Source organism: Oryctolagus cuniculus, chromosome 8 (assembly GCF_051225735.1).
Source record: "Oryctolagus cuniculus isolate XC-2025 breed Fujian yellow rabbit chromosome 8, ASM5122573v1, whole genome shotgun sequence".
NCBI lineage: Eukaryota > Metazoa > Chordata > Mammalia > Lagomorpha > Leporidae > Oryctolagus > Oryctolagus cuniculus.
This window is the reverse complement of record NC_142874.1, coordinates 62,012,522-62,156,700: the sequence shown is the minus strand read 5'-3', so window position 1 is coordinate 62,156,700 and position 144,179 is coordinate 62,012,522. Positions and strand designations below refer to the sequence as shown.

At 37.2% G+C, this 144,179-nt stretch overlaps 1 long non-coding RNA gene and 1 other non-coding gene across 3 annotated transcripts; both read left to right on the top strand.

The window, feature by feature from the left end:
• The first annotated feature begins 29,493 nt into the window (after positions 1–29,493).
• LOC127483390 (U6 spliceosomal RNA) lies at positions 29,494–29,598 on the top strand. Its single transcript, XR_007909562.1, has one exon. It is a non-coding gene; the product is annotated as a U6 spliceosomal RNA (small nuclear RNA).
• A 13,746-nt stretch (positions 29,599–43,344) lies between these two features.
• On the top strand, positions 43,345–108,694 carry LOC138843380 (uncharacterized). 2 transcript variants are annotated; one of them, XR_016211946.1, is made up of 3 exons: positions 43,345–43,475; positions 72,988–73,032; positions 100,899–108,694. It is a non-coding gene; the product is annotated as an uncharacterized LOC138843380 (long non-coding RNA). The 2 variants fall into 2 exon arrangements; XR_011378039.2 differs by lacking the exon at positions 100,899–108,694 and adding an exon at positions 75,068–76,703.
• Positions 108,695–144,179: the final 35,485 nt, after the last annotated feature.

Sequence of the window (144,179 nt, the reverse complement as noted above, 5' to 3'; positions counted from 1 at the left end):
ATTTCCTTAAATATTTTTTTTTTAATTCCATTCAGACATTTTGTAGATTTCCTTCAGATCAGGATCTATTTCCGGGGAATTATTGTGTTCTTTGGTTTGCGTCCTGCTAGCTTGCTTGTCCGTGTTTCCTGTTTCCCTATATTTTGTCTGTACATTTGGTGTAATAGTTTCTTCTTTATAGAGTAGGTTTTGTTCTGAAAATAGGTTTGTATATCTGTAATGCAGGGTATTTTTGGCTTGTTGCCTTGTCTTTGTTTTTAGGTAAGCCCAGATGTGTAATCTCTCAGTGATTTCTTTTTGCTTTAATTGGTGTCAACAGTGTCTTCAATGTAATGGACCATAGAAGTTCTACAGTGGGGTGTAAGTGCAGCATTGAGATGGATGCAATGAGGACATTATCTAGGTCTTCTAGGGTAAGAGTCTGTTACACTGGGGATGGTGATAGAACTTTGTTGGAGCTGAACAATGCAGCTAGAGCTCTCTAGATACCTCACTAGAGGGCAAGTAATACAAACATGAACAGAAACAATTTTACAAAGCATGCAAGTGTGATGCTGGGGCTTGTGCCTGGGTCACCTGGCACCATGTGATAGGAGGTTCAGAGGAAACAACCACAAGCTGGATTTTCCCAGATTTTTTACTGGGAGTTCCTGGTACTAGCCCCAAGAAGCTGAAGGGAACACCCCTGGCTCACACTGAGTTAGTGCACCTGTGGAGCTTATTCCCACAACTCTCCCATGTGCAGGTACAAGGAATCTGTTCTTCACCCTGAAAATTGACCTGGCTCTGAATCTGGTGGCTTCTGGTAGCAGTGGCAATTCTTGCAGTCCCCTGAGTCAGAACAGTTCAGAGTTAACTCTACCATAAAGAATTGAGTCTGGTGCTTTGAGGGGAGGAGGTAGAAGCAATGTAGTTTCCATTTTGAAACAACTTACTCAGCCCCAGGTCAGTTCCCTAAGTGGGGCTTGAAGCCAGAAAGGACTGTAGAATTCTCCCTCAGTTAAGGCTGCAAGTGGAGGGAGGCCACAGCAGATTCTTTTTGCCTTGTCTAGGCAAGGTGGTGTTTTCCAGCCAAAGTCAGTTGTGTAGAGGTGGTAGAGGCTAGCAGTAGTGGCTGGTGCCAGCAACACATTTGTCCTCTTTCCTTGGTGCCGCATGTTTAGGATCTGTTCCAATACCTCTCCACTGAAAGTTTCTTTCAATCAGCCCCCCTAAAATGCGGTCCTATCTTTGCTTTTCTTTTCTTTCTGTGGATGAGGTCACTGTGGCTTCTCACTACTTACCTCTTATATCCCCCTATAAGTCATATATTAAAACTTGAGATTTTAAACATTATGTTGGCATTTGATGATTTTTCTCTTTTTGTTACAACCTGTATTGTCAATTTTTTTTCAAAAAGATACTTGAAAAACAATAACTTCCCAATTTTGCTGTCATTTATGAGAAGTTTAAATCTATTTTTGCATAACATATATGTTTTATTTATAAAAGTATAATAGCCATCAGTTTCAGATTATTTCTTATAATTATTATGTCACTACAGAAAAGTCTTTTTACAGATTTGAATTTGATGGATACAGCAATTAGTAACCTTTCTCTAAAAGGAAATAAAAACAACTATGAGATTTTACCAGATAATTTCTTTGAATTATTGCTATAAAATCCAATTAGTATAAGGTCTCTACAAATGAAACAATTTAGCAGCAGTGCAACTTTCAGTATGAAATAGTACACTACTAATTGAATGTGAATTGGACCATATATTCCAATTACTATCTCTCATACTATGGAGGATATACTAGTGTGTTACAAAGTATAACATTAAAACTTCATTAAATCAGGCTTAAAATCTATTAAAGAGTAAACACACACACATATTTCATAGTGTAACAGCAACCACGTTTTTTTCTACTGTTCTTTGTTTTGGATTTCTACAGTATGAAATTTTAATCAACTTGGATAATTCCTATATCTGAGCTCTGAATATATTTTTCTTCAAAAATGAAATATATTTACTGCTTTTATGACATTTATTTTGGAGAAACTTTAAATTTAGAAAACAGAAATTTTTAATACATCAATACAAAGAATTCCCATATATCTCTCACCCCATCAGTACTACCCCTCCAGACACAAATAATCTATTTATCTATCTATGCCTATATATGTGTGTGTGTGTGTGCGTATATATATATATATATATGCTATTAGCTTTTACATATAAGGAAGGACATGTGGTATTTTGCTTATTTTACTCATCATGATGTCCTCCAGCTTCATCCACTTTGCTAGAAATGACAGGATTCAATTCTTTTTTATTACTAATATTTTATTTTAGATATGTACCATATTTGCTTTATCCATTCATTGAATGATGGATACATAGTTTGATTTCATGTTTTGGATATTGAGAAAAGTGCTGTCATAAACATGGTGGAATAGTTAATTTCTTTTGAGTATACACCCACTGCTGGAATTGCTCAATCATATGGCATTTCCTTTTTTAGTTTTTGAGAAATTCCCTTACTATTTTCCACAGTGGCTGTCCTAATTGACATCCCCACCAATAGTGAATAACAATTTCGCTTTCTCCCCATCCTCAACAGCATTTATTAATTCTGGTTTTAGATAATACCCATTTTGACAGGGGTCATGTGATATGTCATAATGGTTTTGGGTTTGCATTTCCATGATGGTTTGTGATATTCAGCATTTTTTTCATATATTTGTTGAACATTTCTATCTCTTCTTTTGAGAACTGCCTATTCTCTTTTGCCCAGTTCTTAAGTGGATTAATTTTATTATTGTTATTATTTTTTGCTGTTAAGTGTTTTTAGAGCTGCTGATGCATTATGGATATTAATCCTTTCTTATAGATAGCTTACAAATATTTTCTCCCATTCTATTGGATATCTCTTCACTCTACTGATTGTTTCTTTGCTGTGCAGAAACTTCTGAGTTTGTTATAATATCATTGGTTTTGTTTTACTTTTGTTGTCTGTGTATTTGGTATCTTATCTAAGAAGTCATCACCTACACCAATGATTTGAAGTGTTTCCCCTATTTTTTCTTGTAGCAATTTTACCAGTTCAAGCCTTATATGGGAGTCTGATATATCCTGAGTTGATCTTTTTATATTGTAACATGTAGGGATCTAATTTCCATTATCTACATTTATAGTCCTGTTTTGCTAGCATCATTTATTGAACAGAGTGTCTTTTCTCCAAAAGGTATTCTTGAGAACTTTCTCAAAAATCATTTGACTATGTGTACGCAGATCAATTTCTTGGCTCTCTATTCTGTTCAACTGATCAGTGTGACAGTTTTTATTTTTAAGATTTTAATTATTTATTTAAAAGGTAGAGTTACAGAGCGGGGGAGAGAGAGAGAGAGAGAGAGAGAGAGAGAGAGAGAGAGACTCTCATCCATCGGTTCACACCTCAAATGCCCACATTAACCAGGATCTGGAAGGGACTGAGTCCGGGAACAAGAATTGTAACCCAGGTCTCCTATGTGGGTTTCAGGAATTCAATAACTTAGACCATCACCACTGATCCCAGGTTCTGCATTAGGAGGAAAATAGTCAGGAGTAGGAGGTGGGAATTGCACCTAAGTACCCTGAGGTGGGACAATGTTGTCTTAATTGGTAGGCTAACCATCCACTCCTAAAATTATTTCATTCACTTAAGTCTCCCTCACTGTCCTGAAATCATGAAACAGAAGGCAGGGAGAGAAGAAATGGAACTTGGAAAGCAAAAGTTCCTGGGGTCTCAGAGACAAGGCCCAATTCTTCTGCTATGCTCTACCTGGTTAGAGGAAGTTCATGGAGAATTGTTCAACAGCAGAAGCTGTTTCCTTTGTCAACACACATACTTCATTTCCCAGTTAGAAGAAGATAATCATGGGAAATGGGCCTGAAGTGAGGAAGAAATAAGGGAAGAATAGTGCCAGGCCCTCTATCATTGTCCTCACCTTACCTTGTCTTAAAACAGTGTATTAGGGGCAGGTGTTGTAGAGTAGTAGGTAAAGTTGCCAACTGTAATTGCAGCATCCCTTATGAACACTGGTTCAAGTCCCAGCTGCTCCACTTCTGATCCAGCTCTCTGCTATGGCCTAGAAAAGCAGTAGAAGATAGCTTAAGTTCTTGGGCCCTTGCACCTGCGTCGGAGACCTGGAAGAAGCACCTGGCTCCTGGCTTCAGATTGGCTCAGCTCCGGCTGTTGTGGCTATGTGGTAAGTGAACCAGTGGATGGAAAAACACTCTCTCAGTCTCTGCCTCTCTCTAACTCTGCCTTCCAAATAAGTAAATAAATCTTAAAAACAAACAAACAAACAAACAAAAAAAACCAAAAAACAAAACAGAAAACAGTGTATTAGGTTTGATGTGGCCTTCCTGGGGTGCTTTGTAGCCTAATTGAATGGAGACACCTATTAGAGACACAACTAAGAAACGGATTGAGAGAAACCATCCTGCTTCTATCAGATATATCTCGGGGTTAAAGCTGTGCACGCAATGAAGAGAAGGGAGGAGACAAGGTTGAAGAATGATGATCCAGTGATCTGTCGCAGCTTTCTCCATCTCTTCGTGGTGTTTGTGGAGGTTTATGTGGCAACGCAATTCCACTCTCTACTTTCTTACAGTGTGCTCCCAGTGTCTCTCTTCCCGTGGTTCTTGTATGAGAAGGCAAGCAGTCACATTGGATTGGGAGACTACTTTGCTCAAGTACAGAGCATTGTAACCAATTATATAAGGAAAAGATCTCATTTTCCAATTTGGTCACATTGTTAAATACTGTGAGTTAGGATTTTAAGTATCTGTTTTGTGATCAGGGCAACAGTAAGACTTGGGTTGCATTTCAGTTTTCTTACTGAGCTTGTTAGCACAAAAAATGCTGCTGCTCCATTAGTTAAATTCAGTAATTAGGAAATTGTGAAAAATAAACAGAGAGTTTAGTTACTGGTATGGAGTAAATCAGTCATAAATTGAATTGAATAGGATTATAGAGTAAGGTAGCATTTCTTTATTAATAGCACATTTATATTTTAATCCTATAAGTTATTTAAAGAAGTTAAATTTCATGATTTCCTCTAAGAATATTTGATTTAGCCAAATTTGGTAGTATGTGTCTACTGAGTATCCATAATACTTGTCAATAAAAGTAATAAGAGTGTAATATTATATCTGGAGATTCCAGTGATGACAGCAGCTATCCAATAAATATCTCAATAAAGTGAAATTGTCACAGATATTCACAGTACATCTGATGCCTCTGGCTAAATTTTTTTAATATTTTGAGATAACACTTTTATTAAAATTGGAAATGAAAAAAGTACTTTAAAAGTTATTGAAATTTGTAAAAATATTATTGTAACATTGAATGGTTTTATTGTTTGAAGGAGGTATTATATCTTCAAATGAAATTGATAGCATATTAATAGTAGTTTAGCAATACAGTTTTTTAACCCATGAGGAAGACATACATGTTTTACAGACAAGGCTATGATATACTCACTGGCACACACTCACTCACATGTGTGCATCCAGGTGTATTAGCTGATATATTTCCCTTGTCTACATAAAAATGTAGAAAAATTTCAAGTATTCTAAGGCCTCATTGATGTTTTGGGTTTAACAGACTACGGAAAAGATTTAAGGTAAGATTAAAAGCGATTAACATTCATTTTACCCCTTTCTGAGGGAAAATAAAGAGATTAATCATGAGACAAAATGTAAACAGAAAGGAGATAATGGAGGGCCAGGAAGCAAAATTACTTTATTTTAAATCATTAAATGATACTTCCAAGGAATCTCAGTCTATTTTTTGCACTGATTAGGAAAGTTGTATGAACTTTCTTCAAAAACCTAAAGCCAAGATGAATTCATATTATTTGTTAATATAGGCTACTAAACAAATGACAAATTAAAAACTAAAATTTGGTTCCCAACGTTATCTAATAAATTTTGGAAACAAAAAGCCATCATTTAATATATATATATATATTTTTACTGGCAGAGTGGACAGTTAGAGAGAGAGAGAGACAGAGAGAAAGGTCTTCTTTTGCCGTTGGTTCACCCTCCAATGGCCGCCGCGGCCGGCACACTGCGGCCGACGCACCGCACTGATCCGAAGGCAGGAGCCAGGTACTTATCCTGGTCTCCCATGGTGTGCAGGTCCCAAGGACTTGGACCATCCTCCACTGTACTCCCGGGGCACAGCAGAGAGCTGGCCTGGAAGAGGGGCAACCAGAACAGAATCTGGCGCCCCAACCGGGACTAGAACCCGGTGTGCCGGCGCTGCTAGGCGGAGGATTAGCCTATTGAGCCGCGGCGCCAGCTCAATATATTTCTGATACTGATGAAATGTCTTTCAAATGCTTTGGTTTCTGATCACGGAGCCCCTTATAATATGTTGTGACTATGATAGCCAATCAACTGTCTTCTAATATATGTTGTCTAATCTACTTTAGTAAAAGAAGCATACAGTGCTATTTACTGGGCACTAGACTATCCAAAATAAGAAGTACAATTCCCAAACTCCTCTGCATCTATGAACGTCTGTATCATTAATATTGGGTCAGGTATTTAAAAGAAAGCCTTCTGTGCCACTTATGGAAAAAATCTTCGAAGAAAGCAGAAGTTTATCACCTGATCCCTCTTCTTCTCTACATGGGTAAGATAAAAGCACAAGTTTTGGCAGATGCAATGTAACAGAAACTTAGGTAATGGATTACATCAAGCTCAATACCCAAGGCTGCCTAACACTTGTGTGAGATGGAGAAATAAACTTCCATGTTGATTAAACCACTGCTATTTTGGGCTTTAGATCACATTCAGGTTCATTAAGTATTATTTTCATTGTTATCTAAATATTAATGTGAATATATTTGTATGTATATTCAAATCCCTATTTGTTTTTATTATTTACTTTTAATTAAATATTTATGTTCATGCATGTGGGGAGCAACTCGGACTAGACTAAGTTACTGGAATTAAGACTTATTCTATGCATCTGCTCTCCCACAATATATGGCGCTGGGAGAGGAGTAAACAACTTCTACACAGCTGCCTCCAGTTCAACCAATAACCTGCAGGAGCTGATCCTGCTCCTGACTGGAGGAGAGCAGCATACTCGGCATGTGGGTAGCAGAGTTGGGATTGGTGGAAGAGGACTATAAAGGAGGAGAGAGACAACATGCACGAGGAACATCTAAGGGGAACATCTGGGTAACATCTGAGCAGCCCCTGAGAGAGCTGGCCGGTGGTGTGCCACTCCCCCGAGGAAGTGGGGAAAGTGGCAGGGGGAGCCGCCCTTCCACGGAGGTGGAAGGGACGGCAGCCAACCCGGGAAGAACCAGCAGCAAACCCGGGAAGGGCCGAGCAGACAAAAGAACAGCGCAGGGTTTAGTGTCATTCCTCCATGAAGAGGGGGAGTGACACATGCATATGAATCATTTGACAGGGAGTAAAACTATCTCATATTCATCCCATAACAACATTGTGGTTGGGAAACATCTACTATATTATGTTTCTCTTTGTTATTTATTGAAAAATACTTCAAGGCCTACAAGTCAATCTTTGTAAATGCACTTATGCTTGAAATTGTGCCTTACATTATTATTTTTTGAAATGTTTTATACATGTTTAATAAGCTAAAGAATTTTATTCACAGTTTCTACATCCTTTTTTTTAATTTTGTATTTCATTGAAATACAGAGTGAAAGAGAGAGTGAAAAAGAGAGAGAGAGGGACAGAGAGAGAGAGAGAATGATCTGTCCACTGGTTTGCTTCACATGGATGGAAAGAGCTCAAGTATTTGTATCATCTTCCACAGTTTTTCATATGTAGTAATTGGATTATTTGCTTTTTTTCTGGCTGCATTAAGAGCTAACCGCATTGCTTTGGTTATTTTTTTTTGGTATCTTTAAAGGTTCTTTTAATTTTATTCTTTTTGCATCATTATGCTGTACTCCTCCTTCTGTAAGTTTTTAGTTGTGGATATCTGTTTTAATATGGATTGGGCTTGCTGGCATTATAAATTCAAATATACTATGGTTGTATTATATTTAGCTATATTCTCATGATGTAATTTTGTGTATTACTACAATTTCCTTTGTTTCTGGAAAAAAAATTTCTGTTTTTCTTTGTTCTAGGATTTATTTATTTATGTGAAAGGCAGAATTACAGAGAGGCAGAGGCAGTGAGAAGAGATCTTCCAACTACTGGTTCACTCTCCAAATGGCCTCAACATTCAGACCTGGGCTAATCTGCAGCCAGGAGCCAGGAGCTTCTTCTGGTCTCCTATGTGGATTTAGAAGCTCAGGAATTGGACCATCTTCCGCTGCTTTCCCTAGCACATTAACAGGGAGCTGGATTGAAGGGGAGCAGCCAGGACTTGAACCAGCACTGATATGGGATACTGCTACTGCAGGCAGTGACTACCAGATATGCCACAGCACTGGCTCCTCTGCTTTCTTTTCTTTGTATTTCTATGACTGATAGGGGTCTGTACCAATTTTTAAATCATTATATTCTCAGAATTCTATCTATGAACTACAATGCGTCAATTCTTTGTATTGATATTACATTAATATGAAAAATAAAGTATCAGAAAAAAATTAGAAGATAGGAAATAGTGAAAGTATGTTTCAAATTTATTTGGCAGAGTGACAGACTGAAAGTGAGAAATAGAAGCATAGAGAGAAATTGCTCCCATCTTTTGATTCACTCCCTTAAGTGCTTGTAGGGGCTGGGGGCTAAAGCCAGGAATGGGGAAGTCAATCTAGTTATCCCATATCAGTGGCAGGAACACAATTCCTGAGGCATCACTCCTGCTCCCAGGGTCTGCAGTAGCAGGAATTTATGGTCAGGAGCCAGAGCAGGGAATCAAACACAGGTTGTCTTGCTTAGGACGTGGGTGTCTTAACCAAAGTCTTACCATCTAGGCCCAATATGCACGATTATTAATTTCATATGCTACTTAGGGAGTAATATATCATATTTCTTTTCTTTCACAGAATACCTGTATGAAACAAGCCTGGTATTGTTCAATGGCTATATTCATCTGTCAAACAATTTAAGGTACTGTATGCTTTAAATCAGATTATAACAGTATGCCCTTACATTTTTGTACCTCTCCCAAATTATCATAATCATTGTTTCTTTACATTTCATGTACGTATATTGAGACTGAGAGTCCATCTTCTGGTTCATTCCCCAAATACCCATGGTAGCAAATGCCCGTAATAGCAAATGACCATTATGGCCTGGGTCAGGAGCTGAGACCTGGGAACTCAAGGTTTATCTGTTGCTTGCAGGAACTCAGTCACTTGAATATTCACCACTGCCTACCAGGATCTGCATTAGCAGGAAGCTGAAGTCAGGAAATGGAGGCAGATGTAAACCCAGGCACCCCAGTATGAGATGCAAGAATTGTAACTGGCAAAGTGCTAGCCCAAGCAGGTACCCCTCAGTAAATGGCTTCTAATTAACTTTCCTCTTTCATGTCGCACACAGCAGGTATTAAGTCATGTTCTGAATTCATATATATTGGGCTTCTAGATGAAAATATTAAATGTGGTTATTTCATCATGCCCTCATGTTCATGTGGGGTTTTGCATAGAAATAGGATTCATGTGGTGTCAAATAACCAATTATTGAACAATGTGTCAACCTGACACTTGCACTGTGCTTAGTGTGTGCCAGTACTGTATCAGTCTCTCTAGAAGCTCACCATCCATCTATGAACTGCTGAGGACCAGTTTTTAGACTTATATAAATATTTTCAACAAATTTAAATAATAAATATTCATCTCAGTATGCGTGCATTTAGGACTCAAACTTATTGTTCCACCAAGGAGGCAACAAAATTTAATCTCTGAAATCTTAAGTACCAAGAACGCATAAAGCATTCACAACATTAACCAGTATCCGTTGTTCTCATAATTATGAACTTGAAGGCAGTGTACTATCTGATACATCTATTTAGGCCAAATGATTTTGTTCCTATTTTGTGTTTGTAGAATTGGACACTGCTGGGGAACATATTAGAAATGATTCATTTGCATTCATCCAGTTTTGGTAAGGATTAGGTAGGGAAGATGGTATCACCTTTTACTAAAGAATCATATGAAATGAGATTATTCATTTTCATTGGTTTTTCTATAATCTCTAATAGAGGAAAATATTCTAAAATTTTCAGGCCTCTGAAAATATCTGACTATGTCTGTCTGTGGATGTTATTATGTTGCACATTTCTGAATCTATGAGGGATGCATATCTCCAAGTTAATACAGTTTTATGCATGGAGTTGCTAGGAAATGACTCCCTAAGTAATCCAGGGAAAACTTTTCTTTTTACTCTAACCCTAGCTCTAAACCTACTTGAAAAATGTAGTGATAAACTAAAACTTAGCCTGTTTCCTTTTTTCCCCTATGGTATATTTATTTATTTAAGAAGCAGAGATACAGAGACAGAGAGATACAAAGGGAAGTGCTCCTAGCTGGTTCCTGCTCCCAAAGGGCTGGAGTGTCTAAGATGAGGTACAGCCAAAGCCAGGAGCTGACAGGAACCGATTGATGATAGTAACCCTATTCCTTGAGTCATAAACTGGAAGCATGAAGTAGGAACCAGAGCTGAAAATCAAAGACGGGCACTTCAGTATGAGACACTGGCACCTTGATCAGGGTTTTAATGCTAAACCAAATGTCCTTCCACATGTTAAAAGGAAAATAGAAACCTTACTTAATAAATACCCACCATATAGAAAAGAATTTCAAATAAAGGTTGAGTAAATGACTTAACATTTAAACTACACTTAGCAATGTATCTCTTAATTTGCATGAATATATGAGATGTTATATTTTCTAATGTAGTATGCTTGTGTAACCTATAGTAGTTTTACTTTCTTTTAAAGTAAAGGACTTCTAATCTTGTTAATGTTGACAGTCTTCAATACAAATTAAAGGAAATATCCTGGAAAAATAACAGGGACAACAAATATATTGTGTCCTAATAATTACATGAACTAAATACTTATATTGTAACATTATCACATAACAATGTTGCTTTTTAAAATATTGTGTTGACTCAAAATTATAAAAAAAAGTTCACTAGTTACAGCATATACTACATTGCTAATTATATCAATCCACAAAGGTAGGATTCAATACTGAACTTCAAGAAAATAACAAAGAAATGGAAGACAAGATAATATAAGTTTCTTTATAGTTTATTTATTACTGCTCCTTGGAAATTAAATGGCATGTATATAATTTCAATGTCAATCATTTTTAATATATTTTACATAGATTTTATGGATCTCTACTGAACTGTTATTATTCTTGAATATATATGAATAGAACTAAATCACATTAATTACACAAACAGACTTCTAGTTCTTATGTGTCCATCACTGAAATGATAATTGGAAGTAAGTTAAGTAAGTTTACTTCAAAAAATCAGGATTTAAAATTAAGATACATCATCAGACAAGAAGAAGAAAAATTCAGCCAGCTGATCTTGATTCTAGTTTACTGCTGCCTTTGTAAGGGAAAAAAAAAAAAAAAAAAAAAAAACCTTCATTCATTGTTTGAAATACTAACGATGTCAGGCTATTTGTAAACTATCTCACAAAAAACAACTTATAGGAATGAAAAAAAATCATTCTAAAAAGCTAAAATTGCCCATTTTCATTTCATTTCCATTTATAAAATGGAGATGGATTTGAACAATAGTTTGTTCTGGAAAATGCAATAATCCATAAGCCTGCAAAAATGTTTAATGCTTTGTGTGAGCTACTAATGGTGGGCTTATATATATGAACAAACAATTTCTGTACTTTTTTGATTATAAGTCAAAACAGAATAAAAGGAATTCCAAATGTGTTCTAAAAGCTGAAGTTTATTGAGGGCAAAACAGTAGAGATTTACATGCCAAAAGAGAAAATTGTTTTCTGGAATTCATATCATTAAGCAGACTAAGTTAATGTTTATTAACCTCAGATAATTGATGAAGGCAACTAAGTCACATAGCAGATATTAATGAAATCACTGCAGATAATAAACAAAAATTCATAAAAAGATAATTTGTAAATTAAGTTGTTATTTAATGAATAACTTTGTTCAGATCAGCCAGTTTCATGAATCTTTTGTAAGAGAAACAAAATGTGAGAGAAGTTTATTCTTTGATAGAAAAAATTGTTTACTTCAGTTAAAAAACTCAAATTAGTTTAAAGTTACATTTCCCAAGTCATGTAAATGAAATACCATTTGTAGCAGAACATAATTTTCAGGAAAGTGTAATTTATGATTTTTACAAAATAAAGGCCAAAGAATAAATGTCAATTCTATGTAATTTAAAGAAATTAATTAAATATGAAGAATGAATCTATTTGCTCCCTTTCTATGCTAACATATTTCAAATTGTATATACCATAAAATATAATATTATAAAATTGTAACTATGAAATAAAAGAAGAATATTATTAAATTCATACATTAATCCATTTGAATATACAAAGAACTGTATTTTCATACTATAAATGAAGATCTTAGCTCAACTAAAAATTCTGAGTGTGAGTAAACAGTCTTACATCTTGCTATTTCTTAAAGTCAAGTTCAGGTTGGAATCAGGTTTTATGAAAGCCGATTTCCCCATCATGCTTTCAAGTGTAAATGTAGATCCTAATGTGGTGATCTACAATATGTTCACAGTTTTAGAGGGTGGAAAGGGGCCAATGCTGAGGCAGAGAAGGTTAAGGCTCCACCTGCAGTGCTGGCATCCCATATCTGTGCTGGTTTGAGTTCCTTTTGCTCAACTTCCAATCCAGCTCCCTGATAATGCACCTGGGAAAGTAGCAGAGGAAGATAGCCCAAGTGCTTGGGCCCCTGCACTCATATAGGGGACCCAGAAGAATCTCCTGGCTCCTGGTTTCAGCCTGGCCCAGTCCCAGCCATTGCGGCCATTTGGGGAGTGAAAAAGCAGATAGAACATCTCTCTCTCTCTCTCAATCTTTCTCTCTTTCTCTGTTTTTTTTTCTTCTTCCTCCTCCTCCTCCTTCTTCTCTCTATTTCTCTCCTTTTAAGATAGATAGATAGATAGATAGATCTTAAAAAAAGATGTAAGGCAGCATACAGGCACATGAGATCAATCTTAATCACTGAGAGAGAGAAAAAAAGTTTATTGTATTATTGTACCTAAAAAAACAGAAAGTGTGATGTTTGTTAATATTGTTTGAATTCTTTTTGAACACCAGCATATGTGTTTTTGTTGTCTGTGTGTGAGTCTGTGGGCTATTGCTTGTAGTAGGCCATTAAAAATACAGTGATAAATTGTACAATTATTATTACTAATAAACTTTTCAACTGTAAGTACAAAATTTCCTAGAATGATAAGATATAATCACTTTAAAATTAAGAAGTGAGTCCTGAAAAATCATTCCTTGATGTTGATTTGAGGTATTTTACATTGAGTAAGTGGAACTTATGTAATAAGAGGAACTACCAATTATTTTCCTTTCTGTTTGTTCAGACTTGATTTGCAGGGAGAAAAGTCAAATTCCCAAGTCGTTTATCATCACAAAAGATTAAAATTGTCAGCAAAATATTCAGTCCCATAAAATAATCAAAAACCCACACTTTATTTAAAAATAGAATATCTCCCTTTCTGTAGTTCAAAACTAGTCTTGGGATTTAGGAATGGAAATGAGGTATGGGTGACTGCTCCAGTATTGTTCTTTGTATGTTCTTCCCATGTCAAATATCATTACTGATGTTTCAGGTCAAAGCAAGACAAAAAGAGGTTAAGAAATCAATGTATTTCTTACCTATTGGATCTTTGACCAGATTAAGCTTGACAGAGATATAGAAATAATACTCTCTGAAACACCTTTCTGAGACCACTTAGAATTCCCAATATTTGACCTCTCTAAACAGTTGTTTCCTTGGTTCAGATGTATTGTAGAAGATCAGCTTATTTCTGTTGATTTGTTCTGACCTCTCTGGGCAACTGTCATGTGAACTAATGGCAGTTAATTTGCTAACTAACCTGGTTTGCTGAAATAAGAGTTGAATATTGTCATCAATGAATTTGCAGACAACAACCCACAGGCCACTTCACCTCATTTCTTGACTATGAGATTTATTAGGCATTACTTACATGATTGTCCACTTTCTTTACCAAGCTCTAAGCAATCCATATTGAGTTTCCTAAGAAGTCTCCTTGGAGAGAAGAAAAATCCATTCCAATCCACTATCAGCCAGTGGTGGAATCCAGCACATAAAAAATGCCCTTTTGATTCTCATCATAGTCTTATTTCCCAGTCTTGTTTTTTAATTTTTTAAAGATTTATTCATTTTTTATTTATTTGAAAGCACAATTACAGTGAGAGACAGAGAGGAAAAAAAGAGAGAGAGGGAGGGAGAGAGAGAGAATCTTCCATCTGCAGGTTTACGCCTCAAGTGGTCGCGGTGGCTAGAGCTGGGCCAGGCCAAAGCCAGGAGCCAGGAGCCAGGAGCCAGGAGCCAGGAGTTTCTTTCAGGTCTTCCATGTGGATGTAGGGATCCAAGGACTTGAGCCGCCTTCCACTGTTTTCAGGGCACATTAGCAGGGAGCTGAAATGGAAGTGGAGAAGCTATGACTCGAACCAGCACCAATATGAGATTCCGGGGTCACAGGTGGTGGGTTTTACTCAACACTCCACAACACTGGCCACAACTTATTTTTAAATAAAGTAGAAATTACTGGTCATCTAAGTTTCTCTGATGTCACCCCAGAATATCTCCTAGACAAGTCATGAAGAAGTGATATAGAACCTCAGTTAAGAGAATAAAAATAGTTATCACCTCCCCTTTTGGGAGTCTCAGCAAAATCTGATAATGTCTGAAATGTGCAGTCTGTACATGTAGTGAACTCTTTTCTTAGTTACTGATTTATTTTCCTTTTGTTTTTTATTTTCTTTTAATATTTTATATCAGAATAGTTTTAAATTTACAAACAAAAATAGTGGGGTCATCATACAAAGATTCCTCATATGCCCTCCACCTTATTTCCCCAAGGAACATTCTCATATTAGTATATTTGTCACTTTTGCATTCTGTTGCATTATAGAATCTGGTCACAGACTACAACCTAGAATTTATAGCAGTTGAGTGAGAGGCTGTTATCCATTTTTTTGTAAAGGGAAAAAAGAAATTTCCAAAAAAATATAGATTTAATCTGAAATAATTTGTGGGATGCTAAACTTTCAGATACTGTAAAATGAGTAAGAACCAGACACATTTTCAGTTATAATAGGAAATTTTATAACCGAATGTTCTTTTGTAAAATATATATAGATCAATAAGACATATATCTGACTTTTCTGTCGATAGCAATAAAATAAGTTACTAGATTGATGCACCCCAAAGAATGGAATCTGAAAATACTTTTTAAATAATGGCAGCTGATTCTACTCTTACCAAGAAATGACATTTTTTTTTCTATTTGTAACCTACTACACTACTCTTGAAGTATTTCTGGTAGTTCATTTTCTTTTTCCTCTTCTGATCTCTGAAAATCATCAGTGAAAACTTTCCAATAATGCCGTATTGCGTTTGGTATTTTATCACCAAACCTTGACAAATGCATTTTAAAGAAAAATTAATTCATTTTGCTCAAACAGCATTTATAATTTAACACTAATAAAAAGCAATACATTCAAGACAAACCATTTTTTATTATCAATGATTGTACATATTTATGGGCTAGAGTGTGATATTTCAATGCATGTATACAGGATATATTGATCAAACCAGGGTAGCCAACATATAAATGGAATCAGACTAGAATACAGGATTTTAATGAGGTACTAATCATATCATGAGATAAGCAAAGAGCCTGAATTTCCTGTGAATATATAGTTATATTTTGTATATGTAGTATAAGTGAACATGAGTAATTAATATGAATATATTAATATGAATATATTATCAGATAAAGATGGAAGACATCAATATAAAAATGATTGCATTAAACAATCCAATATAATTTAAGCAGGTATGTATTTATGAAATTATGTGTTCACAAAGGAAGAAAATAAGAGAAAAACTCAGATAGGTAAAAGCTTTATTTAAGACGTAACAATCACAGTAGACTGATGGTAATTAAGGGTCAACACAGATCAAGCATTCACCACATGTTTGCCTTAATCTCCAATTTTTCAGCAATGCTGGAGAGACAACAGTTTGATAAAAACAAGATTACTTAATGAAAAAATAATGTTGGCAAAATCTGGAAATTTGAAAATTGGCATGATCTTTCTCTATTCTAAGGTAGAACAATTCAAGAAACATATTAGCAAATTATCACACACACATATTTGTGCAGAAAAATATATTTGTTGTAGAAAAACATGAAATTATTTTCTAGAATTTCTGTTATGTTAATTTTAAAATATATAATGAGAATGACAGATATCAATATGAAGAACTGAGTAATTAAATTTAAAAATGTATTATAAACAGGTCAAAATAAAAAATATGTGTGGTAAAATAGATAGGGAAAAATATGATTGGGGTTCAAAATGTGAGCTCAAATTTTTCTCAAGTGAGAAAAGCTAAAATTTTTATTGACTATTTTCCAGAAAATGTGATATCTCATCCATATCTCTCATAAAAACTCTCTCTGAACAGCAATTCAACATTTCTTGGATGTGAACACTCAGAAACTTTAAAAATAAACTCTGATTTAGGTTTCTAGCATGTGATGGGACTGGGTATATAAAACTGACTATATTTTGATGCAATAATGTTTCAAAACCTAAAAAACAGAAATGGAAAATAAAATATAATATAAAATAATGCATATGTCAAATTTAATATGATGGTCTAATATGGGAATTTCTGATGAAATAAAACCTTTTAAGGTTTAATCGTAATTTGACTCTTTAATGTTTTTATTTTCTTTTTGCAGTTTGCTAGTAAAACTATTTTAGTTATCAGTTACTATCTGATATCAAGTTGATAATTTAGAATGTAGTAACCTAAACTTTTATTGAAATTGTTAGATACAGTGGAGAAAGGCTATACATATATACATGTGCACATTTTTGTGTATATTTGACTTTTATATGAATTTATTCACATGTATTATTTTAAATGCACTTGTGTGTCAATATGCATATATTTATATATGTATATACATATATAATTTGCATTTTTATTATGGAAATTTAGTATTATTAAATGATTGTATGATCATTCAAAATTCCAGTTATCAACCTTGTAATAGCAAGAAATATATTGCCTTTGTTTAAAATATAACAGCATTTTATGTTTTTTAAAAAAGATTTACTTATTTATTTGGAAATTAGAATTAAAGAGAGAGAGAGGGAGAAGCAGAGAGACCTTCCGTCCACTGTTTCTCTGCCCGGGTGGCTGCAACATCCAGGGCTGAGCCATGCTGAAGCCAGGACCCAAGATCTTCATCAGTGTCTCCCCACGTGGGTGTCAGGGGCCCAATGACTTGGGCCATTTTCCACTGCTTTCTCAAGCAATTAGCAGGGACCTGGATAGGAAATGAAGCAGCCTTGATTCAAACTGGTGCCCATCTGGTGTGCCAGCTTTGCAGGAATTGGCTTTACCCATCATACTATAATATTGGTCCTACAACATCTGTTAGTAATTTAATAGTTGTGTAATTTTGAAGATAACTGAGAGAAAAATCTTTGGACAGTGGAAATCAGAAAACTTATGGCTAAACTGTTAATAATATACAAGTGAATATGAAAGAAGTTCTTCAAAAAGTGCATCTTAGGATGAAAATATACAAGCATAAGAACCTGTTCTGTTAGTGGAAACCTGGTCTATAGTTTATTATAAACTATACATAAGTGAAAATTTCACAGGGACTATTTATATGACAGTACATATAAACTATGCAAAATCAATGTCTGCATTTTAATTTTTAAAGCAGAAGTCATTGTAGTTTTCTGTTTATGCACTTACATCTTAAGTATCTTAGTTTTTACTTTCCTTCTCTTTTTGCTGTGAATATGTTGGTGACTATTGAGATGGATCCATGGAAACTGGTAACACAGAAATAAAACAGTGATGCACTGGTATCAGAAAACTCACACTTTTCTCAATAACTTAAAGATTTCCAAGGTAAATCAAGTAAAGTTGGATTAACACCTGTGTTCCTGGAGTATTGTAATCATTCTCCTCTGTTGCTTGTTCCTAGGTTAATTTATAAGTTATACAAAATCTGAAATAGGAAATTCTATGTGTCATGTCCTATCTGCATGGTAAAGGTGAAGATTACCCAAACCCTTCAGGGAAAAGAGAGAGAAGCTTAGCATCAGATCCAACAAATGAGCTATATTGATGTTATACAAACATAATAGGTGAGGAATCATTCTAGGACAACAGGAATGCAGTGTTTCACTAGGGAGCAGAATCATAAAAAGGTGTGCAATATTAGAGAGCTCTGCATTAGAACAAAAATGTAGTGTCCAAGAGGGAGAGAATGAAAGCAACCAAACGTACACTGGAGTAACAATTTTGTCCTTTGTTGCTTCAATTCAGAGTGAGTGGAGGTCACAAAATTACAAGTGTATATAATCTCCAAATTACACAATTACAATCTCTGTCTATATAACAGTGTCACCAAACAGGAAATGAATGATACACTCCTTAGAAGTAATATAAATGAAAAAGACGTCAAAAGATTATAATATTGCCAGCGCCGTGGCTCAATAGGCTAATCCTCCACCTAGTGGCGCTGGCACACCGGGTTCTAGTCCTGGTCGGGGCGCCAGATTCTGTGCTGGTTCCCCCTGTTCCAGGCCAGCTCTCTGCTGTAGCCCGGGAAGGCAGTGGAGGATGGCCCAAGTGCTTGGGCCCTGCACCCCATAGGAGACCAGGAGAAGCACCTGGCTCCTGCTTCAGATCAGCGTGGTGTGGCGGCCGCAGCGTGCCAGCTGTGGCGGCTATTGGAGGGTGAACCAACGGCAAAAGGGAGACCTTTCTCTCTGTCTCTCTCTCTCACTATCCACTCTACCTGTTAAAAAAAAAAAGATTATAATAGAGGGCAGAAATAATTCTTGACATATGGACACCTGAAAAAATAATGTAAGAGAGAGTCTACTTCTGACAAAAGAAGGAAGACTGAGCAGTACAAACAGGAGAGATGCAGGGTGAGTCCTCTAGGGAAGGTTCCCTGGAGAGATAATGTAGCATCAGTTTGATTAAGGAGAAATTAAATGTAACTATCAGATGAACAAGAATTTTACATGAAGTGTACTTCCAGAAAAGAAGTAGTCAATGTAACTTACAATGAGATGAATATTAGTTTGAAAATATGAATAGTGCTAAACCAACATTTGTAAAGGCTTAATGTGAGCTAAATGAGGCACTAAAATCTGAGACCTCCCCCCACAACAAGCCAGCAATTCTTATTTAGTACCTATTTGAGTTACTCCAAGTATTAATCTATTCACCACCTATTTGTTTCTGCCTTTCTCTACCCTTCTCACTTTAATCCAGACTTTTCCAATGGATACATAAGCATTTCAGTGCACAAGAAAAAAGTATAGCTCTATTGAAGAACATATTTTCCTCTCTAGAACACTCAATAAGAGGACAGCTGGGAACGGAGAAGGAGGTGCCAAAACTGAATGGATAAAAAAAATGTGTTTGAATTATACAGAGGGTAAGAGCAGTAGAGTTTTTTCTCCCACAGATGAGAAAGTGCTATAGTACCAAGCATTTTTTTTTAATTTATTTATTTATATGAAAGTCTGAGTTACACAGAGAGAGGAGAGGCAGAGAGAGAGAGAGAGAGATCTTGCATCCAATGGTTCACTCTCCAATTGGCCGCAATGGTTGGAGCTGCACCCATCCAAAGCAGCAGCCAGGAGCCAGCTTCCTCTGGGTCTCCCGCGTGGGTGCAAAGGCCCAAGCATTCTGGCCATCCTCCACTGATCTCCCAGGCCATAGCAGAGAGCTAGATTGGAAGTGGAGCAGCCAGGACTCAAACCGGCACCCATAGGGGATTCCGGTGTTTCAGGCCAGGGCTTTAACCCACTGCGTCACAGCGCCGGCCCCAATACCAAGTATTTTTGAGTAGTGCATCATACAGTTCTTCAAATAGAATAGTATCTATCTCTATATCTCTATAAGATACTTGCAAGCTTCTTACACACCAAGTTTCTCTCTCTCTCTCTCTCTCTCTCTCTCTCTCTCTTTCTCTCTCTTTCTCTCTCTCTTTCTTACTCCATCCTCTCTAATTCCCTCCTTTGCTCCCCTGGAGGGGAGGCAGGTATCTGATGTGGTACATATAGGCATGGAGAGAAATATCACCAGTGACAGAGTAGAACTGATGATGTGTGGATGCTTGTACTCATCCATAAACAATGAGAGTGGATTGCACAACTTTTAAATTAGTTAATATTTTCCATTACAAATCTTATGATTGGGGAATTGCTATTTTATTAACTTAGGCATCCAAAGACAATGGACAGGGAGAAAATACCAAATAAAATAAAGATGAAATTAAATGTCTTTAAAATCTGTTTATGCAGGTTTCAAATAAAAAGTAAAAAGCTATAGGCTAAACTTGCAAAAGTTTGACTCTGCAAAAATTCAGAGAGAAGTTAATTCAATAATAAGTAGGCAATTGGTATGAAGTCTTAATTAACATAAATATAAAGAATAAGATATGGTGTTAACCAAGTAGCAATGTTTTTCAGGACTGCAGAGATATTTTAATTTTAACATGTTTATAAAACCAATCTAGGAATCTGTTGCCAAAAGTGAGACAAAAATGAATGTAATTTCTGTAAATACTGTAGACAATTTGCCTTTGAGCCATAAATACATATTACCATTAAGATTTCAAAATGGGGGCCAGTGCTGTGGCACACTAGGTTAATCCTCCGCCTGCAGCACCAGCATCCAGCATGGACACCCATTCTAGTCATGGTTGCTCCTCTTTCCATCCAGATCTCTGCTAAGGCCTGGGAAAGCAGTAGAAGGTGGTCCAAGTCCTTGGGCCCCTGCACCCACATGGGAGACTGGGAAGAAGCACCTAGCTCCTGGCTTTGAATGGCACAGCTCCGTCCGTTGCAGCCATGTGGTTAGTGAACCAACAGAAGGGAGACTTTTCTCTCTATCTCTTTTTCTTACTGCCTGTAACTCTGCCAAATAAATAAATAAAATATTTAAAAAAGATTTCAAAATGTAGGAAAGAGAATTGAAATTTTATTCTGTATTAATGTTGTTCTTCCAGAGCCAAGACTAAAAGAGCACATATTTCTGTATATAATTCATCCTTCCATGTTATCATAGCGGATTCTAGAAATTAAAATTTTGGTTTTGAGTTAGGCCATGTGCAACAGAAGAAAAAATTGGCTATATTATTTTGAGGAATCACACAAAATGGTATCTACTGAAACCTATAATTTCTTTGATGCTTAATAATATAACTGCTACATACATCTGACTAATTGAAAGTTTATGTAGAAACTGGGTATCATTTTTACATTATCAATAATTGGCATAATAAAATGTATAAAAGTTAAAATAGATGGCACACATAGTTGTGTAGCAGCTAATATCCCAGAGAATTATATTTTAATTAGTAATCAATGTCTCTTACAGGGATGTCACATCTAAATCTATGAAATGTCTTAAATCTGCAAACAAAGGAGATTCATGATTTCCCTTGCAACCAATATGTCTTAAGAACATTCTCAGTGCAATCTATATGTAAATCCATGGCTATGAAAAAAAAATCATGATATAGACTTTGTCCACAAGGAATTTAAGTCCATGTATGGGTGCAGGATAAACACAATGGCAATAAGTTAGAATAAAAATAATGTGCCATTAGATTAACAATCATAACCTTAATATCTTTCCCTTTACTTTTTATGTCTGGGCTTTTCTATGGTACTGCATTTCAAATTTTAAATAACTGAATACATAGAAAGTGGATGACATTCCTACAAAATGATGATTTACCAACATGATGCACAATCACTGCACCCTTCTGAACATGTACAGGATTTATTATATTCAACATCACTGTACCTATTTTTTCTCTCACTTGGGTTGCAAATTAGATCATGTCACCAAGAATGAGCAGGGAAGGTCTTGTCAATTTTATTCACTGTTGTGTCTTAATTGTCTGACATATAACAGAACCTCAATAGAAAACTTGTGAGTGAATTAATGTGTTTTAATAGTAAACTGTGTTGCGCTCAGCAATCAGCTCTCTACTGAGCCACCTGCTTGGCCTGCCAAGTGTATTCTTTCCATTTAGCCATGTAACCATGCTTTCCCCAGTCTGACTAACTGGGCACTCTCTTGGATTCTGTCCCATCCGTTCTGATAGATGCCCTACTCCAGTAGACATTGCTACTTTGTTTACCACTCCTGTCTGTCTCACTTCTGAATTTTTTCTTGTGCAAAAAAAAAATCCCACATCAATTTCTGTTAACATTTTTGGCAACTACGGAGGGATTTGATGGGAGATTTCACTAAGGTCTGTATTCCTTCGCACAAAAAGAACCGGATCTGTGGGAATGATCATTGATCCTCCAGCATCCCATGGCTGGGGAAGGGCAACAAGGAAGGACAGTTGGCCAATAGCCTGGAGAGTCCCCAAGCTTGCTTTGGCTTTCCTGCAGCCAGGCTATTACCCATGGACTGGACTTTGTCTCTCTCTCTTGGGGGGATGCCTAGTTATGCTGACTACTGCTGCACTAGGTGGGTGTAGCCTTGACATCAGCTAATATTGGCCCTCCAGGTAAACTCAGACAACTAGATAGTGGACGATCATGAGAAAAAGGAGCCACCTCAACCTTTTCTTGTCCTCTCTTTCAGTCAAAATGCCTTGCCACATCCACACAAGCACAGCCAGAAATCTCTGGAAGAAGATGTGAGCTTGTGAGCGCGCTCTCTCTCTCTCTCTTTCTCTCTCTCTCTCTCTCTCTCTCCTCTTTCTCTTTCTCTCCCTCCCTCTCCACCTCCAATTCAATAGCCCTCCTCACTAGGAGGGAGAATGGGAAATGCCTCTAGCCACAGCTGGCCTTACAGGTTTCCCTAACTAAGCAATAGAGAAGTCTTAATCCATTAACCCTTTCCAACCTTTTCTCCCTTCTCTGCAGTATTTGGTAACTTTTTCCTTCAGCTCTTGACTGGAGGAGTCTATGACTCTCTGCCTCTGTTTCATGATGTATTTCACTGTCCTACTAATGGGCTAATATGCTGATAAGCAAAGTTTTTGTTTTCTGTGCTATTGTAACTGACTTAGGTAATGAGCATTTTCACGTGTTTTGAAGGTTTTGTGTTTTTTTTTTGTTATGCTTATTGAGTCCTGAATTGGAGAACTACATTTTTTTTTTTTTTTGACAGGCAGAGTGGACAGTGAGAGAGAGAGACAGAGAGAAAGGTCTTCCTTTGCCGTTGGTTCACCCTCCAATGGCCGCCACTGCAGCCGGCGCACTGCGCTGATCCGATGGCAGGAACCAGGATCCAGGTGCTTTTCCTGGTCTCCCATGGGGTGCAGGGCCCAAGCACCTGGGCCATCCTCCACTGCACTCCCGGGCCATAGCAGAGAGCTGGCCTGGAAGAGGGGCAACCGGGACAGAATCCGGCACCCCGACCGGGACTAGAACCCGGTGTGCCGGGGCCGCAAGGTGGAGGATTAGCCTAGTGAGCCACGGTGCCGGCTCTACTACATTTTAAAATATTTATATTATCTGCCTCTTTGTAATGTTTGAGCGATTACCTTAACTCTGATTAGATCTGACCCACATTTTTGATTAAAATGTTCAGGTTAAATGTACTATTTCACTTTGACTAAACAGTTTGACTCTGACAATTTAAGTTCTAAACTGAGTCTTCTGATCAGATCCCTGCAACTCTCAGAGTCAGATCCCTGCAACTTTCAAAGGATGAAACTCTCAGTATGGTGAGATAATGGTTGTTTGAGTCAATTCAGATTGTGTAAAGTACATTGTAAGGTTACAAAATGATGCCAATGTTATGTTGGATTCATGTTACTGCTTTCCAGCTAGAGTTGTTTTATAACAGCTAGATCTATTTTTCTGTGTGCATGGCAAATGGGCAGAACTCTGCTTTAAAAGCAAACTGAGGGGGAGATAGGAAGTTGTTCTGATGATCTCAATATGTATAGATAGGTAACCACATTTGTTCTTATCTGGAAGATCGTAATTCTCATGGCCACTGTTTTAACTCACAGGGAGATAGTAAGTGTCAAAATTTGCCTATTCTAGTTCACCTTGATAATATTAAAAGAAATCTTCAAAAACTAGGGATGAGCTGAGCACCCATTTGGCTGACATAAAGATTGCCTCCATGGTCTACTTTATTAGAGACCAAGAAAAGGAGGATCAAGGTAGGTAAAAGGAACACTGTCAGGCTAGGTGGCAGGACAGTTAACAGCTGCTTTACACAAAGATCTGCCATCAAGAAGACCCAACAAGGCCAGTCTATCCCAAACAGAGCCTGTTTTGATATGAAGAGCCAAGGCATTAGGCAAGCAGCTGTCAGAAACCAGCTTCAGTCAACTACACTAAGAACAAAGCCACTGGAAATGGAACTGCCCTGGGAGTCAAAGGACTCCTGGTTCAGAACTGTAGACATTGATGGCCCCAAGCCAAGAATCCCTTAGCTCTGCCTAGCTTCCAACTCTAACCATTGTTATTGAGGGTATGGTCTAGAGTCAATGAAAACATAAATTTCTATTTAGAGACACTGCCTATTCTGTGCTGGCCTTCTGTTCAGACCAGCTTTCCTCCTAGTCCTGCCACATAATGAGACTCAACATGGTACCTTCCATAAGGAGGTTCAACCTCCCTTATAGTGTCTCTTCCAATATCCCATGGATAGGTCTGGGCCTCACACATACTTGGCCAGGCCTTAAAGCCCATTTGAATATCATTAAGCCTTAAAAGCCCCTCCTATCAATTCCTATCTGCCATTAACTGAGTTATAGGACAGGGCTGAGAGTAACAGCTTAGATAGTCCTGAACCTATTTGGATAGGCTCTCACAGAGGACTTAAAGGATCTATCTCTGAGGGGGATATGAAATAATCCAGAATGTAGATGGTTTGTTAATCTATCCCACCTTCCCTCTGACCTGAGACTGTGGTCTTGTGCATTAGCTAACACTCTCAACTTCCCAGCAGAATGTAGCTACCAGGCATTCAGGGAAAAATCATGGCTAGTCTGCCAGAAAGTTAATTATTTTGCTCTTGTTCTCACCCCTGGGGAGAAAAGACAAACCCTAGAGAGGATACAGGCCATGCACCAAGTTCCACAACCTTAAGACAGTCCCAACATTTTCTTAACATTTTGCAGATTCCTAGATACAGGGAAATAGCAATGTTCCTAAATCATGCTCCCAACAGTGAGCCAAAACAGAGCTCCCTGCTTTGGAAAAAACAAACCAACAAATCAAACAGAGCCTTCATTGGTTGGAAGGCTTCCATGACTAGGGCCCCTGCAGTAGGACTGCTAAACCCAGCCCTACACAACAGGCAAGCCGTACACCTGCTAACTGCTGCCCAGGTAAGAGCCCCCAAATGAAGGTCAAACAAGATGGGTATGAAATCATGTTTATACTATCTTGGACAAGGCCAGACAAGTCTAGGACCCGGTCAGACAAGGCTAAAATATGTAGCCTAGCATCTGGTGATAGAAATTCTGTTAATTGCCTTTCCTTGGTGATATAGCATCCACATTCTTTTTACTTCTCAATAGGTTACTGTCTTTAATGTCCTTTTTTGTTTTGTGTCTAACAGAAGAAGACCAGCCATCCAGCTCCAGCTGCTTCTGAGACAGCTTTTTCAGCCTAGACATCAGACAAGATGACCAGTCCTCTAGACCGAGCAGAGCAGTTTTCCGAGGCCACCCTCAAACACCATGAGGCAGATAGCAAGAGAAAAATACCCATAAGCTGCTCTATGCCCATTTGTCAGTTCTGAAGAAACTACATAAGATGGAATTTATCCTTTCTATCCCCACAAAATTATGGGTATCATCTCTCAAGGGGGGAATGTTTGGTAGAAACATTAGGTAGGAAGAAAGAAATTAGGCTATGTGTGTATGAAAGTGGCCTGAAGAAAATAGCATCTATAGAAGCTCAACTTGGAAACAACTCAGTATTTTACACTTCAAAGTCCTGCCAGTACCCTGATAACTTTCCAGGTGGTCTCAGGCCTTCTCTCAAGGAAAGCTCCCAAGACAATCCTCTCTCCTCAGCACCAAATGGGTTACCTGGCCTGATAAAATGGAGCAATAAAACCTTCACAGCTTCCCTCCAAGGCCGGCACCCCAGGAGAAGCTCCTCTGCCAAGTGGGCTCCCCATTCTAACAGCACTGAGTCGTAAACCATTGGGGGGGGGGATTTTCTTAATTTACACTTGGCAAATACTTTGTCCTGGAGGAGGAGGAGGAACTGTACCTATCCCCTTAAAAACCCCAATCTGAAACATACCACATGTTCAGCACTCAGCTTTCTGTTGAGCTGCCCACCTGTCCTGCCAGGTGCATTCTCTCCATTTAACCATGTAACCTTGCTTCCCCCAGTCGGAGTGACTGCACACTCTCTCTCACATTCTGTTGCATCTGCTCTGACAGATGCCCTATCCCAATAAACCTTGCTGCTTTGCTTACCACTGCTAAAAAAAATAGTAAACTTTACAGCACATTACTCTTAGTATATAATTCAAGCCCTATGAAATTCACTCAATAGTGTTTTGAATACTTACATTTTTCTCCAGGGTTCCACTAACTACATATATGCACTATTCCTACTGACAGCATAGATAATTCTAGAAAAAAAATAGTCTAACTATTCTAAATATTAATTTTCTTTTCTAGCTATTGTATTTTTCTACCATCAGAAATTTCAAAATGTGCAGTTTATTATAAAACATCATTAAAATTTAAAATATCAGTATTTTATATTATATAAAAATGATTGTTAATCAAATGATACTCTGCAAATTTTTTTTCCTAATGGAAATATGACACTCATCAAAACATACTGGCTTAGACATATTTAAATTAACAATATTCTTATTTCACATAATTAGCTAGAGATGAATATTTAACATTTAAAAATCTAGCATTTTTCCTATTTATAATCAAGCATTTGATTTAATAGATGTGGTAGCTCACTACTTTCAGCAGGATAATTATGTTTGATTTTCTAATTGGAAGAGGTATATGTATTTGTACTGGGGTTAATAAGCCATGCTTATTCAGCTGAGTCACTCAAATTCAAAAGGCCAGAGGGTTCTACTCTTTGTTGTATATGTATGTATTTTTTATTATATGCTAATAGAAGTTATATGCATTAAAAAAATTTAATTAACTCTAAAAGTCTAATTTACTCTTGAATAAAGTATAATGTATATTCCCAGAAAGGAGGAATAAATCAAAATGCCCAATTTTAATTTATCAAAAATAATTTAGCATACATTGAAGATAATAAAATGTTTTAAATTTTGCATGGTTCAACTGATAGATTCTTAGAAACATATTATTGTTTTTCAAAAAATTGAAATCATACCATATTTTTATATAAATTGAAAGCAGTGTGAATGAGGTGTTTCTTTCTACTGGTTCTCATAAGTACAAAAGAGCCATCAGGCATCTCAATCAACATTCAAATGATTAGCATAAGAACATGAGCTGTGATATTGATATGCATAAATACTACTATTACAGTGTTTTTTTCTGTAAAACATGGAAGTAGTGTGCCTACAAGATAAATTGTACTCTTGAAAAATAATACATATTTACAATGAAAAGGCAATTCTTTTTTAAAATTATTTTATTTGAAAGTGGTAGAGAGAGAGAGAGAGAGAGAGAGAATATATATATTTCACTAATTTCTTCCCCAAATGGCCACAAGCACTAAGGCTGGGCCAGGCTGAAGCCAGGAGCCTAGAACTCCAATATTGTTCTCCCGCATGGGTAACGTGGGTCTAAGCATTTGAGTCATCTTCCAGTGCTTTCCAAATCACATTGGCAGGAAGCTGGACTGGAAGCAGAGCAGCCAGGGCTCAAACCAATGCTCTGATTTCCATGACTTTGTAAGTGGAAGCTTAACCCACTCTGCCACGTGCCAACCCCAGAAATCCAATTCTTATATTAAAATATTTACTTTCATAATAATCAATTCATTTCAATATAAAATATTACTCAAAGCTTATGGTAAAATGCTCATAAGCTGAAGTATAAAAGATACATAGAAATTTACTATAGAATCCTTGTAAAACTGAATTATACCATTTCTCAAAAGCTATATAGAAGTTTAATACTTTATTTTTTTAACTTTTATTTAATGAATATAAATTTCCAAAGTACAGAATATGGATTATAATGGCTTCCCCCCCATAACGTCCCTCCAACCCGCAACCCTCCCCTTTCCCACTCCCTCTCCCCTTCCTTTCACATCAAGATTCATTTTTGATTCTCTTTATATACAGAAGATCAGTTTAGCATATATTAAGTAAAGATTTCAAAAGTTTGCTCCCACACAGAAACATAAAGTGAAAAATACTGTTTGAGTACCAGTTATAGCATTAAATCTCAATGTACAGCACACTAAGGACAAAGATCCTACATGAGGAGTAAGTGCACAGTGACTCCTGTTGTTGACTTAACAAATTGACACTCTTGTTTATGGCCTCAGTAATCACCCTAGGCTCTTGTCATAAGCTGCCAAGGCTATGGAAACCCCCTGAGTTCACTGACTCTGATCATTTTTAGACAAGGCCATGGTCAAAGTGGAAGTTCTCTCCTCCCTTCAGAGAAAGGTACCTCCTTCTTTGATGACCTGTTCTTTCCACTGGGATCTCACCCATGGAGATTTTTCATTTAGTTTTTTTTTTTTTTTTTTTTTCCCCAGAGTGTCTTGGCTTTCCATGCCTGAAATACTCTCATGGGCATTTCAGCTGGATCCGCATGCCTTAAGGGCTGATTTTGAGGCCAGAGTGCTGTTAGGACATTTGCCATTCTATGGGTCTGCTGTGTATCTCACTTCCCATGTTGGACCATTCTCTCCCTTTTTTATTCTATCAGCTAGTATTTGCAGACACTATTCTTGTTTATGTGATCCCTTTGGTTCTTAGTCCTATCATTACGATCAATTGTGAACAGAAATTGTTCACTGGGACTAGTGAGATGGCATTGGTACATGCCACCTCGATGGATTGAATTGGAATCCCCTGGTATGTTTCTAACTCTACCGTTTGAGGCAAGTCAGCTTGAGCATGTCCCGAATTGTACATCTCTTCCCTCTCTTATTCCCACTCTTATATTTAACAGCGATCACTTTTCAGTTAAGTTTCAGCACTTAAGAAGAATTGTGTATTGATTACAGTATTCAACCAAAAGTATTAAGTAGAACAAACAAAAAAAATACTAAGAGGGATAACATATTAAGCTGCTCATCAACAGTCAGGGTGAGGGCTGATCAAGTCACCATTTCTCATACTAAAATTCGAACTATACAGAGAAGATTAGCATGGCCCCTGCGCAAGGATGACACGCAAATTCGTGAAGTTTAATACTTTAAAAAGATTGTTTTCAATTAAAGGTTCTCTTGAATAACATGTGTTTTTTATTTGAATAAGACTTATCCTATAAATATATTTTTAAAAGATTTATTTATTTATTTGAAAGGCAAAGTTACAGAGCAGCAGAAGGAGAGAGAAATGGCCACAATGGCTAGAGCTGTGCTGATTCGAAGCCAGTAGCTGGGAGCCTCTTTCAGGTCTCCCACGTGTATGCAGGGGCCCAAGGACTTGGGCTATCCTCTACTGCTTTCCTAGGCCAGAGCTGGATGGGAAGTGGAGCTGCTGGGACTAGAACAGGCATCCACATTCCATGGTACTGGCCCCCTATTAATATTTTAAGCCACTAAAATAATCACTTATGTATAAAAGCTTTAGTTTGATGCTTGCGGTTTTGTTTTATGAAGATGTTGGAGCCAGCATTTTGGCACAGCAGGTTAAACCACTGCTAGCAATGGGGGCATCTCATATCAGAGTGCCTGCTTGAGTCCTGGACGTTCCTCTTTGGATCCAGATCCCCACTAAAATGACTTGCGTGGTAAAGTAACAGAAGATGGCCCAATTACTTGGGTCCTTGCTACTCGTGTAGGAGACCTGACTGGAGTTCTGCCTTGAGTCTGACTCAGCCCTAGTCATTGCAACCATTGGGGGAGTGAATCAGCAGGTGGAAGATCCCTCTTCCGCCCTCTGTCACTCTAATTTTTAAATAAATTAAAAATAGTTGTAAAGACAGCTTAATTTAAAAATTATATCATATCATATTTGTTGAATTAATAGACTATATTAAATATAGAAGAAGGATATATTGATAATCAGCATAACAAAAATTTCCTGAATAACATGACTATGATAGTAATGGTACATTTGGTGAAATTTTTTGATACATAATCCTATATGTTAATGAATTATTCATATAAAATTTAATTTTTATGCTCAGGCATTTTTCCACCCTGCTTTACTTAATTGCAACTCATTCAATTATTCGTCATTTATTTTATTTAATACACTCAGTTTTGGGAGTAGACTTAATATGTACCGAATACTCTCTCTCTCTCTCTCTCTCTCTATATATATATATATATATATACACATATGCATATATGTATACATATATATATATGTATGTATACACCAGTTACTTTTTCAAGAGTAGTTGATTTAGGAGTGAACAAAATAGACTGTCTCTATCTTCTCAAGTTTAAGTTATGATGAGGAAGAATGGCAATAAGCATATAAAGAGAGAGAAATATTGAACAGTAAAAGAACTATTTAGAGCAAAATTGCAATACAGACTACAATTTTCAATAGGATTCTAAAGGATGCCATTTCCAGAAAATTAACATGTAAATAGAAACAAAATGAAATATGGAAGGCATGGGAATATCTGAAGGAAAAGTAGTTTAGCTGAAGATAAAATTCGAAGGTTATGACAGGTAGATATGCTTTCCATATTACAGCTAAAGTAAGAGGGAAAGCAGCAAGTTAGACTTGGTGACAGGAAGTTAATTTAGAGATGTGTACAGGGAAAAGCATGCTGTTCTTCACAGCTTTAGGCAAGATCCTTGACTCTCGCTCTAAATTTGGTGTGGAGTCCTTGGTAAGATTTTGATGCACCTTGAATGAAACAAATTGCATGTGGTAATCCTATAGCTTTATTCTTTACATCTAAAGCAAACTACCTGGAATTTATTATTATCACTCCTTGTTTTTTATTTCTAACAGTGTGAAACAAGATATAATAGAAATATAGTGAGGTTAACAATACATAATTTTTCTAAAGACCATGTATTCTATTATACTAGCCTAATTATAAAAATATCATTTCAATGTTTTAAAATATTAATGAAGTATCTCAATTTCATTTTTAAATAAGTGAGCTGTGTTATTTAATTAGCAAGCATTTTATAAATCTTGACTTCCCAACAATCTTATAAGCCACAAGCCCACACACAAAACATCTGCCTATTATCTCAGTGGACCACAGGGTCACTCCTATCTTGTGCTTCATTTACATGGTATCTATAATAATATGTACTGTTTAAAATATACTATTTAATATATTTTGATTTCAGAAAAATACCCATAGTAAAATAATATGTGCTCTGGTAGTACATTTCTGAGAATATTATGTTTCAAAATTTAAGTCAGTTAAATGTAGTACATTTAACTATACTTTAGTAAATTTTAAAGCTAGTTTTCTACTACATTGCATATACATTTGTAAAAGTCGTGTAAGTTCTTAATTTTTTTAGCTCAAAATATTTATTTGAAAGGCACATGCCAATAGTAAATAAACATATAAGGAATTTGTTGCTCAGTTCTGGTACTTGCCATTTGTACATGTCTATCTCATTAGTTCTTTAAAAATTCGATACTAAGCATTTGGTGTCAGATGTATATTTTGTAATTAGAGTATATCTTTTTCCACACTTGCCATATATTAAGTATTCAAGAGTTACATGTGGCTACTAGCTATGATATTGAAGGACTATCCTTTATACTCATATTGTTATCATATATACTTATCTTTCCAAAAAATCTGTATTGTTTTATATGCTTTTGAGCTTTATAAAAGTGCAACATACTTGATATAGTTTTAAATTTTAGAGGTTGCAATTTATTTGTGAGAGGATTAGTGTTTCTTGGAGCAATATTTCCTATTATTCAAATGATCAAAATCAACAAGTGATGGAACTTCAATGATACACATGATACTTCATTGAAGTTGCACATTAAGAACCTGAGTGCTTCTGGTCTCAGAATCAGCCCTTAAGGCCTTCGGAACTGGCTGAAGAGCCCATGAGAGTATTTCAGGCATGGAAAGCCAAGACACTCTGGAAAAAAAAAAAAAAAAATGGGCCATCAAAGAAGGAGGTAACTTTCTCTGAAGGGAGGAGAGAACTTCCACTTTGACTATGACCTTGTCTGAATAAGATCAAAGTCAGCGAACTCAAATGGTTTCCATAGCCTTGGCAACTCATGACTAGAGCCTAGTGTGATTACTGACGCCATAAACAAGAGTGTCAATTTGTTAAGTCAACAAAAGGAGTCACTGTGCACTTACTCCCTGTGTAGGATCTCTGTCCTTAATATGTTGTACAATGTAAATTAATGCTATAACTAGTACTCAAACAGTACTTTACACTTCGTGTTTCTGTGTGGGTGCAAACTGTTGAAACCTTTACTTAATATATAGTAAATTGATCTTCTGTATATAAAGATAATTGAAAATGAATCTTGATGTGAATGGAATGTGAGAGGGAGTGGGAGATGGGAGGGGTACAGGTGGGAGGGAAGTTATTGGGGGGAAAAGCCACTGTAATCCATAAGCTGTACTTAGGAAAATTTATATTTATTAAATAAAAGTTAAAAAAAGAACCTGAGTGCTCCATGGATTCAGTGCCTTATAGCTGATGCATCCTTTACATAGCCTTATAATAGTAAATACAGAGAAAACAGATGAACCACAGAAAACCTTCCTTGTAGTGGTTTTAGTGGAAAACAGTAGCACTCATACGGCGTTTGAAAGGCAGTAAGACAGCAGTGTGCTAGACAACTTCTTGGGAACACAGGAAGCTTTTGCACACAGCATGGCTGTGTCTCCAGCTCCGTAATATCAGAGCTAGCATCTTCAGAGAACAAGCTCTCTGTTCAGTGTGCCTGTGATTTCCGTGCGTTCCACCAAACCTGCTCACACAGCCACCCTAGTGGTTCTTCAAGCTTTTAAGTAACCTTTGAACAAATCTATTTTCTTCCTATATTTTCCAAAGAAAGACTTCAAAAATCTGCATTTTATCTAATAAAATATAGAATTATTAATACTTGGGATTTAAAATTACAAGAGAAATATTATCTTAAATATGATGAAAACATATGCTAAAATTAATGGTACTAATAAAAAACTACATCAAGATAAAGTAAAATAATCACACATTAATGTTTTAAATAAGTTAAATATTAACTAATGCTTATAAGTGAAGAGATATATCTGTTTTTGATATATCTGATTTTGATCTAAGTCCTAACAAATATATAAAAGGATTTAAGCCTGATATACCAGAACTTTTTTTCAAGAACTGGAGTAAAGGTGAATAAAATATTCTTATGAAGCTAATAGACTTTTGCTACCAAAACTGGATAATAAGGAAAATATAAACCTTGCTAGAAGAGATATTATTCTAAATTTTTGTCTGTGAACAGTAATGCAAATATCAACTTTCAAAATAACAGCTAAATATTTTCAATAATAAATTTTTAAATAATATGTCAGGAAGTGGGTATTTCGTTAAGACACCTAAAACTCACAAAGTAACCTGGATTTGATTACAAGCTCTGGTTCCAGACTCCAGGTACCTGCTAGGGCAGAATATGAGAGACAGTGGTGATAGTTGAAATAATTAAGTTTCTACGATCTACATGATCAGGCTGGATTATATTACCAATTCCCAGCTACATCTCTATCCCAACCCAGGGTATTACAGGCCTTGAGGGAATGAAACAACAAATATGAATGTTCTCTCTGTCTTTTTCTCCCTCTCTCTTTCCCCGTCTATAATAAAATGAAAGTTAAAAGTAAGTAAGCAATTTTTATGTCAGAATTTAACCATTTATATTCCATTTATTTTTTATTTTTTATTTTTTTATTTTTTGACAGGCAGAGTGGACAGTGAGAGAGAGAGAGACAGAGAGAAAGGTCTTCCTTTGCCGTTGGTTCACCCTCCAATGGCCGCCGCGGCCGGCGCACTGCGCTGATCCGATGGCAGGAACCAGGAGCCAGGTGCTTTTCCTGGTCTCCCATGGGGTGCAGGGCCCAAGCACCTGGGCCATCCTCCACTGCACTCCCTGGCAACAGCAGAGACAGAGAGAAAGGTCTTCCTTTGCCGTTGGTTCACCCTCCAATGGCCGCCACGGCCAGCGCACCGTCCTGATCTGATGGTAGGAGCCAGGTACTTATCCTGGTCTCCCATGGGATACAGGGCCCAAGCACTTGGGCCATCCTCCACTGCCATCCCGGGCCACAGCAGAGAGCTGGCCTGGAAGAGGGGCAACCGGGACAGAATCCGGCGCCCCGACCGGGACTAGAACCCGGTGTGCCGGCGCCGCTAGGCAGAGGATTAGCCTAGTGAGCCGCGGCGCCGGCCTATTCCATTTTTTTGTAATCTAGCACCTTGACTTGTCCTATAATCCACTTCATAATATCACCCACTCTAGTAACTTTGACTCATTAAATTCCCTGTCATTTGTCAGACATGTTCCCACGAAGGCATTGCATTGTCTCTACTCAAACATTACTTTTTCAATAATATCTACACAGGTCACTTTAATTAATATCTGGTTTTTACCTTGCTCAATGATCAATATGTGATATTGCTTTTCTTCATATTTGTTATTAACCATTAATATTATTATAATGTTAAATAGTAACATCTGGCTTGTGCTGTGGCTCACTAGGCTAATCCTCCACCTGCGGGTCCAGCACTCCCTGCACCCGCATGGGAGACCAGGAGGAAGAACCTGGCTCCTGGCTTCAGATCGGCGCAGTGCACCGGCTGTAGTGACCATTAGGGGAGTGAACCAATGGAAGGAAGACCTTTCTCCTCTCTGTCTCTCTCTCTCTCTCTCTCTCACTGTCTAACTCTGCCTGTCAAAAAAAAAAAAAAAATAGCAACATCTAAATATTTTATGTTCTTTCTTAAATTATATCTTTATTGTATACCCTCAAATTAAAGGGGCAAATTTTAATGAAGAATATAATTATTTACATTGAAAAAGTTCTCAATGAATTATTAATGTTTTTGTTTTAGTTTCTACAATTAAGTTCCTAAGGTTACCATATGAAAGCAACCAAAACTTGATGGGTTAGAATAAAAAATATAGTCTCTATTGTAAAGGTTAGAAATCCAGTCACAATGCCAACAGGGCCATCCTTCCCCTGAACATTGTAAGAGAATCCTTCCTCACCTCTTCCTAGCTACTCTTTATGGCCCTTTACCTTGTAGATCTATCACTATAATCCTTGGTGTGCATGTGGCATTACACAATTTCTTATCTTGTTTTCTGTCTCTGTGTGTCTCTTCCCATATACCAACCCTTCTCTTTTATAAAGACATAAGTCATACTGCAATGAGTTTATTTCAGGTTAATTTCCTGTCACCTCATCTAAATGACCTCATTTCAACCTGATTACCTGTGTAAGACTCCATTTGCAGATAATGTCACAATCTGAGGTACTGGACATTAGCTCTTCAACATAGCTTTTTGGAAGTACACAATGCAGTCCCAAGTAAGATCCATGTTGATGATGAATGCTCCAAGGAGTAATTATAAAATGCAATCCTTAAAGAGAGGTGGGGTGGAGGGATATGTTCCACATTAGTAGATATAATAGCATCTGGTATTCATCAACCAGATCCCTTTCAAGACTTATTCGCCAAGCTGCTGAAAGTGTTGCATGAAGAGAGCCTTGGCTTTCAGTTTTCTTGCAGATCTCATTCACTAATTTGAGTTGTTCCACTCAAAATAACGCCCCTTTGCAAAAACAGTTCACAATTACTAGCTTTCATTTAAGGATATGAATGCCCCATCCCTTTCCTACAACTAGAATTAATCTTGATTTACACAAAATCCTATGTGTGACCTTCTTCCCACTGGAACCACATCATAGCCCAAGTTCTGTCCGCCCACCACTGCTTTCAAAAGCTCCCCATCAGGAAGCGAGGATCCCAATTAAACTCCTCAATAAACCTCAAACATGTTGTTATCTATATTGGCATCTATTTCAAAGACACTTTTTTGACAGGCAGAGTTAGACAGTGAGAGAGAGAGAGAGAGAGAGACAGAGAGAAAGGTCTTCCTTCACCCCCAAATGGCCGCTAAGACCGGTGCGCTGCGTTGATCCGAAGCCAGGAGCCAGGTGCTTCCTCCTGGTCTCCCATGCGGGTGCAAGGCCCAAGCACTTGGGCCATCCTCCACTGCCATCCCGGGCCACAGCAGAGAGCTGCACTGGAAGAGGAGCAACCGGGACAGAACCGGTGCCCCAACCAGGACTAGAACCCAGGGTGCCGGTGCCACAGGCAGAGGATTAGCCTAGTGAGCCACAGTGCTGGCCCCCAAAGACATTTTTAAAATCTACTTCTGAGCATTTCAACATATACCACTCAATATTAGTAATGATTTGACACAGTAAATATTAAGATGATTTTTCACATTAAATACTGTTTAGCTGGCAATGAAGTCTTGATCACTAGAAGTTAGACAGGCACAGCACAGTGAGCTCCTGGCACTATGTAATAGTGCAATTTTAAACATTGTAGTGAATTGGGGTAATATTCCCACTGAAGGGAATTTACTATCAGATACAAAATATCAAGCTTTTGGGAATAAGGACAATTAATGAGTATGAAGATTCTGGCATTGAGTAATCTTACTAAGGATAACATATCTTAAAGACAAGAAGAATTAAGTGATTAATTAAGAAGTAAACCCTTTTCATGGAATCCATAAAGCCTTCTTGCGAGTATATAAGATTTTGAAATTATGTAAATAGAAGGAAGAAAAAAATGAGGATAAAATCATCACTCTAGTAGAGCTCCAAAAATGTTGCTCTTAAATTAAGTAGATCTGTTATGACAAGATTAGGTTCCTGGTTAGGAAAAATGAGATCCCAACAGTTGAGACTGGAATACTTTTATTGCTATATCCCAAAGTCATGCCTTTCCAGATTTTCCTGCACCCTCTGGATCTGTAGTAGAGCCCTATTTCTCCCTATTAATAACTGATGCCTCTCAATTACTGTCCAGCCTTAGTCATCAGAAGAAAGGGGACAAAATAACCAGAGGAAATGGCAATTTGAAGGACTAGCCCTCAAAGCTCTATGGAAAGGCTTAAGAAGACAATGGTTTCCTTAATGGCAAAATCTATGGACAGTTACTACAAGTAAAGCTCACTTTACCTAATCAAAGATAGAAAATCAAGACTCAAACGAACACTTAATAAAACGTCAGGATTTCTTGCTCCATTTCCAGTTTAAGCTAAGATTCTGATATGGAACACACTGACTAAAGAAGGGTTTCATTCACCAAGAGGGAGAACTGTAACATCACAACACCTTTGCATGGTAACCATTCCTTTTTCAAAGGGACCTATAGCTGTTATTTTATGTCAACGTATGTACATTCTGAGGACAACTGGATATAGATCTCAAGTTGACATGAAGATGCAGTATGCCAGAGCATCATTACAGGCCCTTGTGAGAGTGAAATACATACGGTATGTGAGTACATAGGCATATGGTGTAGGTTAGGTTTAGAGTGTGGCCATGGTCCAAATACACCATGTAGTTAACTCACCAGTCAACATGCACATAATGGAAATAGACAAATTAAGTAAACAAAAATTGTTATTTGTTTCTTAGTTTGCAGGAAAAGAACTGTTATTATGAAAACCCAATTGTAAGACTCCAAACCCCTAAGAAGTTATTTCAATGATCTTCATTATCAGAAGGTTTCAATAATGGTAGAGAATATATCTTTTTCCCAGAATTATTTGTTTTTCTATTCTATGGGTGTCATAATGGTAGCCATGTAGTTTTTAAAGTAATAAAACTAACAGGTCATTTATTTATGTTTCAAATGTTTGTAAAATCTAGATTATGTTCTTACCTTCTAAGGAAAGATTTACTTGCATTAAAAATATAAGGTTTTCTTCCTGGTCCAGTACTTGAAGTAGTGAATGGGGGTGGGGGAGATATAATAAAGTTCCTGTATTAGGTGTGAAATTGTGAAATGCATTTTTGCTAGGTTCTTCCCCTGCAAATACCAGGGTATGTCTGTCCTTATTGTAACACCCAGGAGGATTACAGTACAAGGTATCAATGCTGTTAGTTTTGTAAAAATATATCTAAGCCTCAAATTGGATTTCAGTACTATACACACACACACACCGCATATACACATACACACAAACTCACAAATATATATATATATTATATATATGTATTATATATGTGTGTGTGTGTGTATATATATATATATATATATATATATAAATGTTGCAGGGACCAGCTGGCATTTCAGTGTGTAGAATAAAAACAACACCTACAATGTAAACATCCCTTACGAGTGCTGATTTGTGTCTTGGCTGCTTCACCCCAAATCCAATTCCCTGCTAATAGCTTTGGAAAAGCATTGAAAGTTTTCCAAATTGTTTGGGCCTCTCCAATTCATGTGAGAGACATAGATGAAGGTCCTGGCTCCTGGCTTTGACATGGTTTAGTGCTGGCAATTTTGTCCACCTGGGGAATGAACCAGCAGATGGAAGATCTCTATTTCCCTCTCTCTCCCTCTCTTTCTGTAATTCTACCTATCAAATAAATAGATAAATCTTAAAAAATAAAAATGTACTAATCCTCAGTCAATGAAGTGAATGAGGAACAATACTGAATCCCAAGGGAAATGGCAGAAATTAGTACAGCTCTTAAAGATCTGGAGGATCTATGGTTCTGTCATCTCTCCATTTAATTTGCACATCTGGTTCAAGTACAAAAACAGATGGAACCTGAATGATGACAGTGGATAACTGCAGATTTAACCAGGTAATAGTCCCACTACAGCTGCCAGGCCAGATGTAACATATTTGCTAGAGAAAATTAACATGGCCTCTGGTACAGGGTATATAGCCATTGATTTGTCAAATTGTTTCTTTGCCATTTTTATTAGAAAAGCTGATCTGAACAGTCTGTATTCACTTGGAATAAACATCAGTATTAATTGATGATCTGGCCCAGAGCTATGTTGCTTCTTATACCTTCTATTTAACATCATCTCAAAAAAACAAGACCACCTGGAATTCCTATGAATATTATATTTTTACATTGATGAGTGAGAATTTGAGTCACTAGCAATTTTGCCACTGACATCAGCAGAGTTGTTACTTGATTTTTGACAGCAATCTAGAATAGATAATAATGAGAAAGAGAGATAAGATATGATGGACACCAGTAAAGTTCAAAGCCTAACTATGAAAGTACAGGATGCAATATGTTTCATTATCTTTCCTATTTTATGTTTTCCCTAGAAGAATAAGTATGCTATAATCCTGGGGGAAGTATTCCTCAAACTTAAATGAAGAAGTAGCATAATGTAGCAAAAGGAATACATTGTACTGGTTTGTGAAATGCATTACCCAGATTCCTTTTCAAGAATAAAACATCTCCATCCTGTATCAGCTCCCTGGAGCTATCCTAGTACAAGCTCTCAGTTGTTAGCTCAATGTAGATTTGCCTTACTTAAGAGTTAGCTTAAGATTGTATTGTCTTATGAAGTTCACAATCAAAGACTGCTTTAGAGAAGGATGCGAAGACTCAGTACTCTCTTCCAAGTTCAGGACCACTCTGAACAGGATGTCTCAGGTTCAGCAGTCTTTTTTGGATAGGCTGAAGCTTCTAATTGAGGCTACATCACAGCTTAATCCCTCCAGCTGTCCAATGCTATTTCTCTCCCTTCACCTTCAAAGATTTTTAGTCCAAGAAATTTCTCTAATAAATTTCCATACACTTTTCTTCATCTCACAGTTTGCTACCTGGGGGATACAACTTGCAACAATAGGTAAGGATGGGTAAGATGTCCAAAAGAGTACCTTTACCTTTGACTTCACTGTCTAATATTTGGAAATTCTTAACATGATAAGATTATAAGCTTTTTATTTTTAGTATTAAAATAATTAGCATTTATGAAGAATCATCATGAGGTTCTTCATGTATTTCTCTCCAAACAACATTTAGTTCAGCAGAACTTTTAACATTCGTTTGTTTGAAATATTCTGATTAAATGTAATACCAGCCACATAAACAAGTACTATAATTTTATATAACTTGTTAACAAAAGCAAGTGTGTGTCAAATTCAATATATTTAGCAAGACAATTCAATCATTGTTTTGCTAGCAACACAGTTCTTTTGTTTTACCAATTATCACCAGATTTTTACGGTCTTTAGAAACAAAAAAATAATTGTAAATATTTTACTGAGATTGTCATTTCATAGCCCTGATATAAAACTGATGTTTTTCTTTAAACACAGTTGTTATGAAAATATTTGTCAAATGAAAAGTAAAAACCTGACATTTTCCCATGAGGCCTTTTCCTCTGTTGTAAAGAGTATTTCAATAAATAAATATGACCCCAGCAGATATTTAACACAACAAATGCAAGAGATCTTCAAAAGGTTCATAGAAAAATATTTATTATTTACAGATACGCATGGGTTTTAAAAATTACATCAAGTAATCTTCTCATTTAATTCTATTTTTCCTTGAACTTTGCAAACATCCTCATGTGTCAATAAATCCACAAATTATCTGCCTACATTTATTTTAAAAATAATGAAATCCTTTTTTATTTATTTATTTTTTTTGACAGGCAGAGTAGACCGAGAGAGAGACAGAGAAAAGGTCTTCCTTTTCCATTGGTTCACCCCCCAATGACTGCTGCAGCCAGCGCACCGCACTGATCCAAAGCCAGGAGCCAGGTGCTTCCTCCTGGTCTCCCATGAGGGTGCAGGGCCCAAGGACTTGAGCCATCCTCCACCACACTCCCAGGCCACAGCAGAGAGCTGGACTGGAGGAGGAGCAACTGGGACAGAATCCAGCACCCCAACCGGGACCAGAACCCGGGGTGCCAGTGCCGCAGGCGGAGGATTAGCCTAGTGAGCCACTGTGCCAGCGGTAATCCTTTTTAAATTTCTGAATAAAGGCTTTTCTTTCAGTACTATGAATGAGTTCATTTGTGATTTTGTTGAAAAATAATATTGTTTATTCTGAATAATTTGGTATTCATATAATATTTTCAAAAATGCTTATAAAAGAAAATTGTAAGGTTTATTTATGATTTTCAAATATATTTTATTGGGCTTTTTTATCTTATATATCTTTTCCATGTTTCCAGAATAGCACTGAAAGATTTAAATTACTTTATGTATATCTTAATTTTGAGAAGTAATACATGTCCTGGTTGTATATCTAAAGAATTAAATATGTTGAATTTTCTGGACAAATGAAGTTTAGAAATATTAGTCTTTAACAATTATTTGCATTTGAGCATAATGTTTGATAATGGTGTAGAAATATGTTCAAAACTTCAGTGTTTTTTTTTTTTTTTCTCTCCTTAGGGAATGTATGTTTCTTTGTTATCTCTAGTTAAACAAACAATTATTACTACTCATTCCAGAATTTTCAGCTATCATAAAAGAATAAAAATGGCATTATTCAATAATGAGAAAAGAGATAATAAGATACTAGTGTGGTAAACAAAACCTTTGAATACTAAAATGAATTTGTAGTAGAAACTGATACTATGGACCTCGAGCTCACAATTGATTTGTTTTAATGGTGGTGATGAGTTCTTTGCGAGATCAGGCTGCCAAATGGTATTAGTTTCCAATCTAAATTTTCACCCTGAGTTCTGCTTTATGACTCAGATTCTAGTATGGTACACGTCTAAGCCAATTACAGGATAGGTTGAAAATGCAGGGAGCACCTCAAGGAGCAACACTCAAATAGTGAGCAATGGACGTTATTAATGTTCCAGAGTGTTCTGTTACAGGTCAGCAATTCTGGACTGCATAGATATAAATCTTGAGGAGAATAGTATAATACACTAGGGATGCTACACTAGGGATAATAATGAATCCACAATAGTAATGATACATTGTCTCAGCAGGGATCTCAATAATGGACTTTAGTCTGGCTTTTCTTTTTTCTTTTCCTGTTCTACATGTTCCTTAAATCTTATTTCTTGGGGTCATGCTACAAATGAACTAACTAACTACAGCAAGTACTTTATTTATTCATTGCCTTTAAAAGAAACACTTGAATGCTTTAAAAGAGCCATACTGAATGCAGACTATACACTTGAATACTTGGTAGAAGATATGTAAACAAGCTCCAGATGGGGTCCCAGAAGTGAATTGTTCACAGTTGTGTAGAGAGAAGATTCCATTGCTTCTTTAAGTTAGAGTGGTGATAAGTTCTGCAGGACTGTAGCACTAACAGTGAAACAGTAGCTTTTTCCATAGCTCTAATAAGTGAGCATAATAGTTGAAGTGTGACTTAAGGGTTTTAAACTTGGGTAAGTTTTCTAATTTTAGAAGTGTTGACAAATGTTGAATGATCATATTATTATAATTTAAAATTAGCTTCAAGAATTCCATTAAGGACAGAAACATTTAAAACACCCTTTGGATCCTGCAGCAATAGGAAAGACTGGATTGAAAAACAGTGTCTTTTCATAGTTAATATTGTTATTTTAATTAAAGCTAAATTAGAACCCCAGGAGGCTTTAATTTTTCACTCAACCTGAAGTTTGTATGAAAATGCAATGAAATACAATGGCTACAATGATCATGACAAAGGATATTTGGGGACTTCAAAAAGTTTGTAGAAAACATAATTAAAAATAAATTTAGTGGTGGGCATTGTTGTGCAGGGGATTAAACCACTGCTTGGGGCACCCACATCCTGTAGAAGTGTACCTAGAAATTAACTTCAGCCTCTACTTCCTGTCAGCTTTGTGGGGAGCAACTGAGACTAGACTAAATTACTGGAATTAAGACTTATTCTATGCATCTGCTCTCCCACAATATGGCGTTGAGAGGGACCAAACAACTTCTACGCAGCTGCCTCCAGTTCGACCAATAAACTGCAGGAGCTGATCCTGCTCCTGATTGGAGGAGAGCAGCGTGCTCGGCGTGTGGGCAGCAGAGCATGGATTGGTGGAAGAGGACTATAAAGGAGGAGAGAGACAACATGCACCAGGAACATCTGAGAGCAACATCTGAGGAACCCCTGAGAGCTGGCCGGCGGTGTGCCGCTCCTCTGCGGAAGCGGGGTAAGTGGCAGGGGGTGCCACCCCTCCATGGAGGTGGAGGGGGCGGCAGCTAACCCGGGACGGCTTCATTCCTCCGCGAGTGAGGGAACGGCAGCTAACCCAGGAAGGGCCGAGCAGACAAAAGAACAGTGCAGTGTCCAGTGTCGTTCCTCCGCGAGAGGGGGAGCGACAAGCTTCCTGCTAATAAGCACCCTGGTAGGCAGCTGAAGATGAATGAAGCAATTGTGTGTCCTTGCCATCCACATGGCAGATCCAGATGGAGTTCTTGACTTCTGCATTCAGACTGGCCCAGCCTGGCTGCTGTGGACATTTGCAAGGGAACAAGAATGTGGAAGACTTCCTTGTCTCTCTCTCTTTTACTCTCTTTCTGATTTCAAATCAATAAAAATAAATTTTTTAATTATGTTTATTGTGACTCAAAAATTTTTGAAATCAATGCATGTAAATTGTTTTCAAAAAGTACATGGAAATATGTGTAAGAAAAATCTCTGCATGAAATTCAGAAATTGTTAGGGAACCATTCATGGAGAAAGTAATTGTAGCACCCTTTGAAACAAAGTAACTGTAGTGCCGTTTGAAAGAAAGTAACTGTGCAGTAGTACAGCTTGAAAGAAAAGTAGAAAGGTAAGCACCCTCGCTGGTAAGATTTGAAAACCCACAGCCTAACTAGACAGCCTAACCACAAACTGTCCTTGCCATGACTACAGAACCCTGGGAGGTCGGAATGTGGGCGGGGCTAGACTCTAGAAACTGTATGTAAGGGGACCCTCAGACACTGTAAACCAGAGGTTGCTCAGCCTCTCTCCCTGGTCCATAGTGCCTAGTGCCCACAGGAATAGGCTTGAGCCATCTCTCCTCCTAGTCACCTAGAGTATCAATAAAGTGTGTTTAGCTTGACCTTCCTCAGTCTCCTCGACTCTTCCTTTGCGGTAACCCAGCCAGTTCCCGAAGGGGGAAATCCTGACAGAAATATTTTGCACAAAGCAGATTATCTTTTGATCTCATTTTGTATGAAGCTTTGTAATTATTCTAGTATAATTAGCAAATTCTTGAAACATTTACAGAGTGTATGTAAAGTGTTGTTATCACAAAAATGGTAACTTGATTTCAAATCTTCAAAGTTACAGTAAGCAAACATATATGTTTCAAATGTTATTTCTTTTTCTCATGAACCTCCAATTTACACAGAGAATTGTCAGAAGGGCCTTTGTCTATCCCATGCATTGTCAGCTAGAATGGCTTCATAAGGATGGAAAAGATCTGATTTCAGGCCAAACCACTCACTAGACTGGCAAATTGGTCATATGCTTACCTAAAGTTTTAGCCAACTGTGGTAGATACTAGCTGCACTCCTTTTCCAAACAGGACTGTCTTTGTGGTCCAAGATGACAAAAATCATATCATACGGATTATAAGGGAAAGTTTAGTGAGAAAAGATACAGGTTCAAAATATGTGCTCCCATTTGTCACACCTATTAATTGAGGCTGTTAATAGAAGCCCACAAAGGGCACAGAGGGCACAATCTGCACTTTCTAACATAGAGTGGCTATGTTCTGAGAGAGCATTTGTGATAGGAAGTATCATGCAATTTCAGAAATAATACAATTTTTTGAAGTCCTCTATGAAAACTTAGTTATCGACCATTCCATAATACATACACACCTTCTCCCAAGATTCTCACCCTCAAAACGTTCATATTATTATGGCACTAGGCAAAGACTTGAAGTCCGGGTTGTAAACTTCCAGATCAGGTCCACAATAAATGAATATTCTCAGGTGAAAAATATCCCCCTTCAGTGGGGATCCAGTGCTTAGGAAAATGACTCAGCTCTGAATAATGGACAATTGCTCAATCAAAAATCATGACTTCTGGGAGGGCTAGGAAGCTGATTACCAGTTCTGTGTCCTTGGATTTTATAGATTGAGTGACTGCTTGTTACTAGTTTGTCTTGGAACACTATCTCTTTTTTTTTTTTTTTTTTTTTTTTTTTTTTTTTTGACAGGCAGAGTAGACAGTGAGAGAGAGAGACACAGAGAAAGGTCTTCCTTTTACCGTTGGTTCACCCTCCAATGGCCGCCGTGGCCGGCACGCTGCAGCTGGTGCACCACGCTGATCCGAAGCCAGGAGCCAGGTGCTTCTCCTGGTCTCCCATGGGGTGCAGGGCCCAAGGACTTGGACCATCCTCCACTGCACTCCCTGGCCACAGCAGAGAGCTGATCTGGAAGAGAGGCAACCAGGACAGAATCTGGCGTCCCGACCAGGACTAGAACCCGGTGTGCCAGCGCCGCAAGGCGCAGGATTAGCCTAGTGAGCTGCGGCACTGGCCACTATCTTCTTTAATCATCTGCATAAACACCTCAGACTCTAGCTCAAATTTCTCATTTAATAGAATAAATTTTCCATATTTATTCTAGTGATTAACCTTGGTCTCTATTGTTGTAAGGCCTCACACTATATACTGGTAACACAGACAACAATTCTGTGATGTATCTCTTGTGATACACCCTAGTGTATTTCCTTTCTAAATGGCATGTTTTTAATCACTAGTAATGATAATGGTAACATGAATATCATCTTGGTCCTCCCATGAACCAGAGGTACTAGTTTCAGTTTTATGGCCTTATATCCATTCTCTCACTCCCATTTCTCTGAGTCCTTTAATCATTACAGTAATAACTGATGATGACTCTTGTGCCAGTTCAAGTTCAATTTATGTAAGCTATCAATTTTTCAAGTTTACCAAATTTAATTTGACAGTTCACTAATATTGTAACACATAGAACTTTACAGGGTGCTAAACCTTCTGTCAAGTGAACATATTCCCATAGGAATAAGCTTCCATATTTAAAAATATTTATTTATTTATATTCATAAATAAGGCAGAGTCACAGAGAGAGAGAGAGAGATGGAAACGGAGATCATCCATCTGCTGATTCACTTCCCACATGGCTGGGGCTAGGCCAGTCTAAAGTCAGGACCCAGGAGCTCCAGTCAAGTCTCCCATGTAGGTGGCAGAGGTCCAAGTACTTGAGTCGTATCTGTTTGCAGGCACATTAGAAGAGAGCTGGATTGGAATTAGAGCAGCTGTGACTCAAATCAGTGCACTTATGGGATGCTGGTGTTGCAGATAGTGGCTTAACTCACTGCACTACAATGCTAGATTCTTCAACTATCACATTTTCAACTTTTTGTCATATCTTCTTTAATTCTACATCTTCAGAATTCTATACCATGCATATTGCCTTTTCATGGTGATCCTTACTTGATAGGCCCTAGCTCATTTGTGGTATTTTGCTATAATTCAGATGTGTTTTGTCCCTCTTCCCTATGCCAAGATTCATGTATTGGATGCTTGGTCCCTGAGGTGGCACTATGGGATGATGCTAGGACCTAGTGTGAGACCCTTAGATTATTTTAAATATTGCTCCTGTAAAGGAGTATGCTGTTCTGGAATGGGTTCTCATGAAAGTGAATTGTTTTAAAAGTCTAAGCCTGATTCCCAAAACTCTCTGGCTTCCTCAATCAAGGTGTAATCCTTTGCACCTATACACACACTGGGCATGCCATTGCAATCCAGCATGTAATGCAACCATGGGGTATTCACTAAAAACTATGACACGTTGTTTAGACCCCCAGCTTCCAGGAGGGTGGGCTAAATAATACCTTTGTTGTCATAAAATTATCCAATCTTAGTTGTCTTAAGCATAGTATTGATAACAATGGACTAATACACATAATAATTGCCCTCCCAAAACAGACTCAGTACTTCCCAAGAAAAGTTTATTCATGATTTTACTTGCTATTGTTTATCATGCAGGGTGGAAAAGGCTAGTAGATTTTTTAATTTATAATCAAGATACTCTGTAGAGTCTCAAAGAATGGGGGAATAGCAGAAATTTCTAGTTTTTAAGAGGGAAGAAGTAAGTACTTCTTCAGATCCAAGGTGTCTTAGGGAACCTGGAGTTTCAATATTGCTGATTGCATTGACGTAGATATTCATGTTTTAAGTCCAAAGTTGCTAGCCATTCCCAACTAGAACCCTGACTTGGCACAACAGATTTTATGGGATTGAGAAGTCAATATCACTGCTTTCTTTGTTATTAAATCTAACACTTGACATCAGCTTATCAGCTTTTTTCTGCCTTCTGACTCTGTTAAATAACTGTTTTTTTATGCTACAAAGGGCATCGTCTGATTTTTAGACTTTTCTGTAAGTTGATGATTAATTACCTTCATCCCGCTATCATATTTCTTAAATGAATCTCCTCACTCAGGCAAGGGATCTAATTGCATCACCTGTAATTACAAGTAACCTGAATCACTTAGATGTCTGAAGATGTTCTATGAGACTTTCAATCCCAGTTCACCAATTGGGATACTATAAAAAATATCACCCCTAAGTCATGTCAGGGGTATTGGCATACCACATGACACCAGTAATGAAGTTCTCATTGACATCCAGTAGTGGATGAACTTGCTAAAATATCCCCTTTGGGGATTACTTCCTTAAAATATCCATGGATAACAAATTTCTTTCCCAGGAATCAGACCCTGAAATGGCATGTTAAATGAAGGAAATTTGTTAAGGAATGCTCCTGAGTACAGTACATGTATGTGGTGTTATGTTGGTAAACTAGCTCTCTAGGGGAAACTAAAGCCATGGAGTGTAGAATGAGCTAATTAATATGATTTAAATATTCCCTACCATAACTTTTTGTCAGTTTACCAATGGCTAAATGACCAATTTGCTGAATTTTCAAATGTTAAAAAATGGTTTTCACTGTCTGCAGCACACCAGTGTATAAAGGCATGAAGATGTCACCTTATAAATGTACATGCACCCAATTACAGGGTGCCTGACTATTTAAAGGAAGTATTAGTGAATGTATTGGGATACATAGACTCCAATACAGTGTTAATGGGGAACTGCAATACTCCACTTTCATCAATGGACAGATCAACTAGACAGAAAATCAACAAAGAAACAACAGAGCTAATCGACACTATGGACAAAATGACCTAACTGATATCTACTGAATTTTTTGGCCTATAGTTGCAAGAATACGCATTTTTCTCATCAGTGACTGAAATTTTCTTGAGGATAGAGCAAATGCTAGGCTGTAAAGCAAGCATCAGCATATTAAACAAAAAAAAAATAAATCTAAATCATACCTTGTATCTTCTCTGACCACATAAACCAGGAAATCAACAACTCAAATACCTAGATTATATGCAAATATGTAGACACTGAACAACATGGTCCTGAATTAACAGTGAATCATTGAAGAAATTAAAAAAGAAATTAAAAAAATTTGGAAACACATGAGGATGACAGTACAAAATATAAAACTTATGGTACAGCAAAAGCAGCATTAATGTTCATAGCAATTGACACTTATAACAAGAAATTGGAAACGCTCCATATAAATGAGCTATTAGTGCATCTCAGGGACCTATAAACACAAGAAACAAAACCCCAAATTCGTAGGAGGAAAGATCTAATTAAAAATTACAGAAGAAATAAAATTGAAACCAAAAAAGTAATACAAAAGATTAGTTAGGCCGGGTCTGCGGCTCAATAGGCTAATCCTCCACATGCGGCGCCGGCACACTGGGTTCTAGTCCTGGTCGGGCTCCAGATTGTGTCCTGGTTGCCCCTCTTCCAGGCCAGCTCTTTGCTGTGGCCCGGGAGTGCAGTGGAAGATGGCCCAAGTCCTTGGGCCCTGCACCCCATGGGAGACCAGGAGAAGCACCTGGCTCCTGGCTTCGGATCAGCGCGGTGTGCCGGCTGTGGTGGCCATTGGAGGGTGAACCAACGGCAAAGGAAGACCTTTCTCTCTGTCTCTCTCTCTCTCACTGTCCACTCTGCCTGTCAAAAAAAAAAAAAAAAAAGATTAGTGAAATGAAGAGTTGGATATTTGAAAAAATAAAGAAAAATTAAACATCATAGGCCTAACTAACCAAAAAAGTAAATAAATAAAAAAGGGAGAAGACCCAAATCAAGAAAATCTGAGATGGAAAAGGCAATGCAACAACAGATATAACAGAAATAAAAAGAATAATCAGGAATTATTACAAAGTGCTATATGCCAACAAATTGGGAAACTTAAATGTATAGATTCTTGGACACATAAACTCTCTCAAAACTGAATCATGAAGACATAGCAAAGCTAAACAGATCAATAACCATGATGGAAAATGAATCAATGATAAAGAGCCTTCAACTAAGAAAAGCTTAACATTGAAAAAAAAGCTAACTCCAATTCTTCTTTTTTAACTTTTATTTAATGAATATAAATTTCCAAAGTACGGCTTATGGATTACAATGGCTTCCTCCCCATAACGTCCCTCCCACCCGCAACCCTCCCCTTTCCCACTTCCTCTCCCCTTCCATTCACATCAGGATTCATTTCCGTTTCTCTTTATTTACAGAAGACCAATTTAGCATACATTAAGTAAAGATTTCAACAGTTTGCTCCCACACAGAAACATAAAGTGAAAAATAATAGATGATTTTTTAAATGATGATGGAATCAGATCAGACCTATTGTCATGTTTAATCCCAGTGAGAGTCAAGTGGGGAATTGATAATTTCTTCTTTTTTTTTTTTTTTTTTTTTTTTTTTACAGAAGATCAGTTTAGTACACATTAAGTAAAGATTTCAACAGTTTGCACCCCCATAGAAACACAAAGTGAAATATACTGTTTGAGTACTCGTTATAGCATTAATTCACATTGTACAACATATTAAGGACAGAGATCCTACATGAGGAGTAAGTGCACAATGACTCCTGTTGTTGACTTTACAAATTGGCACTCTTGTTTATGGCATTAGTAATCTCCCTATGCACCAGTCATGAGTTTCCAAGGCTATGGAAGCCCTTTGAGTTCTCCGACTCTTATCTTGTTTACACAAGGTCATATTCAAAGTGGAGGTTCTCTCCTCCCTTCAGAGAAATGTACATCCTTCTTTGAAGACCTGTTCTTTCCACTGGGATCTCACTCACAGAGATCTTTCATTTAGTTTTTTTTTTTTTTTTTTTTTTTTTTTTTCCCAGAGTGTCTTGGCTTTCCATGTCTGAAATACCCTCATGGGCTTTTCAGCCAGATCGGAATGGCTTTAGGGCTGATTCTGAGGCCAGAATGCTGTATAGGACATCCACCATTCTATGAGTCTGCTGAGTATCTCGCTTCCCATGTTGGATCACTCTCCCCTTTGTTTATTCTATCAGTTAATATTAGCAGGTACTAGACTTGTTTATGTGCTCCCTTTGACTCTTAGTCCTTTCATTATGATCAATTGTGAACTGAAATTGATCACCTGGACTAGTGAGATGGCATTGGTACATGCCACCTTGATGGGATTAAATTGGAGTCCCCTGGTATGTTTCTAACTCTACCATTTGGGGCAAGTCAGCTTGAGCATGTCCCAAATTCTACATAAGAGTGGGAATAAGAGAGGAAAGAGATGTACAATTTGGGACATACTCAAAAGCTAACTCCAATTCTTCTCAAGCTATTCAAAATATTTGAAAGGGAAGGAATCCTCCCAAACTCCTTCTTTTTTTTAACTTTTATTTAATGAATATAAATTTCCAAAGTACGGCTATGGATTACAATGGCTTCCTCCCCATAACGTCCTTCCCACCCGCAACCCTCCCCTTTCCCACTCCCTCTCCCCTTCCATTCACATCAGGATTCATTTTCGATTCTCTTTATATACAGAAGATCAGTTTACCATACATTAAGTAAAGATTTCAACAGTTTGCTCCCACACAGAAACATAAAGTGAAAAATAATAGATGATTTTTTAAATGATGATGGAATCAGATCAGACCTATTGTCATGTTTAATCCCAGTGAGAGTCAAGTGGGGAATTGATAATTTCTTCTTTTTTTTTTTTTTACAGAAGATCAGTTTAGTACACATTAAGTAAAGATTTCAACAGTTTGCACCCCCATAGAAACACAAAGCGAAATATACTGTTTGAGTACTCATTATAGCATTAAGTCTCAATGTACAGCACATTAAGGACAGAGATCCTACATGAGGAGTAAGTGCACAATGACTCCTGTTGTTGACTTTACAAATTGACACTCCTGTTTATGGCATCAGTAATCTCCCTATGCACCAGTCATGAGTTTCCAAGGCTATGGAAGCCTTTTGAGTTCACCGACTATTATCTTGTTTAGACAAGGTCATATTCAAAGTGGAGGTTCTCTCCTCCCTTCAGAGAAAGGTACCTCCTTCTTTGGAGACCTGTTCTTTCCACTGGGATCTAACTCACAGAGAACTTTCATCTTTCATGTAGTTTTTTTTTTTTTTTTTTGCCAGAGTTTCTTGGCTTTCCATGCATGAAATACTCTCATGGGCTTTTCAGCCAGATCGGAATGCCTTTAGGGCTGATTCTGAGGCCAGAATGCTGTTTAGGACTTCCACCATTCTATGAGTCTGCTGAGTATCTCGCTTCCCATGTTGGATCACTCTCCCTTTATTATTCTATCAGTTAGTATTAGCAGGTACTAGACTAATTTATGTGCTCCCTTTGACTCTTAGTCCTTTCATTATGATCAATTGTGAACTGAAATTGATCACTTGGACTGGTGAGATGGCATTGGTACATGCCACCTTGATGGGATTAAATTGGAGTCCCCTGGTATGTTTCTAACTCTACCATTTGGGGCAAGTCAGCTTGAGCATGTCCCAAATTATACATCTCTTCCCTCTCTTATTCCCACTCTTATGTTTAACAGGGATCACATTTCAGTTAATTTTCAACACTTAAGAATAACTGTGTGATAATTACAGAATTAAACCAGTCATATTAAGTAGAACAGACAAAAAAAAATACTAAGAGGGATAATGTATTAAGTTGTTCATTAACAGTCAGGGCTATGCTGATCAAGTCACCATTTCCCATAGTGTCCATTTCACTTCAACAGGTTTCCTTTTTGGTGTTCAGTCAGTTGTCACCGATCAGGGAGAACATATGGTATTTGTCCCTTTGGGACTGGCTTATTTCACTCAGCATGATGTGTTCCAGATTCCTCCATTTTGTTGCAAATGACTGGATTTCGTTGTTTCTTACTGCGGTATAGTATTCTAAAGAGTACATATCCCATAATTTCTTTATCCAGTCTACCGTTGATGGGCATTTACGTTAGTTCCAGGTCTTAGCTATTGTGAATTGAGCTGCAATAAACATTAATGTGCAGACCGCTTTTTTGTTTGCCAATTTAAACTCCTTTGGGTAAATTCCAAAGAGTGGGATGGGTGGGTCGAATGGTAGGGTTATCTTCAGGTTTCTGAGGAATCTCCAGACTGACTTCCATAGTGGCTTGACCAGTTTGCATTCCCACCAACAGTGGGTTAGTGTCCCTTTTTCCCCACATCCTCGCCAGCATCTGTTGTTGGTAGATTTCTGCATGTCAGCCATTCTAACCGGGGTGAGGTGAAACCTCATTGTGGTTTTGATTTGCATTTCCCTGATTGCTAATGACCTTGAACATTTTTTCATGTGCCTGTTGGCCATTTGGATTTCCTCTTTTGAAACATGTCTATTGAGGTCCTTGGCCCATCTCTTAAGTGGGTTGTTTGTTTTATTTTTGTGGAGTTTCTTGATCTCTTTGTAGATTCTGGTTATTAACCCTTTATCTGTTGCATAGTTTGCAAATATTTTTTCCCATTCTGTCGGTTGTCTCTTCACTCTCCTGACTGTTTCTTTTGCAGTACAGAAACTTCTCAATTTGATGCAATCCCAATAGTTAATTTTGGCTTTGACTGCCTGTGCCTCCTGGGTCTTTTCCAGAAACTCTTTGCCTGTGCCAATATCTTGAAGGGTTTCTCCAATGTTCTCTAATAACTTGATGGTGTCAGGTCATAGATTTAGGTCTTTAATCCATGTTGAGTGGATTTTTGTGTAAGGCGTAAGGTAGGGGTCTTGCTTCATGATTCTGCATGTGGAAATCCAATTTTCCCAGCACCATTTATTGAATAGACTGTCCTTGCTCCAGGAATTAGTTTTAGATACTTGATCAAATATAAGTTGGCTGTAGATGTTTGGGTTGATTTCTGGTGTTTCAATTCTGTTCCATTGGTCTATCCATCTGTTTCTGTACCAGTACCATGCTGTTTTGATTACAACTGCCCTGTAGTATGTCCTGAAATCTGGTATTGTGATGCCTCCAGCTTTGTTTTTGTTGTACAAGATTGCTTTAGCTATTCGAGGTCTCTTGTGCCTCCATATAAATTTCAGCACCATTTTTTCCAGATCTGAGAAGAAGGTCTTCGGTATCTTGATTGGTATTGCATTGAATCTATAAATTGCTTTTTGGAGAATGGACATTTTGATGATATTGATTCTTCCAATCCATGAGCATGGAAGAGTTTTCCATTTCTTGGTATCCTCTTCTATTTCTTTCTTTAAGGTTTTGTAATTTTCATCGTAGAGATCTTTAACGTCCTTGGTTAAGTTTATTCCAAGGTATTTGATTGTTTTTGTAGCTATTGTGAATGGGATTGATCTTAGAAGTTCTTCCTCAGCCATGGCATTGTCTGTGTATACAAAGGCTGTTGATTTTTGTGCATTGCTACTTTGCCAAAATCTTCTATGAGTTCCAATAGTCTCCTAGTAGAGTTCTTTGGGTCCCCTAAATAAAGAATCATGTCATCTGCAAAGAGGGATAGTTTGAGTTCTTCCTTCCCAATTTGTATCCCTTTAATTTCTTTTTCTTGCCTAATAGCTCTGGCTAAAACTTCGAGAACTATATTGAATAGCACTGCTTACAGTGGGCATCCCTGTCTGGTACCAGATCTCAGTGGAAATGCTTCCAACTTTTCCCCATTCAATAGGATGTTGGCTGTGAGTTTTTCATAGATTCCTTTGATTGTATTGAGGAATGTTCCTTCCAAACCCAGTTTGCTTAGAGTTTTCATCATGAACGGGTGTTGTATTTTATCAAATGCTTTCTCGGCCTCTATTGAGATAATCATATGGTTTTTCTTCTGCAGTCTGTTAATGTGGTGCATCACATTGATTGTCTTGCGCACATTAAACCATCCCTGCATACCAGGGATAAATCCCATTTGGTCTGGGTGAATGATCTTTCTGATGTGTTGTTGCATTCTATTGGCGAGAATTTTATTGAGGATTTTTGCATCTATGTTCATCAGGGATATTGGTCTGTAATTCTCTTTCAGTGCTGCGTCTTTTTCCAGCTTAGGAATTAAGGTGATGCTGGCTTCATAGAAAGAATTTGGGAGGATTCCCTCTTCTTCGATTGTTCTGAATAGTTTGAGAAGAATTGGAGTCAGTTCTTCTTTAAATGTCTGGTAGAATTCAGCAGTGAATCCATCTGGTCCTGGGCTTTTCTTTGTTGGGAGGGCCTTTATTACTGTTTCAATTTCTGTCTCAGTTATGGTCTATTTAGGTTTTCTATGTCTTCCTGGTTCAATTTAGGTAGGTTGAATGTGTCCAGAAATCTATCCATTTCTGATAGGTTTCCCTGTTTGCTGGCATACAAGTCCTTGTAGTAATTTCTGATGATTCTTTTCATTTCTGTGGTTTCTGTTGTTACATTTCCTTTTTCATCTCTGATTTTATTGATTTGGGTCTTTTCTCTTCTTTTTTTAGTTAGTTGGGGCAATGGGGTGTCAATTTTGTTTATTTTTTCAAAAAACCAGCTCCTCGTTTGGCTGATTTTTTGTAATGTTTTTCTTGATTCAATCCTGTTGATTTCTTCTCTGATTTTAATTATTTCTCTTCTCCTACTAGATTTGGGTCTGGTTTGCTGTAGATTTTCTAGATCCTTGAGGTGAATTGAAAGCTCATCTATTTGGTGCCTTTCCAATTTCTTGATGTAGACACCTATTGATATAAACTTTCCTTTTAACACTGCTTTTGCTGCATCCCATAAGTTTTGGTATGTTGTGCTGTTATCCTCATTTACTTCCAGAAAATTTTTGATTTCTCTTTTAATTTCTTCTATGGCCCATTGTTCATTCAGGAGCATGTTGGTCAATCTCCATGTGTTTGCGTATGCTCTAGGGATTCCTGAGTTGCTAATTTCCAACTTCATTCCTTTATGGTCTGAGAAGCTGCATGGTATGATTCTAATTCTTTTGAATTTGCTGAGACTTGCTTTATGGCCTAGTATGTGGTCAATCCTAGAGAAGGTTCCATGTACTGCTGAGAAGAATGTAAAATCTTTAGCTGTAGGATTGAAAGTTCTGTAGATATCTGTTAGATCCATTTGGGCTATAGTGTCGTTTAAATCTACTGTATCCTTGTTGATCTTCTGTCCTATTGATCTGTCTATTTCTGAGAGTGGAGTATTGAAGTCCCCCAGTACTATTGTATTGGGGTCTAAGTCTCCCTTTAAGTCCGTTAACAAATCTTTTAGATAAACTGGTGCCCTGTAGTTAGGTGCATATACATTGATAATTGTTATATCTTCTTGTTGTATTGATCCCTTAATCATTATATAGTGCCCCTCTTTGTCTCTCTTAACAGTTTTTGTGGTAAAGTTTATGTTGTCTGATATTAAGATGGCTACGCCCGCTCTTTTTTCATTTCCGTTGGCATGGTATATCTTTTTCCAGCCTTTCACTTTCAGTCTGTATGGATCTTTGTTGGAAAGATGTGTTTCTTGTAAGCAGCAAATAGATGGCTTTTGTTCCTTAACCCAATCAGCCAATCGGTGTCTTTTAACTGGAGAGTTCAGGCCATTAACGTTCAATGTGACTAATGAAAAGTGGTAATTTTGCCCTGCCATTTGCCAAAGATAAGTTCTAATATATGCTTTGAATTCCCTGTGATCTTTTATTGTGAGGTTTCCTTCCTTTATCTTCTTTCATATTGATGACTGTGTTTCCGTGTTTCTGTGTGTAACACATCTTTAAGCATCTTTTGCAGGGCTGGGCAAGTGGCGACAAATTCTTTCAATTTCTGTTTGCTATGCTTCTTTCACCTTCATTCACAAATGAGAGCTTGGCAGGATATAATATTCTGGGCTGGCAGTTTTTCTCTCTTAGTACCTGGGCTATATCTCGCCATTCCCTCCTAGCTTGTAGAGTTTCTGATGAGAAGTCAGCTGTGAGTCTGATTGGAGATCCTCTGAGAGTAATCTGACGTTTCTCTCTTGCACATTTTAGGATCTTTTCTTTATGTTTCACTGTGGAGAGTTTAATTACAATGTGTCGTGGTGAGGATCTCTTTTGGTCGTGTTTATTAGGGGTTCTGTGAGCTTCCTGTACTAGGATTTCTCTGTCCTTCTCCAAACCTGGGAAATTCTCTGCTAATATCTCACTAAAAAGGCCTTCTAATCATTTCTCCCTCTCCATGCCTTCAGGAACTCCTAGAACCCGAATGTTGGGTTTTTTAATAGTATCCTGCAGATTCCTGAGAATATGTTTTAGATTTCTAATTTCCTCTTCTTTTCTTTGGTCTGACTGTATCCTTTCCTGTTCTCTGTCTTCTAAGTCCGATATTCTCTCTTCTGCTTCACCCATTCTGTTTGTAAGGCTCTCTATTGTGTTTTTCATTTGATCTATTGAATTCTTCACTTCATTACTATCACAGTTTCCTGTTGTACTAGTTGTTTCGTTTCATTTTGATTCCTCCTTAATATTTCATTTTCACGAGAGAGATTTTCTATCTTGTCCATTAAGGATTTCTGTAGTTCAAGAATTTGTTTTTGAGAACTTCTTAATGTTCTTATCAATTTTTTGAGATCTGCTTCTTGCATTTCTTCTAACTCATCATCCTCATAATCTTGAATTGGGGTGTCTTTTTCATTTGAGGGCATCATGGTGACTTCCTTGTTTTTATTACCTCGGTTTTTGTGTTTGTTATTTTGCATATTGGAGATATTTGGTTTCTTCACTGTGGTGCTTTTTCTTGCTATACTATGACTCTAGATTAAGTGGACTGTTTTTGATGGAGCCTTAGGGCTTGAGATGGGTGTGGCCTGAGAGCTCTGTTTGGTGTGCCAAAGGTGACACTCCCAGGTTATGCGTGGTAAATTTCTCTCTCTCTCTCTTTCTTTTTTTGATTCAAAAGGGAAGTAATTCCGCACAGCTGAATGAAGTTGGAGGTAGTTAGCAGGCAAATGATATACCCACAGGAGCCAGAGATAAGAAGCTCTTTCCAAGGACCACACAGGGAATCTGTTCAGCCCTCAGAGTGGGCTCAACTTCTCCTTCAGTCTCCCACTGGGTTGCCAAAGTTACGGAATTGTAGCGTCTCTGGAGAGTACTCACGTGAATTCCGTGAGTTCTCTCCCCCACCGTCTCTTTTTTCACAGTCTCAGTTCAGTAGCACCACAAATTTACTAGGTCCTAATCTCCTGTTAATTCGCCCCGCCCAGAGTCAGGTTTTTCTGCTAGGCTCAGGGCCGGTGCAGATGTGAGGTCGCTCTGCTTATGACGTATGTCCAAGATGGTGCCTGCTCTTTGTCTTGCTTGCCCTTGAGAGGTGAGCGGAGAGAGAGAAACCCGTGTCCGTACCAGTCACTTTTTTTTTCTCTCTTTCTCTTCCAGTTAGCCTGGTGAAATCCCCGCCCCCGCCCCGGGGGTTGTTCCCTCTAGTCTCCTCTTTCCGCTTGCCTGCCGGTGTCTCGGGCTATTGAGGTTCGGCTCACCTCGCGTTCCAGCGCTGGTGTGTTGAGTCTGCCGCTGGTGTCCCGAACTGTGGGCTCCCACGCTCTCCACGCAGGTCTGCTGTGAATCACGCATTCCAGAGGAGTTTCTTCTGCTGTTTCCTCCCCTACTCTTCCTTGAACCTGCAGTATCTCCACTTTTATTAAACTATCTCTCCCCGGACTATCAGTGTGCTCCCTTCCTATTCCGCCATCTTGCCTCCTCCCCCCAAACTCCTTCTATGAAGTCAGCACCACCTTAATTGCTAACGCACAAAAAGATACAAAAAAGAAAGAATAACAAACCAATATCTCTGATAATCATATATTCAGAAACCTTCAGTAAAAATCTAGTGAAAATTAGACATTTAAACACATAGAACAGAATAGAACCTGGAGAAATCAAACCACACATCTACAACCAACTTATCTTTGAGAAAGGAGTAAAATTCAATCCCTGGACCGCAAGGACAGTCTACTAAAGAAATAGTGCTGGGGAAGTAAGATATGCATGTTCAGAAATATAAAACTGAACCCATACTTTACATCTTACACAAAAATCCACTGAAAATGGATCAAAGACTTAAATCTAAGACTTAACACCATTGAATTACTAGAGAACACTGGGGAAACCTGAAAGATATTGCATAGGTAATGATGGCTTGGAAAAGACCCCAGAAGCACAGGCAATCAAAGCCAAATTTGACAAATTGAATTGCCTCAAGCTGAGAACCTTCTGGTTGTAAAACAAACACTCAGCAAAGTGTCTGTCCCTCTCTTCTCTTTCTCTCTTTCTGCATATATGAATCTTTGCTTCTCAGATGATTAAAATAAAGACCTGAAAAGTCACATAAGATAAAATCTAATTCACTTCAGATTCAGTAATCACTTTTTAAATGCAACACCAAAGGAACGTTCCATGAAAGAAAAAAAAATCATAAGCTGGACCTTAAAATGTGTACTTTACATAAGATACTTTGAATAGAATGAAAAGCGAGCCAGACACTGAAACTATTTGCAAATTATATTTCAGATAAAGGATTGTCATGTAAGATATTCAAACAACTTTTAAAACTCAAAGATAAGAATGCCAACAGTATGTTTAAGAACCAGTTCAAAGACCATAGAAGATACCTCAGCAAATAGGATATTCAGAAGTCAAAAAAACATGATAAGATGCTCTTCCCTATGTCATCAAGGACTTACAAATTAAAACAACAATGATACATGACTATACACTATTCAAATGGCCAAATTTGGAACACTGACAACACCATACGCTGATGACAAAGTGGAGCAACAGGAACACTCATTCATTGTTGGTAGGAACACAAAATGCTAAAACCTTACAGGAAACTATTTGGCAGTCTCTTGATAAAGTAGGCATACACTTAACTATGCAAGCTGACAACTGTGCTCTTTGGTATAAACCCAAAGTAGTTGAAATCTAATGTCCATCCCAATATCCACACATAGATGCTTTTATATATATATTTGGAAAGAGTTTGGAAACAACTAAGAAGTTGAATAGTTCTTGAATGATTAAATAGAGTGTAGTGCATACCCTCAATGTAACATTATTCAGTACTTAACAGAAAGAAACCTGCAAGTCTTGAATATACATGGAGTAACTTTAAATGAATATTAGTAATTGAAATAAGCCAATCTGAAAAGGCAACATGCCTTAATAATTTGAACTATAATGACATTTTTGAAAAGATAAAACTATGGAGAGTATAAAAAGGCCAGTGGTTGCCATGACATAAGGAGAAAGGATGAATGAAAAAGCAGAATACAGTGAATTTTCAGGACTGTGAAACTACTCTGTAAAATTCATTAATGGAACATGGATAAATGTCATTACATAATTGTCAGAATATTTAAATACACAACGCCGAGAGTGAACCCTAAATAAGCTGTGGACATAGAGTGTTTGTGCTGTGTCAACGAATGTTGATCACTTGTAACGCAGGGACCACCTAACTGGAGGATATTGATAATGAGATAGGACATGCATCTGTGGGGACAGGGGTGATACAGGAAACCTCTGTGCCTTCTACTCAGTTTCTCTGCGAACACAAAAATGCCCTAAAAATAACGTGTTTAATTTTTCCTCACTTTCAACAAAACAATCATAAAACACACAAAGGCATGGGAGTAAACAAAGCAGATATGCTAGACAGCCAGGGCCAGCCTTATGGGTACATGACCTGTGTGCTCGCTCAGAGCCCTGCATTCAGAAAGGATCTTGCTTGATTGCATGATCTGCTGTCTTGAAGTTTAAAATTTTGTGTCAGGATTTTCATTTTTCTCTTAATCTGTAACTTATGTAATCAGTCTTGTGGACAGGAAATTCTCCCAAATCAGTGTGCCAGTCAGAGATGTTTATTGTTAAGAGTATTATGTAGTGCAATGTGGAGCTATTTCTGAAAAGCTGTGTTCAAAAGTCTTAATTTTCTTTCCAACAAAAATTTGAACATAACTGAATATGATATGCAATTTCGTTTTTCACTTAAGTAGATGCCATGACATTTTAATTTCATTGAATATTCTGAGACTATATAATTTTAGATGAGCACTTGCTGTTATATAGCCATATCCATGTTTATTTTCGTCAGTATTCTATCCTGAAGCATTCAGTTTCTAAACTTTTCCAATTAGAAACAGCTCTGGGTAGGGGAATATCATTTTTTTTACCTATAAATTGAATTGTTAGGATTGTTTATATAGTATAATACAACTTCCTTTGCATGAATGTTTAATATTAATGAACCTATTTTAGGAAAGAATCATCAAAATACACATGAAGGAGCTATAATTGTTGAAAAGGTAAATAACTGATAGTTATTTTCTAATTACCCAGTTCTTAGAAAAGTAGTTTTACAAAAGAAGCTGTGTGATTCTATGCACTTACAGAATGAATCATATCTAATTTAATTAATATTGGACTTTAGCATCTTAAATTCACTACTCTAAATTATGTTTTCTTTTATTGTTTTTCCTTCTTATGTTTCATTCATGGATAGATATTTGTGTCTCTCATTTTCTCCCTAGAAAAACAGTGCTACACTCATGAAAATGTATTTTTGCCTATAGTTTATCTCTTATTGCTTAACATTTATAAAAATTGGTGAATGAGCATCTCTTTGAATATTTATATATTTATACATATATGTATAAATGGTCAAGGTATAAAAGAATATATATATATATTTCTTTTATTTAGAGTGAGAAGAGTTCAAGAGGAAAGGAAAATCTACATTTTTATGACTACTCACATTTGTTGTTCCACAAAACTCCAAGTAAATTTAAACACTATGTAATACACCAATAATACTTGAATGCATCTAAACATCACAAGAAGTTGACATTTTTTTGCTCTCTTCTAAATTTACACATTTAAAGCAACTATTAAAATGTTTTTTAGGTTACTTAACTTTTTAAAACAATTATTTGTTTATTGGGGGCAGCGAGTCCCATCTGCAGGTTTAGTCACTAACTGGCTACCATGGCTTGGGGACTAGTCCAGGCCAAAACCAGGAACCAAGGACTCAGTTGAAAGCTCCCACATGGGTGGCAGGGACTCAAGCACTTGAACCTTCAACTCCTGCTTCCTATAAAGCTGAAATTGGGAAGAGAGCAAGGACTTGAATGCAGATACTCTGATATGGGATACAGTCCCCGAGGAGCATATCAATCACCATGCCAAATGTGCTCCCTAATTTGCTTAATTTATATATCTGACAAATATGTTGTTCCTGTAATACTTTTGTGAAATGATAGCATTTTTTAAATTCTACTACTTATAATATACAACTATACATTACTCTTTTCATTTTCTTTAATACTCAGTGAGGAACTAACTATCAAAATCTTAATTATTATTGGAAATAATATTATTGGATATTCACTACAATGTTAAGGATCTTGTTTTGCCCCAGTGAGGTGAAAAATTAGGTAGTTATTTTAGATTAAGATGTGAAAGAATGGTTAACAATAAACAAAATGACTTGGGAATTTCCAATGCTTTGTCAACTTTTTCAATTATTTCCTCCCATGATTCTTCATGAACACAGTACATAGACTCTTTCCCTATTGACTATTGTGACTTAAATCTGCTGAGTCTGAGTTTCTCCCTGTTTCCTGGAATATTCTAAAAATATATAATATATATTATATATTCTAATATATAAATAGTGAATACATATTATAAATATATATATTTATGTATATATATAAATTTTAACTTGGGATAAGTTGCTTATTCCTGCCAATATCAGCTATATCTCTATTGTTAGACTAAAATTGTCTGCACTGATGTACCTTTTTAACAGTGGCCTGTAGTATGACTGAGGCATTTAGAAGGTAAATGAGACATGGAATAATTGGCATGCCCTTTTGTATTTAACTAACTATACTGACATTTCTTTTAAATGAAAATTTATAGTATCAGGTACTCTCTTTATTTCCCTCCTTTAGATGAGAAGCTTTTTTCATACTCATAGTATCAAGAGATGTAAATATCTTTCAGTTTCTGTGTTTTCACTTTCTTAAATTGTCATTTACTTTGAACCAGTGCCCAAGGTCAAGACATTGGTAATTTGTCTTCACTGCATGGAAGTCACACATAGCTTTTCTCTGACCTCGTTCCCCTGTTCCCCTCCCCCCACACACTGGTTGCCAGGATTTAGATTTCAGGGCACTAGAAATATGCAGTACTATCTCCTAAAATAAGTTGCTAAAAGAATGAACATGTAATTCTGTGGTCAACTAAAACATATTCCAAGAACAACTGTATCCTTGGGAATGTTTTATTACTTAAAATTATATTATTAAAATGAAATTAATATTCCCAGAGATAATTTCAATTTATTTATACTTTTAAATGTATATGCCATACAAGTTTGGATGATTAAATCTCAAAGTACTCTGGACAGAGATTTCTGTCTTTGAAATGTTACTATGGTTAAGGAATGTATGTTTAGTTTAGAAAACAAAATTAGTAATTAGTACCTTGACCTTTATAATACTACAATTATGTATAATCTGAATTAAACAGAAATGTTGTCAACAATATAGAAGTCTTCAAATTGGAATTTATTTTCTTTGAAAAATACCTGTTGGCTGTCTGTATCTTCAAATTTATTTGCTTCATTTTGTGTCATATAAATTTATCAAGTTTATCATCTCAGTTATATAATCCGTTCTCCAGAGTCCTGAGAGGATGAATATATAAATGTGGGGCGATAGTTGTCAAATGTTTAATTATCAGGTTCATTTGACCTGTCTTGTTGATTAAGCTTCTTCTCTCTTCCTTATCATTACATGTTTCTCCCTAATTATCTGTGCATTTAAATATATGCTATACCTAGGTCATGGGGACACAGGTGGTCATTACATTTCTAGATTCTCAACATCATGCTTTTAAAAAAATATTTTCTTTCCATTTCTTCCAGTTTTCACAGCTCATAATAACAGACACTTTTTGTGCTCATTCCAAAAAAATGTCAGAGACCATTAAATGCAATGTGTAAACTAACTGGTAACCTGCTTGGTGTCAGAATCAACGTTCTTATCAATGATCATACGAACAATTAACTATGTTCTTACAAATTAAAATATACCTACTATTAGTTTTATTAATCTCCAATATTATACAATCAATATTTGGCTTTTAAAAATAAAAGAAGTTATAAGATATCCACAGCTCTTATATTTACAACAGAATTACAATTTCCAAAGTATCCATTTTTCCATTTTAATACAGTAGAATGACAAGCTCATGATAAAAGTAAATATTTTTGACAGGAAAAGAAATATGACTTCAGGCTGTCCATGGTGGAATGAATATATAAAAGACTTCCATCATGGCTGTTAAATGTGAAATGGCATTTTCAGATATAGAGTTCCATAAAGGTTTTGTGAGCTCTGTAATGTAACCTATAAGAAAGAATTTTGAATATTTTCTAGATAAAGAAATGTTTGAGGAGGTAGATATGTTTACTCTGATTTGAACATTATGCAACGTATGCAGGGATTACAGACTACCCTATAAATTTTTAGAAATTAAAATGAATAGTACATTACCTAGTTCCATGTTTTTCATGTGTTTGAGGATGACAATTACTAAGAAACTAGCTAACTTTTTAAAATTAAAATGCCTAATAGTAAGGATAATTTTACATTAATAACAATATTAGGTATGTTTTCTCATCTGAAAATATATATCCTTTGGGCAAATATAATTCGCTGATAGTATCATTGTCCCAGTGTGTGTTAATTATATTATTTCTCATTTTGCCTTTAATTTTAACATTTGACTTTTCGTTAAATTCATAAGCCTGCCTCCATTTCTTTATATGATAAATAATTTTACAAAAGTTTTGAGTACTTACTACCTAAAGGTTGCTGTATAGCACTCAAGTTTTATTGAGTAACACAAACTAGGTTTTGTAATGCTTGTCATGTACACTTGTCATAAACTTATTATCTTTGGGAAAGTTATGATGAGGACAATGTAATAGTTTTCTATAATCATCATATATCTTAATAAAATGATGTCATTTTTGTAAATTTATCATTCACCCAAATATATTGAGATTATGATCTACAGTTTTTTTTTAAAAAAAAAAAACTAATGAAATACCTATAATTTCAGTCTTCACAGATGTCTAAAATTCTCTGGAACTTACATGGATTAAGGCATTAAAACTCACCTCAAATTACTTTTTCGTTTTTCTTTGATTCTTTTTTTAAAATTTTATTTATTTATTTGAGAGGTAGAGTTACAGACAGTGAGAGGGAGAAACAGAGAGAAAGGTCTTCCTTCCTTTGGTTCAATCCGCAGTTGGCCGTAAGGGCCAGAGCTGCGCAGATCCTAAGCCAGGAGCCAGTAGCTTCTTCATGGTCTCCCACATGGGTGCAGGGGCCCAAGGACTTGGGCCATCTTCTACTGCTTTCCCAGGCCACAGCAGAAAGCTGGATTGGAAGACGAGCAGCCGGGACTGGAACTGGCACCCATATGGGAAGCCAGTGCTGCAAGCGGAGGATTAACCTACTATGCCACGGCACCGGCCCCTCCTTGATTCTTTATAGTTAATTTTCTGTGCAATTTTTTTCCTTCTATCTCCTCTTTGCTATTTTGCATTTCTTTCCCAGAATATCTTATCTAACCTTAAGACTTTAACCCCAGTTATGTGTGAACAATCTCATTTTTGATATCTACAAGTATCTTATCTGCAAAGAGATCATTTTACAGATGCCCATTTAAAATCTCCACTTAAGGGTCTTCAAACACACATAAAATACTGAATTCATCAACCTCTTTCTAAATTGCTTTTGTTGCACATTTGTTTTTAAATGAAGTTAATATCTTCAAAGTCACCCCAGGTTGCAGATTGTCAAATTAATATTTTCCCCTCAAATTCTGTCTGCAGTCTATATCTTCAGTATTATTCAATTAAAACCATTCTTCCTGATTCTGAAATTTTCTATGAAAATTCAAGTAATCGTTTCTAAGCTTTATAATGTCTCTTTACTATTTTCCCAGTTTTCTGTTTCAGTGAGTCTAATACTCAGGTGTAAAAAAAATCTCCATAAAGCATAGATTAAATCAAGCTTTTTTTTTGCCCTTTTATACACGCGATGCCTTTTATTTTGAATAAACAGTGTGAAAACTTTTTTAGTAGTTGCTGTCTACCAATCTTTTTTTTTTTGACTTTGCTTTATTTCACTCTCTCATGTATGACTTTTGCTGCCTCACATATGACTCATGTACTCACAACATTGCCCCCAAAACTATAACTTCCCAAAATTTTCATATGCTTCAAAGCAAGATTCAAGTACTTCTCTAAGAATGCTGTCCATAAGATTGAAGGTAATACTCTTCTCTCCTGAATTCTTATGATTTTTCTGCTAGCTTCTATGACACATTTTTAAAATTTTAATTCATAGTTATTTTAAGTAATTTCTCTTCAAAATATTATATTTGTTTGTATATGGCTGACTCACCTCATATAATTATAGCACACATTACAGGGCATAATGAACCTTTTCAAAATTAACTATACATACATTTTTATATATATATATATATATATATATATTCCTCAAACTGGAAACATTATATAATTAAATTACCTTGTAGGAGATCACATGCATCATTATCCTTATTTAAAATTAAATAATAGTGTCTGATAATACTAACTGATAGAATTAAAAAGGAGAGAACCATCCAACATGGGAAACGGGATACAGAGCAGACTCATAGAATGGCAGAAGTCCTAAACAGCCTCTGGCCTCAGAATCAGCCCTTAAGGCATTCGGGTATGGCTGAAGAGCCCATGAGAGTATTTTAGGCATGGAAAGCCAAGACACTGGCAAAAAAAAGACAAATGACCTAAATGAAAGATTTCTGTGAGTGAGATCCCAGTGGAAAGAGTGGGCCATCAAAGAAGGAGGTACCTTTCTCTGAAGGGAAGAGAGAACTTCCACTTTGACTATGACCTTGTCTGAATAAGATCGAAGTTTGCGAACTCAAAAGGCTTCCATAGCCTTGGCAACTCATGACAAGAGCCTAGGGTGATTACTGAGGCCATAAACAAGAGTGTCAATTTGCTAAGTCAACAACAGGAGTCACTGTGCATTTATTTCCCATGTAGGATCTCTGTCCTTAATGTGTTGCACAATGTGAATTGATGCTATAACAAGTACTCAAACAGTACTTTACACTTTGTGTTTCTGTGTGGGTGCAAACTATTGAAATCTTTACTTAATATATACTAAACTGATATTCTATATATATACAGAGAATTGAAAATGAATCTTGATGTGAATGGAATGGGAGAGAGAGCAGGAGATGGGAGGGTTGTGGGTGGGAGGGAATTTATGGTGGGGGGAAGCCACTATAATCCAAAAACTGTACTTTGGAAATTTATATTTATTAAGTAAAAGTTAAAAAATAATAAAAATAAGGAAAGAAAAGAAGAACATTAAGTAATAAAATTGGTTAATCTATTGCAGATGTGAAAATTCCATTTTTTGAATTAGAATAAGTCAAAGATGAGTGATGCTTTCCAAATATAATCATCACATCTATCCTTAAAATAGGCACAGAAAAAATAGTCAGTCGCATTTTATTTACATTAATGAAAAATAGTAATATACTTGGCCACAAAATAACTAATTATTATAACAAATCCACATTACTGGTAATGTCCTTGGGAAAAGGTCAATAAGATCTTATTTTTCAAAGCACAAAAATATTAAATTCTTCTTCCATAATATCACTAATTGCATGAATATATATATTGATTTTCTCTATAACATATTATAAATAAAATAATACTATATGATTTATATAGTGTATATAAAATACTACTTATAAATCTTGAATATAAATAAAACATATTGTCTCTGTCACAACCTGGTACACAGACTAACAATCAGTATTGAGAAGATATTTGTATCTGGAAATCACCTATGAAAGTGCTATAAAATTGCAATTTTTAAGTGGGGGCAGAAAGTAAAAACAGCTCTCATTCACAGATGGAACAATTTCCTAACAGGTTTCATGACAATTTACAAGTGTGATTTGTGAAAGTCACACAAAATATGGTTAGAGATCATAGAAGATACCAGCTTACTATTATTAATTATTGAATATCTATCAATTGCCCTAAATGACAGTGACATATAATCAATGAAATCCAATATTTAGGTACCCAAATAGCAACAAGGAGACATGGTGACAAGTAATTATTAAAGAACCATGTTATCAGTGAAATCTTTGAAATAGCTAGATCACATGGCTCTAGCAATAATGATCAGCATCCACATCAACTCACCTCTCTTAACAAAGTGTTGTCAAGAAATCATGTTGTATTTCTCTGGTTGAGTCAATCTTCTTTTTTTGCTGTTTAACTGTTAAACAATTTTCCAATAGCTTCTCCCCCTTCCTTCCTGTCAGTTGAGTCCTTAATTCCATTTTAAGAAGTGAATAGAATCAATCAGAGAGAACTTTCAATCAGAGAGATATTTTCAGAAGTTCAATCAATTGCAATCATCAATTTTCTAGCATCTACATCCATCTACTCTGTTTTCTTGCCTCCTCCAATGGAAAAATCACCTGCACTTCTATAAAGGCCAACCTTTTTACAAATTTAGTATGTCTCACACTCTGTTCAAGACTATTTCCCAGCTGGCGCCGCGGCTCACTAGGCTAATCCTCCGCCTAGTGGCGCCGGTTCACCGGGTTCTAGTCCCGGTCAGGGCGCCGGATTCTGTCCCGGTTGCCCCTCTTCCAAGCCAGCTCTCTGCTGTGGCCAGGGAATGCAGTGGAGGATGGCCCAAGTACTTGGGCCCTGCACCCCATGGGAGACCAGGAGAAGTACCTGGCTCCTGCCATTGGATCAGCACGGTGCGCTGGCCGTGGCAGCCATTGGAGGGTGAACCAACGGCAAAGGAAGACCTTTCTCTCTGTCACTCTCTCTCACTGTCCACTCTGCCTCTCAAAAAAAAAAAGTCTATTTCCCTTGTCCACTTCCATTCTCTCTCTCACTTATATTTTTAATGGATAATTCTTATTAATTTGCAAAAATTCCTTTGTATGGTCTGTTCTTCTGCTTCACATAATTTCTCCCTACCTTCTAATCCAATATGTCTTTACTGATCATCTAACATTAGGCTCAGGGTTATCAAAATTTTGGAGTTTGAAAAGAACCTGTAAATAAATATTGAAATTGATAACTAACTCAAAATTATTTTGAAATAAAAATTGATATTACTATTGCATGAACAAAATTACCATTTTACTAATATATTGCAAAATGAAATTTGAGTAAATAACTTGATACTCACTTAAGGAAATTATTAGCTATAACAAATATAAAATGTACAAGCACACTCACTTACCCCTGTTTTCTATGGATCCGTATGTACATAGGTAATGGCTGCCACAGAGTTGAGTAAGTGTTGGAGAAGAGAAATGTGTGATAGCACAAACATAGCATTTCTACATACCACCATACATTAAAGGGGGTCATGGGGCCAGCACTGTGGTGTAGTGGGTAAAGCCACAGTCTGCAGTGCCAGCATCCCATATGGGTGCTGGTTCAAGAGCCATCTGTTCCACTCCCGATCCAGCTCTCTGCTATGGCCTGGGAAAACAATGGACGATGGCTCAAGTCCTTGGGCCCCTGCACCTGCGTGGGAGACCCGGAGGAACTCCGGGCTCCTGGCTTTGGCTCAGCTAAGCTCCGGCCTTTGCAGCCACTTGGGGAGGGAAGCAGTGGATTGAAGATCTCTCTCTCTCTCTCTCTCTCTCTCTCTGCCTCTCTCTGCCTCTGCCTCTCTGTAACTTTGCCCTTCAAATAAATAAATTTATTTTTATAAAGGGGGTCATATCTTTCCACAGTTACTATACCTTTTGTTTTTCAATTTTATATCCAAAGATTCTCATTCTCTGATTGAATAATTAAATTTTTGAATACAATTTAAACATATTATAGAATAATTCTGCAGCATTCAAAATAGGGAATCAAGTAAAGAGTTCAGCAGCAGATGAACAGTTACAGAATTTTTTTTTTTAATTTTTTTTTTTTTTTTGACAGGCAGAGTGGACAGTGAGACAGAGACAGAGAGAAAGGTCTTCCTTTGCCGTTGGTTTACCCTCCAATGGCCGCCGCGGCCGGCGCACCATGCTGATCCGATGGCAGGAGCCAGGTACTTATCCTGGTCTCCCATGGGGTGCAGGGCCCAAGCACCTGGGCCATCCTCCACGGCACTCCCTAGCCACAGCAGAGAGCTGGCCTGGAAGAGGGGCAACCGGGACAGAATCTGGTGCCCCGACCGGGGCTAGAACCCGGTGTGCCAGCGCCGCAGGCGGAGGATTAGCCTAGTGAGCTGCAGCGCCGGCCAGTTACAGAAATTTTAGTAAATATACATCTTTCTTTTTCTGCAACAGAAAAAGAAGGAAACCCTGTACAAATGTGTGGAGTCTGTAACAGTTAGTCTTGTATAAGTTTTGTGCAAAATGATGATTACACAGGGCCTGCAATTGGGGTGTTGATAATGGATACAAAACTATATGGAAAAATAAGTTCAAGGGATCTAGTGTACAACATGTTTACTTTAGATAAGAATGTGAAATATTAAAAAATGTAATACAGTAAAATGTAAGATCACAGTATTTTTGCCACACAGAAAATTGACAACTAGATGAAAAAATACACATATTAATATCAATAATATGTTACACAAGATAAATACACACATTTTTGTATTAATTCAAAGAAGCCAATATCATTTGTGGAAAGTCTAATTATTGAAAATATTCTTGCTGTCATACTGTTGCAAGGGTCATTCAGTTATATCCAACTGGGAAAAACCATGCTTGTAAAATAAGTGTACTTTTAAAGTAAATACTGCTTAGGGGTCTGGAGCTGTGGCTCACTTGGTTAATCCTCCGCCTGTGGCACCAGCATCCCATATGGGCGCCAAGTTCTAGTCCTGGTTGCTCCTCATCCAGTCCAGCTATCTGCTGTGGCCCGGGAAGGCCCCTGCACCCACATGGGAGACCAAGAAGAAGCACCTGGCTCCTGGCTTCGGATCGGCATAGCTCTGGCCATTGCAGCCATTTGAGGGGTGAACCAATGGAAGGAAGACCTTTCTCTCTCTCTCTCTCTCACTGTCTATATCTGTCAAAAAAAAAAAATAAATACTTCCTAAACATATTTAATACTAAGAACACTGTTGGTCTATGAATGTTTTATATCAAAGAAGTCATATCAACTAGCATGCTAGGCACAGGAAAATTTGACTGTATGTATTTTGTGTCTTTCCCCTCACCTTTTCAAGTAAATTCATTGCAAAATGTATAACATCAGATTTTTGTCTGATAAGTGAAATAGAAACTACATATAAAAGTACGTTGTAAAGCAGATAATTCTGCAACATGTAAGCAACTAAGTATAGTCTGATGTATCTATATTCCTCATTCACATAATTGGTAGTGCATTAATATTAGAAATATGGTTTCTCTGAAAACAGGTGCTCCTGAGCTGAGATTCAACCAGCTTCAAGCTGACGGAAAAGATGAATGCCAAGAGATAAGAAACAGGTCACACTACTCGTCACATAGTGCAGGCATTTCTCTGGCATTAACAACTTTAAGAAATCAGAACAGTTGACTTTACAAAAACTAGCTATTTTAAATAAAAATTGTTTACTAAGTTCTACAATTTAAAGTGACCATAAGGTTATGAGCTATCTATTAATTAGCAGTGTCAGTTAATTGCAATTTTCATTCATGTAGAGACAAGACAATGGAGGACAAAGTGTCTTCTTTATAACCCATAGATCCTAATTATGCAATCATAAGATTACAAAATTTGTAGACAGTTATGTGGCTTCTGAGAATAGTCAACTCTTTAATTAATTAGACAAAAAAAAAAAAATAAAAGTTAATGTACTTATATAATTTTTGCTTGTTTTGTTTTTGAGATTAGAATATTATCACCATATTATTATTCCTTTTCCTTATTACTTAGTGTTTTTGATTCAGTCTTTCAAAATAGAGAATTATATTATAATAATTATTTTTATATTCAAATCTTTAAAATTTCTGAATAGTTTTGCATTTACAAAACAGAAATTGTGAAGCAGTACAGAGTTCTCATATACTGCACTCATCGTCCCCCATTGTATTTTTTTTTTTTTTTGACAGGCAGAGTGGACAGTGAGAGAGAGTGACAGAGAGAAAGGTCTTCCTTTGCCGTTGGTTCACCCTCCAATGGCCGCCGCAGCCAGCGCGCTGTGGCCGGCTCACCGTGCCTATCTGAAAGCAGGAGCCAGGTGCTTCTCCTGGTCTCCCATGGGGTGCAAGGCCCAAGCACCTGGGCCATCCTCCACTGCACTCCTGGGCACAGCAGAGAGCTGGCCTGGAAGAGGGGCAACCGGGACAGAATCCGGCGCCCCGACCGGGACTAGAACCTGGTGTGCCGGCGCCGCAAGGTGGAGGATTAGCCTCGTGAGCCATGGCACCGGCGTCCCCCATTGTTAACTTCTCACATCGGTATATTTGTCACGATCTACAAACCACACCCACTTGCCCTTATTATTAACAGCTTATATTAGCACAATTAATGAGGCACACTCACCTGATCGTCCCCTAGTATTTACCCAAATTTCCTCTATGCTTCCCACCCATCCCACCCTCTAGTAATCACCTTTTTGTCCAGATTTAGTTTTTCTTTTTAGCTCCAACATACGCAGAAATGCATGCAGTATTTGTCTGTCTTTATCAGACTTATTCACTGAACATTATGTCCTCCAGTTCCATCTATTTTACTGCAGATGTCAGATGTCATTCTTCTTATGGCTAAGTAGGATACTATTGTGTATATAAACCACATTGTCAGTATCCATTCATCAGATGATGTACACTTCAATTGATTCCACATCTCAGATATTTTGAACAGTGTTTCAATGAACATGGTGGAGTGGGTATTATTTGCTGCAATCATTTCCTGTTGTTTGAGTGTGTACCCAGTAGTGAAATTGTTGGATAACATGACAGTTCTATTTCTAGTTTTTAAAGAAATCTCCAAACTCTTTTCTCTAGTGGATATACTAATTTACGTTCAAACAGTGTATAAGGGTTCCTCTGCGAGCTTAATCTTATATTTATTTATATAAACTTACATTGTACTATGGTAGTAATCAACTTCCTATTAAAAGAACACACAATCTTCAAACCTCAAAGATTGAATTTTGGTTTCTATTTTCTCTTTTGTTCAAACAAATAATAGGATCAATCTTACAATGTTTTGCCTAAGTAGAAGTCAATATCAAAATTTTGTGTAATTTATTTTACAGGGTTTATAAGACGCTATGGACACCAATGAAAAAATATCAAATCAGGTAATTTTGGCATTTTTAATAAAATCACAAATTCAAGTATATTTGTTCAAATAGAAATAATTTTAATAGGTAGTAAATGTTTTCATATGGAGTCTTTTAAATACTATACTGAGAAAAAATAATGTTTGAAATAAATTTGAACATGACAGTTAAAAGGATAGAGAACCAAGTCTAGGTATTAATCCTTGCTTTACTTTTTCTTTGCTGTGCAAACTTACACATATTATTTCACTTCTATGTGCTTCAATTACTCATCAATTACATGGGAATGAGAAGAGAATTTCACTGTTAACGTTGTTTTGATGAATAAAGGAATTAACTATACAGTGTTGAAAGTATGCCTTACATGAGCTGCCAAGGCTATGGAAGCCTCTTGAATTCGCCAATTCCCATCTTATTAAGACAAGGCCATTGTCAAAGTAGAAGTTCTCTCCTCCTTTCAGAGAGGTACCTCCTTCTTTGATGACCCACTGGGATCTCACTCACAGAGATCTTTCATTTAGGTCATTTTTTTTTCCCACAGTGTCTTGGCTTTGCATGCCTAAAATACTCTCATGGGCTCTTTAGCCATATCTGAATGCCTTAAGGGCTGGTTCTGAAGCCAGAGTGCTGTTTAGGACATCTGCCATTCTATGAGTCTGCTATGTATCCCGCTTCCCATGTTGGATTGTTCTCTCATTTTAATTCGATCAGTTAGCTTTAGCAGACACTAGTCTTATTTATGTGATCCCTTTGACACTTAATCCTATCATTATGATCAATTATGAACTGAAATTGATCACTTTGACTAATGAGATGGCATTGGTACATGCCACCTTGATGTGATTGAATTGGAATCCCCTGGCACGTTTCTAAGTCTACCATTAGGGGTAAGTCCATTTGAGTATGTGCCAAACTATACATCTCCTCCCTCTCTTATTCCCACTCTTATATTTAACAGAAATCACTTTTCAGTTAAATTTAAAGACCTAAGAATAATTGTGTATTAATTAAAGAGTTCAACCAATGGTATTCAGTATAACAAAAAAATACTAAAAGGAATAAAGTAGTAAGTTGTTCCTCAACAGTCAGGACAAGGGTTGTTCAAGTCATTGTTTCTCATAGTGTCCATTTTGCTTCAACAGGTTTCCTTTTATGTGCTCATTTAGTTGTCACCAATCAAGGAGAACATATGATATTTGTCCCTTTGGGACTGGCTTATTTCACTGAGCATGATGTTTTCCAGGTTCCTCCATTTTGTAGCAAATGACAGGATTTCATTTTTTTTTTTACTGCTGTTTAGTATTCTATAGTGTACATATCCCATATTTTCTTTATCCAGTCTTCTGCTGATGGGCATTTAAGCTGATTCCAGGTCTTAGCTATTGTGAATTGAGCTGCAATAAACATTAATGTGCAGACAGCTCTTTTATTTGCCAATTTCACTTCCTTTGGGTTAATGCCAAGGAGTGGAATGGCTGGGTTGTATGGTACAGGTTTCTGAGGAATCTCCAGACTGACTTCCATAGTGGCTTTACCAGTTTGCATTCCCACCAACAGTGGGTTAGTGTCCCTTTTTCCCCACATCCTCGCCAGCATCTATTGTTGGTAGATTTCTGTATGTGAGTTATTCTAACCAGGGTGAGGTGAAACCTCATTGTGGTTTTGATTGGCATTTCCCTGATTGTTAGTGATCCTGAATATTTTTTCATGTGTCTGTTGGCCATTTGTTTATCCTCTTTTGAAAACTGTCTATTTAGATCCTTGGCCCATCGCTTCTTGACATTATAAATAAGAGTGTCAATTGTTAAATCAACAACAGGAGTCACTGTACACTTATTTCCCATGTAGGATTTCTGTCCCTAATGTGTTGTACAAGTGAATTAATGCTATAACTAGTATTCAAACAGTACTTTATACTTTATGTTTCTGTGTGGGTAAAAACTGTTGAAATCTTTACTTAGTATATACTAAAATGATCTTTGGTATATAAGATAAATGAAAATGAATCTTTTTTTTAATGTCTTTTCTTTTCTTTTCTCTTTTTTCTTTACAGGCAGAGTGGACAGTGACAGAGAGAGACACAGACAGAGAGAAAGGTCTTCCTTTTGCCGTTGGTTCACCCTCCAATGGCCGCCAGGGCCGGTGCACCACGCTCATCCGATGGCAGGAGCCAGGTGCTTCTCCTGGTCTCCCATGGTGTGCAGGGCCCAAGCACTTGGGCCATCCTCCACTGCCTTCCCAGGCCACAGCGGAGAGCTGGCCTGGAAGAGGGGCAACCGGGACAGAATCCGGCGCCCCGACCGGGACTAGAACCTGGTGTGCCGGTGCTGCAAGGCGGAGGATTAGCCTATTGAGCCACGGCGCCGGGCTGAAAATGAATCTTGATGTGAATGGGATGGGAGAGGGAGTGGGAAATGAGATGGTTGTGGGTTGGAGGGAGGTTATGGGAGGAAAAAGCCACTCTAATCCAAAAGTTGTACTTTGAAAATGTATATTTATTAAGTAAAACTTTATTTTTTTTTTGGAAAGGAAGAGTGGACAGTAAGAGAGAGAGACAGAGAGAAAGGTCTTCCTTTTTCTGTTGGTTCACCCCACAATGGCAGCTGTGGCCAGTGCACTGCACTGATCCAAAGCCAGGAGCCAGGTTCTTCTCCTGGTCTCCCATGCAGGTGCAGGGCCCAAAGACTTGGGCCATCCTCCACTGCACTCCCGGGCCACAGCAGAGAGCTGGACTGGAAGAGGAGCAACCGGGACAGAATCCGGCGCCCTGACCAGGACTAGAACCCGGGGTGCTGGTGCCGCAGGCAGAGGATTAGCCTAGTGAGCCGTGACTCTGGCTCCTCATTTAATTTTTAAGCTAATTATAAAATAAAAATAATTTTATTTCTTGTATATATGAAAATGCAGATACTTTGACTATATTAACTAAAATAATATTTAGATCTCGTTCCACATCAGGTAACCCCATGATGTCCTAATAAACTAACCAAAAGACAATTAAAATATGTTGACAAAAGGTTAGGTTTCTATATTTTTGTTCAATTATGCATATTTCTGTTAATTACTTATCTTCAGATGATCATCTAAAATTGTGCCTGATACATGTCTGCTTAGTATACTATTTTATTTATACACATTTTTATTCTCCTGACATCTTGTATTGCTTCCCTATATTAGCATTTAATCCAGACTTGTATTATGGTAAATGTCCATTTTCAACAGATCATTTTATTCTTAAATGAGAGCTACACTGCCTCTTTTTTGTAGAATTATTGCATCTTTTTGCTGTAACTTGATTATGTTTAGATAATTCTCTCCAATTTGATGTGACAGTTATATAAATTGTTTTTCCACTCAAACCCTAAAGTATGCCAAGAAATTATGAAGTGCCAAGAATAATTGACAACACACAGAGCCAAATACCACTAGCTTCAATAAAACAGAATTTGTAAATTCATTGTAAGCAACTGTCAAAGATTTTTTTCTTCTGCTCTGTGAATCCCGATTCATAATTTTCCTTAAGCAGCACATGAATTCAGCTTATACAGAACTATTTCCTCCAAGGTGTCCTTGTGGAAATGTGTTCCAAATGGCATTTAATCACAGGTGCCAAGAATGAAACCATACTGAGCTCTATATGCAGATAGTAAATCATCCACTAATGAGCTATCACAGGTTTTCCTACCTAAATAGTTTGGCAAATGATAATTTAACTAGAAAAAGTATGGGAAAAAGGCTTATTTTAATACAAGATTATAGATGAATGGAACCAATCATATTAGAAATTAAGGAAAAAATTAGTATCTTCACTTTACCATCTACTTTATAATAGATATTTTGCTGTTTTTAACCAATAGAGAAGTGGTATTTTATTTTTTACTCATGATCTGAAATATGTCTTTAAAAATATGGCTTATTTTATTTAAACATGTTACCATAAATCACACTAAACTATAAAGGATAATAAAGTAAAAATGTATCTTTCTGTGTATATGCACAAACACATATACAAAATTTTATACCTATAAATAAAAATAGATGGTAGATTTTATATATGTACACAATCACACTGTATACAACCATAGTCCCATAACACCGCAACATATCTCTTAGACAGTATTCCTGTCATTAATCAAAACATGATTATAAATTCTTTATACACACAAAAGTGTGTATACATATGATCTTTGCTATAGAGACACAGTTGGATATATAAACACTTCTCGACTAAAGTCATATCTCAAGAAACCTATCATAAGTTGTAAGTATTCTAAGTCAAAAATTCATTTAATACGCATAGCCTAACAAAAGCCATAGCTCTACTTAGCCTACTTGAAACTAATTCAGAAACCTTTTGTTAACCTATAGTTGGGTAAATTAACCTAACATAAAGACCATTTTATAACACAATGTAGAATATCTCATATAATTTATTGAACACCTGTATTTAATTTTCCTAGCAACAGAGTGCATTACAGAGAATCTGTTGTTTAACCTCATGAACATGTGACTGCCTAGGGACTCCTGCTCCCCGTTTTTGCCCATCATGGAAAGATGATATCTTACAACACATACTGCTAACCTGGCAGAAGATAAAAGCTCAAAATTTTAAGTACAGTATCTACTGAATGTTTATCACTTTCGCACCCTCACAGCCTCAAAAAATCCTAAGTTGAACGATCATAAACCAAAGAGCTGTAAACACACATATGTATATGTTATGTGCATGTGAGTGAGTATTTGTATGTATCTCTGTGTGCCTCTTTCCTGGATATTTGGGTAATTTGAAATTTCAGAAAAGTGCTTGCTGTGGTGTCAGCATCCCATATGGGCACCGAGTTCTAGTCCCGGTTGCTCCTCTTCCAGTCCAGCTCTCTGCTGTGGCCCGGGAAGGCAGTGGAGGATGGCCCAGGTGCTTGGGCCCTGCACTCACAAGGGAGACCAGGGGGAGGTGCCTGGCTCCTGGCTTCGGATTGGCACAGCGTGCCAGCCATGGCAGCTATTTGAGGGGTGAACTAATGGAAGGAAGACCTTTCTCTCTGTCTCTCTCTCGCACTGTCTAGCTCTCCCTGTCAAAAAAAAAAAAAAATGCCCTTAAAATACATTTCATCAAGACAACAGTACAATAAAATATATTTTAAAATTTATATCACAAGGATGAAATAAGTATTTCTATTACTACAAACAAAGGATGATGTCTTATAAGCTCCCAGATTCAAAGAATGAGTTGCAAAAATCCTTCTTATTTCAAACAATGTCTTTTTGATTTTCATTATCTATTAATTTCTATTACTATTTAAATAAGTATAAGCTACTACACAGTATAATTAATATATAAGATTTTAGCAACTTTGATTCTACTGATTAGTAGTGCTCTTTGATACCAATAATCTTCAGTTTTTATACTTTCCATAGAGGGCTAATTAGTTTTAAAGAGAGTTTAATTTTAAAAACTCGTAATTTCTAAAGAATTGTGAGATAGGCTGGCACCGTGGCTCAATAGGCTAATCCTCCGCCTGTGGCACCGGCACACTGGGTTCTAGTCCCGGTCGGGGCGCCGGATTCTGTCCCGGTTGCCCCTCTTCCAGGCCAGCTCTCCGCTGTGGCCCGGGAGTGCAGTGGAGGATGGCCCAAGTCCTTGGGCCTTGCACCCCATGGGAGACCTGGAGAAGCACCTGGCTCTTGCCTTCGGATAGGTGCGGTGCGCCGGCCGCAGCACGCTGGCTGCGGCGGCCACTGGAGGGTGAACCAACGGTAAAAGGAAGACATTTCTCTCTGTCTCTCTCTCTCACTGTCCACTCTGCCAGTCAAAAAAAAAAAAAAAAAAAAAAAAAGAATTGTGAGACAAATGTTTAAGTGGCCTATACATAATGGATTCATGGTTTGTCATTATAGTAAATACATTTTCAGCGTGTCTTGTCTTGTTATTTTCAAATATGTATTCATTTAAAGGCTGAGTTACAGACAGAGACAGAGAGACGGAATGCCAGAGAGAGAGAACGTCCATCCTCTGGTTTACTCTCCAGATAGCTACAACAGCCAAAGTTAGGCCAGACGGAAGCAAGGAGCTTCTTCCTGGTCTCCCAAGTGGGTGCAGGGGCCCCAGCACTTGGGCCATCTTTACTGTTCTTCCCACTCCATTAACAGAGATCTGGGTCAGAATTGGAGCAGCTGGGACTCAAATAGTCTCCCATAAGGGATGTTGGCACTTCAGGCAACAGCTTAACCCACTGAAACACAGCACAGCCCTGGTACCTGCTGTCTACATTTATAAAAATATATATTTATAAATATAGATATTTTAACAATAAAGCAATTATTATTAATTACATATAATTAAGCAATATTTTAAAATTTATTTTAAATTTTATTTAATTATACAAGTTATAAGTTTCATACATGCAGATTTAGGAACATAGTAATACTTCATACTCTACAGTCCATCCAACCCATGCTCCAAATCTTTCATCCTCTCTTTCCAATTACCACTCTTTTTTTTAATTTTTTTTTTATTTTTTATTTCTTATTTTTTTTTTCACAAATACCCCATCGTGTTTATTCTTTTTTTTTTAAGTTTTTTTTTTTTTTAACTTTTATTTAATGCATATAATTTTCCAAAGTACGACTTATGGATTACAATGGCTTCCCCCCCATACCGTCCCTCCCACCCACAACCCTCCCCTTTCCCACTCCCTCTCCCCTTCCATTCACATCATGATTCATTTTCGATTATCTTAATATACAGAAGATCAGCTTAGTATACATTAAGTATGGATTTCAACAGTTTGCTCCCACACAGAAACATAAAGTGAAAAATAATAGATGATTTTTTTAAATGATGATGAAATCAGAGCAGACCTATTGTCATGTTTAATCCCAGTGAGAGTCAAGTTGGGAATTGATAATACAGGCAGAGTGGACAGAGAGAGAGAGAGACAGAGAGAAAGGTCTTCCTTTTGCCGTTGGTTCACCCTCCAATGGCCACCGTGGCCAGCGCACTGCGGCCGGCGCACTGCGCTGATCTGAAGGCAGGAGCCAGGTACTTATCCTGGTCTCCCGTGGGGTGCAGGACCCAAGCACTTGGGCCATCCTCCATTGCACTCCAGGGCCACAGCAGAGAGCTGGCCTGGAAGAGGGGCAACCAGGAGAGAATCAGGCGCCCTGACCGGGACTAGAACCCTGTGTGCTGGCGCCGCAAGTTTTTCTAACTGGGGTGGAGTAAAACCCAATTGTGGTTTTGATTTACATTTCCTTGATGGCTAGTAATCCTGAACATTTTTTCAAGTGTCAGTTAGCCATTTGAATTTCCTTTCCTGAAAAATGCCTGTTCAAATTCTTTGCCATTTCATAACAGAAATGTTTCTTTTGTTGTTGAGTTTATTTAGCTCTTTATAGATTCTGTATATTAACCTTTTATCAGCTCTACAGTTGGAAAATATTTTCTCCCAACCTGTTGGTTGCCTCCTCACTTTGCTGAGTGTTTCTTTTGTAGTGCAAAGTCATCTCAGCTCAAAGTATTCCCATTCGTCAATTTTGCTTTTTATTTCTTGTACTTATGGTGTCTATTCAAAGAACTCTTGGCCTATGTAAATATCTTGCAGAGTTTCCCCAATGCTCTCTAGTAATTTGATGGTATAGGTCATAGATTTAGGTCTTTGATCGATTTTGAATGGATATTTGTGTAAGGGTGGAAGGTGGAAGGGAGAGATCCAGTTTTCCCAGGACCATTTGTTGAAGAGACTCTGCTTGCTCCAGGTACTGATTTTAGCTCCTTTGTAAAATATAAGTTGACTGTAGATGCACACATTGATTTCTGGAGTTTATGTTCTGTTGCTTTGATCTACAAGTCTATTTTTGTGCCAGTACAGGGCCATTTTGATGATAAACACCCTGTAGTATGTCTTTAAATATGATATTGTGATGCCTCCAACTTTGTTTTTATCACAAAATTGCTTTAATTATTTGGGGTCTATTGTGTTTCTATATGGATTTTAGCATTAGTTTTACTAGATCTGTGAAGAATGTCATTGGCATTTTGCTTATGATCACATTGAATCTATAAATTGCTTTTGGCAGTATGGACATTTTGATGATGTTGATTCTTCCAATCCATGAAAATGAAAGATTTTTCTATTTTTAATGTCTTCTTCTATTTCTTTCTTAATTGGTTTATAATTTTCAGGATAGTGATCTTTGAAATCCTTAGTTAAATTTATTCCAAGTTGTTTAATTGTTTTGTAGCTATTGTGAATGGGATTGATTTTAAAAGTTCTTTGTCAGCCCTGGTGTTTTCTATGTACACATAGGCCATTTATTTTTGTGTTTTATTTTTTTTCCTGTCACTTTACTAAACATTATTATAAGTATCAGTAGTCTCTCATAGGAATCTTTTGGATGTTCCACACATAGAATCATGTCATCTGTAAACAGAGATAGTTGGACTTCCTCCTTTCCAATTTGTATCATTTTGACTTCTTTATCTTTGCGTAATGTCTCTTGCTAAAACTGTCAGGACAATATTGAATAGCAATGGTGAGGGTTGGCATCCTTGTCTGGTTCCAGATCTTAAGGGGAATGCTTCCAACTTTCCCCATTCAATAAGATGCTGGCTGGCTGTTTCTCATCAGTTGTCTTTATTGTATTGAAGAATTTTTCTTTCATACAAAATTTGCTTACAGTTTTCCAAATGAAAGGATGCTGTATTCATCAAATGCTTTCTTTGCATCTATTGAGATATTCAAATTTTTTTTCTTCAGTTTGTTAATGAGACACATCACATTGAATAATTTGTGACTGTTGAACCAACCCTGCATTCCAGGGATGAATCCCACTTGGTCCGGGTGAATGATCTTTCCAATGTGTTGTTGGATTTGATTACCTAATAATTTGTTGAGTACTTTTGCATTTATATTCATCAGAGATATTGGTCTATAGTTCTCATTTACTATTGCATATTTTTTTCTGTTTTAGGAATTAAAGTGATGCAGGCTTAATTGAGAGAGTTACTGAGGATTCTCTCCCTTTCAAATATTTTTAATACCTTGAGAAGAATTGGGATTAGTTCTTCTTTCAATGTCTTAAAATTCACCAGGGAAGCCACCTGGTCCTGGACTTTTCTTTTTTTCTTTTTTTCTTTTTGACAGGCAGAATGGAATGTGAGAGAGAGATGGACTTTTCTTTTTTAGGAGGATCTTTATTACTGTTTCAATCTCTGTCTTGGTTATTGATCTTTTTAGGTTTTCTATGTCTTCATTACTCAATAGATTGTTTACATCAAGGAATCTACTTCTTATAGGTTTATCAATTTGTTGCCCTATAGTACTTTGTAGTAATTACTGATAATTATTTTTTATTTCTGTGTTATCTTTTTCATCTCTGATTTTATTGATTAGGGTCCTCTTTTTTTTTTTTTTTGGTTAGTTGGGCCAGTGTTGTATCAGTTTGGTTTATTTTTCAAAAAAGATAAACAGTTCTTCATTACCCCCATACTTTGTATTATTTTTGTTTCAAATTTGGTTATTTATTTTCTAATTTTAACATCTAATTTTAATTATTTCTTTCCTCCTACAAATTTTGTATTTAATTTGTTGTTATTTTTCTCTGATATTGAGATGTATTGATAGCTCATTTATTTGATACCATTTCAATTTTTTCATATAGATGCCAATTGCTATAAACATCCCTCTTTATATTGCTTTTGTTGTATTCCATTTGTTTTGATATGATACGTTGTTGAATACTTTTGCTTACATTTTTTTTTTTGTTTCTCTTTTGATTTTCCTAGGAGCCACTGTTCATTCAGGAACATGTTTTCAGTCTCCAGGTGCTTGCATATGAGATCTAGGTTCTTGAGTTGTTGATGTCAATGTTCATTACATTGTGGTCAGGAATATGCATGGTATGATTTTGATTTTGAAATAGTTATAAATTGTTTTAAGGCCTACGTTAGAGGAAGATCAGTGGACTGGTGAGAAGAATGTGTGTTCTGCAAGTATGTAGTGAAATGTTCTATATATATAACAGTGGTACATTTGGTCCATTGTGTCAATTAGCACTGTTGTATTTTTTTTTTTTTTATTTTCTATCTAGTTGATCTGTCCATGGAAGAAAGTAGGATGTAGAAGTGCCCCCCTCACTATTGCATTAGAGTCTATTTCTCCCTTTAGATATATTAACATTTTTTAGATAGTCAGGTGCCCTGTAATTTGTGCATATGCATTTATTATGTTCATGTCTTGATATTGAATTGACCCCTTAATCATTTCATAGTATTCATCTTCATCTCTTTTAAAAGTTTTTATGTTAAAGTCTATTTTGTCTGAAATTAGGATGGCTACACCTGCCCCTTTTTACTTTCCATTAGAATTGAATATTTATTTTCAGTCCTTTCACTTTCAGTCTGTCTGTATCTTTGTTGGTGATATGTGTTTTTTTCTTGGAAGCCAATAGATGGATATTGGTTTTTATTCCATTTGGCCATTCTGTATTTTTACCTGCAGATTTTAGACCATTTACCTTCAAGTTTATATTGATAAGTAATGACTTGGCCCTGTCATTTTCCCATAAATATTCCTATAGTAAGCATTAGATTTCCTTTATACTTTTACTAGGAGATTATCTGCCTTCACATTCTTTAAATAATGATGGCTATCTTACTGTGTTACTGTGTGTATCACATCTTTAAATCTTTTGTAAGGCTGACTGGGTGATGAAAAATTCTTTTAATTTCTTTTGGTTATTGAAAGCCTTTATTTCATCTTCATTCATAAATGAGAGCTTTGCAGGGTGCACTATTTTGGGTTGACAGTTTTGTTTCTTTTAAGACTTGGACTATGTATCTCCCTGTTCTCCTAGCCTGCAGAGTTTATGATGAGAAGTCAGCTGTGATTCTAATTGGAGATCCTCTGAAAGTAATCTGGCATTTCTCTCATACACATTTTAAAATTATTTCTTTATGGTTTACTGGTGAAAGTTTGACTACAATGTGCTTTGGTAAAAAATCTTTTCTGGTTACATCTATTAGGAGTTCTATTTGCTTCTTGTGTTTGGATATCCTTTTCTTTATTCAAGTTAGGGACATTTTCTGTAATTAATTTCTTCCCTACTTTCTTCCATAGACAGACCAACTAGGTAGAATTCAATAATCAGGGCTTCCAATACATTGTCTCTATTCACACCTTCAGAAACTCCTAAGATCTGTATGCTGCATGATTGAATACTACACAGTAAATCTCCAACATTGTTTTTAATTTTTCTATTTTCTTCTTTTTTTTTTTTTGGACTGACTCAAAAATTTCCCAAGGTTTGTCTTTTTAGTTTGGGTATTCTTTATTCTGTCTCTAAGTCTGTTAAGATTTGCCACCATATATTTTATTTGACCTATTGAATTCTTCATTTCTAACATTCCATTCTGATTTCTCTTTAAAATCTCAATCTTATGGGAAAATTTTTATTCGTGCTATGTGTGAAATTTTTATTTCATGGATTTGCTTCTCATTGCTTCTGAGTAATCCTATCATTAATTTTTTGAATTGTTTCAGGCATTTCATCAATCTATTCATCTTCACATTCTAATGTTGAAATGTTTTTGTGTTCCTTTGTTGGGGGGTGTGTGGTGTCTTCCTTATTCTTGTTTCTCGAATTTTTGCATTTATTTTTAGGGATTTGTGGAGATAATTGAGTTTTTCCTCTGATGGCTTTTATCTTTGAATTATTCCTCTGCATCTTAGTGGAGTGTCACTTTCAATGAACAATGTGTGGTGTGTGTGGCCAAGGAATTCTGGTCAGTATTCCAGAGTTGGTGAATAAACAGGATAACATCTAAGTTGGCAGTGGTAGTTCTCCTCTTGTTAACAGAAGTGGGGGCGTAGTGTTCTCACCTCCTCTCCTCCAAAGTGATCAATGCCTGGGATTTAGCTCCCAGTTGGTGCAATCAATACCCTGTACCCTCTCATGCAGTCACAAAATCTCCACAGTCTCAGCACAGAAATATCCCACAGTTGCTGGATTGAGAGGGTCCACTGTACCCTACAACTGGTCCAGTCTATGGAGAGGCCAACGTTCCCCAAGCTATATGTCCATGAGTACTCTGCCTAGGCACCTTGAGCCTCCAAGACTATGGTATGTTGTGGGGCTGGGAGCGCCTCACAGTTGGTCCTATATGAATACCTGGACCCAGTCAATCTTCTGAGTTAGGCTCAAAGTCATCGGCGATTGCTGTTTTTTTCCTCAGCTAGAGTCTCTGTATCACAGGCATACACAAGACCTGCTGGTCAAATGTTGCCCTCTTTCCGCCACTGCCATCAGATGCCAAGAAGATGGTGTCCTGTCTCAGCTAATTGCTCTGTATGTGAACAAGGGCTTCTGCAGCTGCTGCCCAAGCCCAAATGGCACCAGCTCTCTCTCAGCCAAGCATCAGACACCATTACTGGGAAGACGGTGTGAGAAAAACGTGCCACTTTTACTTCCACTGGTTCCATGGATACCCTCTAGTCTCTAAGGCGGCAGGCCAAACTTATGCCACACTGTCCCACGAGCTATATCACCACAGGTTTCTGCAGTCTGGTCTCACCTCCATCTTCAAGCTGCCACCCGTTCCAGCTGCTGGAGTCATGTGTTGTGTCCATGTTTGTGTTACATGTCCATACCTTCCACACAGGACCACAACATTCCTCTTCCATGCATAGAATTTCTACTGTGATTTTCTCTCTAATTGGCCCCTGAGAGTGCACTTCCTATACTTTTTTTTAAAATTGTTTATCCTTAGCCTAGCACTATATCTCATTCCTTAGTCTGCAATCTTGGAATCTCATAATTAAGCAATAATTAAAATATTTGTAAATGATATGTGAAATTTAACATCACATGAGAATATGAGTTGATGGGATTGTTTCTCTTCCCTGAAAATCAAGTAAAATATTCATAGAACTACTTTGAATTTAAAGAATTCAACTAGTAATCAGTAGAAAAAAATACTTCCTCAAGAACACAGACAAGGGCTACAAACAATCATCAACATTCAAAATGCTTAAATGAAAAAATTTCCATTTTTAGGGTTATGCTTTGAGCATGAAATTTTTCTTAGAAAAAATAAAAATACAAACTGATTTAAAATATCTCATCAATTTACACAAGCTTCTCAAAATTCTAGAACTTGTTTATCTTGTAAGGTACATAAAAAATCCTAGAGAAGCAGAATTATTACTCATTACTGTCCACTCAGGTACTCCTATAAAAATGGTAAAAGTTGTAAATATCAACTGCTAAAATTTACCTGCCATGACTCAAGTATCATTTCATATAAAATCATGAAGCATTCTATTGCAGAGTCCAAGCTGCCGTTAAGATTTATTTATTTATTTTAAAGACAGACTACTAGAGAGAGAGATGGAGAGAGAGAGAGAGAGAGAGAGAGAATTGATCTTCCATCGGCTGGTTCATTTCCCAAATGGCCGTAAAAGCTGTGTATGGCCCACCTGAAGCCAGGAACCAGAAACTCCATCCTTGTCTCCCATATGAGTGTCAAGTGCTCAAGTGTTCGTGTCATCCTCTGCTGCCTTCTAAGGCATATTGGCAGGCAGTTCAATCAAACATGCAGCAGCTGGACCCAAAACCAGCACTCCTGTACAGGACACTGTTGTGTCAAGTTGTGGCCTAACCTGCTGTGCCATAATGTTGGCCCCTTAATACATATATATATTTTTTTTCTTATTTGACAGATAGAGTTAGACAGTGAGAGAGAGAGAGATAGAAAGAAAGGTCTTCCTTCCATTGGTTCATCACCCAATTGGCCGCTACGGCCAGAGCTACGTCAATCCGAAGCCAGGAGCCAGGTGCTTCCTCCTGGTCTCTCATGCGGGTGCAGGGCCCAAGCACTTGGGCCATCCTCCACTGCCCTCCTAGGCCACAGCAGAGAGCTGGACTGGAAGAGGAGCAACCAGGACTGGAACCCGGCACCCATGTGGGATGCCGGCGCCACAGGTGGAGGATTAACCAAGTGAGCCACGGCGCTGGCCCAATACATATTTTTTAAGTAAGCAGGATTTCTTTTTAAAAATAGGAACATGGCACAGCATCTTGGTGAGTCTGGTTTTATGTTTTGTTTGTTTGTTTTGCTTGGTTAGTTTGGTGGTTAACTCTGAGATGATATGATACTGACACTAAATATGTCAGATTAATAAGCAACAGAGTCTTTAATACTGAAATCTTTTAACTTAATTAAAAAACAGATTGAGTGTTACTAAATGCAGTACTTTAGAATTTGAAGCATACTTGAGTATTTTTAAAGCCTTCAAAATGTCTAATTTCACAAATATAATAACACTTTCTTTTCATTAAACTAGGAATAAAATGAAATTTTGTATGTTGATATTTAAAAAGTGATTTAAAATATGACTAGGAAGGATAATCAGGAAAATCATAGTTACACATCATCTAGCAAGAAAAATTCATAAGAGTGTAAGAGTAATTTGTATGAGATATACAAATGCCGATAACAAGAGCAAAAATGTAAGACCATAAAACTTCAACAACAAGGGTAAAATAAAGCAATTTTGGAAAAGCATTGCAGCACTTCATTCAGGGATCTTCATGTTCTTTTTTAAAGATTTGTTTTATTTATTTGAAAGACTGAATTACAGAGAGAGGTAGAGACAGAGAGAGAGGTCTTCCATCCACTGGTTCACTCCCCAGATGGCCACAAAGGCCAGAACTCTGCGGATCCAAACCAGGAGCCAAGCACTTCCTCCTGCTCTCCCAAGTGGGTGCAGGGGCCCAAGCACTTGGGCCATCTTCTACTGCTTTCCCAGGCCATAGCAGAGAGCTGGGTTGGAAGAGGAGCAGCCAGGACTAGAACTGGTGCACATATGGGATGCTGGTGCATCAGGCCAGGGCTTTAACCCGCTGCTCCACAGCATCTGCCCCTTTTCATGTTCTTTTAAACAATCATTTCAGTGTCTGGCAAGCTCACTAAGATGATGCAATAAGCTATGAGAAATAAATTTCCTCTTTTTTTTTTTTAATTTATTTGACAGGTAGAGTTACAGTGAGAGAGAAAGACAGAAAGAAAGTCTTCCTTCCGTCGGTTCACTCCCCAAATGGCCGCTACAGCCGGTGCGCTGTGCCGATCTGAAGCCAGGAGCCATCTCCCATGTGGGTGCAGGCCCCCAAGCACTTTGGCCATCCTCCACACTGCCTTCCCAGGTCACAGGAAATAGCTGGACTAGAAGAGGAGCAACCAGGACTAGAACCTGGAGCCCTTATGGGATGCTGGCACCGCAGGCAGAGGATTATTTTATTTTATTTTATTTTATTTTATATTTGACAGGCAGAGTGGACAGTGAGAGAGAGAGACAGAGAGACAGAGAGAAAGGTCTTCCTTTGCTGTTGGTTCACCCTCAAATGGCCGCCACGGCCGGCGCACCAGGCTGATCCAATGGCAGGAGCCAGGTACTTATCCTGGTCTCCTATGGGGTGCAGGGCCCAAGTACTTGGGGCATCCTCCACTGCACTCCCTGGCCAGAGCAGAGAGCTGCTCTGGAAGAGGGGCAACGGAGACAGAATGCGGCACCCCAACCGGGACTAGAGCCCGGTGTGCCGGCACTGCAAGGCGGAGGATTAGCCTAGTGAGCCGCGGCGCCGGCCCGCATCTCTGACTTTCTTTTGGGATGGGATTTTTTTTTTTTTTTTTTTTACCAAGAGCCTTTTTCATATTTACAACATAATTTTCAAGCCATACAAAATTATCAACTTAAAAATTAGCCCCCTATAGATTTATGAAATTTTGAATCCAGCCAGTGAATATCTTGGCAGGGTCAGAACAAATTATTTCCCAGGTTCTTCAGGGCCTGTGGTCTGGATGTTTCCCATCCAGTAGAATAACAACAACAACAAAAAAGTCACAAACAATAATTGTTTGTTATTAATATGTGGATGGTCTGAAACTACCAAAAATATAAGTTATAAATTAACTGAATGAACTTTGAGTGAAGACTTCAAAGTGCTAGACTTGGTAATTAATTTTGAAGATTTGAAAAATATAAGATTTAAAATTTTTTGAAATTGGCCAGTGCCGCAGCTCACTAGGCTAATCCTCCACCTTGCGGCGCCAGCACACCGAGTTCTAGTCCTGGTCGGGGTGCTGGATTCTGTCCCGGTTGCCCCTCTTCCAGGCCAGCTCTCTGCTGTGGCCAGGGAGTGCAGTGGAGGATGGCCCAAGTGCTTGGGCCATGCACCCCATGGGAGACCAGGATAAGTACCTGGCTCCTGCCATCGGATCAGTGCCGTACGCTGGCTCTGGCGGCCATTGGAGGGTGAACCAACGGCAAACGAAGACCTTTCTCTCTGTCTCTCTCACTGTCCACTCTGCCTGTCAAAAAATAAAAAAAAAAAAAAAGAAAGGTAAAATTTTTTGAAATCTAAAATCAGCATGTAATATCTTTTTAAAACAAATGCAAATTTATCACAATATAATATAACTAAGAAATATCATCTGAAATCTAGTATCTTATGTATACTAATTATTAAGATATTTAGATAGTTATATATTATTTCTTTCCTGTGTGTGTACACACACATATATATGCTTTGTAGATATCTGAATATCTTAATGTCTATATTTTTAATGAAATGATGTTGTATAAATAATTTTGCAACCTTAATGAATGAATAAATAACAGTGCATTTAAATATTTATACATTTGTATTATAAATATAAAAGATGGTATGCAGTTGAAATTAGAACTCAGATGCCTTTGGCAATGAGAGTATTCTTAATTGTTTTCCAAATTTCTGCAAATCTTCTGATTTTTAGATTAAATTTTAGAAATACTATCAATATTTTGTGCTAAATATTTTTATTAGATTTATTAGATGATAGATTGAAATACCATTTAAAACTTCAATAAATACTATGCATAAATAATCATAAAATGAAATATTAACTGAGACTAAATAGAACTCAAAGGAATCAAACTAAATGGGGATTTATTAATTTAAATGCTTTTCATAGGTCCTGACATATAAAGAAATTCATACAAAATATGTTTATTCAATTAAATCTGATTATTAGTTTTCAACTCATATTGATGGTTCATAAATGTACCTATGCATTATAACTATGTAGGAAGACTCATAACCAGCAATGCATTTGACTGAACATAGAAATTCTAACTTAATTGATCCAGGGTATAGCCTGGGCATCTAGATTTAAAAACAAATTGTTCCCTCATGTTTTTGTTGTGATGCCACACAGCAGAGTTACCACTTAGTGGGTCTAGGGGCATAAAGACATTCGATTTTTCAGTCTACTGTCACTTTAAGAAATATTCCTGGGGACAGCACTGGGGTACAGCAGGTTAAGCCAGGGCCTGTAAGTGCAGCATCCCATGACCCAGATGCTTCACTTTATATCCAGCTCCCTGTTTGTGTGCCTGGGAAAGCATAAGAAGAGGGCTGAAGTTCCTGGGCCCCTGTCATCCACGTGGGAAACCCAAAAGAAGCTCCTGGATCCTGGCTGCCATCTGGCTGAGCCTTGGTCATTGCAGACTTTAGGAGAGTCAACCAACAAGTGGAAGATTTGTGTGTGTGTATGTGTGTGTGTGTCTTCCTCTCTCTCTCTGTAACTCTTTCATATAAATAGCCCTGACTGTTAATGAACAACTTAATACATTATCCCTCTTAATATTTTTTTTGTCTGTTCTTCTTAATACTACTGGTTTAATTCTGTAATTAATACATAGTTATTCTTAAGTGTTGAAATTTAACTGAAATGTGATCCCTGTTAAATATAAGAGTGGGAATAAGAGAGGGAAGAGATGTACAATTTGGGACATGCTCAAGCTGACTTACCTCAAACGGTAGAGTTAGAAACATACCAGGGGATTCCAATTCAATCCCATCAAGGTGGCATGTACCAATGCCATCTCACTAGTCCAAGTGATCAATTTCAGTTCACAATTGATCATAATGAAAGGACTAAGAGTCAAAGGGATCACATAAACAAGTCTAGTGCCTGCTAATACTAACTGATAGAATAAAGTGGAGTGCGATCCAACATGGGAAGCGAGATACTCAGCAGACTCATAGAATGGCAGATGTCCTAAACAGCACTCTGGCCTCATATAAATAAACAAATCTTTAAAAAATAGAGAAATATTCCTAACCTGTGGAGGCATTGAAGTTAAAGTCTCCTTGCACAGTGATTTTCCCAAGGAAGTTTGTTTTCAATTATTTGTCCATTCATAGACATTTAATATCTCATTTATGTGTTCATGTAAGATATTCATTTTTGTTTCAAATATGCACAAAATGGTATCTCAATCACTTGCTACTGATTCGCTCTATGTAGTATTTTCAATAAAAATTGATAATACATATTTCCTATAAATAAAATGTATTTATTCCCCTCAAATGCTATTCTCACTGTGAAATATATATTATAAAATTATAAAAATATTAATGATGCTCTGTTATTTTGTGGCATATGTTTGGCAAAGAACAATAGTAAGAGGCTTTGATGTGGGCATTAATGTTTTCAGAGAAGAACTTTCACAGGTGTCAAAGCTGTGTGGGCCTCAGATGTTCTTAAAGATCTAAGACAACAGAATTTCTCTCCAAACCATTAAAGTTTGAAGAGCAACTGAACAGATGTTCATTCTTTCATTTAATATTTCAGACAGCTGCATAATGGCAATGTGTTGTTTTTTCACTTTTTTTCTATAACATTTAAAAGCTAAACTTGGTTTAAGGTCACTTCTGATGACAGTTTGAACTGGTCTGACAGCTGTTTAAATGTTTTTGACATCTGCCTGGGAAGATGGAATTCCTATCTTTATTTTGCCTGAATTCACGCTACATACATTTTACAAATAATTTTTCTTCTTTGGTGAAGTTGGAAAATATGAAGCAATACTGGAAAGCATGTACATTCTTTGCATTTATGCTTTTCTTTCCCTAAACATGAGACATACAACTACAAAAACTGTCATTAAGATTCTAATATGTAATTAAAATTAAAAGGGTTTACTGCATTCATACTTTATGAGCTATAAAACATTATTGCTTATTAAAAAATGAATTCCCAAACGCTTAGAATCACTTCCCCAAGAGGTACAGCAGATGGTGCACACAGGTATACTAAATGTAATGTGTGTAATAATCTTTAATATACTTGTAATTATTAGCCTGGATATTTACATGAAAGAACTATTGGATGTCCATTTCTAGTATTCCTGGACTCTGCTTTTCCCTGTGGCTATGGGATTTATTTATGAAACATAAAAAAGTGAAAATTCTTGAGATTTTTTAAAGTCCTATATACCAGAATTTGGAAACTGTCTGTAGGGCATATTTTATGCAATATGACAGGCATAAAGAAAAAAAAATGATTGTTTGAGGTTTTTAACCTGATTCAATAGTCTCAGCACTGGATTTTTGCCTCAGAGTAAGCAAATGAACTGTTAAAGAGCTAAATATGACAAAATGTGGTGTATCCTAGAAATGGTTCTAGAATCTTGCTCAGAAAAGTTTGAAACTATTTCCTTACAGAACTGCCTGGTTGTAGGTAGAAAGCTTACAAAGAGGACTACCATTAGCAGCCAACTATGCATAAAGGGTGGTAATAGTAAAAGTATTAGCTGGCTCCTAAGACTTTCAGCATAACTCTTAATAGTAAGAGGGACCCCTTAGAAACTACATCTGGTGATATTATATATACATATATGTATGTATATAAATATTTTTTCAAAACATTTGTTGGAGACAGAATGAGATCCCCTAGCTATCATCTCCTCACAGAAATGTCACTTTGAACAGCTGCACACAAAACTGCCTTCCAAAGTGCCAAGGAAACCGAATGAGAGATCACAGTATTTTATTTTAGAGTAATAACAAAAAAGGACATATTGAAGGAAGGAAAGTGTTGCGCACTTCCCATCTCCCCAACTCCTTCAAGAAACTTATAATGGAGAGAGAAGCCACTGACTTAGGTGAGATACAGGGTGTTAGTTCAGACACCATGACCATGACTTCCATGGTTAAATCTAGGACTGAGCAGAGCCCTGTGGCTCCTACCTCCAAGCCAATGGATGGAGACCGAGACTCTGTATCTATGTTGACCTGAGGGCCAAGGGGCTGTATCCAATACCCATTCCCCAACCTCGGTAAGCATATTGAAGGAGACTCCATCAACCGGTGAAAAGAAAAAGCCCTTAGGTCCAAGATATCGTCTTGGAAGTTGGTGCTGGGCCAATGAAATTCAGCACCAGGGCGAGCCCATTGGCACTCTATCCCAAGCTCAGTGTCTCTGGATTCATGACAGTGGCAGAAGAAGGCTCACAGCCCCAGGCAGATGAGCATGAATTTTCACTACCAGCACCAACAGCTGGCTTCAGAAGTCACTGGCCATGAGGACACCACAGCTGTAGGCAGGCCACAGCAGCATGAACCTTGATTCTGCCCCTTTGTTGCAATAGTGTCAGTTGGTTGTGGGCTTCAGATATAATCAAATGTTGTAGTTCTGATAACCACATAACTGCTGCCACCTTCTCTTCTCTAGTCCCAGACAGCATAACGTGAAGGGAAGCACTGTTTGCTTTGGAGCAAGGATGGATAGCATCAAGTCATAGAAGCCAAGGGTCTAGCCCTGCAACAGCGAGGTCCAGGGCTATACAGAAACATGCATCACCTGCCCACAGGTCAGTGACTATATATCAGATGCCTGAGTTCACCTGGGCCTCAGGCAGAGGCTCATGGAAGATTTGCCGTAATTTTAAGCACACCCCCAGCGCATTCTGAGAAGCATGAATGCAGTTGGAGACATGGCTGGGCCTGAGGCACCCTCTAATGCTGAAAGTGTCACAACACACTAACTGGTCATGAGAAACCATCTATTACTATAATAGCAGTGATGACCACAGGCTCAGACAAAATAGTAAGCTGCCTGCTTATAATTTATGTAAGTCAGGCACAAAATAAGAAAGGTTAAGACCAGAAGAAACAACCAGCCATTCAATGTACAGAAGTTGTTGTTCACCATCAAGCACCAGAATCTTTAAAGGAAACATGACCTCAAAAAACAGAGAAAATAAGATGCACAAAACTCACCATATAAGGATCAGCACACGTGAATGTGACAGAAGACATCAATAACGGAATACATCAAACATAATAATCAATGAACTTAAAGACAAGCTATTGGAAACTACATAGTCAAAGGAAAAAAAAGAAAAAAGCACTAATGAAAAAAGAGTACAGAAACTTTTAGACAAAACAGCAAGTTTCTGAGTTATTGGGGTTCAAGAGGGACTTTAGAAATCCAAAGGAGTAAAGCTTATTCAAAGAGATAATAAAATCTAACTTCTCAAACCCAGAGCAGAATAGACATTTCCATCTACAGGGAAGTGAAAGATCATCAAATTGAACTCAACCAAGTCTACTGCAAGTAATACACTCAAGAGCTCCAGGGTTATAGATATGAGATAACTTTCAAATTAGCAACAGAAATGAGTTAATGTTGTTTAGTATTAAATATTTAGTAGAATACACCAGGGAAAACATCCAGAACTTTAGTTGCAGATTGAATTTTTTAAAATAGATATAGGGTAATTCATGCTATAAACTCATATTTTTCTGAGTTTGATAATTTCTTTCTTTAACTAACGGATCCGATTTGTCTATTTTCAAATTTAATTGTTTCTAGCTATTCTTAATCCTTTAAATGCCTGTAGAGTCTCTGATTTTGTCACCTATTTTATGTATGAAATATTGTCTCTTTTATTAATAATATTAGTATTATATATTCTTCTTACAATATATTCACATTATATACATGAAATATATCCCTTTATGTTACAAAATTTAAAGGACTATTTTAATGTTAAAAGTTTCTAGTTCCTGAAAATAATGTATCCAATGTAAAAATTATATTATCTAATGATTTTCAAAATGTTGAAAACTGTATCTAGTTTTTTTTAAAAAATTACCAATATAAAGAGAATATATTTCAGGTACTGCATAGATACAATTCTAAGATGATAAGCATAATTCCCTTCCTCTTCCTCTCCCTTCCTCCCTCCTTCCCTCCTTCCCTTCCTTTATTCCTTTGTTCTTTCCTTCTTTCCTTTTTTTCGTTTTGAAAAGATGTAATTTCAATACCCTCTAGAATCATAAGATTAAGTCACCACTAATCATAATATTCAACAAGCAAAAAGCAGCAAGGCCACAGTTCCACAGGACTATAAAAACAAGGGATAAAAACAACAATCAAATCTCAAGATGTCCATTTCATTTGTATATATTTTTCATATTTTATGTTTACTAACATGTATCAGATAAAACATATATTTGTTTTTGGGATTGCTTATTTCAATAAGCATAATGCCTTCTAGTTGCATCCATTTTATTGCAAAAGAAAGACTTTCATTCTTTTTTTATGGCTAACCATTATTCCATAGTGTATATTAAAGTTTATTTTGTCTGATATTAATATGGCTACACCTGCTTTTTTTTTGGTTTCTGTTGGCATGGAATATCTTTTTCCAACCTTTCACTTTCAGTCTGCATGCCTCTTTGTTAGAGAGATGTGTTTCTTGTAGGCAACAAATAGTTGGGTTGTGTTCTGTGAGCCAGTCAGCCAAACGGTGTCTTTTAACTGAAGAATTCAGACCATTAATGTTCAATGTGACTATTGATACTTAGTGACTTTGCCCTGCCATTTTCCCGGGAATATTTTCTAGTATATGCTTTGAGCTTCCCATGCTCTTTTACTGGTAGGTGTTCTTCCTTTCCCTTCTTTCATATTGATGGCCGTGTTTCTGTGTTTCTGAGTGTAGCACATCTTTAAGTATCTTTTGCAGGGCCAGACGAGTGGCCACAAAGTCTTTCAATTTCTGTTTGCTATGAAAGGTCTTTATTTCACCTTCATTCACAAATGAGAGCTTGGCAGGATATAATATTCTGGGCTGGCAATTTTTCTCTCTTAGCACCTGTGCTATGTCTCGCCATTCCCTCCTAGCTTGTAGGGTTTCTGATGAGAAGTCTGCTGTGAGTCTGATTGGAGATCCTCTGAGAGTAATCTGACGTTTCTCTCTTGCACATTTTAGGATCTTTTCTTTATGTTTCACTGTGGAGAGTTTAATTACCACGTGTCGTGGTGAGGATCTCTTTTGGTCATGTTTATTGGGGGTTCTATGAGCTTCCTGTACTAGGATATCTCTGTCCTTCTCCAAACCTGGAAAGTTCTCTGCTAGTATCTCACTAAAAAGGCCTTCCAATCCTTTCTCTCTCTCCATGCCTTCAGGAACTCCTAGAACTCGAATGTTGGTTTTTTTAATAGTATCCTGTAGATTCCCAACAATATTTTTTAGATTTCTAATTTCCTCTTCTTTTCTTTGGTTTGACTGTATGTTTTCCTGTGCTCTATCTTCTAAGTCCGATATTCTCTCTTCTGCTTCACCCATTCTGTTTTTAAGGCTTTCTAATATGTTTGTCATTTGATCTATTGAGCTCTTCATTTCATTTTGATTTCTCTTCACTATAACACTTTCCTGTTCTACTAGTTTCTGAGTTTCATTTTGACTCTTCCTTAAAATTTCATTTTCACGAGAGAGATTTTCAATCTTGTCCATTAAGGATTTCTGTAGTTCAAGGATTTGCTTTTGAAAACTTCTAAATGTTCTTATCATAAATTTTTTGAAATCCGTATCTTGCATTTCTTCTATCTCATCATCTTCATACTCTTGGCTTGGGGTGTTTTGCTTATTTGGAGGCATCATAGTGTCATCATTGATCTTGCTCCCTCTATTTCTGTGTTTGTTACTCGGCATAGTTAATTCTTCTTGAGTCACTGTGCGTTTTTTTGTTTTTTTTTTTTTTTTTGTTTTTTTGTTTTTTTTTTTTCTTTTATACTGTGTCCGTGTTAAGTGGACTGCCTGCTGTTGGAGGAGCCTTGGAGGCTTGAGATGGGTGCGGCCTGAGAGCTCTGTCTGGTTCTTCCTGGTTAAGGGTGTGCAAAGGTGACACCCTCAGGTTATGTGTGGTAAATCTCTCTCTTTTTATTTACTTATTTATTTTATTTATTCAGGGGTAAGTAACACCACAGGGCATGGCTGTGCAGAATTGATGGTATTTAGCTTCCAGTCTTTGGCTCCTCTGGACTCCCACTGGGTTGCCTAGGCTACTGAATTGTAGTGACTCAGTTCCTTATCTCTCCCCCATTGATATGTAAATCCAGAGAGGAGGCCTGCTCTTTGTCTCTTGGGAATTCTTCAAGCCTTGCAGCCTTGTAACCTTTGCAAGGTTAGGGGGAAGAGAAACCCCGAAGCTTTTTTTTTCCTTCTTTCCGGTAGTGAGTTTGCTGCACTTTCCGGCCCCCCTCTAGATTCTGACCCCCGTTTCCCCACCAATGTCTCGGGTTATTGAGCTCACCTCCCCTTCCAGCGCCGATGTGTGGACTCGGAGCCCTGAGCGTCCCAAGTCTCCCCGCTGTTGTCTGTGTGGCATGCACTCCCCTTGGAGCACTGGCGCGCAGACCCTGGGGCTTCTGCGGCTGGGTCCCGCGACTTGGCTTCTGCGCGGTGGGCGACCTTGTTCTCCCAGTAGGTCCTCCGATTTACGGCCGCTCCATCCAGAAGGGTATCCCCTGCAATATTTTCCTGGTTCTTTTTTCTGCGGCTACCCTAACTCCCCTTTTATTAAACTAAATTTTCCCGGACTATCAGTGCGCGCCCTCACTATTCCGCCATCTTGGCTCCGCCCCCCCATAGTGTATATCACATTCTCTTTATTCAGCCTTCAGTTGATGGACATCAGGGTTGACTCCTTATCTTAGCTGTTGTGAATTTAGCTGCAACAAACACAGGGTTACAGGTAACTCTTTAATATGCTGATTGCATTTTATTTGGGTAAATTCCCAAGAGTGGGTTGACAAGGTGATATGGTGGATGTATTTTCAGGTTTCTGAGGAATCTCCATACTGTCTTCCATAATGGCTGTACTAATTTATATTCACATCAACAGTGTATTATGGTACCTTTTTTTCCACATCCTCACCAGCAATCATTGTTTTTTGAATCTTGCATGATAGCCATTTTAACTGGGGTGAGTTAAAACTTCACTGGAGTTTTTGTTTGGATTAGTAAATCCTGAGCATTTTGCATGTGTCTGTTGGCCATTTGAAATCCATCTTTGAACAATGCCTGTTCAAGTGCTTTGCTCTTTTCTTAACTGGAGAGTTTGATTTGTTGATGTTGACTTCTTGAGCTCTTATAGATTCTGAATATTAATCACTTATCAGTTTTATAGTTTTCAGATATTTTCTCTCATTTTGTGGATTGCCTCTTCACTTTGTTGAGTATTTCCATTACATTGCAAAGTTTCTTTGCTTAATGCCATCCCATGTCTATTTTTGCTTTTATGGCTGTGCTTCAACACAAGAAATATTTCAGAATTTCATCACTGTTTTCCTCTAGTAAGGTGACAGTATCAGGTTCTAAGATCCTTAATCCATTCATTTTTTTTTTTTTTTTGGCCAGGCCGAGTGGACAGTGAGAGAGAGAGAGACAGAGAGAAAAGTCTTCCTTTTTGCTGTTGGTTAACCCTCCAATGGCTGCCGCGGCTGGTGTGTTGCAGCTGGCGCACCACGCTGATCTGATGGCAGGAGCCAGGTGCTTCTCCTGGTCTACCATGGAGTACAGGGCCCAAGTACTCAGGCAATCCTCCACTGCACTCCCTGGCCACAGCAGAGAGCTGGCCTGGAAGAGGGGCAACTGGGACAGAATCCGGCGCCCTGACCGGGACTAGAACCCAGTGTGTCAGTGCCGCAAGGCGGAGGATTAGCCTAGCGAGCCGCGGCTCCGGCCCAATCCATTCATTTTAAGTTGATTTTCATAGAAGATGTAAGTAAAAAGTCTTGTTTCATACTTCTGCATGCATAGATCCAATTTTCCTAGCACCACTTATTAAAGAAACAATTCTTTCTCCAGGGATTGATCTTAGCTCATTTGTCAAAGATTAGTGGGTTATAGATACATGGATTAATTTCTGATATTCTATTCTGTTACATTTGTGTACACATCTGTTTTTGTGCTAGTACTAGACTGTTTAAATTATAACTGCCCTGTAGTATGTCTTGACTTTTAGTATTGCGATGCCTTTAGTTTTGTTTTTGTTGTTTATGATTGCCTTAAATATTCAGGGTCCCTTGAGTTTCCACATGCATTTTAGCATCTTTTTTTTTTTTTTCTAGATCTGAAAAGAATGTCCTTGGTATTTTGATTGGAATCACATTGAATCTGTGGTTTGCTTTGGGATAGTATAGATTTTTTTGATACTGATTAATCTATTCCATTAACATGGTGATGTTTTCCATTTTTTGTGACATCTTAAATTCATTCTATAATGTTTTATAAATTTCATTGTAGAGATCTTTTTTTCTTAATTTTTTTTAACTTTTATTTAATGAATATAATTTTCCAAAGTACGACTTATGGATTACAATGGCTTCCCCCCCATACCGTCCCTCCCACCCACAACCCTCCCCTTTCCCACTCCCTCTCCTCTTCCATTCACATCAAGATTCATTTTCGATTCTCTTTATATACAGAAGATCAGTTCAGCATACATTAAGCAAAGATTTCAACAGTTTGCTCCTACACAGAAACACAAAGTGAAAAATACTGTTTGAGTACTAGTTATAGCATTAAATCACAATGTACAGCACACTAAGACAAAGATCCTACATGAGGAGTAAGTGCACAGTGACTCCTGTTGTTGACTTAACAAATTGACACTCTTGTTTATGGCCTCAGTAATCACCCTAGGCTCTTGTCATGAGCTGCCAAGGCTATGGAAGCCCCCTGAGTTCACTGACTCTGATCATATTTAGACAAGGCCATGGTCAAAGTGGAAGTTCTCTCCTCCCTTCAGAGAAAGGTACCTCCTTCATTGATGACCCGTTCTTTCCACTGGGATCTCACTCACAGAGATCTTTCATTTAGTTTTTTTTTTTTTTTTTTTTCTCCCAGAGTGTCTTGGTTTTCCATGCCTGAAATACTCTCATGGGCTTTTCAGCTGGATCTGCATACCTTAAGGGCTGATTTTGAGGCCAGAGTGCTGTTTAAGACATCTCCCATTCTATGGTTCTGCTGTGCATCTCACCTCCCATGTTGGATAGTTCTCTCCCTTTTTTATTCTATTAACAAGTTTCCTTTTTGGTGCTCAGTTAGTTGCACCAATCAGGGAGAACATATGGTATTTGTCCCTTTGGGGTTGGCTTATTTCACTCAGCATAATGTTTTCCAAATTCCTAACAGGGATCACTTTTCAGTTAAAATTTAAACACCTAAGAATAATTGTGTGTTAATTACAGAGTTCAACCAATGGTACTAGAACAAAAAAAATACTAAAATGGATAAAGTATTACATTGTACATCAACCGTCAGGACAAGAGCTGATCAAGTCACTGTTTCTCATAGTGTCCATTTCACTTCAACAAGTTTCCCCTTTGGTGCTCAGTTAATTGTCGCCAATCAGGGAGAACATATGTTATTTGTCCCTTTGGGACTGGCTTAATTCACTCAGCATGATGTTTTCCAAATTCCTCTATCTTGTTGCAAATCTTTCACACACTTGGTTAAATGTATTCCAAGGCATTTAAATATGTTTGTACCTATTGTGAATGGGACTGATCATACTAGTCATTTCTCATCCATTTCATTGTTTTGTAGACAAAGGCTATTTTTCTGTGTGTTGATTTTATATCCTTCAACTTTACCAAACTGTTATAAGCACCAATTGTCTCAGTGGTTCCTTCTTTTGGTTCCTCTCTATATAGAATTATGTCATTTGCAAACAGGAATAATTGGACTTTCTCCATTCTTTTTTTAAAGATTTATTTATTATTTGAAGGTCAGAGTTATACAGAGAGAGAAGGAGAGGCACAGAGAGAGAGAGAGAGAAGTCTTCCATCTGCTGATTCACTCTCTGATTGACCACACCAGCTGGAACTATGCTGATCTGAAACCAGGAGCCAAGAGCCTCCTCTGGGTCTCCCACTAGGTGCAGGAACCCAAGGACTTGGGCCATCTTCTACTGCTTTCTCAGGTCATAGCAGAGAGCTGGATCAGAAGTGGAGCAGCTGAGACTTGAACTGGCACCCTTATGGGATGTCAGCACTGCAGCTTTAACCGCTATGCCACAGTGCCAGCCCTGACTTCCTCCTTTCCTATTTGTATCTTTTTGCTTTCTTTTTCTGGTCTAATGTCTACAGCTAAAATTATCAGTACTATATTGAATAGCAATAGTGAATGTGGGCATCCTTGTCTGGTTCTGGAAGTTAGTGGAAATGCTTTCAACTTTTCTTCATTCCATATGATATTGTATGTGGTTTTGTCATATATTACCTTGATTGTGTTGATGAATTTCCCTTCTAAATTTGTTTAAGGTTTTTAATCATGAAATGATGATATATTTTATCAAATGTTGTCTGTATATCACATATATTGATTTGCATTTGTTGAACCATCCCTGCAAACCAGGATAAATTCCACTTTGTCTACATGAATGATTTTTGTAATGTGTTGTTGAATTCAATTAGCTAGTATTTGTTGAGGGTTTTCGCATCCATGTTCATCACAATTTTCTTTCCTAAAATTAAACCTATGTCCTTTGTCAGTGCTGTTTAAAAAAAACGGTTCCAACATTAAATATATCAGTATCAAAATATAAAATATGTAGAAATGGTTTGCTAATTTACATAAGTTTTCAATGTCACTGGTGACATATAATTTCAGTTATTCTAATTGAAACAGAATAGTTCTATTACCATTTATCTCTCTAATGTAAATATCTTCTAACTACTATACAGTTAATTGGGAGAGCTATAATGAGTTTTCCAAGCTCCTTGACTTTGACCTGTCTCAACCCCAGCTGATTCAGGTATTTTCCAAGTTACCCAATGGAGAGAGAATTCTCTCTCTCTTTCTCTCTCTCACTTTAAAATAAATCATAAATCAAACACATAAACAAACAACATTTTAGAAGAATGTACAGGAAAAAAATTGTGACCTTAGATTAGGCAAGGAGGTCATTGATATGATATCAAGAGCACTATCCACAAGAGGTAGCTTGAACTTCATCGAAATAAAAAGTCCTTATTTCAAGAATGACACTGTTAAGGGAATACAAATGCAAGCTACAGACTATAGGGAAATATTGCAAATTATATTTAAGACATAGGACTTACATCTAGAATTCATAAAGAATTCTCAAAACACAACAATAAATCTAGCACTCTTGATTTAAAAATGATTTGAATAGCCACTTCAAAGAAGATAGATAGAAGGAAAATTAGCAAAATAGAAGAATGTTCATAATGATCAGGGAAATAAAGACATAATACTATAACACTAAGCATATATTAGGATAACTAAAATGAACAGGGAACTGGCAAGTATGTAGAACTGGAGAAACACTGATTCCTTGAAAATAAGCATGCAAAATGATACATGTTCTCTAAAACAGGGTAGAAATTTTCAAATGAACATAAAAAAACCTGAATCATCGGGTATTTGTGGTTCTTTTAAGTATACTTTTAGAAATTCATATTCATAAAAGCTACTTGAACATTTCATAGATAAATTATGCTATCTATAAAAGAAATCTAGACATAAATTTTAGAATGGCAGTGTACATAATTGCCATAACCTAGAATTAATTTAAATGCTTCTAAATGGGTGGATAGAAAACAGTGTTATGTTATTCAACACCATATTACCTAGAAACAACATCAAAATACTCAAATACATTATGCCAAGAGAAAGAACCCAGACTCAAGGATGGTCATTGTGTTGAAGGAGGTTGAGTTGTTTCTTGACATGCCCTCACCCAATATCAAAGTGCCTGGGATCCAGGCATGGCTGCTTTTCTGCTCCTGCTTCTGGATAATGCACATATTGTGGCAGCAAAAGATGACCAAGTTAGCTGGATCCTTGCCACCCATGTGGGAGACCTGGGTGGAATTGTTATCTAGTGTCTTCAGCCTATCTCAACCCAAGAGGTTATAGACATTTGGAGATTTCACCATTGAATGGAATATCACTATCATTCTTCCCTCTCTGTCTCTATTTCTTTCCCTCCTCTCCATCTTTTGTCAGTTTGCCTTTCAAATACATAAATAAATAAATCTTAAAAGAATCCTAAGTCTAATAATGACATAGTTTATTACCCCATTTATTTGATATTCTGAAAAAGGCAAGAATATAGGAACAATCTGAGTAAATTCCTCAGACTGTTTGAATGGTTCTGTCCATATATGTGGTTGTGCTTATGTGAACTTATGCATAAATAAATGCAAAGGACTGGGAATCCAAAAACAAATTTTGAAGTGATTGCAGACTGAATTGTTAGTAGTAGTAAAAGGTCATTATTTCAAAGAACATTATTTTTAATTATTAAACATAATTCCTTTTGTTAAACATCTATTTTAAAAACAAATATTCCATTATTCTTAGCGCACTAATTATACTGTAAAAATGTTAATCTAGTCAAATCTTTGGTCTTTGGTTCATATAGTTGTAAACTAACATTCATTTCCTGCCGAACTGTGTTCTGAAGTTTTTCTGTCAAGTTAAATGACTCTTCAGATTATAAAATTATTTTTCACCCATATTGCGGAAAGTGTTTTGAAAACCCATGGTAATGGATGAGACAGTAGATAATAGAAGTCTTCTTCATCTAATGGTGGCCAAATCAATACAACTTTGAGGTCACAATAGTCAGTAATAAGACCTGATTCAGAAAGACAGGTACTTGCCACCACAGGTAGAATTCAGACAGCTGTGTCATGATTCTAGATATCACTAAGCCATTTATACCGGTTATATTCACACCTTTAAATGAGAAATGTGAACTTTACAGCCTGAGATTTGGAGCACTATCTGGAGAGAAATTGTGCTACAACTCTTGATTTAAAACAAGGGATTTGAAAAAGAAACTATAGTCACTATTTTAAATATATCTTTTTAACTTATCTAAAACAAGTATATGCAAGAGAAATGATATAAAATTCAAATTTTCCTATCTTAGTTCATAGAAAGGTGCTTGAAATTAGCTTTTACATCTATGAACATAAGAATAAATGAAAGCTTTCTTTTATATCACAAACATTCAAGTTTAATGAACTTAATATTTAATGTTAATATTTTAATAATGTAAATTTATTAATTAAAATAGTACAGCTTAATATTTATTTTCCTAGCTTGACAATGTTCTGGATCTCTGATTACTTTTCGGACATTAGTGTTAATTTATAATTTTCTTTCAAAAGATATACTCATTTCACTAATTTTTGAAAAAAAAAACCTTTCAGGAATTATTCCTTCCTCAATTTCATTAAATTTTCTTTATAAAGATAGTAACAGGATCCAAAATTATTCTTCTGCATTTTGTCAAATTTCAAATGTAAGGGAAGAGTGCTTAAAATTATATGGTCACTTATATACACATATAAAGCCCTAAAAAAGTTCTCATACATGTATTTTAGTTCATAAATTTTCCCTTTTGCTATCACAGTTCATTTGTAAAGCAATTAAATAAATAAATAATATACCAAATATTGGGGCCAGCGCTGTGGTATAGTGGATTAACACCCTGGCCTGAAGCACTGGCATCCCACATGGGCACTGGCTCAACACCCAGCTGCTCCACTTCAGATCCAGCTCCCTGCTATGGCCTGGAAAAGCAGTAGAAGATGGCCCAAGTCCTCGGGCACCTGTACCCACGTTGGAGACCTGAAAGAAGCTCCTGGCTCCTGGCTTCAGATTAGCCCAGCTCCTGCTGTTGCCGCCAACTGGGTAGTGAACCATTGGATGGAAGACTTCTCTCTCTCTCTCTCTGCCTCTCCTCTCTCTGTGCAACTCTGACTTTCAAATAAATAAATATATCTTTAAAAAATAATATACACAGCAGATTCATAGAATGGCAGATGTCCTAAACAGCACTCTGGCCTCAGAATCTGCACTTAAGGCATGTGGATCTGGCTGAAGAGCCCATGAGAGTATTTTAGGCATGGAAAGCCAAGACACTCTGGGAAAAAAAAAAAACACACACACAACAACAAACCCTAAATGAAAGATCTCTGTGAGTGAGATCCCAGTAGAAAGAACGGGGCCATCAATGAAGGAGGTACCTTTCTCTGAAGGGAGGAGAGAACTTCCACTTTGACTATGACCCTGTCAGAATAAGATCAAAGTCGGCGAACTCAAAAGGCTTCCATAGCTTTGGCAACTCATGACTAGAGCCTAGGGAGATTACTGACACCATAAACAAGACTGTCAAATTGTTAAGTCAACAACAGGAGTCACTGTGTACTTACTCCTCATGTGGGATCTCTTGTCCTTAATGTGTTGTCCAATGTGAATTAATGCTATAACCAGTACTCAAACAGTATTTTACATTTTATGTTCTGTGTGGGTACAAATTGATGAAATCTTTACTTAATATATACTAAATCAATCTTCTGTATATAAAGATAATTGAAAATGAACCTTGATGTGAGAGAGAGTGGGAGATGGGAGGGGTGCGAGTGGGAGGGAAGTTATGGGGGGAAAGCCATTGTAATCCATAAACTGTACTTTTGAAATTTATATTTACTAAATAAAAGTTAAAAAATATACTAAATATTAAATAACTCTAACACATCATGCATATTGAAATGCAGATAGCCTTTTTGGAAGTTTATTAAACTGCAAAGATAACTAAGATGATTTCATGTTTAACTATATTTCAAATATCATTTTCACAGAGTTCAAACATTGTTTTCCACAGAAATAGTTATACCTATTTAAAAGTATGTTTTACTCTATTTAGGAACTTGTTTTAAGCTAGGACAAATACTATTGTAGAGTAGGCAGAAAAAGAGAAAAAGACAGCTTACTTTGTTATTCCTCTCCCTTTTTTTAAGATTTTATTTATTTATTTATTTATTTGAGAGGTAGAGTTACAGTGAGAGGGAAAGACAGAGAGACAGGTCCTCCCTCTGTTGGTTCACTACTCAAATGGCCACAATGACTGGAAGTGTGCCAATCTGAAACCAGGAGCCAGGTGCTTCTTCCTGGACTTCCATGGAGGTACAGGGGCCCAAGGACTTGGGCTATCTTCTGCTGCTTTCCCAGGATACAGCAGAGAGCTGAATTGGAAGAGGAGCAACTGGGACTAGAACCTGGGTCCATCTGGGATGCCGGTGCCTCAGGCCTACTGAACCACAGCGTCAGTCCCCACTCCCTTTTTTGAGAAAGGAGGAGCATCAACAAAAATATGATGAAACTTCATTTTTAACAAATTGAATAGATTGATTTAAGAGATATTCAGAAGGTAGAATGAACAAACTTTGGATTTATTGAGAATTCAGGGAGATTACCTAGGATAAGATACATTGACTGCTATATTCCAAACATGATTAGCCAAGTGATGTTATCAATATGGAATGTTCAATTGTCAATGAAATACTGAAGGAGATAGTTTAGAAGATGAAGAGTTCAGGATTGGTTCTAAAGTAAAACTGACTCTCTAGAGTACCTGTTTGTTCCATTTGTTATATTATTCCACAGAAATATTGTAAATATGAATTATTTCATTTGTGCCTATGAGTACAAATTTGGTTTTCTATTAAGAGAAGAAAGGGGCTGGTGCTGTGGCATAGCGGGTAAAGCTTCTGCCTCCAGTGCCAGCATCCCATATGGGTGTCGGTTTGAGTCCCGGCTGCTCTTCTTCCAATCCAGCTCTCTGATATGGCCTGGGAAAGCAATGGAAGATAACCCAAGCCCTTGGGCCCCTGCACCCACGTGGGAAACCTGGAGGAGGCTCCTGGCTCCTGGCTTCGGATCGGCGCAGCTCGGATTGTTGCAGCCAACTGGGGAGTGAACCAGCAGATGGAAGACCTCTTCTTCTCTCTATCTCTCTGCCTCTCCTCCTCTCTCTGTGTAACTCTTACTTTCAAATAAATAAATACATCTTAAAACAAAAAAGAGAGAAGAAAGTACTAGTTCTCAAATACTCAACATTTTTAATCCAAATATTAGCATTCCCTCCTAAATATAATACTGCTGTTATAAAATATTAATCTGAAAGTGAACATTAAAAAGGATCATAAACTGAAATTTCAAGTTAACAAAATTGCTTAACAATGACATTTAACAGACATATCACAGATATTGGTATTGTCTTTAGGAAGTAAACCAAATTTCCAAAGCTAAAAGAAAATGGGTTTATAAATTGGATATATGTTTGCATGGGATTTAATCTATTGTATGTTTCTTAATGTACTAACTTATAAATATATATACAAATAAATTAAAATGTTGTAATATCACATAATACCATTAGACCTAAAATAATACAAATAAGGTATAACTTTATGTGCATAATCTAATCCTGAATATCACCAACCACTCTGTAAACTCGCCCGCTTTTAAATATCTTCCACCAATCAAAATGAAATCTCATCTTATTACTAATTTATACAAATTTAAACAGCTTTCATGTATGCTAGCATAAACCAGATCTGATATTTCTGTTTTGTGCTCTTAATGTGTTAAGTATGACAAAATAGACCTTATTTTCAATATGGATTAACAATTGCTTAAAATGATACAGCATGGAATATGAAAGTAAATTTCTATAGCTTGAAATATAATATTTTTAAAGATTCATTTATTTATTTACAAAGCAAAGTTACAGAGAGAGAGAGAAAGAATTTTTTCATCTGCTGTTTCATCCCTCAATTGGCCACAATTGGAATGAAGCTGGGATGAAGCCAGGAGCCTGAACTCCATCTGGGTCTCCCATGTGGTAGCAGGGGCCCAACTACTTAGGCCATCTTCTGCTGCTTTCCAAGGCACATTAGTAGGGAGTTAGACTGGAAGTGGAACAGTTAAGACTTGAACTGGTGCACATGTGGGGTACTGATGTTGAAGGCAGCAGCTTTATTGGCTATGCCACAATGTCAGCTTCTAATAAAACAGTTTTATTTGAGGCTTTTAAAGAAATTGTTTTCAGAAAGTATTTAGTTATTACAATTGAGTCAGCAGCAAATTTCTTTCTTTTATTAAAGACTTATTTGAAAGAGAGAGAGAAAGAGAAAGAGCTTCAATTTACTGATTTGCTCCCCAAAAGCCCACAACAGTTGGGGTTAGGCTGGTATAAAACCAGGAGCCTAGAACTCAATGCAGTACTCCCAATGGGTGATAGAGACCCAAGGACTTGAGCTATCTCCTGCGGCCTCCTATATTTGCACATTGGCAGGAAACTTGAATTAGAAATAGAGCCAGGACCAAAGCCCATACACTCTAACATGTGATGCTGGGGCCCCAGGTGTTTGCTTAACTGCTGTTCCTTGGCTACTCAGGACAAGAGCCTCGGGTGATTACTGATGCCATAAATAAGAATGTCAATTTGTTAAATCAACAAAAGGAGTCACTGTGCACTTACTCCCCATGCAGGATGGCTGTCCTTAATGTGTTGTCCAATGTGAATTAATGCTGTAACTAGTACTCAAAAAGTATTTTATACTTATGTTTCTGTGTAGGTGCAAACCGTTTAAATATTTACTTAGTATATACTAAATTGATCTTCTGTATATAAAGATAATTGGAAATGAATCTTGATGTGAATGGTATGGGAGAGGGAGCGGGAGAGGGAAGGATTGTGGGTGGGAGGGAGGTTATGGGGGGAAAAAGCCATTGTAATCCAAAAGTTGTACTTTGGAAATTTATATTTATTAAATAAAAGTTAAAAAAAACACTGCCTTTGAGTTATGAAAAAAACTGCTATGTCAAATAACTGCTCCACAAAATATTTTACTTAAGTTTGTATTTTTTAATTTCTAATTTTCTTATTACATTTTTTGAAAGGCAAAGCTACAGAGAGAAATTCTGAGGTTTGATGGGGGTTGAGGGGAGGCAGAGAGAGAGAGAGACAATTTCCATCTGGTGATTCAGTCCTCAAATGGCCACAAGAGCCAGGTCTGTGACAGGCCCAAGGCAGAAGCCAGGAACGCTGATACGGGATGCCTGGGTAGCCAGGGGTAGCTTAACCTGAAGTGCCACAACACTGGCATCAAATTAAATAATTAATTAATTAATTTAAGATTCATTATCTAATTCATTTTATGAGCAAAGAGTGTTAGCGATAGATACACACACACACACACACACACACACGCAGAGCAAGTGAGCAAGACAGATTTCATTCCCTCAATAGAGCTAGGCCAGACCTACGTCAAGATTCTGGAATTCTATTCAGATCACCCACATGAATGACAGGAAACCAAGTACTTGGACTAACATCAGCTTCCTCCTAGGCACGTTAAGAGGAAGCTGGATGAGAAACCTGGACTAGCTGGGACTTGCACCAAGCATGCTTAAGTGGCATGCTGGTGCTCTGACTGGTGACTTAACTCACTGAGCCCAACAAATTTCTTATTCAGACTTAGCCTCACATTCTTAGACAGAAGGACAAATCTGGTTAAGCAGCCAGATCTGGGTCAGGCCAAGGCCAGAAGCCAGGAACTGCATCTTCATCTCCCACATGAGGGGCAGGGACTCAAATAGTCCCATCTACCTCTGCTTTCCAAGATGCATCAGCAGAAAGCCAGATCAGAACAGGTATAATCAGGACACGAACTGGCAGTATGATATGAGAAGCCAGCATAACACTCCAGGTCTTAGTCCATGTGTCATAGTGCTGAACACTGTGATTTCTTATATTGACTTTTCCTCATTATATTCTTGTGATAAATATTCTCCTACATGTATTTTGTTTCACCTTCCTGATATGTTTCTTAGAGAAACTCTCATAAATAGATGAATCTCATTTTCTGCATATTTTACACTTTTGATTAATATAATTGATTTTGATTAATAGCTTGAATAATAAATATTGTTAATATATCTTTCATAAAGTTCTCAATAATTTGTTCTCATGAATTATGAGTATAATAAAAAATTTCAGATTTAATTTTTCCTTTGTCAAAAAAGACATTATGATTACAGTTGTGATTAAAGTGATTAAATTAGAAATAATCTCAATTTCTGGTTTTGATGTGTGTCTTCATTATTAGTATGGAGATTATTCTTTCCAGATTTTAATTAAAAATTTTAAATGAAAAATTTCATTGACTTTCAATTGCACTGAAAATAAAAGTCTACATTTAGCAAAGTAAAAAGATAATTGACAGGATGGGAAAAAGTATTTGCAAACTATGCAACTGAAAAAGAATTCATATCCATTATCTATAAAGAACTCAAGAAACTCAACAACAAAAACAAGCAAGCTTGTTAAGAAAGAGGCAAATGACTTGAACAGGCATTTTTCAAGAGAAGAAATTCAAATGGTCAACGGACACGTGAAAAAATGATCAAGATCACTAGGCATCAACAAAAAGCAAGTAAAAAACACAATGAAGTTCCACCTCACCCTAGTTATAATGGATTTCATACAGATATCAGCAAAGGACAAATGTTGGCACTCATTCCTTGGATTCATATTCATTTATTGATTTTAACACTTTAGGAGTGATTTGCTTTATAAATATTCCAGAATTAAAGATCAGTTTTTGATTAATATTTACTTGGTTTTCATCCCTATCTCCAATCAACGCAAATACCGAGACAAATACCTTCTTATATATGTACATTGGTGTACATTTTCACATATGTTAGTGACTGGATTTCTTCCAGTGAAATTCTTAGGTAGCAACTGTGTGAACTATTTGTATTCCATTTACAATGGGAAACGATGGAAAGTTTATATCACCAAATTTCCATATATTTCCTGATTTTTATGTTATTAGAGAATATAAAGCCTATTGATTGTTCTATTAGTAAGTACTTTCAGAAAGCTAATTAGTATATATAATTTTTTTAAAGATTTATTTTATTTATTTGAAAGAGTTACAGAGAGAGGTAGAGACAGAGAGAGCTCTTCCATCTGCTGGTTCACTCCCCAGATGGTCACAATGGCTGGAGCTGTACCAGGAGACAGCAGTTTCTTCTGGGTTTCCCATGTGGGCTCAGGGACCTGGGCCATCCTCTACTGCTTTCCCAGGCCACAGCAATGAGCTGGATCAGAAGAGGAGCAGCCGTGGCTAGAACTGGCGCCCATATGGGATGCCAACGCTTCAGGTCAGAGCCTTAACCCACTGCGCCACAGCGCTGCCCCCAGTATATATAATTTTTAAAGTTTATGTAATATCAACAGCTTGTATTGAAAAATCAAAACAATAGAACATTTTAACATCTATGTGATTGGCTCCTTAGAGTATACCATAAAATAAAAAATATAAACTGGATTGGTATATTCTAGGGTCCCATAAGATTTGACTCTATTGATGAACCATTATGTTTAGATATATGTAACATCAATCTAAAAATGTTGAAACACTGACATCATTATAGATATAAAATTATTTTCCAGCGTTGCATTATGACTTTAATGCTTATGTTTTCCTTTGAATTCTGATGACAGCTATTTATTCTTCCTTGTCTTTAACCAAAAAACTTAAATACAACCATGTTACATGAATGAAATTTTAAATATCATGAAAATATGTCTGTTTGCAAAATAAAAAAATATTCTAATAATGTTACTAGACTATTTGCCTTATATTTTTCATCAATTTTAGTTCATCACAATCCACTATTTTGTTTCCTACTTTGAAAAAAAAATAATATTTTCTTTTGTTAAGGTTTTGTAAATAGACCTACATGATGGTATCTTATAGTCAACTACCCTGGCCCTAAGTGCTGCATAATATTTTATCCCAATAATTTAACATCAAAAGTTCCACAACTATTTCATTGCTTCAAGAGATAATAGAGTAGTTCCATTGGGAGTATTGTTCTGATCTTTATAACATCTAACTGCCTTCAATATCATAAGGGGCGTTTTACCAGTAAAATACCATCCTAAATATTTCAATATGCATATGGTCTTTATCTGATATTCTCTTTAAAAGTGAAGTAACAGAAGGGCTGCTGTAACAGAGAGTTAGACACAGAGCCTGCTGATGTGCATCAGACTATGCCAGTTCTGCATAAGATTGTGCCTGCTGAGCAAACTGTTCTGGCTCACACACACTCTGTAACTGAACTTCTAAAATGATCACATCACTGTGCATGGAGTGAGCTGTGTGAATGCTGATGACATCTCAAAGTGTTTCTCTGTGCCTGAAGAAGGAAATGGGACTTTTTTGTTAAAATTTCCATCCCAAGATAAGTTAACTCAAGGCTTGAAGCAGGCTGCATTGAATGCAAACATCTATAGTGAAATATATAAATATTCTTTAAAATTCTTATTAGCATGTAAAGTTCATAAAAGGGTAAAACTAATAATGTTGTTATATCAAATTAGATTGCTAAAATTTTGTGGGGTAGGAATGAATTCTTTTGAAACATACCTTATCAATGAATATGTAATTTAATACAGGGACTATTTGGTTGCAAATAGTGTGTGTGTTTTTGTGTGTGTTTATATATATGGGTGAACGTATGAATGGAAGTGTACTTACATGTATTTATTCAAACTTTTTAAAAAGTTATATATGTAATGTTTAATTTTTAACTAAGCTTGTTATTGTCATCAATGGTTTTTCTGTTGTTTCCCATATCAACAGCAAAGAGGTACAATGAAATCTTGTCAGAAATACAAATTCCCATAATGTATAGTAAAATACAAATAACAATTTCTTAAATTACTTTAGTCTAGACTGAACCTGGTTTTCCTTTCATAGAAGACATATTTATGTCTTAAAAAAAAAAAAACACCAACAGAGACATGCTGTTTGAATTAACAGTGCTGCAGTATTCTGATTTCTTCATAGGTGTGCAAACATACTCTTCGCTCGTCACACAAAGTAATAATTATCATTTTAGAACTTGAGTCAAATAGTATGGTAAGCATAAATTTGAACATATTTTAAGAAGTAAAAACTATCTTTGAAGATACATTAAATCTTTTTTATATTTTACAAAGAGCACAATATTTACTCTGAGATTTTTCACTAATTTTATTATACAAATAAGTATATAGGGGTATAGAAAATTATAATACACAGAAAAGAATGAAGTTTTACTGAATGTCTAAGTTGTTTTCCTAAACTAAGCTAATTTTGCTTATACTTTTTTCCACCTCCTTGAAATTGTGTTAGCTGTTTAATCAAAGCCTTAGAGAAAGAAAAAAAAAATAGAAAACTTTGTAAATTGAGACACTATTTTCACTGAAAAGATAAAGTCACATGAAACCTGGGGCCCTTATCACAGTGGTTCAATAGGAGTGTGGGAGGGAGAAAAGGGGAGCGAGGGAATGAGGGAGGAAGCAGATATAATTATGTTCTGAAAGTTGTGCCTACAAATCCTACTGAGGCTGTTAAAACCTAATTAAAAATTTAAAAAAATAAAACAGAAAGAAAAATAAAAACTTAAATGCTAGGACTAATGTTAGTATTCGACATAACAACAGCAACCTTTAAAAAATGCTTAAAAGTGTTTTCTATATTGCAGGCCCTGACCTTCCTGACTTGATTCAGAAAGCTTAAACATTTTTAGAGCAGCGTTTTCTGAGTGTTTTCTGGTGTATGGTAGAAAGGAAATGCAGGTATGTTAATACAATATGGTAGAAATGTTTCTCTCAAAAAAGGAGAGAGAACTGGTTCTGTATGGGATTTACATCTCTGCTTGTTTTCCTTGAATGATTCAAGTGAGGCAAGAACTGATTTTGTGACACAGCTTGGGGTTTTTATTCTATCCATTAAGACTACTGTCTTCAGAAGAATGCCTAGCACATCATGTTTTCTTTTAAGTTTTATTTATGTACTTGAAAGTCAGATTTACACACACAGAGGAGAGGAAGAGAAGAAGAGAAAGGTCTTCTATCCACTGGTTCACTCCCCAATTGGCTGCAACAGCAGGAACTGCGACCATCTGAATCCAGGAGCCAGGAGCTTCTTCTGGGTCTCCCATGCGGGTGCAGGGGCTTAAAGACTTGTGCCATCTTCTACTGCTTTCCCAGGCCATAGCAGAGAGCTGGATTGGAAGTGGAGCAGCTAGGACTCGAACCGACTCCCATATGGGATGTTGGCACTGCAGGCGGCGGATAGACTGGCTACGCCACGATGCTGGCCCCATAGCATGGTAATTTTAACCAGATAATACTGCAGTAAACATCATGAGTAAAAGATCAGATATGATTTCCCCAATGAGAGATTTGCCCCATCCCTGAGTCTGGCACTTTGGTGGGAGCAGGGAGGATAGGATTGAGTAAAGTGGGGGCCCAACCCCCCACCAACTCTCCAGCCCAGACCCCCTTCTGAGAATATGGCACTTCCCCCACTAAATATTATGATATGATGTTTAAGTAACCCATGAGATGAGGGAATTCAAGAAGTCACTAAAGATTCAATTGCCTGTAAGCTTCAAAATGATTTTCTAGAAAGATCAGTTGGCATGATGGTGCGTCTCATTTTTAACAGTAATATTGATTATTGTTGACATGCTTAGAGGAATTTAGAATCAGAAAACTTGGGGCCAGCATTGTGGTGTAGCAGATTAAGCTGCTGCTATGACATGGGTATCCTATATGTGCACTAGTTCATGTCCCAGTTGCTCCACTCCAGCTCCCTGCTTATGCACCCAGAAAAGCAACATAACATGGCCCAAGAGTCTGTGGTTGAATTTGTACTCTGAACTTTTAAGTCTCACTCAACGACACCCATATTTAGGACTCTAATTTTTATGTTGGTAGGCCACATAAATTTGCTAACTGTGCTCACTCTTTCCTCTTTCAAAATCCATAATCTGGACGGTGTCGCGGCTCAATAGGCTAATCCTCCGCCTTGTAGCGCTGGCACACCGGGTTCTAGTCCCAGTCGGGGCGCCTGATTCTGTCCCGGTTGCCCCTCTTCCAGGCCTGCTCTCTGCTGTGGCCAGGGAGTGCAGTGGAGGATGGCCCAAGTACTTGGGCCCTGCACCCCATGGGAGACCAGGAGAAGTACCTGGCTCCTGGCTTTGGATCAGCATGGTGCGCCGGCCACAGCGCGCTGGCCGCAGCAGCAATTGGAGGGTGAACCAACGGCCAAGGAAAACCTTTCTCTCTGTCTCTCTCTCTCACTGTCCACTCTGCCTGTCAAAAAAAAAAATCCATAATCTAATAAGTTAGTTCAGACTCATTACTCAAACACATTTCAAGCCTTCTCTAATTAAGAGTATTTTCTGCAATGTGTATAGCAGAAAATACTCTTAATTAGAGAAGGCTTTTCCTATTTACTTAAACTTTTTCTTCATGTAGTAAAAAGACTCACTTTTACCAACTTACACTCTTTTTGCAAACTGCTTTTATATCCATAATAACAGTCTTAGCCTTTTAAGAAAGTCATTATCGAACCCAATTGCAGTTGAGATTCTGATCCAATATCCCTGTGAGGGTTTCTTGTCATAGGCATTTCTTTTCAAATCTTCATTGGGACTCCAGTGCATAGTTGAGTTAGAAAAGCACTAGTAGATGGTTCTTAGTATTTCACTTAGTATTCAGCTTACTGAAGCAGCCATGTTTAGTTGCAACTTATTGAAATATAAAGGCTTTATTACTTTGTTATCTTCACAAGAGACAATGATGCTATACCAAAGTGGTGATAGGGGCTGGCGCTGTGGTACAGTGGGTTAAAGCCCTAGCCTGAAGCATCAGCATCCAATATGGGCGCTGGTTCTAGTCCCAGATGCTCCTCTTCCTATCTAGCTCTCTGCTATGGCCTGGGAAAGCAGTAGAATATGGCCCAAGTTCTTGGGTCCCTACACCAACGTGAGAGACCCTGAAGTAGTTCCTGGTCTCTGGCTTTGGATCAGCTCAGCTCTGGCTTTTGGGGTCATCTGAGGAGTGAACAAGCAGATGGAAGACTTCTCTTTCTATCTCTACCTCTCCCTGTAACTCTGTGTTTCAAATAAATAAAATGAATCTTAAAAAAAAAAACACAAAGTGGTAATAATTAACTTATCAGAGGATATAAACTGTGGTACAAGGTTTCATCACTGCCAGCCTGATCCAGGCAATCAACAGTGACACGGACAATATAAATAATGAAGGTGATATTTTTCCTTAATTTGAAATAGTTAGTGATTCTCTGTCCTTTCTGGCCCAGTAGAGTTGTTTGGAACTTGACACAAAGGCTGTAGTAAAGCAGAGTCTACAGTGGTCTATGATTGTTAAAATGTTATATTTGGGTCTTAAGTTTGAATCCATTCCAGTTTTGCCACAGGTTACCCATTTGTACCTCAAGCCAAGAGACAACTTCAGATCTAGTTTTATTAATTTTTTTAAGATTTACTTATTTGAAAGAGTCACAGAGAGAGAGGTAGAGACACAGAGAGAGACTCTTCCATTGGCAGTTCATTTACCAGATGGCTGCAATGAGCAAGGTTGGGCCAGGTGGAAGACAGCAGCCAGGAACTTCATCCAGGTCCCCCATGTGGGATGCACCTGCTATGACACAATGCCTGCCTCCAGATCCAGTATTATTAATAAAAATGCTGATAGTTTTACCTTGATTTGCTTTCTATATCACTGACTTGATTCAGAACACATATTAGCTTATGACCATGGATTGTGGATCATGCTGTGACATTAAAATCTCAACAATGACATTCATCATGCTACTTTGATAGGTCATAATAATTCTCTCTCCTTTGCCTCCATTTATTTAACTGTCAAAAGAGGAACAATTAGTTGTTAGGTGATAGAGATATGTGAAGATTATGTAACTTAATTTAACCAATCTGATTGCCATGCTTCTAGACATGTAACACCCAACAATATTTCACTGTGGCTATTATTGGAACATTGTATAGATTAACTAGCTTTTCCTAAACTGTTAGTTTCCCAAATAATATCAGTTTGGTAGATTTAAATAGTAGAAATATGGAGAAGGAAAGAATTCTTATCAAAATGTAGAGAGGAAAATAAAAAATTAGGTTGTTATATCATGTGTTCTATCATAGAGAAATACAAATTTCTATGAAGACCTCATACAAAGTCATCTACAGAGAGATTCTCAATCCTAGGTAGATGGAGGAGTGGGGGAATTGATTTTGACAGGGAAAGACAAATAACACAACACTTGAAAATGTTGATTACAAGCCGGCGCCATGGCTCACTAGGCTAATCCTCTGCCTTGCGGCGCCGGCACTCCGGGTTCTAGTCCCGGTCGGGGCACCGGATTCTGTCCCGGTTGCTCCTCTTCCAGGCCAGCTCTCTGCTGTGGCCAGGGAGTGCAGTGGAGGATGGCCCAAGTGCTTGGGCCTTGCACCCCATGGGAGACCAGAAGAAGTACCTGGCTCCTGCCACCGGATCAGCGCGGTGCGCCGGCGTGGCAGCCATTGGAGGGTGAACCAATGGCAAAGGAAGACCTTTCTCTCTGTCTCTCTCTCTCACTGTCCACTCTGCCTGTCAAAAAATAAAAAAAAGAAAATGTTGATTACAACATATGCCTAAGGTCAATGAATGTGGCATGGCAAGAGCTGAAAAAATGGAATATGTTTGGAAACATTACAAATGAGTAGTTGGGCAGAAGACAAGAAAACAGGATATCATAAAATTATTTTAAGATTTTAAACATATATTCTTAAAATTAATAATCTGCCTCAAATGTTTCTAAGGCTACATATATTAACAATACCCCTCCACCTAATTATCCACCAACCCACATGCACACATGAAAGTTGAGGGGCCATTACAAGAGGTGGTGTACTTGATAATTTGGAAGCTGACAGATCTTCGAATCTTGAATAAGAAAACTTAAAACAAGGTATGTGAAGGACATGGATGGCAGAGGAGCATCATTGTATACAAGTGGTGTTTCTGCTTGGCAGGCCCTCATCTTCCCTACTAACCTCTTCACTTTTGTTTGAGACCAATACGTCAGTGTCTGCTTATGACAAAAAAAATCATTTTTGTTGCTTGAAATCAAGAATCTTGGTTAATAAAATTCCTCAGAAATCGATTGAGAAGAAAGATGATTCAATATACATCTCCAGAAAAGACCAAAATACTTCTCCAGCTCAGAAGATAGAAGAGACTGTTGTAGAACTGATGACTCAATCATCAAGTGTTCGGTTCAAGATGGCTGAGTAGGGAGGGAGCTTACTGTTCTAGTCCAACAGAAGATAACTTACAAAAAGTGGAGAGAGTGTAGTGTCACATAAGAGTTAGAAAAAAATGGCAGAGGAAACTCAACTGAAAATAGAGGGAAATGGTAGACCTATGTGGAGGATGTGCATGCTCACAACTCAGAACTCCAGCAGTCGAGAGCCTATTCACCAGCATTGGAAACTGAGATGATTCCAGGTAATAGCAGCCCAAGTCACTGGTGAAAAAGCTACAGGAAGAGCCTAGAGGGAACCTGGCTTAGCTCCCTGAGGGAGATAGTGCACCTACCAAACTAGGGGAGAAAAAGCAAGGACAGGACAGACATGTTTCTCTCTCCCTGAGCAGTTTAAAATGGCATCCTGTAACAAGCTGATAGAGCAGGTGCCCTTTTGGATATTGGCAACAACTGTGCCAGCTCATGCCCATGCCTAGCAACCAGTCAAGTGGAGACTCCTGACTATGGTGGGAAGAACTAACAGGGGCTATGAGCTTGTGACTGTGTGAGGCTCCTGTACTGGGATGGTGAAAAAAACTGAGGGTGTTTGGGAGGACTCATAGTGTGGTGGGGCTTTGGGTGTTCACAATGGGAGACTCCACATGCTCAGGGCTTCCTGGTTACTTGGTGAGACATTTCTGGGGAATCTGAACTTACACTGAGGACTGCACAGTTCCTTTGTTTGGTCCTTGGGACAGAGCGGACAAATAGCCCCACTGGGGTTAGCACACAAGCAATGGTCTGCTTTGATGAGGGGCATTCAACTGAAGCAGGATAAATTCCCCTTCTGATTAAAAAAAGACAAAAGAGAGAGATTTACCACATCAAACCTGGGTGTGTCACCTTAGGCATGCCCTTAATCTTGGAGAAGTGAGCAGAGCTCCCTGGCCACAACCACTACAAGACTCTACATATTCACAGAAAGCAGACATTCCACTTATCTACAGAGCCATAATACAAAGGTAAAAGCCACCACAGCAAAAAGAAAGACAGAAAGACTGAAAGACAGACAGACAGACAGACAGAAAGGAAGGAAGGAAAGAAGGAAGGAAGGAAGGAAGGAAGGAAGGAAGGAACCAACAAGTATCTCCACAAATGCTGAATAACAAATGCATCAATTCAAGATAAAGAATAAGGATGACAACATCATGCCCCCAAAAGAACACAACACTTCAATACTAGATTGTGAAGATGATGAGATGGATGAAATGCAAAAAATTGATGATAAGACTACATAGAAGTAATCAGAAGCAAATTCATTAACTACTGAAATCCGTGCAGGACATAAAAGTAAATTTCTCCCATGAAATTAAGATCTTAAAATGAAATAAAAATGAAATGAAGAATTCAATAGAACTAATAAAAGATACAGTGGAGTGCATTAACACTAGAATTGGTGAAGCAGAAGAAAGAATATTGGACTTAGAAGACAAGCACAGGAAATTATACAGTCAAACCAAAAACAAGAAGAGGAAATTAGAAAACTGAAAAGCACTGTTGAAAATCTACAGGATACTATAAAATGACCAAACACAGGGTTCTAGGACTTCCTGAAGTCATGGAAAGAAAGAAAAGATTAGAAGGCCTTATTAGTGAAATAATTACAGAAAACTTCCCTAATTTAGAGAAAGAAAGCGACATCCAAGTACAGGAAGCCCATGGAACTTCTAATAGATATGTCCAGGAAAGATCTTCACTATGACACATTGTAATCAAACTCTCCACAGTAAAATGTGAAGAAAAGATTCTAAAATGTGCACAAGAGAATAGCCAGATTACTTTCAGAGGATCTCCAATTAGACTTACAGTGGACTTCTCATCAAAAACCCTACAGGTTAGGAGCGAATGGAAAGATATAGTCCAAGTCTTAAGAGAAAAGAACTGTCAACAAACATGATTATACCCTGCAATGCTCTCATTTATGAACTAAGGTGAAATAAAGACCTTTCATAACAGAAATTGAAAGAATTTGTCACTATTCACCCAGCCCTATAGTAGATGCTTAAGAATGTGTTGCACACAGAAACACAAAAACCTGGTCATTACTACACAAGAAGGTAAAGGAAATTCAAAGTAAAATATAGGAATGTTTTTGGAAAAATAGCAGGGTAAAGTCATAACTTATCAATAGTCACCTTGAATGTAAATGGCCTCAACTCTCCTGATAAAAGATAAACTGGCTGAATGGATTAAAAAACAAACCCATCTATTTGCTGCCTACATAAACGCATCTCACCAACAAAGATGCATGCAGAATGAAATTGAAATTATGGAAAAAGATATTTCATGCCTACAGAAACCAAAAAAGAGATGGTGTAGCCATTCTAGTATCAGACGAAACAGACTTTAACACAAAAACTATTAGAAAATGAAGGGCACTATGCAGTGATTAAGGGATCAATTCAACATGAAGATGTAACTATTATAAGCATATATGCACATAATTACGGGGCACCTGGCAATTTAAAAGAAATGGTAAGGGATTTAAAGAGAGACTTACACTCCAATACAATATTAATGGGGGATTTCAATACTACATTTTCAGGAATGGATAGATCAACCTGAGAGAACATCAAGGAAACAGCAAATTTAATTGACAATATAGATGAAACGGACCTAACAGATATCTACAGAACTTATCATCCTATAGTCGGAGAGTACACATTCTCAGCAATGCATGAAACTTTCTCTAGGATTGACCACATACTATGCCATAAAATAAGTCTCAGCAAATTCAAAAACATTGAAATCATACCATGCCTCTTCACAGACCACAATGGAATGAAGCTGGAAATTACCAACTCAGGAATCCCTAGAGCATATGCAAACACATGCAGACTGAACAACATGCTCCTGAATGAACAGTGAGTCATAGCAGAAATCAAAAGAGAAATCAAAAACTTTCTAGAAACAAATGAAGATGATAGCACATATATCAAAACTTATGGAATAGAGAAAAATCAGTGTTAAAAGCAAAGTTTATAGCAATTGGTGCCTATATCATGAAAATGGAAAGGCACCAAATGAATGAGCTATCAATGCATCTCAAGGATCTACAAAAACAACAGCAAAGCAAACCCAAAAATAGTAGGAAAAAATAGTTAAAATTAGAAAAGAAACCAACAAAATTGAATCCAAAAAAGATCAGCAAAACAAATAAAAAAATTGACTCACCATTGGACCAACTAACTAAAAAAGAGAGAGAAGAACCAAATCAATAAAGTTACGCATGAAAAAGGAAATGTAACAGCACACACCACAGAAATAAAATGAATCATCAGAAATTACCTCAAAGAGCTATATGCCAACAAATTGGGAAACCTAGAATAAATGGATACATTGCTGGACACATACAACCTACTTAATTTTAGCCAAGAAGACACAGAAAACCTAAACAGACCCATAATCAAGATGGAAATTGAATCAGTAATAAAGGCCCTCCCAACAAAGAAAAGTTCAGGACTAGATGACTTCAATGTTGAATTCTACCAGACATTTAAAGAACCAACTCCAATTCTTCTAAAGTTATTCAAAATAATTGAAAGGGAGGAAATCCTTCAAATTCTTTCTGTGAAGACAGCATCACCTTAGTTCTTAAACTTGAAAAAATATAGCAGATAAAGAGAATTACAGACCAATTTTCCTGATGAAGATCATCAAAATTCTAGCCAATAGAATCCAATTACACATCAGAAAGATCATCTACCCAGACCAAGTATGGTTTATCCCTGCTTCGCAGAAAAGAATCAACATTCACAAATCAGTCAATTTGATATCACATTAACAGAGTGCTGAACAAAAAAACATATGATTATCTCAATAGATGCAGAGAAAGCATTTGATAAAATACAACACCCTTTCATGATGAAAGCTCTAAGCAAATTGGGTTTAGAAGGAACATTCCTCAACACAATCAAGGCAATTTATGAAAAAACCATGGCCAACATCATATTTAGTTGGGAAAATTTGCAAACATTCCCACTGAGATCCAAGACCAGAGAGGGATGCCCTCTCTCACCATTGCTGTTCAATATAGTCCTAGAAGTTTTAGACAGATATATTAGATAAGAAAAAGAAATCAAAGGTATACAAATTGGGAAGGAAGAAGTCAAACTATCCCTATTTGCAGATGAAGTGATTCTATATATAGGGGATCCCAAACAGTAGGAAAATTAGTGATGTTTGAATATCAGAGAGAGAAACATTAGTGACAAGATATACAGATGATGAGGCTGGCACCGTGGCTCAATAGGTTAATCCTCCACCTTGCGGCGCCCGCACATCGGGTTCTAGTCCTGCTCGGGGTGCTGGATTCTGTCCTGGTTGCCCCTCTTCCAGGCCAGCTCTCTGCTATGGCCCAGGAGTGCAGTGGAGGATGGCCCAAGTGCTTGGGCCTGCACCTCCATGGGAGACCAGGAGAAGCACCTGGCTCCTGGCTTTGGATCAGCGTGGTGCGCTGGCCACAGAGCACCGGCCACGGTGGCCATTGGAGAGTGAACCAACGGTAAAAGGAAGACCTTTCTCTCTGCCTCTCTCTCACTGTCCACTCTGCCTGTCAAATAAAAAGATATACAGATGATGAGCACAGGAGTAATTTGAGTAGAGTCAGTACTGCTAGGAGGGAAAGAAGGAGAAATAATTCTGATGTTATGAAGAACTTAACTACTTGTCAGGTAACTTCTATATGGCATACTCTCAATTTTTATCATGTATTTTTATTTATTTGAAAGGCATGGAGACAGAGAGAGACAAAGAGAAACAGAGAGACTTAAACAGTGAAAAAGATCTTCCAATCATTGGTTCCACATCTGAAACCAGTGTTGAGCCATGCTGAAATCAGGTTTCTAGAACTCAGTTCAGCTTTCTCGTGTGCATGACAGAGACAACAAGCTCTAGAATCATCGCCTGCTGCCTTTTAGGTATGCATCAGAAGGAGCTGGAATAGGGAACAGAGCCAGGACTCAAACCCAGCACTCTAATATGTGACACCATTGTCTCAGGTAGTTTTTTAAATATAGCATTAAAATTCAGGCCTCTCTCATCCAATTTTTCTAATAATCTCTTATTACAAAACTACTCCAGAATATATACAGATGTATATTTTTAATTTGAACTCCACATCTTACATTTTTCTGCCTCAAAATGAACATATACAATATCAAACCCATGCTCTGTTATAACATTCTTTTTTTTTCTTCACACCCTACCATCTCTCTCACCCACACTCCCACCTTTCTTCCTCTTCCCTCTCTTATTCCCCTTCTTAATTTTTACAAAAATATATTTTCAATAAAATTTACATACATAAGATTAACCCTACACAAAGTAAAGAGGCCAACGAACTATATGGAAAAAAAATAAAATTTGTTTCTGAACAGTCAAAACAAGGGCTGTTCAAAATCAAAATATCTCAAAATGTCAATTGAATTTGTATATATTATATTTTAGGTACAATATTAGTTACCACAGATCAGGGAGAACATATGGTATTTTTCTTTTGGGACTGTCTTATTTGAATAAGTATAATGGTTCCCAGTTGCATCCATTTTCTTGCAAAAGACAGGTTTCATTTTATATAGCTGTGTAGTATTCCATGGTGTAAAATTAACACAATTTGTTTATCCAGTCTTCAGTTGACAGACATCTGGCTTGATTTCATATCTTGGCTGTTGTGAACTGAGCTGCAATAATAGCGGGGTTTCAGATCACACTTTTATATGCTGCTTTCATTTCCATTGAGTAAATTCCCAGGAGTGGGATGGCTGGGTCATAATAGGTCTACATTCAATTTTCTGAGGTAGTTCCATACTGTCTTACACAGTGGCTGGACCAGTTTATATTACCCCAACAGTATATTAGGGTACATTTCCCCAATATCCTGCCAGCATTATTGTTTGTTGATTTCTGTATGAAATCCATTTCAACTGGGTGGGATGAGGTGAAATCTCATTGTGGTTTTGATTTTCATTTCCTGGATGGCTAGTTATCCTGAGCATTTTTTTATGTGTTGGTTGCCCGTTTGAATTTCCTCTCTTGAAAAATGCCTGTTCAAGTCCATTGCCCATTTTTAATTGGGATGTTTGTTTTGCTGTTGTTGAGTTTTTTGATCTCTTTATAGTTTCTGGATATGAACCCTTTATCAGTTCACAGTTTCAAATATTTTCTCCCATTCTGTTGGTTGCCTCCTCACTTTGCTGAGTATTTCCTTTGCAGTGCTGAAGCTTCTCAATTTCAAGTAATTCCACTTGTCAGTTTTGGCTTTAACTGCTGTGCGTTGGCAGTCATTTCCAAGAAGTCTTTGCTATGCCAATGTCTTACAGGGTTTCCCCAATATACTCTAATAATTTGATAGTATCTGGTCATAGCATTAAGTCTTCGATCAATTTTGAGTGGAGTTTTGTGTAAGGTATAAGGTGGGTTCTTACTTCACACTTCTGCATGGGGAGATCCAGTTTTCACAACACCATTTGTTGATGAGATTGTTGTTGCTACAGGAATTAATTTTAGCTCCTTTGTCAAATATAAGCTTGTTGTAGATCCATGGATTTATTTCTGCAGTTTCTATTCTGTTCCATTATTTTTTCCCCAATAGCAATGTATTTTGATTATAACTGTCCTTTGTTATGTCTTGAAATCTGGTATTGTTATGCCACTGACTTTGCTTTTGTTGCTTAAGATTGCTTTAGATATTCAGGGATGTCTTCTGTTGCTATAGGATTTTTTGAAAGATTTTTTCTTTAGATCTGATAATGATGTCACTGTTATTTTGATTGGGATCATACTTCTGCATTCAGAGATACTGTATTCCAAGAATCATTTGCTGAAGAGACTTTCCTTATGCCTAGAATTGATTTTAGCTGCCTTTTCAAAGGTAAGTTTGTTGTAGATGTGTGGATTGAATTCTTAGTTTTTATTCTGCTTCATTGATATAAAAGCCTAATTTTCTGCCAATACAGAACCATTTTGATGATAACTGCTATGTAGTATATCTAGAAAACTGGTATTATCATGTCTCTGGCTTGTTTTTTGTTGTATAAGATTACTTTAGCTATTTGGTGTCTCCTGCATTTCCATATGAATTTCAGCATCATTTTTTCTAGATCTGAGAAGAATGTCCTTCGCATTATGATTGAAATCATATTGAATTTTTATGTTGCTTTTGGTGATATGGATATTTTGAGGATATTTATTCTTCCAATCCATGAATGTGGAAGAATTTTCCATTTCAAAGTCTTCTATTTCTTTCTTTGTTTTGTAATTTTCATCATAGTAATTGTTGACATCCTTGGTTAAATTTATCTGAAGTTATTGAATTCATTTTATAGATATTGTGAATAGGATCAATCTTAGAAGTTCTCTCTTAGCCTTGGCTTTGTCTGTATATACAAAGGCTATTAATTTTTGTGTGTTAACTTTATATCTTGACACCTTACCAAATTCTCTTATGAGTTCCCGTAGTCTCTTAGTGGAGTATTTTAGATCCTCTAGTTACAGAATCATGTCATCTCCAAATAGAAGAATTTGACTTCATTCTTTCTAGTTTTCCAATTTGTATCACTTTGACTTCTTTTTCTTGCCTAATGGCTTGGGATAAAACTTACAGGAATATATTGAATAGTAATGGTGTGAGTGGGTATCCTTGTCTGGTTCCCAGAATTTAATGGGGATGCTTCCAACTTTTCCCCATTAACTTCTTCTTCTTCTTCTTTTTTTATTTTTTGACAGGCAGAGTGGACAGTGAGAGAAAGAGACAGAGAGAGAAAGGTCTTTCTTTACCGTTGGTTCACCCTCCAATGGCTGCTACGGCCTGCACACCGCAGTGATCCAAAGCTAGGATCCAGGTGCTTCTCCTGGTCTGCCATGCAGGTACAGGGCCCAAGGACTTGGGCCATCCTCCACTGCACTCCCGGACCACAGCAGAGAGCTGGCCTGGAAGAGGGGCAACCAGGACAGAATCTGGTGCCCCGACCGGGACTATAACCCACGGTGCCAGTGCCGCAGGCAGAGGATTAGCCTATTGAGCCACAGCACCGGACCCCCATTAACTTCTTATTGTTATTGTCAGTGGGTGAAATTCACAGTTATGGGTACAAATTTATACAGAATTGACCGGCCTTACTTTGTTTTGTTTTGTTCAGTTAATTTTGGAAGAATCCACTCAGAAAAGTACTAAATTTATATATACTGTACGTGCTTTCTGTCTGTTAAAATAAATTTCAGTGGGGCCAATGTTGTGCTACGGTGGGTAAAGCCAATGCCTATGACTCCAGTCATTGGTTTGAGGCCTGGCTGCTCCACTTCTGATCCAGCTTCTTGCTAATGTGCTAGGGAAAGCTGAGGAAGATGGCCCAAATGCTTGTGCTCCTGCACTCACACGGGAGTTTCAGAAGAAGCTCCTGGATCTTGGCTTTAGCCTGGCCCAACCCTGGCCATTGTGACCATTTGGGGAATGAACCAGAGGAGGGGCGTTCTCTCTCTCTTTCTCTCTCTGTCTCTCCTTCCCTGTTTGTATCTCTTACTTTCAAATTAAAACAAAATCCTCTCTTAAAAAAAAGATCATTCCACTCTGGTGATTTATTTTCAGGTTGTTTATTCTCACTGTTGTCTAAAAATTCCCTTCACAAGGTTAGTTGTAAATTTTAATATAAAATCACCATAAGAAAATCTTACAATTAAATCTGTTTAATAACAGACAATTTATTAGTGTTTACTCAATTTTTTTTACATTTAATAGAAACAAAGAGATCATGGTTGTGTTCTATAACTTGATGCCAAAATATGAATTTCAAAGGTTAATATTTATTGTATATTCAGTTAACTGGAAAAAATAGTTGTGCTTCACGGTTGTGATGTACAAAATCATGAAGCATTTCCACTGAAAGTCCTGATGAAATAGTATATTGATATAGCTTATCATTAATACAGATAAAATTGCAAGCTTTTGGTTTATGTGATATTTATTTGTTGATAAATTAACTTATTTTAATAGAAGCCTATATAATACTGTATCTTTGAAGACTATATTTATTTGTTTATTTAAATGTATAGCTATTTGGACAGTCTTCAAACATGTTAAAATTCAAATACTTTGCTAATTTGTATCAGTATCAGCATATGTAAAGTCTAATGACAGGAATTTTAAGTATCTTTATGTATGTATAATTATGAGATACTATGGGTTTCTTTTAATTGAAAGTGAGTAGAAACTTGCATAATGGATAGCCATATGAAATGACTAAACTGTTATAAGAATGAGATTAAGTGATATATTTGGGTGTAAACAAAAAAAAGCATAGATATGGTGTGTGCAGATATTTTGTTTGTATTTTCAGCAATTATACAGAGTAACTTAATTATCTTAAAAATTAATTTAAATTCATGCGTAAGATATAGTCTGTCTTATGCATATTGCTATCATTTTTCATGGTACATAATTTGCAGTTACACATCAATAAAATGACTTAATGGTGGTTAAATGTATGTTTTTTAAAGTTCCTTTAAAAGCTTAAGCTTTACTGTGCTCATTTTGGTTTTCAAACAAAATTTTATTTCACACTACATTAATTTCTATTACATAGTTTTAAACTTAGTCGTTAACACACTTTCATTATTTCAAAAAACAAAACTAGACATGGTATCAGCTATTTGGCCCCATGCTTCAATAATTTCATGAAACCACCAGAAGGTAAAATAATGATTATTAGTTGACTATTGTTTTAATTATATTTATTGATTATAGTATTTTAAAAATCATTATTTTCACGATAGTGTATTTATGTCTATAAACTGATTAAAGGAATGCAATACTAATCAGGAAAGAGCAGAGACTGCATCTGGCTAAGTTATGTATTTTCTTTCAATTTACTTACAAGTGTCAAGCACATTGCATCCTTCACTTAACAGAAGTAATGTGCCAAGAAGTTATCACCAGTTGTCTTCAATACCACAAGTGTTATTTTTAACATAGCTATTTATTAAAAAAAGTCACATCAAAAAATGCCATCTCAAAATACAGAATGTCTACAAAAGTGTTCCAAACTTGAACTGACTTTTCTATTCTAATGTTGTCAAGTAGCAATAAGCTGAATAAGTTGACTCTCACTTGTGTTTGCATAATCTTCTTTATAGATTTGAATACTAGAAAGACCATGTATTGAATAGAAATTGAAAATATTAGATAACTATATGATTTCAATTTGGGGATTTGTGCAAATTGCCACAACTGGATAATGGATGTTGAAAATCTTTATTTATAGTTCTAAAATTATTTGTCACCTTTGACTATCATTTCATGTTATATAAAGATATAGATTACTGAGAAATGTGTCTGCTGTAATTATAATCCCATATTTTGCTTAAAAGGTATAAATAAACATGCATGTTTGGGTTTTATTTTGCTTTGTTTTTATAATCCAGAGACCTTTCTGCTTCTCACATTAATTCATAAAGAAATGAATGGAGGATAGATAACTTTAATTCTTGTATATTCATACAACCATAAGCTGATGATGAGAGAAAAAATAAATGCTGTTAATTGAACTATTGCTTACAATCAAAATTCCGTTTTAATTTTAAGAGAACGTCTAATCCCATATCACGGACTTTATTGTGCATTCTCAACGTGTGAACTTTGTCATGTAAAAACTGTAGTGTCAGTGGGGTTGGAAACACAAAGTAACAATAGGAAGAAGGGCAGATTTTAAATCCTTAGGGACTAGTCTGGAAGAAAGAAAGTTTAATGGCATTCAAAAAGTTTAAAAAAGTGAACTCCAAATGTCAAAATTGAACCTACAATGAATATCAATTAGCAAATAAACATCATGTAAATTGAACTCTACCAACTTTTCATTTCAAGGACAATATGTTACAATTAGTAATGTTACAGTTAGGATGAAATTATTTAGAAGTAAAAGCAACTTAGAAATCTGGCATCAAAACACATCGTATCAAATTATTGATATGTTACCAGACAATTTTAATCAATGTTTGAATTACAACCTGATTTTTGGCTTGACTATTAAATCTGTGGTCTATCAGGCCTGCACTGTGGTGTAGGTTAAGCTACCACTTGCAGTGCCAGCCTCCCATATGGGTGCCAGTTCAAGCCCCAGCCAGTTCCAATGTGGCTCCCTGCTAAAGTGCCTGAAAAAGCAGCAGAAAGATCTCAAGTGCTTGGGCCCCTGCACCCACGTGGGAGACCCAGAAGAAGATCCTGGCTCCTGGCTTTCGATTGGCTCAGCTCAGGCAATTGTGGCCATGGAGAGTGCCTTTCAAATAAATAAATATTTTTTTTAAGAAAAAGCTGTGGTCCATTGCCAATGAAGTGATACTTAAAACAATGCTTGTCCCATTTTTTTTTTTTTTAATTTTTGACAGGCAGAGTGGACAATGAGAGAGAGAGACAGAGAGAAAGGTCTTCCTTTGCCGTTGGTTCACCCTCCAATGGCCGCTGCGGCCGGCGCACCGCGCTGATCCGATGGCAGGAGCCAGGTGCTTCTCTTGGTCTCCCATGCGGGTGCAGGGCCCAAACACTTGGGCCATCCTCCACTGCACTCCCTGGCCACAGCAGAGAGCTGGCCTGGAAGAGGGGCAACCGGGACAGAATCCGGAGCCCCGACCGGGACTAGAACCCGGTGTGCCGGTGCTGCAAGGCGGAGGATTAGCCTAGTGAGCCGCGGCGCCGGCCTTGTCCCATGTTTTTTGTATGTAGATAGTCAAAACTTTTTAGTACTTTCTGCTAGATTTAAAAATATCACATGCTTTTATAATGTCATGAAACTCTTCCTGTGTGAGTTTCTAAGTTTCATTCTTGCTTTTGTTCTATTGTCACAGAGTTGTTACATTTCTTTGAATATGTTGTCAAATAACTTTATTCTGAGTATTTCCTCAGTGTTTTTATGTTTCTTTAGAATCTTCAGAACAACAATAAATTCACAATAATAATTGAATACTCTCCAAGAAGAAGTTGAATCATTGGGAGAAAGATTTAATTTAGATTTTAATTTAGATAAGATATTGATAATTTTCTTAGGCTTTGGGTGGCACGACCATCATTTTGGGAAGAAAGAAATGCTTCAGTAATTTCCAGAGATAAGGAAACGCCACAAATATTCACAGTGCTTTCTAAAGATATATATATATATATATATATTTAAATAGCACTACAGATTATATATTTATTGATTTTATGAATAGAGAAATGTAAGGACAACAGAACACATGCGAAGGTTTTTGAAAACTTAGATGTAAAACTTTGCAGGTAGGTACTAGAGTAAATAACAGAATATATTAACACTAAATATGAGATTATTGACTTGCATTCAGGTAGCAATAAATATGGGTAGATAAGAAAGGATGATGTGAGGCTGGTGCTGTGGCATATTGGGTTAAACATTTGGCTGTGACACTGGCATCCCATGAGGGAATTGGTTGGAGTCCCAGCTGCTCCACTTCTAATCCAGCTTCCTGCTGATGGCCTGGGAAAGCAGGTCCCCTGCACCCGCATGGGAGCCCTGGAAGAAGCCCCTGGCTCTGACTTCAGATCAGCCCAACTGCAGCTATTGTGACCATCTGGGGAGTGAAACAGTGGGTGGAAGACCTTTTTCTGCCTGTCCCTCTCTTTGTCTGTAAGTCTTCCTCACAAGTAAGTAAATAACTCTTCAAAAAAAAAAAAAAAAAAAAAAAAGGATGATATCTTTTTTAGTAAAATCTCCATAAAGAAACTCAGATGGAGAGGTGAATCAGCCAATCTATCCTTCCTATCCTTCTTTCCTTCCTTCCTTCCTTTCTTCCTTCCTTCCTTCCTTCCTTCCTTCCTTCCTTCCTTCCTCTCTCTCTCGCTTGCTTGCTTTCCTTTCTCTTTCTTTCTTCTCTTTCTTTCTTTCTTTCTTTCTTTCTTTCTTTCTTTCTTTCTTTCTTTCTTTCTTTCTTTCTTTCTTTCTTTCTTTCTCTGTCTCTCTCTATTTCCTTTCCTCTCTTCTCTCTTCTCTTCTCTTCTCTTCTCTTCTCTTCTCTTCTCTTCTCTTCTCTTTTCTTTTCTTTTCTTTTCTTTTCTTTTCTTTCTCCTCTCTCTCTCTTTCCCCACCCCCACACTTCCTTCTTTCAATGAGCCTGCAAGGCAGAAGAATGCCCAAGTACCTGAAAGACCCATATGAAACTTTGGGCTCCTGAGCCGGCGCCGCAGCTCACTAGGCTAATCCTCCGCCTTGTGGCGCCGGCACACCGGGTTCTAGTCCCGGTCGGGGCTCCGGATTCTGTCCCGGTTGCTCCTCTTCCAGGCCAGCTCTCTGCTGTGGCCAGGGAGTGCAGTGGAGGATGGCCCAAGTGTCTGGGCCCTGCACCCGCATGGGAGACCAAGAGAAGCACCTGGCTCCTGCCATCGGATCAGCGCAGTGCGCCGGCCGCAGCGGCCATTGGAGGGTGAACCAACGGCAAAGGAAGACCTTTCTCTCTGTCTCTCTCTCTCATTGTCCACTCTGCCTGTCAAAAAAAGAAAAAAAAAAAGAAAAAAAACTTTGGGCTCCTAGCTTCAACCTGACCCAGCTCAAGCCACTGCAGCCATCTGGGAAGTGAACCAATGAAGGGAAAATCAATGTCTCCTTCTCTCTCTCTGTAAAAATTATGCCTTTCAAATAAATAAATCTTTAAGAAATTCTGCACATTTAACATGGTACACTAGTCTTTGATTATTACTGTAACAAATTATCACTAATTAAATAACTTAGAACAGTACACAATTTTTACCTGAAGTTCTGTATTTCAGTACTCCAGTACTGGTCTCACTGAAGTCAGATTGAGTTATTTGAAAAACTGTATTATTTTTCTGGGACTCTAGGATAACAATTGATTTGTTAGAAATCAGTTTTTTCAGGATGTTGGAAGAATTCAGGTCCTTAAGTTTCGTCATTCTGAAAGTCCATCCTTATTCTTTTATGCTACAGCCAATATTGTTTCTTGATGATTGGTAACTAGGAAAATAATGGTTCAGCTTTCCTGTCATCTATTTCTGAAGTTCATCAGTAAAGACAGATATCCTGATAAACATATTCGGAGTAATGCTTAACGATGTCCTGATCTATTGACCACAGTTGGCAGAATGTGCTACTCTATCAAAAAAAAAAAAAAAAAAAAACTGAAATTTATGGATTTGACTGAACATTACTGCCTAGAGAATGTGAGGTTATTTTTTTTGATGTTGGTATAAAATTGGAAATTGAGCCACACAGAAATCTTCCACTTTAAATGTTATAGCTGTTCTTTTCTGGTTTAGATGTGTTTGAATATAACTCAACCAGAAGCTTTCAGATACTGTAATATAATGTTCATTATGAAGTTGTAAGAGGGTAGCAACTTAATTCAAGTTCAGGTATAGGTTTTAGAGTTGAGGCCTTTGAGAAGAGATTAGAATTACATAATTTCCTTAGGGTGGAATTCCCATGATTGAACACTGGTGTCTTTATTAGAAGAAGGAAACAGACCAAAAGAGACACAGCGCAAGTTCCCTGTCTCTTGGCATGTGATGCCTGCCGTGCACCACTGTGGAATCCCACCAACAAGGAAAACACCCTTCCATCGAGTCCCTCACCATCAGGCCTCCAAAACCATGAGCCCAAATAGACATCTTTATTTTTAAAGTTACCCAGCCTTGGGTATTTTATTCTAGTAATGCAAAACAAATTAATACACAGTCCTTAAAACTTCTTTGTGAATACACACATAAAAACAAATATACTCTAAACACTAATGTGAATTGAAGGTTTACATACAAATGTACTTCAAGAAGTAGAAAACAGACTCAAGTTTATTCGATGTGAAAAAAATTCAAAAATTGAAATCCATGTTTTTTTATAATACCCATTTCTCTGAACTTTTCAACTCTTCTTTGCATATGTTTATGTGTGTGTATCTGTGTGTTTAGTTGACATAGGAACTGTCCATATTTATAGGGTACAATGTGACTTTTCAATATCTATATACTGTTGTGCCTGAGCGAGTGCAAACAGAAGAGCACCACATATTGATTAAATTTGTCAGTCCCTTATCGCCAGCATTCGAGAGAAGGCTCATGTTCTAAAGAACTCTCGACCCCAAAAATCTAAGCAACAGGGTTTATAAAGGCAAAAACCCCTAGGAGGGGAGAGGGAATACATGTTGCTAGGGTAGGGGGGAAGACATAGTTACTAGGCTCAAGCTGACCTAAAGCATATATGAAACTAACATAAATTACAATCTTGACAATAGCAATTACAGTCTTGACATTAGTCCAGGTACTGCCGTAAATCATACATGGGACATAGACAAATTACAATCTTAACATTAATGCAGGTGCAGCCTATCTGTTTTAAGCTTGAGCAATCATGTTAGGGGTTTCCTATGTTTTGCCAAGCAAGATGCTGTGTACTGTTATTGTCTTAGTTTTTAGACCATAGTTAGTACCAGATCAGAATCTCACGATGGGGTGTGCTCTCTCAAGATGGAATCTTAAGGGCTCTAAAATAGAGTCCTTCTTGTCAGTAAGGGTGTCACTTCAATACAACATGTAATGATCAGATGAGAGTAACTGGCATATCCAATACCTCAAACATTTATCATTTCTTTGAGTTGGAAATGTTCTATATCTTCTCCACTAGGTATTTATCAATATATAATTGATTATTTTTTAAAGACTTTATTTATTTATTTTAGAGGTAGAGTTACAGACAATGAGAGGGAGGGACAGAGAAAAAGGTCTTCCTTCCATTGGTTCACTTCCCAAATGGCCGCAAAGACCAGAGCTGTGCCGATCTGAAGCCAAGAGCCAGGAGCTTCTTCCAGGTCTCCCATGCAGGTGCAGGGGCCCAAGCACTTGGGCCATCTTTTACTGCTTTCCCAGGCCATAGCAGAGAGCTGGATTGGAAGAGGAGCAGCCGGGACTAGAACCAGTGTCCATATGGGATGCCAACACTGCAGGCAGAGGATTAACCTACTGTGCCATGGCATTGACCCCATAATTGATTATTTTTGACCATAGATATCTTACTGTGCTATAGCCTATTAAGTTACTCTTCCTATACAATCACACCTCTGTGTAAGTCAATCATTCTCTCCACGTTCCCATAACCTTAATGAACTCTGGTAACTTCTAGTGGATCACATTTTTTGCCTCCACATATTAACCAAGAACATATAGTATTTGTCTTTCTGTTCCTAGCCAATTCCATTCACCACAGTTTCCTCCAATTTCATCTGTACAGCTACAAATGACAGAAACTCATACCTTTTTATGGTTAAATAGAATCCCATTGTGTATACTTATACCACATTGTTATCCATTTATTTGTAAATGGAAACTTAGATGGATTCCATGTCTTGCCTAATCTGAACAGTGTTGGAAGAAACACGTGTGAAAAGATGTCTCTTTGGCATACATATTTCATTCATTTACTTGGAATTTTTACCTAGTGATGAGATTGCTGAATAATAAAATAGTCTTACTTCTACCTTTTTGAGAAACCTCTATGCTGTTTCTATAGTGGCTGGATTAATTCACATTCCCATCAACAATGTGTGAAAAATTCCTCTTCGTTGCATTCTCTGTAACATTTGACATATATATATATATTTCGATAATAACTATTATAACTAAGTGAGTTAGTATCTCACTGTGGCTTTCATTTGAATTTCTCTGGTGATTATTACTATTGAATGGTTTTTCAGATACTTATTGTCATTTGTATATTTTCTTTTGAGCAATGTCTATTCAGATCATTGGTCTATTCCTAATCAGATTTTTTTTTTGGTGTTGCATTTCTTGATTTTCTTATATATCCTGGATATTAATCCTTTGATAGATAAATAGTTTGCAAATATGTTTTCTCCATTCTGTAAGGTTTTTTTTTCTTCACTCTGTTGGTTATCCACTTTTCTGCGCTATTTTAGTTGGATAGACCCACATTTGCCAATGTTTGCTTTTGTTGATTATCTCGAGGGGATTTTATCAAAAAGAAAAAAGAAAAAAGAAAAAAAAAAGCCCTTTCCAATTCTGGTGTTCTGTGGTATATCTTATACACATTTTCTAGTAGTTTCATAGATTCGAGTCTTACACTTAAATTTTTAACTTAGCTTAAGTTGATTTTTGTTTATGGTGAAGCATATTGTCCAGATCGCCTTTTGTAGATGAATATCCATTTTCCCAGTAAAATCTATTAAAGAGACTTCCTTTCTCCAATGTATGTTCTTGGAAACTTTGTTGAAAAACAATCAACTACGGCCGGCGCCGTGGCTCAATAGGCTAATCTTCCGCCTTGCGGCGCCGGCACACGGGTTCTAGTCAAGGTCGGGGTGCCGGATTCTGTCCTGGTTGCCCCTCTTCCAGGCCAGCCCTCTGCTGTGGCCAGGGAGTGCAGTGGAATATGGCCCAAGTGTTTGGGCCCTGCACCCGCATGGGAGACCAGGAAAAGCACCTGGCTCCTGCCATCGGATCAGCAAGATGCGCCAGCTGCAGCGCGCCAGCCGCAGTGGCCATTGGAGGGTGAACCAACGGCAAAAGGAAGACCTTTCTCTCTGTCTCTCTCTCTCTCACTGTCCGCTCTGCTTGTCAAAAAAAAAAAAAAAGAAAAAAAGAAAAACAATCAACTACAAAAATGTGGATTTATTTCTGAGTTCTATATTCTGTTCCATTGAATTAATGTTTAATGTTTTGCTATCTATAAGAATACTTGGTTTGTATTTTATTATTTCCTGGATACTTTGAAATATTATTAAAGCAAGTAATTAAAAGGAAAATGTTTCAAGATTTTCCTGTCTGTAATCATAACAATACTAACACAATAGATTTCTAAAAAGACAAAAAATAATCATATCAACAGTGGGGTCCCGAAGACTGCAATATAAGTACTGTAAGAATTGTGATTAGGGACATGGAAGAGTGTCTAAGTGTGAAGACATCTGTATGTGGGGAGAAGGCATTGATGGAGAAATGTATTTTTAAATAGTGCTAAACAGAATAAGAATTGGAAACATATTCACAGATACCAATAACTAGACTACTGAGTTGTCACAGAATTCTAATCTACTCATTTTATAGATGATGAAACTTATTCACAATCACTTGTGTGTCAAGTCAGATTGCTAATTAGCTGTTGGTTTCACATAAAATTCTGATTTTTCAACTCTCAAGTCAGTGATTGTTTTCCTGAACAGTTGTATTGTGTATGTGTCTTTCCTGAAAGAGTTTGTATAAGTATATATATAAACAAAGTGACAATGGACAAGAGGAAGGTAAAAGCAATATAGCTTGGAATTCAGATTTTCTCTAGACAAAACAGCAGGAAAATGTATGTAGTGCCAAAATATATGTTATCTTGCTTTCAGAGCTGTCATATCTTAGAATTAAGGTGTTTTTGCCTTGTAACTTTTTTGCTTGTAAAAAGTTACATGGCAAAAACACCTTAATTCTAAGATAACTAGAAAATCTACTGAAAAGATAATCCAATTAAAAAATAGAATAATAGTTTTAAATTTTCTCAAAGTAGAACAAAATGTCCATGATGGCAATGAAATTTTTAATAACATATAATTGAAATAAAATTATATACTCATGGCTCACTAAGCTAATCCTCCACCTGTGGCACCGGCACCCTGGGTTCTAGTTCCGGTTGGGGCGCTGGATTCTGTCCTGGTTGTTCCTCTTCCAGTCTGGCTCTCTGCTGTGGCCCAGGAGTACAGTGGAGGATGGCCCAAGTGTTTGGGCCCTGCACCGGCGTGGGAGACCAGGAGGAAGCACCTTGCTCCTGGCTTCAGATTGGTGCAGCGCCGCTAGCTGTAGCTGCCATTTTGGGGGTGAACCAACGGATAGGAAGACCTTTCTCTCTGTCTCTCCCTCACTGTCTAACTCTGCCTGTCAAAAAAAATATACTTGTAAATAACATATTTTGATATGTTATTAGAACATATGGGTGAATAAAAGATGTGTAGGAATCACTATAACTATGAAATTCAAGTTTATGGAGATTATTTTTGTTTGTTTCAATCAGCAGTTTGTTATAATGTATAATGTACAAATGTACTGTTTTCCTTAAAGCTCTAGGAAAAGTTTCAGAATTTTCTGGTTCACTGTGGATTTCACACACTGTTTTTCCAAGAGTAATTTTACATTGATTGAAGACTGCAGTTTATTTATATTTTTGTGTGCATCTACATCTGGATTTTATTTTTAAACAAGGGTCTGTGATCACCATAGTACTGAGTCCATAGTGGTCTGAGAATCAGAAGTTCATGTGAAAATAAAGTAAAAAATACATTTGACATAGAAATAATTAATTAATTTAAACTCTTTATATTGGAGCTTATTTTCCCATTCAATGTAAATAATTAATAGTTGATGATCTTGGTTTTTTATTACAAACAAAAAACATAGTTTTGAAATCCACCTAGAAAATCTATTGCATGCTTCAACACGTCCACGGTTGACAGTAGATATTAAACTTAAATCCACTTTTGGTATATCCGCATTGTAAATATTTCATGAATGCACTTGAAGAAATATAGGAATGATCCCTCAGTGTCCTGGGCAAGATTGCTCTTCTCAGATAATACCACTACATACAGTATTTATTGGTTTTTATACAGATCAGCAAGGTTGCAGACAAGATGTTTTTATGCTGTCTGAATAATCACAATTTCAATTCAATATATAATGATTGCTTGAGCATCTGTGAAAACATTCTTTAGAAAATACTATGTTAAACACATTTAGAGGATTAGGTTCTTTTTTTTTAAAGGATTTATTTATTTACTTGAAAGGCAGAGTTACAGAGAGGCAGAGGCAGAGCAGGGAGAGAGCAGCCTTCCATCCTCTGGTTTATTCCCCAGGTGACCACAACAGCAGAAGCCGCACCGATCCAAAGCCAGGAGCCAGGAGCTTCTTCCGGGTCTCCCACGTGGGTGCAGGGGCTCAAGGACTTGGGCCATCTTCTACTGCTTTCCCAGGCCATAGCATGAGCTGGATTGGAACCGGAGCAGCTGGGACTCGAAATGATGCCCATATGGGATGCCGGCACTGCAAACGGAGACTTTATCTGCTATACCACATTGCCAGCCCATTGGCCTCATTTTGCTTTTACTTTTGTGAAACACAAAAGCACTGAAACTAATGTGTAGACAATAAATCTACTAGATAAAATGTACCTATTTCATCTATATAATTATACATATAGAGATCGAGATATAAAAGTGCACTTTTTAATACAATTAGTATAGTTTTTTCATAAGATTAACTATTTTATATATATGGGTTCTTCATTCATGAAAACTGAATATTATGAAAAAATAATGTAGATTTCAAATTTCTGGTACCAAAATATATTCATGTTAACTAACTCTAACATAATAAAACAGGATGTAGTTTGAAGCACTAAGGGTAAGAAATCAGTTTGAAAATATCCCCTATCAGAGCCACATGAATTCTACTAAAACTGCAGCAAGAACAAATGTCAAATTGATGATGAAGCTTATGTAAAAAAAATGCTGAAATTGTGGCTGCTTTATGAAAAATTTATAGGGACAATGACACAAAGAATTTAACAACTTAAAATAATTTAAAAGACTATATGTGAGTGCCTCATTTGAGAAAGTAAGGGATGATATTGAAGACAAAATCTGCAGCAACAAAATATCCACAAAAATTTACTAGGAATAAATTAATATTACCCATGTCCTGTCCAAAGAGGAATGAGAATTAACAGCATAAGCAGAGGCCAACACCATGGACATCTCAACTGGCTTCAATTTACACAATTGTGACAAAAAAATTAAGGGGGGGAAAACTTTATGCTAGATGGGTGTTGAAACTGTTGCACCCAGCTAAGCTACAGACAAGACTGTAAAGAGATTTTAATGGAAATTTCAAACAAGTGGCGTCAAGATACTGAAGCACTTCTGTGAAGAATTCTAACAGGAAAGGAAACATGGCTTCAGCAATATAATTCTGCAGACAAAGCACAAACAAAACCATGACTACCAATAAATGAAAGTGGACCAAAGCAAAAGCACCCCAGTCACAAGAAAAAGTCATGGAAATAATTTTGGGAATGAATAAGGCATTTGGGTTGTTTACTTTCTGGAAGGGCCGAGAACAATAATATCTGCTTCTAGGAGAGTGTTCTGAAAAAGTTAACTAAATCTTTTGCAAAAGGCATCCAGGAAATTTTTACTAGATAATTTTTCTCCACCATGACAATGCTACTGTTTATTTCTGTCATCAAACAGTGGGAATTTTGTGAGAGTTTCCATGAGAAATCATTAGCCATGCATGTTATAACCTTGATTTGCTCTTGGCATCTTGATATTTTGATTCATGTCAGTAAAATTTGAGATACAAATGGTCATGAAATACATGAGCAAATTAGCTCAGCTGTAAAGTATTTTCAAAGAGTCATCTAAAAAACTTGAATGCAGGTTTTTGACCAAAGATGTAATTTAGAAAACAACTTCAGAAAGCAAAATAATTTTAAAAGTATGTGTGTGGGAGCAAACTGTTGAAATCTTTACTTAATGTATGCTAAACTGATCTTCTGTATATAAAGAGAATTGAAAATGAATCCTCATGTGAATGGAAGGGGAGAGGGAATGGGAAAGGGGAGGGTTGCGGGTGGGAGGGACGTTATGGGGGGGAAGCCATTGTAATCCATAAGCCGTACTTTGGAAATTTATATTCATTAAATAAAAGTTTTAAAAAAAGTATGAAAATTCAAAATCTCCAACACAAAAAAGCATTTTTTAGTCTCCCACTAATGAAAAATTCTGGATGTTTATATTAAATATAATGTTAACATAAAATTACTCAACTTCATGAAAGAGAATATAAAGGCTGTGACATACAAAACAGCATTGCCCTGGGTTGATTGATTTATTGAGAATAAAATCTGTAACACAAATAACTTTAGAGATTGCTGCATTTTATACTGTCTCTTGACTTTCAAATTGCTAAGTTATTCATTGTGAATGAGTTAAATATGCAATAGTATCTACACTCCCTTGATTAATTAGATATTTGGAATTCCTTTTAAAAAGTGGCAAGAGATTACAAGATGGCAGATTAGGAAAAAGAGGTACTACTTTAGGTGACAGGAAAATAGCAGAATAAAAGCAGAGGAAGTACATTGCCAGGGAAGAGTTGGAGAGAAGTTCACAGTAGGAGTTCTACAGAAGGAAGAGAGACACAATGGAGTGAGTCCATGGTGCAGATATGGTCACCCCAGGACTGCCACAGCTGGGATCTGGAGGGTACGCCAGCTAAAGAGAGCAAGGTAAGAGTAGGATGCAGCAGCCTGTGCCACGGTGATATTTCTGGGAGGAGAGTCTGGTGATCCACATTATCTTTGAGTCCAGTTTAGAGCCCCACAGGGCAGGGGATGGAGAGAGGGGGCAGGGTACCTGCTTAACCCAGTGGAAGAAAACTAGGTTTCATCCTCCCCATTCCCCCACAAGGGTGCCTGGCAACCAGTGGAGTGAAGGTACCATTCTCACACCAGTAATGGCTACAGTGGCTCTTGTGCATGTATATGATTGGGGATTTTACCAGAGCGATAAATCTGCATTCCCCACTGATGTTGAGTCTGGCTGGGAGGGTTAGCAGGGGATTCCATAGGACTGTGAGTTGCCCCCAGCCTCTCAACGTATCATAGACTCCAGGGCTCAAAATGTCAAGGAAGAATACCCAAAGTCATTTGGTTCTGGGAACATCTATGCTCTCTGCATGGATGGAACAGGCAAGCATGGTCTAACATGGAAGAACCATTTTCCAATGAGATTGAGATTTTGAGGTGAAATCAAACTGAAATGTTAGAAATGAAGAATTCAATATGCCAAATAAAAATACAGTGTAAAGCCATAATGACAGCCTTAGTGAGGCAGAAGAAAGAATATACAAGCTAGAAGACAAATCTTTGGAAATATCTCAGTCAGACCACAAAAAGAAGAAATTGGAAAAATTAAAACAATGTCTGAGATACATGGGATACTATCAAACAACCCAACATGGATGGGTCTTTGAAGTTCCTGAAGGAGTGGAAAGACAGCATGGATTAGAAGGCCTACTCAATGAAATAATTACAGAAAACTTTGCTTATTTGAGAAAGAAAGGGACATCCAAGTACACAAAACTCATAATAGACATGGCTGAGAAAGAACTTCTAAGATCAGTCCTATTCACAATATTTGTAATAAAAATTAAAAGCACTGGAATAAATTTAACCAAGGAGGTGAAAATTCTCTGTAAAGAAAATCACGAAGAATTAGAGAAAGGAATAGAAAAAGACACAAAAGATAGAAAAATCTTTGATGTTCATGGATTGGAAGAATCCGTATCATAAAAATATTACCAAAGCAATTTAGAGATTCAATGTGATTGCTAATCAAAATATTAACAACTTTCTTCTCAGATGTAGGAAAAACTATGCTAAAATCCATTTGGAAACACAGGAAACCCCACATAGCTAAAACAATCTTAATAACAAAAACAAAGCTGGAAGCATAATAATCCCAGATCTCAAGACATAACACAGCACAGTTATAATCAAAACAGCATGATACTGGCACAAAAATAGAAATGTAGACCAATGGAAATGAATAGAAAAACCAGAAATGAATTCACACATCTACAGTCAACTAAGTTGACATAAGAGCTAAAATCACTCCCTGGAGAAAGGACAGTTTCTTCAACAAATGGTGCTGGGAAAGTTAGATCTCTGCATACAGAAGCATGAAACAAAACTCCAACATTATACCCTTTATAAAAAATCAAGAAGTGGATCAAGAATCTAAATCTGCACCCTGATACAAACAAATTACTAGAGTTTAACTTTGGGGAAACTCTGCAAGTCTCAGGTAAAGGCATCTTGGAAAAGACACCAGAAGCACAGGCAATCAAAGCAAAAATAGACAAATGGGATTACATCAAGCTGAAAAGCTTCTGCACTGCAAGGGAAATGCTCAGCAAAATCAAGATGAAGCTGACAGAATTGGTGAAAATATTTGAAAACTATGAAACTGATAAGAGACTATTATCCAGAAACCCTAAAGAGCTCAAGAAATTCAATAATACAAAACAAAAAATCCAGTTATCAAGTGGGCAAAGGACTTGAACAGGAATTTTTCAAAAAGAAGAAATTCAGTTGGCTAACAGACCCATGAAAAAATGCTGAGGATTACTAGTCATCAGGGAAATGGAAATCAAAACTACAATGAGTATTAAACTCATCAGGGTTAGGATGTCTCTCATACAGAAATCAAGAAGCAATAAATACTGACAAGGATGTTGGGAAAAAAGGACCTTAATACAGTGTGGGTGGGAATATAAACTAGTACAGTCATGGTGGAAGACTGTATGGAGACACCTCAGAAAGCTAAGAATAAAAATAGGCATACCAAATGACCCAGGAATTCCACCACAGGGAAATCAAATGAATATATGAAATAATTATCTGCAGCAGATCAATTCACAATAGTTAACATACGGAAGGGCTGGCTCTGTGGCACACTAGGTTAATCCTCCGCCAGTAGTGCCAGCATCCCATATGGGTGCCTGTTCTAGTGCCGGCTGCTCCTCTTCCAGTCCAGCTCTCTGCTATGGCCTGGGAAAGCAGTGGGGGATGGCCCAAGTGCTTGGGAGACCAGGAGGAGGCACCTGGCTCCTGGCTTTGGGTCAGCGCAGCACCGTCCGTAGCGGCCATTTGGGGAGTGAACCAACAGAAGAAAGGCCTTTCCTTCTGTCCTCTCTCACTGCTGTAACTCTACCTATCAAATAAATAAACAAATAAATCTTTTAAAGAAAGATATGGAATCAACCCAGATATCCATCAATTAACTAATGGATGAAAAATTTGTGATATATATATATATATATATACACACACACATATATATAACAGAATACTACTTGGTCATTAAAAATTGAGATCCTGTCTTTCGCCACATAATGGATGCATTCGAAGCCGTTATACTTAGTGAAATAAGCCAGTCCAAAAAAATGAATATCATGTTTTCCCTGCCACATGGTAACTAGTAGATTACCAGAGAATGTGATGGATACGAGTAAAATTGAATTTTGAGATTCGTAGCCCTTGTCTCTACTGTTGAGGAATAGTGTTTTGTTCTTCTTAGCTTTTGTTAAACTCTTTACTTAGTGTAGGGTTAATCTAATGAGCATAAAGTAAACTCAAAGTAGATCATGTAAAAATTAAGAGAGGAAAGAAGAGGAAGGAGTACAGCAGGAGGGAGGGTAGGGTGAGAAATATCATTTTGGTCCCAAATCTGTTTATACAAATACATGGAATATTTTGCCTTAAAAATTTCAAAATAATTAAATAAAATACCCCAAAAAGAAACAAATTATGAAGTACTAATTGGCAAAAAAAACATGTCTATGGATGAAAAGATCATTTTTCCATTTAATTATTGTTTGGATCTGCCATGTATATTCTCACCAAACTAGGATCTTTTTGCTTTTTACTTTTTAAATTTTTATTTGGTGAAGTATTTAACCTTTTAAATGTGTTTTCTTAAAAACTGAAAAAAAAGCAGGTAGAAGGTAGGAGGAAGGAGGAATGAAGGGAGGAAGAAAGGAAGGGAATATCATTTTGTTCTTAGAAATTTTTTAAAAAAAGATTTATTTATTTATTTGAAAGGCAGAGTTACAGAAAGCCAGAGGCAGAGAATGGGAGAGTAATATCTTCCATCCGCTGGTTCACACCCAAATGGCCATAACAACTGGAGCTGGGCCAATCTGAAGCCAGATGCTGGGAGCATCCTCCAGGTCTCCCACGTGGATGGCAGGGGCCCAAGCACTCAGGGCATCCTCTACCATAGCAGAGAACTGGATTGGAAATGGAGCACCCAGGGCTCGAATCAGTTGACCATATGTCAGGCCTGCACCACAGGTGGCAGCTTCTCATGCTATGCGACACAACAGGCCCCTGTTTTTAGACTTTTGTGTATATAAATAGACTTT